This window comes from Ursus americanus, chromosome 7, assembly GCF_024610735.1.
Source record: "Ursus americanus isolate L20-20 chromosome 7, mUrsAme1.1.p, whole genome shotgun sequence".
In the NCBI taxonomy this organism is placed as follows: Eukaryota; Metazoa; Chordata; class Mammalia; order Carnivora; family Ursidae; genus Ursus; species Ursus americanus.
The window spans coordinates 70890395-71003415 of record NC_142133.1 but is presented as its reverse complement, the minus strand read 5'-3'; the positions used below and the strand labels follow the sequence as shown (position 1 = coordinate 71003415).

General features: G+C 37.8%; 1 protein-coding gene and 1 non-coding gene across 8 annotated transcripts; one reads left to right on the top strand and one right to left on the bottom strand.

Annotated features, from left to right (window-relative positions):
• Positions 1 to 13117: 13117 nt before the first annotated feature.
• On the bottom strand, positions 13118 to 109626 carry PUM2 (pumilio RNA binding family member 2). Of its 7 annotated transcripts, XM_087863843.1 has the most exons (23): positions 109390 to 109626; positions 87036 to 87104; positions 85987 to 86111; positions 85027 to 85100; positions 79832 to 79940; positions 77068 to 77255; positions 76321 to 76490; positions 73157 to 73427; positions 72841 to 72934; positions 64546 to 64671; positions 61745 to 61887; positions 60440 to 60569; positions 49534 to 49677; positions 49127 to 49417; positions 44708 to 44944; positions 28066 to 28333; positions 27011 to 27140; positions 24962 to 25096; positions 21403 to 21540; positions 20239 to 20364; positions 19828 to 19949; positions 18429 to 18621; positions 13118 to 16384 (listed from the first exon to the last, which is right to left on the bottom strand). In XM_087863843.1, the coding sequence occupies exons 6-23, from the start codon at positions 77245 to 77247 to the stop codon at positions 16253 to 16255; spliced, it is 3030 nt and encodes a 1009-aa protein (XP_087719969.1). In that variant the 5' UTR covers positions 77248 to 77255; positions 79832 to 79940; positions 85027 to 85100; positions 85987 to 86111; positions 87036 to 87104; positions 109390 to 109626; the 3' UTR covers positions 13118 to 16252. The 7 variants fall into 7 exon arrangements, with proteins under 7 accessions (XP_087719969.1, XP_045669424.1, XP_045669425.1 ...); XM_045813468.2 differs by lacking the exons at positions 85027 to 85100; positions 85987 to 86111; XM_045813469.2 differs by lacking the exons at positions 85027 to 85100; positions 85987 to 86111 and having other exon boundaries at positions 24968 to 25096.
• On the top strand, positions 24429 to 24532 carry LOC123802628 (U6 spliceosomal RNA). The gene has a single exon (XR_006782591.2). It is a non-coding gene; the product is annotated as a U6 spliceosomal RNA (small nuclear RNA).
• Positions 109627 to 113021: the final 3395 nt, after the last annotated feature.

The following is a 113021-nucleotide window of genomic DNA, read 5'->3' as shown; positions in this document are numbered from 1 at the left end:
TTTGAACAGCAGGACATGCTCAGGACTGGCTGTAAAAGAAAAAAAAAGTTTTCTGTGTCTTTCTAGAGAAGACTGCCCTCCCTCTTCATCCTCTGAGCTAAACGGAAAAATAAAGGGCTTTCTTCCCAGGTCGGACCTCCTCTGGCGTGCAGCTCTGCGAAGCACCGCTTGAGTTCCCGCTCCTTCGTGATTCCCTAAGAGGCCCTGCACCTCAGTGTTTCCAGCACCCATCAGGCACCTCTGTGCAAAAAGGCTATGGAAGGCCTGTGGGTGTCGCACAAACCCCCTTGAGAGAAAAGGGGAAGAACCTGCCTGCAGTCTGGTAGGCGGTAGAGATGGTGCCGAATGACCTTCGTACCTGGACCTAGAGACCAAAGATGGCGTCTTCCTCACCCATCTTCTCCCGGCAGTGGGCAAGGCCGTCCTCAGTTGGCCTGAACTGGGAACCAAGAAGGTCTCCTGAAGTCTCTTGGCCTCTCAGCAGTCCCCAGTGTTGCTTTTTAAACGATATAAACGTTCCTGGGTCTTGGTTATGCAGGCAGGCCTGGACAATCTGCTGTGGGCCCCTGGGTTCTTCACCCACCCAGCAGGTTTGACCAGAGCTATGCGGCCTCCTGCCTCCCCATCTTAGACACACTCCCCTATCAGAGCACTAAAAGATGATGCCCCCCAACAGCACTCAGCCCTGTTTTTGTCCCTGCTCTGAATACCTGTCTGACCTTGGGCACCTCCCCATTTTGGGGTCTGTTTCCCCAGGTCTGTCTTTGGAGGATGATAGATCCTCATCAGGGTTTTGGGGGCCTAATGCGGGGTTTCTGAGTGCCTTGGTATCACGGATCATCTGATAGCATGGTACCAGGCAGGATCTCTCCGGGACATCGGGGACTCCTGGTGGGTTAAAAAGCCCTTTTAGTGTGTCTCGCGGGGCCAGGCTCCATGGGTCTGAAGTTAGTTCTCTAGTCCTTTCAACCCAATGTGGAGGAAAAATAGGTCAGTTTGGAATCTTGCTTTCCCTACTTCACAAAAGAGAGACAGTTGGGGCGGCGGGGGGTACGGGAGTTGATGGAGTCTTTTCAAGAATCACCAGTTTAGTGTTTCTTTCCAACAGTACATTTGCCCCAGACCCATGTGGATTTCTTTGGGCAGATAGGAAGAGGAGGGACCCAACCGAGGGGTCCCAAGGAGGCATGGAGAAAAAGAAGGGAAGTAGAGGGTCAGGGCTCACCTTTGGCCCACCTTTCTGCTCCAGCCCAAAGTCAGCAAGCCAGCCTTTTCCTTGAAAACTGTGTCAGAGCTACAGCCCTTCGGCATGCCACAGCGACATCATCGCATATGCACGGGTATGGCCGTCCATCCCTGCTGTACTCATCAGCCCCCTGCCTTGGGACCCACCCCCACCCCCTCCAAGACCTTCATAAATCTGGCAACTAAAGGGTTAATATCTGGCTGAGCAGGGGGCCTCTAGCCTCCTATCTGGAAGCACCAAGGCAGGGTCCTCATCCTGATTTGTGTTCTTAACATGGGTTATTAACTATGTTCAGTATCATCCCTGGTGAATCCCTAACTGCCTGAAATGTTCCTTCCTTTTCCCACTATGAGAAAGAAAGTTCCAGGAAGGCAGGGCCAGTGTGTCCCCCACCTCATTCCTCTCATTCTTCCCATGGGCACCCAGGGCTTCATTACGGGAGAGATGCACACGGCTGCCAACGGGGCGGTGGCCGGTCCTGCGTGGCGTGCGTGGGACCCTGGGCACAGGGCTGCCCTTCACTGCGTTAGGCACCCGAACCAGCACAGGTATCCTCAGGCAAGTCGACATCCATCCGCACTTGAAATGCACTTAGCCTTCCGCTCGGGAGCTCTGCCTCAGTGAGTTTACTCTTCCCAGTGTTTTCACCAGTGTCCAAACAGACGTGTCTAAATGTTCATCAGTAGAGGAAAAGTGAAATAAATGTGAGTGTTCCCACCCTGTGGAAAACTATACAACACTTTTTTTTTTAAGGTTTTTTTTATTTATTTGAGAGAGAGAGAGCAAGAGAGGGCACAAGCAGGGAAAGGACAGAAGGAGAAGCAGATTCCCTCCTGAGCATGGAGCCCCGGGATCAGGATCTGAGCCCCAAAACATAGGCTTAACGCTTAACCGACTGAGCCACCCGGGCGCCCCTATACAACTGTTTTTAAAATAAAGCAGGTGTTTAAGTCCTGACATGCAACATTTTTTAAAGCCTATTTTTAGGTGAAAAGAGCAAGTTAAAGAGTGATCTTTATATGGTATGGCCACAATTTTTTAAAAATAAAAGCATGGGGCGCCTGGGTGGCTCAGTCCTTAAGCGTCTGCCTTTGGCTCAGGGCGTGATCCCAGGGTCCTGGGATGGAGCCCCGCATCGGATTGGGCTCCCTGCTCAGTGGGAGCCTGCTTCTCCCTCTCCCTCTGCCTCTCCACCCAGATTGTGCTCTCTCTCTCTCTCTCAAATAAATAAATAAAATCTTAAAACAAACAAATATCTGTGTAATGTACATTGACTTTGTAAAAAAAATTTCCTCTTGGGCGCCTGGGTAGCGCAGTCGTTAAGCGTCAGCCTTCGGCTCAGGGTGTGATCCCGGCGTTCCGGGATCGAGTCCCACATCGGACTCCTCCGCTGGGAGCCTGCTTCTTCCTCTCCCACTCCCCTGCTGTGTTCCCTCTCTCGCTGGCTCTCTCTCTGTCACATAAATAAATAAAATCTTTAAAAAAAAAATTCCTCTAGCAGAGGAAAATGGGACGGCGACAGTGTAGGAGAATTTTTAAGTTTACTCTGTATTATTCAGTTTTTTAAATTTTAGATATATATATCTGTATATAGCTCTATATATGGGGAGAGCCTGGGTGGCTTAGTCCATTAAGTGTCTGCCTTTGGCTCGGGTCATGATCCCAGGGCCCTGGGATCGAGTCCTGCATCAGGCTCCCTGCTCAGCAAGAAGTTTGCTTCTCCCTCTGCCTGCTGCTCCCCCTGCTTGTGCTCTCTCTCTGTCAAATAAATAAAATCTTTTTTTTTAAATGGTGAATTTTACATTATGTATATTTTACAATAAAAAAGAATGCAAAAAACTACCTCACTAGCAATACCTCCAAAATAATAACATAAGAAACACCTACACGGCTACTACTACATTTATCAAATCTTAACATGATCTTTTTTCTTTTCTTTTTATTAATTTTTGTAGGAATGAAATATTATAGATTCCATTGAGTCTTCTCAATTTATGTGTTGAGATTTCTCTCTGTTGATACATTTGGCTCTGGGGCACTTACCTTCATCGCTGTGGCATTTATTTTATGCTTATGCCACAGTTCGTTTATCTGTGGACATTTGGCTGTTTCCAGTTTTTCCATATCATAGACAATGTTGCAGTCAATTCTCGTAGCTTTCTCCTTGAGTGCATGGGAGACTTTCTCTAAAAGTAGCTGCAGCTGGGTTTTAGGTACAACTATTTAGGAATTGCTCTCATTTCTCTAGATGAATTGCTCTCCAAAAGGGTCCACGGTAATTTATACTCTCAGCAGCAGTTATGAGAACTCCCATTTTTCTACATCCTCCATATAACTTGGCATTTATTGGACATTTTCTATTTTGCCAATCTGATGCAAGTAAAATATCTCATTGTCATTTGATTTTGAATGGCCCTACTGTTAGGAGAGGTTTTATTGAAGCCTTTTATTGCTGGCTGCTTGGGCAGATGCTACTGGGTGCTCCCCATATTTGTTTTCTTCTCCTTTTTTCGTAAAAGCACCTGTACCTACGTTTCAACTGGCCTCCTAACTATTAGAAATATTTTCCCACCCTCACTTACAGCTCTACGTAGTTGCCTGATCAGGATTTTGCCAATGGAACAGGAGCAAAGATGGGGTAAGTTCATTGAGAGAAGTGTCAAAGGGGAGGAAAGGTTCTTTTCCTTTCCTGTTTTCATTCCTCCTGGCTGGGATGCCGATATGATGGATGCAGCTGGAGCAGTCATCTTGAACGTGAAGTGAACTTGAGAACAGAGACCGTGCGTGGCAGAAGACCAGGTTAGAAGGAGCATGGGTCCCCAGGCAGGGAAGCAGCTCACCACCTGGGACCGGCCATGCAGGTGTGTGCATGATGGAGAGATTGACTTCTACGTTTCTCCAGACACTGTTATCCCGAATTTTCTACCCTGTGCCAGGGAAACTAACACTGACAATACACCGGTCAATCTGGCCTTTTGGGAGATTGGGGAGTGTGGGGAGGCAGGAGAGGGACAGTTCTGAAGGTGCTGGCAGTAAGTGCCCCGGGTGGGGTGGGGGGATGACCCCATGAGCTCCCCTGTACTGCACTGTATTAAATTCTGGTTTTGATTCATATCACGTAACAATCTCTGTTGCCAAAAGAAGTCTTGACGAGAAGTAAGTTGTTGGAGTGATGGGGTGTTTTCAGAGGCTGAAGCCCCTGCAGTCCCTCTGCTCTGCTCACGCGGCTGGGACCACGCGCTCACCAGGTGGCAGGCATGCCAAGGGGGCTCCTCAGGAAGCCCTCACCCCGCTCTACAGCACGCCTTTGCTTGAGTCCATGAAAGGCTGGGGGAAGTTTCTGTTTCTTCCAAGCAACTTTTATGTTTGTTTTCATGGATCCTGAGAACTGTGTAACTTACATGGGTTCTGTCTGCACTTCTGTGCTCAGGGAGCTCCGAAGCTGCGGGTGCCTGGGTTCTTGCCAGCATAATCCTGCTTCTCTGTTGCCATCCCCACCCCCTGCCGTACCCCCACACCACCTGTCCATTTCCAATGTATAGTTTCGCTGGCCACCTCAATTGCCTCCGATATTTGCTAGAATGTTGGCAGGAGAAAAAGAATAAATATCTCCTTTGTAAATATCATCGGAACTTACACATCCAAATCAGAGTTACTTCCCTAAAGCCTTCGCCTTGGGGGACTGTGTTTACCACCTGATGCTGTCCGACCCACCACCCTAAGGAGACCTAAGGACTGTTTGTCTATGAGCTTTTATTTTGGGGAGCGGGGGGAGGTGGACTGTTGTTCATTCATTTGATAAACGTGTCCAGAGCTGCAGGGCTGCCCGGCTCACCTCGGGAGCAGCCTCTGCTGGAGGCTTGGACAGGAAGCTCTCAGGCAGGCAGATGAGCCAACGCCAGCCCCACCCTCCCAGGTGCTGTCAGACTGATTCATCCCGAGCCGCTTCCTGGGGTGGGGCTGCTGCTTTCTGGCCCACAGCAGTCTGTCCCGACTTCCCAATGACCTGGCATCTTTCCCCTGACTCAGCCCACTGCCGGCAGGAGGCTCCTGTGTGGATGTTCTTAGAGCCGGGAAGTGGCACACCGTGTCTGTCTCACCCGCCCCCACCGTCTCAGCCAGCAACCAATTTCCTCCTACACGTTTTTAGCACTGCCTTAGCTGTGTGACCTCGGGCCAGTAAGTTAGCCTCTCTGGGCTTTGATTTGCTCCTCTACCACTAGTACCTACTCAGAGAGTTGTCATGAGGGTTCAATGAGATAAGCACTGTGAAGGCATTAGCAGGGTGCCTGCATGTGAGTGATGCTGGGCATGCGACAGGGGGCCTGGGAGAGGTAGGTAGAGTCTCGGCCTCGCAGCCCTCTCCCCTGCGACCTGGGCCAAGGCGCTGAAGCCTTCTCAACTCAGATGTTGTGCGGATTACATGAGAGAAAGCACGCACAACACTTAGGGGCTCACTTGGCCCCAGGCCTGGTAAACAGAGCTAGCGGGGAAGCAAGGCGCGAGGCTCGAGGCACGAGGCACTCAAAGGCCCCAGGGGAGACTCGGGGGTGGGCTCTGAAGGGGAAGGAGCTCACAGGCTGTGGATGCGGGTACGGGTGTGCAGCGCGTGTGTGTGGCAAATGCCCTCCACAGATAGGAGGTGTCTGCGCCCCATTACAGGGCCTGTGCTCAGCCGAGGTTGCAAACAGCCCCCAGGGCGGCATTCGGCTTGTAGAAATGTTTTGCCCTCACAGTGTTTTTTTTTTAAAAAGAGAGATTTCTGTAAGGAAATTGCATATAAGAATCCAGATTTCTGATTTTCTAGCAGAATCAGAAGAGCTAGTAACCCCGGACCCCCATCCCGTCAGGGCCGCAGCCAGCTAAGCCACGACTCGTGAGGCACATGGATTTCCAGCACATCCGCCCCTGGGCCCTGCAGCAATCTGACTTCCAGGAGCCTCTGCGCAGCCCGAGTGTGCTGGCTCTGGCTCGAGGCACAGTTGAACTCTGGCCCTGCCTCCCTGGACAAGTCATGCAAGCCCTCTAAGCCTTAGCTTTGCCATCTGTAAAAGGCACATAAGACGAGTCCCTTCCTGGGGCGCCGGGGTGGCTCAGTCAGTTGAGCGCCTGCCTTGAGCTCAGGGCGTGATCCCGGGGTCCCAGATCGGGCTCCATGCTCAGCGGGGAGTCTGGTTGTCCCTCTCCCTCTGCCTCCCCCCTCCAAGCTTGTGCTCTCTCGCTCACTCTCTTTCTCTCAAATAAATAAAATCTTAATATATATATATATATATATATATATATATATATATATATATATATATATACCTACATACATATGTATATAAAGACTAGTCCCATCCTAGCACAGTTGTTCTGGGGGAATGGGATAATATACACAAATCACTTAACATTCAGCACTTAGTAAGTATCCTGTACTTTCCAGCTATTGCTGTTACTGCTTCTGGTACCAGCTCATGATTTCAGGGTCAAAACTGACCTCTGTGGAGACTGGAAAGGGCCTTCCTTGATTTGGACAGTTCGTCTTCTCCCCAGGTCACATAACCACACTGTAGGAAAATGTTTAAAAATCCCCCCTGCCCCGATACTGATACCCTCCTACCTCCGCCCCCCCCCCCCAACTCTTGGCAACCCCTGATCTTTTACTGTCTCCATAGCTTTGCCTTTTCCAGAATGTCATGTCGTTGGCATCACACAGTGTGGAGGCCCTTCAGATTGGCTGCTTTTGCGGGGCAATGTGCACTTAAGCTTCTTCCACGTCGTTTCACGGTGTGATGGCTCATTTTCCTTTCTCTCTGAATAATATTCCACTGTCTGGATGTATCACTTCGCTTATCCACCTACTGAAGGACATCTAGCTTGCTTCGAAGTTTGGGAGATCATGATTAAAGCTGCTATAAGCATCTGTGTGCAGTCTTTCGTGTGGACCTAAGTTTTCAACTCATTTGGGTAAACACGTAGGAGCATGATGGTTGGGTAACATGTGGAGACTGCCTTTTAATCTCATAATACGTGACTCCAAGCACATTGGATTCAACGGATACACGTCTTAGGAGTCTTGCATCGATATGCATCTATGAAAACAGCCCACGTTTGTGGCTTGTGCACGATAGTTCCGTTTTGTTTTCAAGGTCATTACAGTTCTGTAGACTAACGGGAAATTTTCATCGTTTTCCATGCTCCATAAAATTTATATAAACTAGGTATTATAGGTTCCTTAAAGATTTACAGAACTGCAAGTGCCCGAGTGACTCAGATGGTTAAGTGTCCGCCTTCAGCTCAGGTCATGCTCTCTGAGTCCTGGGATGGAACCCCACATCGGGCTCCCAGCTCAGCGGGGAGCCTGTTTCTCCCTCTCCCTCTGCCCCTCCCCCTGCTCATGCTCTTTCTCTCTCTGTATCTATCTGTGTCAAGTGAATACATAAAATCTTAAAAAAAAAAAATTTACAGAACTTGTCCCTTAAACAGTCTGGGCTCATGACCTTATATATCTTCAACTACCTTCTTTTTTCTTTTCTTTCTCTCCCTCCTTTTCTTTTTTTCTTTCCCTCCCTCCCTTCCCTTTTTTTTTTTTTTTTGCTATCCTAACCATCTTTAGGTGTGTGGTTCAGTAGTAATTCACATTGTTACGCAGCAGATATCCAGAACTTTTTCATCTTGCAAAGCTAAAATTCTATACCCATTAAACAGCCTCATAGTAAGGGGAATCAGACAGTATGTCTTTTTGTGGCTTCACATGTCGTAATGTCAAGCTTTACATTGCACCACTTGTCAAAACTTTGTTCCTTTTTTTTTTTTTTTAAAGATTTTATTTATTTATTTGACAGAGAGAGTGAGCACAAATAGGGGGAGCAGCAGGCAGAGCTAGGAGGAGAAGCGGGCTGCCCGCTGAGCAGGGATCCCGACTTGGGGCTCATGACCTGAAGGCAAATGCTTAACCGACTGAGCCACCCAGGCGCCCCTTAAACTTCCTTTCTTTTTAAGGCTGAACAATATTCCATTATATGTATGGACCACGTTTTGTTTACTTACTCATCTATTGATGGACTCTTGGACTGTTTCTACCTTGTAGCTATTGAGAGCAATGCTGCTACGAACATGGGTATGCAAATACCTCCTTGAAATCTTACTTTCCAATTCTTTTGAATATATACACCCCGAAGCGGGATTATTGGATCATATGGTCATTCTATTTTTAATTTTTTGAGTAACCCCCAAATAGTTCTCAATAGCAGCTGCACCTTTGGGTAAATACGTGACATCTGACATTCCCAACAGTGCACAAGGGTTCCAGTTTCTGTACATTCTAACCCTTGCTGTTTTCCGTTTCATCGAAGCCATGATGAGTGATATCCCACTGTGCTTTGATTTGCATTTACCTTAAGATTAGTGATACTGAGCATCTTTTCAAAAGCTTGTTGGTCGTTTGCATATATCATATTTGGAGAAATTCACTTTGCCCTTTTTAAAATCAGATTGTTTTTTTCTTCGTCTTGAATTGTGGTTCTTTAAGTGTTCTGGATATTAACCCCTTTTCAGAAACATGATTTGCAAAGATCTCCTCCCATTCTGTGGGTTGCCTTTTCACTCTGATTATTCCCTTTGATAGCACAGATTTTTTTAAGTTGGATGTAGGCTCCTTTATCTCTTCTTGCTTTGTTGCATGTGTTTTTGGTGTCATATGCAAAAAATCATTGCCAAATCCAAAGCCATGAAGCTTTTCTCGTATTTTCTTCTAAGAGTTCTATAGTTTTAGGTCCTTCATTTTAGGTCTTCAATCCATTTTGAGCTAATTTTTGTATTTGGTGTAAGGTAAGGGTCCAACTTCGTTTTTTTTGCAAGAGGATATCCTGTTTTCCTGACCCCATCTACTTTCCCTATCGAATGGTTTGGCACACACGTTGAAGATCATTTGACCCGATACGCAAGGGTTTATTTCTGGGCTTTCTATTCTATCCTATTGGTCTGTATGTCTGTCTTTATGCTAGAAACACATTTTTTTAAATAATAAACTGAGGTATAATTGAAATACATCATTCGTTTCAGGTGTATAACATGCATTCAGTATTTGTATATATTGTAAAATGACCACAATTTGTAGTTAACATCCAGACACTGTTTTGATTACTGTAGGTTTAGCAATAAGTTTTGACATCAGCCAATGTGAGACCTTCCTTCGACTTTATTCTTTTGACTAGCTTCTTATTTTATTTATTAGTCTAATTATGTTTTCTATTATTCCTTCATTCTGTAACTTTATATTTCTGTAGAAAATTTGATTTTTAATTTATAGGTAGACTTGTTTTTAAAAAGATTTATTTGAGAGAGAGAGTGAGCAGGGGGAGGGGCAGAGAGAGAGAGAGAATCTTAAGCAGAGTCTCCGCTGAGTGGAGAGCCCAAGGCAGGGCTCGATCTCCCCACCCTGAGATCATGACCTGAACTGAAATCAAGTCGGACACCTAACTGACTGAGACACCCAGGTGCCCCTATAGGTAGCCTTTTATATAATGTTCTATCATTTTTTTAAGGTCTTATCCATTTATTTGACACAGAGAGGGAGAGACTGTGAGAGAGGGAACACAAGCAGGGGGAGTGGGAGAGGGAGAAGCAGGCTTCCCGCTGGGCACAGAGCCCGACGACGCAGGGCTCGATCCCAGAACGCCGAGATCATGACCTGAGCCGAAGGCAGACACTTAACGACTGAGCCACCCAGGCGCCCGAAGTTTTTTTTAAATTATAGAACATTGGGGTGCCTGGGTGCTTAGTTGTTGGGCGTCTGCCTTTCGCTCAGGTCATGGTCGCGGGGTCCTGGGATCGAGCCCTGCGTAGGGCTCCCTGCTCAGCGGGAAGCCTGCTTCTCCCTCTCCCACTCCCCCTGCTTGTGTTCCCTCTCTCGCTGCCTCTTTCTCTGTCAAATAAATAAATAACATCTTTAAAAAAATTAAAATTAAAAAAACTTGCAATTTCATAAACACCATTTGTGTCTTTCACCTATTTTTAAAATTCTGATTTGCCAAAAGAATGTCTCATTTTTTTTTTAAAGATTTATTTATTTGACAGAGAGAGAGACAGCCAGCGAGAGAGGGAACACAAGCAGGGGGAGTGGGAGAGGAAGAAGCAGGCTCCCAGCGGAGGAGCCTGATGTGGGGCTCGATCCCAGAACGCCGGGATCACGCCCTGAGCCGAAGGCAGACGCTTAACAGCTGTGCCACCCAGGCGCCCCTCATTTTTGTTTTTAACCAATCGAGACTATTCCTTTTTTGTGGAGTTTATTATTAATCCTTTCTATATTTTTTGTAATTTTGTTATTTTACTAGCTTTTTTAGGAAAAGATTTATTTTAGGGAGGGGAGAGGGGCAGAGGGAGAGGAAGAGAATCTGAAACCGACTCTGTGCTGAGCATGGGGCCCAGAGCCTGGCAAGCAGCTTGCTCTTACAGCCTTGAGGTCGTGACCCAAGCAGAAACCGAGAGTCAGATGCTCAGCGGACTGTGCCATCCAGGCGCCCCTTGCTAGGTTCTTAAATTACCTTCAGACTTTCTCGGCTAAGTATTTTCTCTGAGGAGCCTTTGGCCCAAGTCCCCCAAGTTTTGATCTCTAGCACTGTTACTCATTTTGAAGTTGGCCCAAATGGTTTATTCCAGATTAGATTATTCTTTAATCTAGGAGTTATTAAGAACAATTTTAAACATTTCTAAGATCTATTTCTAGTAGTAGATGTATTTCTAAGGTGTATTTTTGGCCTTCTTTTCTAATTCTCTTCAGTGAAACCTACCACATTCTATTCAATTGAATGTATCTTGGATGATGTCAGAACTGACTTTCAAAGTGGAGGCGGGGAAGGCTCCCAAACATCCCTCTTCTCCTCCAGGGTGATCCCCATGCTTCCCCCCTGACCTCTGGTGTAAGATGGACCCACCAGGTGTTGAGACCAACTTTTCAGGGCCTCTTCCCGAGAATGGCCTGGGGTGTGATGAGGCTTGGCGGTCGTGATGGGAACTCCTCTCTGTAATCCGCAGTGCCGACTTCGCCCTCCCCTCCAGGTTCTCGCTACTTCCACGCTTTGCCCATCATGCAGACAGGTCCTTGTCAGCACTGCACTTGTCACTCCACTGCTACTGGATGTAGGGCAACTCCCTATTGTTAACATCCGGGCAGCCATCAGGGCAAAACTATTACTTGTATTAGTACCAAAAAAAAGATTAAATGTACCAATGACCAAAATGCCGTTAAATTCCTTAATCCTATCTTCGACAGTTTTCCTGGTGATTTATCTACAACTTGAATCAAGAAGAGCTCCTAAGCAGAAACATAAATGAGCTCCAATCCCCATGTTTTGAGGCTTTGTGTAGGCAAATTAGAAACCCCTCCCCCCCAACCTTCCCTTAACTCGCTGTAACAGGAGTCACTCACCGCCCCTGGACGTCACAGATCTCATTTAATCCTCACAATTTTAGGAGGTAGGTCTCATTTCCCTCACCTACACATGAAGAAACGAAGGTTTAAAAGATGAAACCATTTGCCTAATGATGTAAAGCTAAAGGTCTGGAATCTGGCATAATCCAACCATTATGCTCTGAACCATTATAATCTCATGTCCAATAAAACTTGAATTAAGCTCAACCTAGCCAATTTCTTTCTTCAAACTACAGGGCTATTTCATTTGGTTTAAGTTCCTGGTAAATATTTAAGGGAAAAAAATGTGACTGAAACACAGAAAAAATGAATTGTCTACAGGATATGGAGGTAACGAAGTTTAATAAAAATTCCACATTTTGAGCTTCTTGTAGGATCTGTCCTGTTCTTAGGTTCTTAGCACCAAGCACTCCTCAGATCCAAGGTATTGTGTGCATGCAGCCAAGATACTATTCCGACTTTTTTCTAAAGATTGTGAGAGAGAGAAACCAAGTGTGCCATGAGTCGGGGTAAGGCAGAGGGAGAAGCAGACCCCCTGCTCAGCAGGGAGCCCTACCTGGGGCTCTATCCCAGGACCCTGAGATCATGACCTGAGCTGAAGGCAGACCCCTAACCGACTGAGCCACCCAGGTGTCCCGAGAGCCACCCAGGTGTCCCGAGAGCCACCCAGACGGGTAACACTGCAGCGCACCACAGTGCTCCATGCTTCCCACCTGTGTTCCCAGATGGACTGTCTGGAGCATCCAAACCCCATCAGATAGTTAAACTGGTCCTTGAAAGCTAGCCAGATAAGGCAGTGAACACTGCTCCCCTGGGGTTCCTCTGCTGTTCCCCCTGGTCCACCCCCAACCTTCCTGAGAAATCAGTCGTGAGGGCAAATAGAATGACTACTATCCAGGCTACCTTAGGAAACCTGCTTTTCTTAAGATTATTAAGCTAGGGTGGGAGGATGTAGTATTTATTTTAGAGTCTTTTAATTTAATCTCTATGACGTGGGATATATCAACAATTCCAGAAGGGTTGCATTCAGCTCAGAACGGAACCAAAACAAGGTAAGAGTAAAACTGGTGTAAAAAATTAAAAATGTGTATGATGAAAATGCCTTTTCCTACGTAGTTTTATGTAGATCTGTGCTTTGGATTCTATCAAATTATCTATATGGCTTAAAACAAAACTAATAGCTATACAAGGGAGAGAAAAATGGAAATAGTATTAGTAATAGTTGAGAATTGGGTTCTATGTATCTTAAGATACTCTCAATTCCTAAAATCAATGATCTAAATAGTACTCATCCAGGGTACTGGTGGCGACAGTGAGGCTGAGATAAAACACACAAATTCACAAGGTTTGTGATCCGTGAAGTAAACTTCAAATCCATGCCTGAACCCAAATTGTATTCTCCTTTAGACAACACTGTCTCTGGAAGTTCATATGGAAAGGAAACAAACACCTATAGGTAAAGATAAGCGATTTAATTTAATCCTCAAAACAACCTTGAAGAAATATCATTTTATCAAGGAAACAGGCTAAAAGTTTCATCCTATGAGGTGTGTAATCACTGTGTAATATAGAGATCCTAAGTACTAATCAAAAGATAGGAATACCATCAGAGTTATCAGTAGCCCCAAAGTAGCATCCATGTGATAAAAATATTTGCTTTTCCTTAAATCAGAGTAAACTTGAATGGGCAATCTGAATTGTAATTGAGGTACAGAAGGGTATTTTATCTAGAGAAAAACACAAGACCAGGTTTATTTCATACAATGTTATTCACACATTTTTCATTTTCTAATTTATACATAATATACAAAGTGAAGATAACATTATTTCGTATGAACCAAGAAGAGCCAAGACTTTAGACAAACTGGTCCGAAACAATCCATATCAAAAGGAGACACTCAAGAGTAAAGTCTAAGTGGTTCTGCCCAATTAAAGTTTCTTTATTCTGAAATGTGATGCTCAGATTTTAGCAAAACTCCATGCCAACTTATTAAATGGTGGAATCAGAGAGGTGGGCACCAAAATGGCAGACCATAAAATTTCTACAGTAATAGACGTTCTTCTAGAATAGGCCCCAAAGTATTGGGAAGATTAGTTTAACACTGGGATACATGGGAACATCAAAACCCTAAGAAGGTTCCGTTTCCCAGCCATCCCCTAGGGCTTTCTCAATTTGCAGAGATAACTGTGCCAACAGAGGGTAGAAAAAGGAAAACCAGGAATTCAACTGTGCAAATCCAGGAAAGTCATTTATCAATCTCCAACAAGAACAACTTGGATCATGATCAGCTCACAACCATGAGCTGATACTGGGAACAAATTTCGACACGGGGCCAAGACACTCTGAGGCTGGCAAAACAAAGCAGGACGGGGTGGACGACAGCAGTTTTATATGTAGGGGAAAAGCACTGCCACTGTGACTGGGACATGTTGATGAACCAGTATGACTATGAGGGGACAGTGACAAGTGGTTGGATTTAATGGACTCAACATGGAATGTTGGGTTAGAAAACTAGAGTAACTCAATGTCAAACATGAAAAAGTATGCCTGGTACCCCAAACTTTATGCCATTGTTTTTAGGCTCATGATATGAACAGCTAAGTGATAAAACCTTTATATTCAATATTGTGCTCAGAAGAATGCTTTTCTTCTGCAGATCTCTAATAAAAAACCCCTTACATGTTCAATCGAAAGAGACAGCATGGTTCATTAGTTTTCAGCACTGAACAGAAGTGGGTCAACATAAATGGTTTTATACAAAATACTGACTTCAACAAAATACAAAGCACTTTCTTTATCTTTCAGAAACTGAATATACAAAGCAAGTTTTTTTCCAAAATATTTTCATAGGCAAAGGATTAAAAACGATTTTAATTATACACATATGGTCACAATTTTGCCTTAAAAAGATTGTTGGGAAATGTACATAAGGCCGCTTGTAAATGTACATCATGTTACTGTTATGTCTTATGTCCAGAGAAAAAAATGTTATCATACAGATTTGCTCTTACTTGGGAATAGGCTATTCAAAAATACAGTACTCTTCTGTACAAAGAAAAAAGTCACATCACATTTAATAAGATGGAAAAAGCATTGGCCTCCATGGTAACCAAATTTCTCAGTCCAATACTTTCTATTATGCACAATACCCTGACTTCTTGAAAGTGATCCAAATCCTAGTATGTTCATATTAACAGAGTCAACAACTATGTTATAAAAGAAAATGTTTTCCACAATAATAAAAAGAAAGCCGGTTCATACTTCTGAAACCATATAAAGATAAAAAATTTTTAAAAAATCACTCTCGATTTGGAGAAATAAATTTACATTATACAACACTATATGCCAGGTCAAAGAGGGCAGGGACATAAATGTACACTAAAATGCAAATGTTTTCCAAAGAGATAAAACAAATTCCATTTACAGCATGAAGGTTTACAAATGTACACCTGTACAACCAAGAAAAGCATCACTACTAAATTAGCAAGGCTTTTATAATAAACATTGAAACAAGATTTGCTTTCAAGTGTAAACTTACATCTATTACTACACACACAATGCATATTATTTATAGTAAGCAAAAAAAGCTATCTGAATATGTAGTCATGCTTAAATGTTGAGCTATCAAATTCACTTTTCAGTGGCCCCTTTCACCTCTATCTGGTTCCTACTGTCTCAAAATCTACTATGAAAAAGCAAAATAAAGCTCAACACTTTCTCAACATGTCCTTGTAATTCTATAAGCAAAACAATATACAAATTTTCACTCTTTCTCAGATTGCAAACCCAACTGAAAAGTTAAAAAGAGACTTAACTTTCCAATTAGTGCATTTAACTGAATGGAAGTGTCACCATGATTTTGTTTTTTTCTACCTCTTACAACAATTACATATGTAAGTATATACAATACTTCTGTACATTGCCAGAGACATTTTAGGGCAGTATTTGTATTAAAATCACATCCACTGTAAATAATATGTCTTTTCATCTCAAATCATTTAATTCTTGTCTTACTTGCCGAGTTTTTATTTGCATGATAGTTTGTGAATTACCAAAATACAACTTAACTTTCTTTTTAAAATATTAATAATATTTATGCAGTTGATTGTTAATCGGTTATAAAAGACTTCACACGAAGGACAAAAAAAAAATAAGGACTATATTTCTATATACATCTCTATAAACCTGTTGTGCTATGGGGTCCGTAGACCTACCAGACTGCAAGCCAGTTTATTAAAAGAATACTGTACTTTTTCCTTTAAAAACTATTTTTGTGACTTTACAAGGTAAAAATTTACAAAATATGTGACAGCTTTTTTTGATAGTTACATCATATACAAGCATTCTGTGCTTTGCCAGCAATCCAATCTGATAGGTCTCCACTCAGGGCTGAATATAATTTATAATTCACCACCCCCACCCCCCAAATATACACAAGAACCTTAAAAAATTTACAAATGGATGAACAAAGTCAATAAATAGTTTTGCTTTAAAAAAAATTTTGAAAGATTCATAGTTGAGTTGTGTTTTGATAATTCACAAAAGAAACGTTCTTTTCACATGGTTACATCATCTTCTTTCTCTTTTCCCTTTACAGCATTCCATTTGGTGGTCCTCCAATAGGCCCTAGATCTGGGCTATTTTTCAAATAATATTTTTCCAACTTGGCCAGTATATGCTTCCCATATGTGTATTTGCGCAAAGTAGTAATGTGAGGTCGAATCTGAAAAACAGATAATCTCCTTAGTAAATCTTAGTTATTTCAGTTTCCGGTTTCTTAAAAAAGCACTCCTAAATCTTAGTGATTTAGAAGAATAATTGATTTTTTTTATTTATTTATTTATTTATTTATTTATTTATTTTAAAGATTTTTTAAAATTTATTTGACACAGTGAAAGCCAGTGAGAGAGACAGCCAGTGAGAGACAAGCAGGGGGAGTGGGAGAGGAAGAAGCAGGCTCCCAGCAGAGGAGCCTGATGCGGGGCTCGATCCCATAACGCCGGGATCACGCCCTGAGCCGAAGGCAGACGCTTAACAACTGAGCCACCCAGGCGCCCCTTAGAAGAATAATTGATTTTAATATTCAAATCCTTTAAAGAAAGCTGTTTGCAAAAGCAGTTCATTATACTCAATCTTTCCAACCTTCCACTCTCAAAATTGTTCAATGAATACACAAACCGCTACTTCTAAACTATTACAAATGCCAATAGCTGAGGGGCTCCAAACATAGCAGGAAAGCATCACAAGTGAACTATTATGTTCTTAAAAAGTTGATGAAGCCAGAATTTTCTTACTCAAGTCTGTTGGATAAAAATTCAATCAAAAACGGAGAAAAAGACATGAATGAGCAATCAGATATGTGATGGCTAATACATTTAAATTGTTCAAAATCTAAGTTTTTAAAATGTAAATGAAAAGAATTGTATGATCATCTTTCCACCCAGACTGGCAAAAAAAATTTTTTTTAAAGATTTTACTCATTTATTTCAGAGACAGAGAGAGGGAGAGAGCGAGCACAAGTCAGGGGAGGGGCAGAGGGATAGGCAGAAGCAGGCTCCCCTCTAAGCATGGAGCCCGACGTGGGGCTTGATCCCAGGACCTTGGGGATCATGAACTGCACTGAAGACAGATGCTTAACCGACTGAGCCACCCAAGTGCCCCAAACTGGCAAAAAATTTTATAAGGAACAACAACTGGTACTGATGAGATGACAACAAAACAGGTGTTCTTCTTATACACTGGTAGATGTGCAAACGTGTACAGATTTTTTGAGACCAACCTGGCAGTATCTATCAACACATAAAATGTCTACATACTTTGCACCAGCAATTCCACACCTAAGAATTTACCCTACAAAAACAGGTAGTTATGCAAAGACATTCATAGAAACAATCCAAATGTTATAAATATGATATTGGTTAAATAATGTAGTTGTTAAAAATAAGACTGACAATTTTTATAAGTATACATTTTTAAGCAGAAATATTACATTTTTAAAAAGGTAAAAAATTTATGATCTTATATTTCTCTTTATATAACAAGAGGTCCAAAGAAGTTATATGACCTGTTTTTTTTTTGTTTTTTTTTTTTTAAGATGTTATTTGAGAGAGAGACAGAGCATGAGCAGGGTAAGGCGCGGCAGGAGAAGCAGACTGACATGACACTAGATCTCAGGACCCTCGGATCATGACCTGAGATGAAAGCAGAACCAACTGAGCCACCCAGGGACACCTTGTCCCTTGTCTCTTAAATGAATTAATTTAGAAAAAGACTGGGTATTTAGTATTTCTTCCAGTATTCTTTTTAACAGTTTTCCCATGGAAACTAATGCATTTTAAAAAGAATCATTACATTCTAGGGAGAAAACAGAGAGAAAACAGCTTGTTTAAAAAAAAAAAAAAAAAAAAACCAACCAACCAACCCAATCAATTAGGAAAATGCATTAGGTTAGTGAGAAAACCTAACTAGATTTTAAAATTAATGTTCAATTCATGTATTATGGCAAACCAAATATACTTAAATAAGATGGGTATGGGCAATGCTAAAGATGGGTAAACAGATGAGAAATGAATGTGATTTTATTGAGAATATTTTAGGAATCTAATGGAATGGTACACCATACCTACATTTGTCAAAGGTTATCCACTGATTTTAGATGTTTTCTCCAGTTAGAACAGAAGAGGAAATTAAAACCTAGAAAGCTAAAATTGTAGCCTGAAAGTCACACCAATTGAACCACCTATTTTAAGTGCTATAAACTGTATTACCTTATGCATGATTATCTTCCTCTGAGCAGGTTCAGCCATATCAATCATCTTCTGAACCACGTAATTGGCATACTGGTCCTTCATCATGGTGTATAAGGCACTGTGAGGACCATCATTCTGGCAGCAAACTTCGTCAATCAGTAAAGCTCTCTCAGCACGGGAGGCATGAGTAACACACTTTTCTACCACATTGCTAAAAATTAAGTATATACACAGAAAGTTATTTAAAAGATTTATTACTTTTTATTTGAGACAGAGAGAGAGACAGAAAGAGAGAGAAAGAGGCAGAGGAGTGGTGGGGAGAGACAGAGAAGCTGATTCCCCACTGAGCAGAGAGCCCAAGGTGGGGCTGGATCCCAGGACCCCAGGATCATGACCTGAGCCAAAGGCAGACGCTTACCCGACTGAGCCACCCGGGCGGCCCCCAAAAGTTATTTTGTTACTTTTTTCTTTAAAGATTTATTTGAGAGCTAGAGGGTGTACACACCTGCAGGGGGAGGAGGGGCAGAGAAAAGGGGAGAGAGAAACCCAACTGGACTCTGGGCTGAACAATGGAGACAAACTCGGGGCTCCATGTTGACCCTGAGATCACAGCCTCGGCCAAAACCAAGAGCCAATGTTTCAACAACTGCGCCACCTGGGCGCCCCGTATTTTATTACTATTTTCTTTATAGCAAAATATCCTTGGTTTTGAAAGAATTTGCTTAACACATCTGAAGACGTTAAGAGTCAAGATGGTATTTTCTTGCGATTCTCTTACCCTTTACTTTTAAAATAGAAATTAGTATCATAGAGGAACCCATACTGGATACCCACAAGTTCAATTATATGCCTCTTAAAATAATAATTATAATTCAAAAGAGAGAAAACCAGGTCATTAGTAAGGTCTGAGATTTTCATTAACATGCACTGAAAGAATCTGCATTTATATGTTTGGGGAGACAAATCATTTTCTGAATACAGACTTTAAAAATGGAATATATGTGGGCAAACCAATTTGTCATGTAAGAATAAAAGCAAAGTTCTGTATGTGTTTTTCCCCTCTACTAAAAGCAAGATTATGTGTGGGGGTTTTTTTAGTTTTTTATTTTTTAAATTTTATTTAAAGATTTTATTTATTTATTTGTCAGAGAGAGAGAGAGAGAAAGAGCACAAGCAGAGGGAGCAGCAGGCAGAGGGAGAAGCAGGCTCCCCTGCTGAACAAGGAACCCAATGTGGGACTCGATCCCAGGACCCTGGGATCATGACCTGAGCCGAAGGCAGACGCTTAACCCACAGACCCACCCAGGCGTCCCAAGAAAGATTATGTTCTAATGCTATAGTCTACATTCCTTTCTTTACTAATAAAAGCCAAAGAGTTAAAAGAACTGACCCTTGGAATCAGAAAATATTGCAATACCTGGCAAATTTGTGTTGACTCAGGGCTAAGACTTTTCCTCTGATTTCAGAAACAATTTTGCTTTTGTCTTCAGGTCGACCATGTTCCAGTACATGCTGAATAACGTAATTGCCATATTGATCCTAAGTACAGATATTTAAAAATTACTTTCCTTAGGTCATTCCTTAAGAATAATGATTATTCTTTAAAAAGATGTTAATTATTTTTTCTAAAAATTTAGCAGTATATAGTCAGGAGAATATACTGGGCTTTTTGTCTTACTATGTGTTTCTACAGTGTGTTAATTTAGGAATAAATTATAATTTAGGAATAAATTATATTTCCCTAAATTTAACAATAAATAATATTTGCCTATGTTTTGAACCATTTTCAAAAATACATAAACATTTAAAACTATTAGGGAGTTTATACCTGTACCAACTGCTCTGTATGTTGGTGAAGTTCTTCTAAGATAGGTAAGGTCTGTTCTGCAGTACAATGTTCTAGGATACGCTGGATCACTCTGCAGCCATAAGGATGAGTTGAGAGTACAAACACCTTAAAACAATTGGAAGAAATACATTTCCATTATCTGACATTTTTGGAAAGTTTTATGAGGCAGACAGATTTCTGATGACATGCTGAATTAATTTAAAATAGAAGGGTGGGGAGTCACCTTCAGTATGACCACTGCCCTGTTAGTAAAGACTGGAAAGCAAGGTGATCAACTTAGGAGCTAACAGATATTTTCTCTCTCTCTTTTTGAAGATTTTATTTGTTAGAGAGAGAGAGAGAGAGATGGAGCACAGAAGCAGCGGGAGCAGCAAAGGGAGAGAAGCAGGCTCTCCACTGACCCGAGAGCCCAATGTGGGGCTTGATTCCAGGACTCCAGGATCCCCACCCAAGCCGAAGACTGATGCCTAACCAACTAAACCACACAGGTGCCCCTCTTTTTTTTTTTTTTAAGATTTTATTTATTTACTTGAGAGAGAGAGAGAATGAGATAGATAGGAAGAGAGAATCTGAACAGGCTCCGCACTGAGCATAGCCCAATGCGGGGCTCATTCCCACCTGAGCTGAAACCAAGAGTGGGATGCTTAACTGACAGCCACCCAGGTACCCCAAGAACTAACAGACATTTTGATCAAATGGCACCAAACCAGAAGATGGAGGGTATGTAATAATGAAAACAGACTGCAAGATGAGGGTAGTGCGCAATAATATAATTAGCAGTTATTAATTACTACGTATTAGTTACTAATTGATATTTATTTTCTGTGTTTTACTATAGGATCTGAAGACTTCCTTCCTTTCCTTTTCCCCCCAAATTTGGAAAACACTGTTGGGTTTATAATTCTAAGAGTTGTGATCCTAAAGTAATATTACTGAACTATTTCTACAGTTTTCAGCTTCAATAAAGTGAAGCTACCTGTTTCATAAACAGGCAGAAATCACTGCACATTTACTGTTTTGTCTCCTATGTTTGTATGACAGTATTGGGCATTACATCATCTTGTGACTTACGAAAAATGCGTTAACACTCAAATTCTAAAAGAATGCCCTGCTAACTTATCAGAAGCCAAAAATCAATCTTACTTGTCCTTTGAAAGCATCAATGATGAACTGTAGTGACTGTGGCTGAACACATTCAATACATTTTTGTACAACATGGTTTCCATTCTGATCTTTCACACATTTGAGCACATGACCATCTAGCTCCTTTACCATTTCACTCTGCAAAAAGATGACATTTAAAAAATTACCTCATCAAGCAAGATATCAGGATTAAAAATACAGAGTACAAAAGCATAGTAAAAAATTTGTTTGTACTTTTTTAGATATCAAAGTTTAAAATCTGCCCCCCCACACAGAATTCATGGTGAGAATTATCAAAACATTTCACAGGACTGTAATGTAAATGACACTTGCTGAAAAAAAAAGTAGTGATGCTAAATTTGCTGTATTTAAACAACTCTTAGCACTCTACACACCCTCTACTCATCTTTCTCAGCTGACAATATACATAATTAATTCAGAATTTTACACTTTTCCTCTACTTAGCACCCCCCCTTCCCTCAAAAAGTAATTTCTTTATAAGATTTTATTCATTCATTTCAGAGGGAGGGAGAGAGAGGGAGCATGAGTGGGGGGAAGGGCAGAGGGAGAAGCAGACTTCCCGCTGAGCAGGGAGCCAGACATGGGGCTCAATCCCAGGACCCTGGGATCACTACCTGAGCTGAAGGCAGACGCTTAACCAACTGAGCCACCCAGGCACCCCCCAAAATAATTTTTTAATTTTGAAAAAAGGTTTATTACTTATTTAGAGCACATGCGAGTGGGGGAAGGGACGGAGGGAGAAGCAGCGATGTGGAGCTTGATCTCACAACCCTGAGATCATGACCTGAGTGAAATCAAAAGGCTCAGAAACTTAACTGAGTGAGCCGCCTAGACGCCTCTTTGGAAATGAATTCTTGGGAAATTTTAGATTTTTATTAATTTAAGTGGCAAAAATGACCCCTTTCATTTGTTTCTTTGCTTACTAATAAGGTTAAGCTTATTTACAGGAAGGTTTATTTACTAACTGGCATTTTCTTTTAGCAAGTAATCTTCATTTTAAAAAATAAATTTGAAAGCATTTATTAAATAAACATCTTAATCCTTAGAGAAAAATACAGGTAGCCACACGATAATCTGTGTGCCTTAGTAGTACAACAGGAAATCGTATTGTGAAGAAATGGAGTACACACGGTATCTAAAGGTATCACATTTAAAGTCTCTCTCACCCAAAGAACTCTCAAATACGTACTAACATAATTCTAGAGGAATTCTGTTAAGCCAAGATATAACACCGATGTTTAGCTATAAACTAAATAACAAAATAAAATAGCCTAAGGAATCCAAAGAACACCATTATTCATTAACAGGTTCACATAAGGCTTATTCTCACTGATTCATATTTTCAAATATTAAAGACATTTCAAAGACATTTAAGTATCTTTATTATTTATTACTGAAGTATAACTGACATACCACATTAGTTTCAGGTGTGCAACATGGTGATTCAATAAAACACTACACATTGCTCACCACGAAAGGTATAGTCACCAAAAAACGTTGTTACATTACTGACTATATTCCCTATGCTGTACTTTTCATTTCCGTGACTTTTTAATTTTATAACTGAAAGTTTATCTCTTAATCCCCTTCACCTATAGCGTCCCCCACCTGCCACCCACCAACCCTCTGGCAACCAAGAGCTTATTCCCTATTTAAGAGTTTGTTGTTTGTTTCTTCTGTTTATCACATTACACAGAGGAGTGAAATGAGAGGTATTTGTCCTTCTTCTGATTTCACTTAGTGTAATGCCTTCTGTCCATCCATGTTATTGCAAATAGCAAGATCTCATTCTTTAAGATTTTATTTATTTGAGAGAGAGAAAGAGAGAGATCATGCACAGGGGGGAGGGGTAGAGGGAGAATCAGACTCCCCTCTAAGCAGGGAGCCCCACATGGGACTAGATCCCAAGACGAGAGCATGACCCGAGCCGAAGGCAGATGCTTAATGGACTGAGCCTCCCAGGTGCCCAAGATCTCATTCTTTAAAATATCTTTGAGGTACCTAAACCAGTTTGAGACTTACGGAAGAGCAGTTACGTAATCATCTACAATAATCAAAATTTGTTGATCTTTTCCACTGTGACAGATCTTCAATTATTCTAGAACTCAGAATTTCCTCCAGAAATTTCCTTCAGAAAATAATACTATTTTCTCAAATTTTTACACATATACACACATATATCCATATATATGTCATTACTGTTTTTAATTCTGGAATTTACTTTATTATACAATAATGTATGTGGGTGGAGAATCAAATGTGATCTCATTCCAAATTTACTAATGACCAATGCCTTTTAAGAAATAACTATTTCCTTTACTCTAAGTTTCATTGTAATACATAAACTAGTTATATATATATAAAATAGTATCTATTTGGGGTTACGAATTTCATTTCTAAAGTCTGCTTAATCTCCTACAAGAACCACACCAGTGATACTTCACATATTAAAAACCTAGCAGATCAGCATTTATCCTCATCCTCTTAATATTCTTGTCTATTTCAAGTAATTTTAAAAATTATTCTGATCAGTTATAAGAAAATTCCCAAGAACACATGACTGGAATTACATTAACCCTTTTTTAACTTAAAATAGAATTTTACTAGACTTCTTCATCCAAGATACAGTATATTCCCATTTAATTTATATGTGTTCTTTCCTCTTTATCTTAAAAACTGTGAATCTTGTTAACAGAATTCTTAGATTATTTTTCCTATTGAATGAAATTTTTAAAAACTTTATATATATAATTTTTTAAAAAGATTTTATTTATTCGACAGAGATAGAGACAGCCAGCGAGAGAGGGAACACAAGCAGGGGGAGTGGGAGAGGAAGAAGCAGGCTCATAGCGGAGGAGCCCGATGTGGGGCTCGATCCCACAACACCGGGATCACGCCCTGAGCCGAAGGCAGACACTTAACCGCTGTGCCACCCAGGCGCCCCATATATATATAATTTTTAACTGGCATATAGGAATGCAACTGGTTTTAAAATTTTTATTCTTGCGCTCGCTTCGGAAGCATAAATACTAAAATGGGAATGGTACAAAGATTAGCACGGCCCCTGCACACAGATTACACACAAATCCATGAAGCGTTCCACATTTTTACGTTAACTGGAATTAAAATATAACTTAAAATAAAAAGCACTCTACTCAACGAAAAATTTTTTATTCTTATGATAGAAGTGTAAGTACAATCTAAATACACTTTGGAAAAAGGAAAAGATACTCCTGATACTACAGAAAATCAAATAAGCAAGTGTAGCAAAAATATCCATCATTTAGCATTCTGCTTACCACACAGGAGGCACTCAAATATTTTCATTTAAAGATGAAAAGATGTTGAAGAAAATGAAGAGTACAGATCAAAAGATCTACTTTATGACAATTAATAATGTACTATCTGAGACAGATTTTTAGAACTATTTTATTCTAATTGTGGAAATACTTAATGTTTCACTGTAAGATTAGCGTTAAGTAATAATAAAGTAATAATTCAAAAACGAATAAAATACAAAAATTTTGTCTTAACTTACAATTACCTGCTGGTCAGATGAAATAGACTCTAATGCTTTCTGAATAACACGGCAGCCATACATCTGCAAGGCTAAAGGCAGAACATGACCACGAATACGAGTAGCGAGGGCTAATTTTTGATCCAAACTCCCAAACTGATGGAAAAGAAATTAATATTAATAAAAAGAACCATAATATTATTTTGTTAAACCTGAATAACCTACTGCTTGCAGCCTATTCATTCTATTTTGAAAATACCACATTTGGTAATCATGTAGGAGGATTTAGGTGAAAACTAATTAAAATAGATCCAGAGCTGCCTAAAATAACTGTATTACTTTTGGGGGGGGGGTGAAGTCTCACTATCTAAAATTTCCTTGTTACTAATACATTAACCACTTGTTATTCTTTTAAAGTAAACATCTTTAGCCTTCATTTTTAAAAAACAAAATCTCCTCATCTTTAACTTCTGAGCCATACATTCAGACCAGATAATTCTCAGGTATATTCTGATGTTAACTGTGCAGGAAACTTAAGTCAAGATACTTAGTTACAACACAGATACTTAGTTATAAACTGAAAATTAGCTAAGTCACAAAATACATGACATCTAACAAAACCAAAAAGACTGTACTATTATTAATTTCTTCACCCAATGCTTTTTATTTTCAAATATTAATTAGATTAATATTAAACTTCTCATTTAAAGTAGGCCCATATATCTTAAAACTGTTTTTGTGATAAAATACGTAGCACGAAATGTCATTTTCACTATTTTTAAGTGCATAATTCAGTGGCATTAATTATACCGACAATGTTGTACAATCATCACTACAGACCATTTCCAAATCTTCCCTGTTGCCTCAAACAAAACGCTGCATGCCTTAAGCAGTAACTCCCCACTTCCCCGAACACTTGGTGAGCCCCAATCTACTTTATGTCCCTATCAATTTGCCTATTCTAGGTATTTCGTAAATGAAACTCTATGATGTTCGTCCTTTTACATTTGGCTTATTTTACTTTGCTTCATGTTGTAGCATGTAACAGAAATCATTCCTTCTACAGCTGAATAATATTCTATTGTATGCATTTATCACATTTTGTTTATCCATTCATCAGCTGGACATTTAGGCTGTTTCTAACTTTTGGCTACTGTGAATAATGCTGAAACAAACGCTAGTGTTTGAGTCCCTGTTTTCAATTCTTTTGGGTGTATTTATAGGAGTGGAACTGCTGGTTTGTATGATAATTTTATGTGTATTTTTTAAGGAACTGCCAAACCGTTTTTCACAACAGCTACACCATTTTACATTCCTAGAACAATGTATGAGTGGTTCCAATTTCTCCACAAACACTGGTTACCTTCCACTTTTTTATTAAGCCATGCTAGCAGATGTGAAGTAGAACCTCACTGCAGTTTGGATCCGCATTTCCCTAATGACTAAGGATGTTGAGCTTCTTTTCATGTGCTGCTTACTGGCTATTTGTAGATCTTCTACGGAGAAATTTCTATTCAAGTTCTCTGTTTATTTTTCTTTTTAAGATTTTTTAAGTAATCTCTACACCCAACAGGGGGCTAGAACCTACAACCCTAATGTCAAGAGTTGCATGCTCTACTGAGCAAGCCAACCAGGCACCCCTCCTGTCCATTTTTTTAACTGGGTTGTCTTTCTGTTGTTGTGTTTTAGGAGTTCTTTATATATTCTGGATATTAAATCTTCATTAGATATGTAATTTGCAAATATTTTCTCCCAAGCTCATTCATATATATATATTTTTTCTTTCTTTTTTTTTTTTTTTTAAAGATTTATCTATTTCAGAGAGAGAGAGCACCAGCAGGGGGAGGAGCAGAGGGAGAAGCAGACTTCCCACTGAACACAGAACCTGACACAGGGCTCGATCCCAGAACCCTGAGACCAAGACCCGAGCTAATGGCAGACACTCAACTGATTTAACCCCCCAGGCTCATATATTTTTATATAAAAATAACTCTTACCCACCCTTCTGGACTTTTCTAAGCATTAAAAACAAACAGCTGGATAGATATACAAACATGAATGTGTGCTTACCTCAAAAAATTTCTGTATAACATAGTTTCCAAAAACATCTGTCATTAATTGATAGGCTGCTTGCAGAATTTCATTAAATACCATCTGTCGCTCAGCTGGAGTAGCTCTCTCTAGTTTTTGTTGAATGAATCTATGAAAAAAAAAATTTACCTGCCATGACAGCACATTGGAAACAAGCTTCTGTAAAAATCTCGAGTATTAAACATTCCCACATATATACACCTAAAATTATTTCCAGAAATAGTACTAATGCATTTAGTACTGTGAACAGCCAATTTAAGGCAAAAAAGACAAGTGTTATGGAGTATTTCTTTGTAACACCTTAATTTGAAATAACTACTAGTTAGGCAAAAAGTCTGGACATGAAGAGGTTTAACACTTAAGTTAGTTCTGGCTGCACTATAATCAATGAAGAAAAATTAGATTTTATTGGTTATTCACATATTTTTTCATAATATTACTAAATAATATCTAAGTTTAGAGAATAAAAGAAGCTCTTACAAATAAATTCTTAGCCACTGTGAGCGATACAAGTCTGATTTGCTACTCTTAAGGAATTTTCGACCACAGGGAGATAAAATGAAAACTATAGAAGTAACAGACAATTCAAATTTAGTAAATGTGTTACAAGTGAAATGTTTCAACTTAAACCATATCACATCAAATACAGATCTATAAGGGAACACAAAAGCATTTAGCTTTCTTTTTAATTTTTTTTTAAGACAAAGTCTACATCAGGGACACTTAAGTCCACAAATGTAATCAGAGCATTATTTTAAGGAAAATTAAAGTGAGTCAATGTAATAAAAATAATCCAATAAAAAGACACTGCTATATATTCATTATAAAAATATTCTCATTACAGAAAACTGAGAAACCATAAATAATTTAAAAACCTGTATTTTTGTCATTTGTCCTAATATCGGGTATTTATTTTTTAAAAACTTCCAACTTTCATGCAGATTAAATGACCCCAGTCAAGAAAAATTTATGCTCTTATGAGGCAGTAATTTTCAAAGCAAAAATACAGAGTATCATAAATGATAATCACCCACCTAGAACCATGCTGGTCTTGAGAAAACTCAACTATGTGTCCAATCAGGTCTCTAAGTTGAAGGTTTGGGAACCGGTTGTTCCTGAAATCTTCCAATAATCTACTTCGGCCAGAAGGCATAATATCAGACCTATTATACCGAAGCCGAGAAGGAGGAAAGAGCTGGCTGCTGGAGCTAAACAGACTGGAAGTGCTTGAAGCACTTCGGTATTTTGCTTCTGCTCCAGGTGCTGCAGAGATATATCGACCACTACCATTTGTCAGGCCTCCTACAACAAAGCAGCCGTGGTCAGCAAATGTTTTTGACAAGGCCATTCCTCAAATAAGAGTTAGTAAACTAAAAATTCAATCAAGAAATACTCATTCCACTAACCACTGATTCCTATATGTTGTAACAGAAAATTAAAATTGGAAGAGAAATCTCACACATTTACTTAATGTGTGTGTGGCTTTAGGATCTGGGGGAAAAAGACTAGAAAACATGAGAAAAATAAACCTGTATTTGTTCTCGGCAGTTTAATTTAAATGATAATTTTAACATCTAATGTCATACACAAAACTTTTATTTGTTCTTGGAAACTTAGTTTAAAACACAATTATACCAAGTAATGTCATACATACTAGTCTCAATATCAGAACACTGAAACCACCAACACAATTTCCAGTTTATTAACGTTAGAAATAGCTAGCAAACTCAGATTTTAAGCCACTGAACTAGAGCTGGGCTAAAATTTACTTGCAGTGTTAGAACACTGAAGGCTAAATCAGTCCTTTTTTGGACTTTATAAAAAAATGCATTAAGTTGTATATGCCTCAATTAAAGAAAAACTTTTTTTTTTCCTTTTAAAGTAAACTCTATGCACAAGGTGGGGCCTGAACTCACGACCATGAGATCAAGAGCTGCATGCTCTACTGACTAAGCCAGCCAGGAGCCCTGAAAAACCATTTCTTAAAGAAGTTAACACACGGATTACTTTTTGAAGTTAAAAAAACAAACAAAAAAACCACAGTATTAAATAATAAATCCAAATTATATCTTATTTTAAAATATTTAAAACATTTTAAAGGAATACTCTCCATAAAATACGATTAGTTTACCGACAAGAAATAAACATTTATTATTCCTAGAACTTTAACCTTTATCATTTGAGACAAATAAAAGACCTCTTTAGCTTATATTCCATTCCAAACAAGGAAATTAAAGGGCAGTCAATAGAAACAAACAAAAAATACAAGCCGGAAATTGTTATTACAAATAACCATTTAAAAGTACTTGACAGTGTCCTTTTAAAAAAGAAATATGTATAGAAAACCATAAAGCGCAGATTTAGTAGCTCAGATACACAAAATCTACCATCAGCTCTATGCTATTGTATACCATCTCAACGCAGAGTAGTGTGCTCTACGCTCTATATACAATCCAGACCACAAGGCAGAGATGACGCCAAGGACACACTGTCAGTGCAAAGTTGTGAAGTTATACAGAGGCACTTAAAGGCAAAAAGTTACAGGGACAAGGAGCAGTAAGCGAGTTATAATCCTGGAGAGTGAATTGCGTTAGAACATTCCTCTTTTACTTTCAGTCCCCATTTTTCTAGCTTTTTTTTGTTGTTGAACTTCCCACCATCCAGATTATACATACTATAATTTATATGACTTTCCAGTCCCCTTTCCAATGTTAAGTGCCACAAAATTACATTCACCTACCTACATGCTAGATACCGGGCACCTAAAACAATGTCTGACAGCGCATACATAATAATATTCATGAATATTTTATGTACCATTAACTGCCTAAGGTCTGGTTCTGTACTGTCTTTCTTAAAAGTGTGTAATTTAACAAACTATTTTATACACCAAAACCACTAACATCAAATTCTCATATTCATTCAAGATCTATATAACTAAAAAGTGAAAGAATTCAGTGTTTTAATACTGTCTTAATTTCCTCAATACTCTCTTTTTAGGGGCGAGAGAGAGACAGAGACAGAGACAGAGAGACAGAAAGGGAGAAAGGGGGAAAGGGAAGGGGGGAGAGGGGGAGAGAGAGAGAGAGAAAGAGAATCTTAAGCAGGCTCCACGTCCAGTGCAGAGCCCAACACAGGGTTTGATCCCACCACCCTGAGATCGTGACCCCAGCCGACTGATTTCCTTAATACTCTTAACCCTCTAGCTCCTACTATTATTTCTATTTATACAGTTCCATGAACTGTTCACTAGCCCGTTCGAATCTCTAACAATTCTTCTTTTTGTAGGGTAGGGGTGCTCTGCTTATCATTCCAATCTGTTTTTACAAAAAAAAAATTATAATGTCCCATTCAAAGGCTACTTTGATGATATCACTTTACATTAAAGCATCCTGCTAGAGCACATTCTCTAAATCTTCAGCCTAATTTTCAAGTCATTATTCTGAACCTATTTCCCCACACAAATTTCCTGGTAGAACCCTAATTTAACTGTTCACTTCTCCTCCTATTATTATCTCTGCAACACTGCTTATCATTACCTCAAACATAAGGCCCAATCCTACAACCTCTTTGCCCTTAATAAACTAAAGATTTTCAATACCAAATTCAAAATACATACTTACCCCCAGGATTGACCATGCCAATTTTATTTGGTACTTCTAACATTCAACTGAAATTCCTCCCATGTGTAGATATTCTTTGATTATGTTCTATCAGCTCCCTAACACCAAACTCCTGATACACTCTTTGCCAACTTAAAAGGTCTAATAATGTTAAATTGCCTTGAGTTTAAAAAAACCTCAGAATTTCAGTTCTGGAAGTCTTAGTATTTGCATTTATAAAATTGAAAAAAATTCACTCGGGGTAGGATACCTTTCCTTCTTTACAAATTAAATAAGCATTCAAAACCCAATTCATAATATACATTAAACACTTTAAATCTAGTTATCTAAACAATGAAAGCACAGCATCCAAAACCTATTTTGGGATTGAGGGACATCTTACAAAACTGGCTTATATTCTTCAAAAATGTTGAAGTCATAAAAGACTGACAAACAGTGCAAGGCTGAAGAATAACAAAGAGCCACGACAAATGAGTGTCATATGTGAGCCCCCCTAATCAATCACCTTCCCAATCCTCACTCTCTCCCCTCCCCTCTGGCAAAGTTTAAGTTGGCTGATTTGATTGTGGTACTGTATCGTTAATTTCCTGACTTTGATAACTGTGGTTACATAAAAGAATGTCCTTATTTTCAGAAAACATACACTGATATATTTAGAGGTAAAGGACAATGTATCTGCAACCTTAGAGTATCAAGAAAAAAAAGCTGGATGAGAGGGGAAAGGATTATGCAGAGAGGAGGAGAGAAGACGACAGGAAAAGAATGATAAAGTTAATGTGGTAAAATAACATTTGCAAAATCTGGGTAAAGGGTAAGCTGGAATGCTTTTGTATTAGTGTTACAACTTTCCCGTAAATCTGAAATTATTCCAAAATTAATTAAAAACAAACATACAAACAGGCTATCTATATTTGTACCATTACTAGTGGTAGTCTATAAGCAGACATGTTTCTGCACCAAATACGTTCAAGGGCTAACAGTGCTTCAATTCATCGCTGACATCCTCCCTTATCAATTTACCACTTCTTAATCACTACTTGGATAAGAATGTTATTGGACATGGAGATTTGTACTATAATTTCACAGATGAAGTCACTAAAGGTCCAAATGTGATATGCAGCTAGTCAGCCAGGACTCTTGGCTAGAGCTTATGACACAACAGTGTGCTACCCCTTACATGCTATTTACATAAGGATTTTTCAAGTTCATTTGTAACAACTGAGTGAAGGGAAACACCATACAAGTATCCTAGTAGAAATAATAATGATTTTATAAGTTTTCATTAATTTCCTTAAGAAGTCTGTTGTTTTGAATCCTATTATTAATCAAAACTAAAAGATTATATAATACTAAGGAAAAACACAGAAGAAAAACAATGTAACAACTGAAACCACCACATAATAAATAAACCTGACTAGTCCTTTCATGATTTTCTACCTCCCAAGGATTTGGAATGGCAGTTCCTCAACCTAGCAGACCTGTGTGCTCCTTTAAAAATACAGATTTCTGAGCCTTACTCAAGACCTACTGAATTACCCTCAGTGGGTAATTTTTACTTAAAAGAAAAAAAAATCTGAAGGTTATTCTGATAGAAGAGTTTGGAGGCTAATGAATTACAATTCAAGATAATTCAAGGTTTCATTTTATAGCAGGCTGTCAACCACTATTTCAAATAAAAATGGTAATCCTAGTAGATTTGGGGTACAGGGTACTAGTGCCTGTTTGAAGACAAGGCTCTAGAAAGCTCAAGAAATGATAAACTGACAACCAAAGATGACCAGTTAGTTGGCGCAGGCAAAGAATCGATGATATAGAGAGTGGTAGAAAAAAGTCTAAAATGAGGATAGTCTATTTTATTTTAGGACATTAATTTTAGTTACTTCTACCCAATGAACAGGTCAGCTTAGTACTTTTAGTTCAATATTTTTTCTACCATCACTTTTTAGTAGTAGTATATGAACATTTAGAGTAGATATAATAGCCACAAGTAATTTGACTTATTGATACATTTATATGAATATATTGGACTTTGGTAGGAAAATGACCTTGGAGCAGTGCTTCTCAATACGCACATGAATCACTTTGGGATACTGGTTACACGTGCCTAACTTTAAAAATTTCTCAAAGGACACTGGTCAGACCTTTGTCCTGAGTTCTGGCATCTCATTTTAAATAGGGTTTGTGTGTTCAACATAATCGGTTTCTTTACCTATTTTAGAAAGTCCACTTAATAATATAATATCCAATAAACTGATAGTATGTGCTAGACCCAGAGGGTCCATGAAGGTCTTTTTAAAAAGGCAGGAACCATTTATTGAGCATTCTTTCTTGGACACTGAAAATGTGAACTTTGCGTAAAATGCTATACAGTGTTCAAACTGTACCTCCCCCAGTTTGTTTTAAGCCACTCAGCTGGGGTAATTCGCTGTAACAGTCCTGGGAAACTAACACAGATTTTGGTACTAGGAGTGAAGTGCTACTATAAAAAATGCCTAAAAATGAAGTGACTCTGGAGTTGGGAAGAATTTGGAGGTGCTTAACAAAAAGGCTAAACTGCCTTGAGAGCTTTGGCAGAAATGTGGATATTAAAGGCCAATCTGGTGAGGGCTCAGATACATGTACTTATCAAAAGCTGCTACCAGGGGCGCCTGGGTGGCACAGTGGTTAAGCGTCTGCCTTCAGCTCGGGGCGTGATCCCGGCATTATGGGGTCAAGCCCCACATCAGGCTCTTCCGCTGTGAGTCTGCTTCTTCCTCTCCCACTCCCCCTGCTTGTGTTCCCTCTCTCGCTGGCTGTCTCTATCTCTGTCGAATAAATAAATAAAATCTTTAAAAAAAAAAAAAGCTGCTACCATCTTAGAGAATACCTACGTTTGTCATGAACAATGTTGGTAGAAATATGAATCTAAAGATGCTCCAAGTGAGGTCTCAAGAAAATGAAAAACATGTTACTGGAAACGGGGAAACTAGACTGAAATGTGTTACGTTGGGTGGAAAACAGAACTGGTATGGTATGTAGCTAAGCTTTCCAAGCAACATGTTGAAGGTGTGATCTGGTTTCTCCTAGTTGCTTATGGTAAAATGAGAGAACGAGATAATTTGAAGAAGGAACTGTTAAGCAAAAGAAAACTAGCACTTGATGATCTGGAAAAATCTTAGCTTATCCAGAGAGTGCTGAGGGCACAGAGCCAACGGGTGTGGCTGGACAGTCCCTTGACATTAATGACAGACCAACAATGTTTTGAAGAATTTCTTGTCAACAGAAACATTTCCAGTCTGGCCTGAAAGGATCAGAGATGGGACAAAATGAAGAATGACTCTGAGAGCAGAGCCACAGGTGCAGAGGCTAGAGAGGTGGGGCAGCAGATCCAGAGGACAGAGCATCTAAGCCACAGATGATTACTCTCAGGCCTTGAAACAAATAGGATTTGCCCTGCTGGCTTTCAGACTTGCTTGGACTGGTTGGTAATCCTTTCATGCCTTCCAGTTTCTCCCTTTGGCAATGGGACTATCTATCCTATGCCTGTCTTACTACTGTATGTTAGAAGCAGGTAACTTGTTTTGTAGGTTTCACAGGTCCACAGATGGAGAAGAATTTTGTCCCAGGATGGACCATATTCAGGGTCTCACCTGAAAGAGAAGATGAAATTTGGACTTTTCTGAGTTATTTAGATGAGATTTTAGACTTTGAGTTGATGGGAGGATAGGTTCTGACTCCTGCGGATGCTGGTTTGGGTGAATGTATTCTGCATGTGGGCCAAACATGAATCAGGAGAGCCAGAGGGCAGCCTGCCTATACTGGGTTGAACGAGTCTCCCAGAAAAATATTTCAATTCTTAACTCCTGGTACCTGTGAATTTGATTTTATCTGGAAATAGAGTCTTTACAGATGTAACCAAGTTAAAGTGAGGTCATACTGGATTAGGCTGGGCCCCTACCCAATGAACTCGTGTCCTTTTAAGAAGAGGAAAATCAGGACAGACACACACAGGGCGAATGTCACATAATGAGGTAGGCGGAGATGAGAGTGATGCATCTAATAAGCCAAGGAATGCCAAGGTTTGTCAGCAACCACCAGAAGCTAGGAAGAGGCAAGGGAGGACTGCCCTCTTTGGTCTTCAAAAGGACATGGCTCTGCCTCACCTTGATTTGATTTCTACCCTTCAGAAGTGTGAGACAATAAATTTGTGTTTGTAGTAGTTTGTTAAGGCAGCCCCAGAAAACTAATACATATGCTATCTTTTTAACAACCCCATGGGACAAGGAAATTATCTCCATTTTACTTGTGACACAACAGGCTTGGAGAAGCTAAATACCTTACTCAAGGATGCATAAGTAATAATCAGACTGAGGCATTTTTTTTTAAACCATTATGTCTCGATAATTCACTTAAAGCTTTTAGTTACATTCCGCTACACCTCATGAAGAACATTTAACACCATATGATGTTCTTAAATCTGGGATATACTTCAAATCACGGGAAATAAATCACATAAAATTTTTCTAATCATTATTTACTATGTATTTCCCATATAAAGACACAAAAATTTCACTGGAAAAAGAACCGAGGCTTCAGTGAGTTTAAAAACCAATGTGATTTTTTCAAAGAAGATTTTATTTATTTATTTTTTTTAGAGAGCGAGTGAATGAGCAGGGGGGAGGGGCAGTGGCAGAGGGAGAGAATCTCCAGGAGACTCTCTGCGTTCTGACTCCGGGCTTGTTCCCACAACCCTGAGATCACGATCTGAGATGAAACCAAGAATCCGATGCTCAACTGACTGAGCCACCCAGCTGCCCCAAAAACCAATGTAATTCTAGTTAAAAGCATAGTCTTCCACATCATTTTTAATAGATTTAAAAAGCAAAAAGCATGAACACAGCTGGTATGCAACCTTAAAGTTGTACATCTTACGACAATATATAAAGCAAACATTAGATGCAAACTACAAACCAAAATAACAATCTGTTGTTTACATTTCTACTGCTTGTAATTGTTTTCTAAAAGTAAGTAACCTCACCCTCTAGCCTCTAGTTAGGCGCAAACTTTCTAAAAATATAAAGAGGGAGACCGTCATGACAAAAGATAATTTGATAACCTTCCCTTGGTTCATCAAAGAGCATTTAAACAGACTTGAGTTTTTAACATATGAACTATAGTCTTCAGACTAGTATTACATCATCTCTATCACTAACTCACTTGCTGATTTCCATTATTCCAACAAAAAAGCTAGTTTTTGTTTGGTTTGACTGAACCTTAATCTTTAGTGAAAACTACCTCTCTGTTGAAAATGAGAACACTTTAAAAACTGCCTATGCCCCCAAATCCTAAGTAGTGGGGTGAACTTCACTGACTGCCTGATATAGACATGTGGGCAAAACTATCTCCCTGCACATCTCAAACCACCCTCTCAGATCTGACCTCAATTCCTCTCTTTGGTTAATACTTTTGGTGACAGTTAACAAACCATCAGGTTACATACAACATCTGCATTTCTTTTAAAATATTCCTGTTGTAATTTCATGGCCAGCTGCCCCGAATGGGGTAAATGAAAACTTTTGATACTAGACAAACATAGGCACACTACTTTTCTCTCGATGGGGTCGTTATACTCGTGGGGACAGCTGAACTGGGAAGGTACTGTGAAAGATACATTTAACCCAGAAAAACCTAGACCTAAACTCATTTCCAAAAACCAAACACAAAACCCCACAAAACACACACACACACAAATAAAAATTCTGCAACTGTCATAAAACTTTTCAAAGTGCAGTATTCTGAAGAATATGATGATCCTAACACACTGATCAGGAAACACACTGACTGAACAGCCAAATAATGTTTTAATGTAAAAATCCAAGCAGAATGTAAAATCATTTTTGAAACAAGAAAGTAGCCTATGTCCAAGTATAGATTCATCAATAAAATAACAAAGAAACAAAACCCCTCAAATTTGATTACCCAAACTTTTGTTGAGATCTGAATACTCTTAAAGCTGTGGAGAAAGGCAGGCCTGGGCTTTCTTGATTCTCATCTAAAATAAACCCAGAAGTAACTCTAACTGAAGTCCAGTCTGTGGTAAATTTGGTAACCCAAAAAAACAAAAAACAAAACAAACAAAAAACCAAACAAAAAACACCCATGAAGGAAAGATGGTAATTATAATGGAGAAGACGGTGTTTTTACAAAATGGAATTAAAGTGCAATAAGGTAAGAGCATTACAATCATTACATTGTAAGTGCTGGTATACATGTCTACATTCAACACAACACTACAAACTCCATGACAGTGGGTAAGGATGGTGTCTTTATCCTTAACGAAGTATCTCTAGTCAAGCAGAGTCTGGAATGTAGGTATTCTTTATTGGGAATGAATTAAGTAAAATTTCTGATCAGAAACAAAAACTCTAAAATGGAGGTCAATAAAACTACCCACGAAAGATTAACATAAAATACGGATTAGTCTCAGTATAAATTAAGCTTATTCCTATTCTATGTAAAATATCACATGAAAAAGACCCTAGGTCATCAGTTTTCATTTAAAAATTAGTTATAAAATATTTTAAGAGATTAAGGTAAAAATAATTTTATTTGGATTAAAAGTCAATTGTTAACAAGTAAAAAACCATAAAGCAGCCAATATGCTAACATTCAAACTCATTTTTCCCACCAACTCACAATAGGCTAAATGATATTTTATCACAATTTTATTACAAATTCACAAAAATTCTAAACCTAGGGAATATTTATTTATTCAGACAGATATTAGGAAAAAAGCATTCTTTGAGAAGCAGTGTGACATACTGGAATAAGCCAGACCTGGGCTTAAGATTTTTGTTCTTTACTAACTTTGTGACTGTAAGCAAGTTATTTCTTTGAGAATAAAGCATATGTGTGTGTGTGTGTGTGTGTGTGCAGTGTGTAAGAGGAGTCAAAGCTCATTTTTCTCTATTTGGATATCTAATTGCTCCAGTCCAACTTACTAAAAAGACCATCCTTCCTAAATACGTCAGAATGGCACGGTGGGCACAAATCAGGTAACAAATGAGCAGGTTTATTTCTGGATCTGCTACTCCATTCCACTGGTTTACTTATCCTTGTGCCAATAAGTTACTGTAAGTTTACAATAAATTTTGACATTAACTTGGTTCTTCAAGATTGTCTTGACTGTTCTGAGCTGTCTTTCCATTTACATTATTTAAATCAGCTTGTCAACTTCTTTAAAAAGCCTGAAAAATTCTTGAGACTGCTAAATCGACACATCAACCTGAACAGAAGTGTTGTCTCTGTAACACTGTCTTTTTCAACCCCCAAACATGGTATGTTCATCCATTTATTTGTCTCCCTTAACTTTTCTTTTTTTAAAGATTTTTACTTCTTTGAGAGCGCGTGCAAGTGCACAAGCTGGGGGAGAAGGGCAGAGAGAGAAGGAGAAGCAGAGTCCTTGCTGAGCACACAGAGCCTGAGCACAGATTCTAGGGCCCTGAGATCAGGACGTGAGCCAAAGGCAAACCTTAACCAACTGAGCTACCCAGGTGCCCCAAATACTCCCAAAACTTTAAAATATGCAATGGCAAGCAGAGTTCAGATAAATAGAAGGGAAGAAGGTACAAAGAAAAAAAGGCATTAGGGAGACGGAGGACAAGGTCAAAGGTTCATATGAACACCCAAGGATCCAGGAACTATGAGTTAAAAAGTGTGAACTAGAATAAGGTCATGTGTAAATAATGAATTATTTCCTTCCAAGGTATGTCTCTCCCTGTGGGTGCTATTGGAAATTTCAGTGGGATAAAATCTTTTTTTTTTTTTTTTTGGCTATAGAAGTTTAGCATCTGGGTACTGAGTATCAACAGAATCCCTACAATCACTGTGAAAGCAAAAACTGTACCTCCTCATACTTTGTATTTTAAACAAGTGCTCCAAGTGATTCTGATGCTGAACCACTGACTCAGATCATCAAGTATTTGCTAGTTCTAAACCTAAGATTGTCTTTTTTTTTTTTTTTTTAAGATTTTTGTTTATTTATTTGACAGAGAGATACAGCGACAGAGGGAACACAAGCAGGGGGAGTGGGAGAGGGAGAAGCAGGCTCCCCACTGAGCAGGCTCTGAGCAGGGAGCCTGATGAGGAGCTCGATCCCAGGACCCTGGGATCATGACCTGAGCCGAAGGCAGATGCTTAACGACTGAGCCACTCAGGCGCCCCTAAAACCTGAGATGGTCTTAATTGAATTAACTGGCGAAAACATTCTTAGTCATTATAATCACAAAGTCACAGATACTGTTATTAAAAACACAGTATCACTGTAATTCCAAACTAGAACTAAGATCAGTAACTTTGTATACAGAAATGAAACAAAATAAATTCTTCCGTGAGTAATAATATAATTTTGGAATTTCCTCACAGAATATTTCATACCCATCAATAAATAAATGATTTTTAGCCACACCAAAGGCTGTGAAGCTGTGCATTAATTTAACATCACCACGAAAACCTGTAAGTAATATTCTTTTGAGAGCTGGATATGCTGTCCTATAGCCAGTTTCTGAGTGGCCTGACTTATGATTAACACATATTATTTCTACTGCATGGACTAGATAATATATTTGGACTTTTTCAAGAATAACTAAAATGAGAAAAAAAGGGATCTAGAAGTTTAGTAATCTTATATACAATTAAAAAAAAATATGACCTATGCCATTGTGAGGTACACGGTTTTGGAGGCTGATTAGAATACTATTATTTATACACTTTGTAAAACTTGTTCAGTTTATTATAGAATAGAAAAACAAAAATCAAGGATAGTATCAGGAATCAAATGGTATTCTAGCCTCAATTCCATCATTTACTGGTTTGGGCAAATCTCTTGGGTTCATAAGACCTGTACTTTTCTTATCTTTAATGGCCATATTGCTCAGCCAGTCTACGTTAAGAATTAGGATGAAATGAAATAATGAATATGAAGGTGCTTTAGAAAACGATTCAAAGGCTATTCAGTTATAGGGAACCTATTACTTAAAGAATAATAGTACTTTTAATGAAACCTTCAAAATAATTTATACTGTTTTCTGTTTTAAGGACCACATATGACACTCAGAAAAACTGCACATCGCCTTACAACCAATTTGGTCATACTTGTTTTAATTTTTAAACATTTCAAAGAGAAGGAGCTGACAAAATCTGCCAAAGTTTAGCAATTTTAATAGATGTTAACTTCTACTTAATAGGAAAAATGATCCTAACAGTTAATTTTATTCTGCCTATTTTTAATATAAAATTTTCTGCAATTAGAAAAGAAAATAGGTGGGATGCCTGGGTGGCACAGCGGTTAAGCGTCTGCCTTCGGCTCAGGTCATGATCTCAGGGTCCTGGGATGGAGCACCACGTCAGGTTCCCTGCTTAGTAGACAGTCTGTTTCTCCCTTTCTCCCCCCCCCCCCCCGCCACGCTCTCGCTCTCTAATAAAATCTTAAGAGAAAGAGAGAGAAAATAGGTTATAAAATTCTTCTAATCCATAACATACATTCCATATATTATACTCCATACTAAATATAAGACATTGATGAATTGTCAGAACTGATAGCCACCTTTTAATAAACTAATTTCACTGAGCTCAAAGCTTGAATTACACTTTTTAGTACCCTTTTCTTAAGAAAAACATAAACCAGTTCAAAAATGAAGAGGTACAAGGAATAAGCCATCAGTTTGTCAAGTCCTAAGTTAAATATAAATACAGAAATGTTGCTTTATACCCAGGAAATTGCTTATCAATCTGATTACTATGAGCATAAAGGTTAGAGTAAGTCAGGAATCACTAACGTATTTTAAAAGCTAACTAGAAAAGGAAAAAGAAACAGAGAACGAAAGAATTCGTTATCTAGCTTCAAAAAGAACAACAAAATAATATTGGAAGCATTTAATGTTTTTACACAGAGATGAAGTACCTCAAAATAAGATACTGACTTCTATCAGAGAGAATGATTAAAGAAACAACTGAAGGTAGATTTTTCTCCATCTCTACAGATCAAGATAACATGAAAAAATAATTCATTTAACGTAGAACACTTAACCTGAAGCACAGAGTATGACATTGCTCTTTGCATTTCAAGATAAAAACCATTAATTTTAAATTTCTTCTCTTTCCTTGTTCTTTCCCACTTGTTTCTGATTCCCAGTATCTTAAGTGCTACTTTTAAAAAGTTGTACTCAAATGGAAGCGAATTAATTGTAAGGGCTCCAAACGGCCAAAGATGGTACAGAGAGTGTGCGTGCACAAGCGAGTGAGAGAACACAAGTGGGGGGAGGGGCAGAGGGAGAGGGAAAAGCAGACTACCCAATGAACAGGGAGCCTGACACAGGGCCCAATCCCAGGACCCTGGAATCATGACCTGAGCTGAAGGCAGACACTGAACCGACTGAGCCACCCATGCACCCCAGATAGTAAAATATTAGGATCAAAGAAAGGTATAAAACTGATGTCTCTCAGACTGCAATGGACTAAAACTTATCAACTACCCTAAAAGTCATCAATTTACAAGTTATCAATGATGGTTAAAGGAACACAGGTTACATACAGAAATTGCAAGGGCATCAACTCATTCTCAAAAGTTACTTTCAAAGTTAGAAAATAAAGTTAAAGAAATCAAGCATTATCCTGACTCCTATATGAACTATATATTCCAGGGTAACTTCACAACTGATGGAAAGTTCTTTTTTATAGAAAACTTTTAGCTAATAAGTGCTGATGGTATGACAGAATTAGAGTATCACCACTTTGCAACCTCTGAAAAAAAAGACAAAGATCCAAGGCTGCTACCCCATTAGGTGGATCAGGCTGACAAGCTCACAACGGAGACAACCAGAGACGTGTCTTCTGATATGGTGCAACAGAGAGAATACAGAACCCATTTTGCCAAAAACAGCAAACAACAAACAATAGTAAGACCATGCCTCTAGATTTAATTCTATTTTACAAGAAATACAGAGAATAGAGGAACACATTAAATACTACCATGGGGGAGCAATCAGCAAAGCTAGGAATGTGGAAAATCCAACAGGACAAAGTTTCTTCAACAAATAAATGGAAAGAAAAAACAGAGGAAGGGGGAATGGCTCCAGATTAAAGGACATATCAAACAAATGCAATGTATGGGGCCTTATAAGGACCCATAAAAAGACGTTTAAAAATGTCAATTAGAGAAAACAGAACAATACATTATTAATTTTAAAAGATGATATTGTGGGGGGCACCTGGGTGGCTCAGTTGTTAAGCGTCTGCCTTTGGCTCAGGGCGTGATCCCAGAGTCCTGGGATGGAGCCCCACATTGGGCTCCTGCTTCTTCCTCTCTCACTCCCCCCTGCTTGTGTTCCCTCTCTCATTGGCTCTCTGTCAAATAAATAAATAAAATCTTAAAAAAAAAAAAAAAGATGATATTGTGGTTTTGTTTTTAAGGAATTTTATCTCTTAGAAATTTTGTACTAGGAAATGGAGGAATAAAAATTTTTCATGTTTCTGACTTCAATATATTAAAAAACTAACCAGAAACATTTTAGTTCATAAAAAATGAACAGCCAAAACGTATCAAATAAAATATTTGTTCTTTAATGAAAAAGTGAATAGTGGCCATAAGCTGAAAATACTTACATTGATCAAAAGACAACTATTTAAAAAATGAAACATCTTTTTTGGAAAGACAGAAGCACACAATGTTGCTACTAGGCCCTTTCTGTGAATCAGACAACTAGCAAAGGGAGAGCTGGTGGGGGTGGGGGGGAGTGTGTCATTCAATACTTTTATAATGTAGGTATCGGGAGGACCTATCAATAACTATAATGGTTATCTGTCTGAAAATCTCACAAGACAATAACCTGGACTTATTAATTCCAACCAATTATAATGAAACTGAGAACTCCTACCTCATGATATTAATATTCTTAATATGTGAGCTGAGTAAGATTATTTCTAAAAATGGATATGCAAATTCATTTCCATAGGCATTTTCTAAATCAGCTGCCTTGATAACCTGATGCATGAAGAAATCCACCTAAAGGATATACAATCTGAAGTATTTTCTTGGACCAGAGAGTCTTGTATTGTGATTCAATCAGATGAAAGCAAAGAATAGATTAATTCCATGAATACTATGTAAAGAGCAAATTTATGAAATCTATTAAATTATTCCAACCTGGTAGGATCTATATGGTCCTTGTTAACAACACTGCCAGTCATACTACAACTAAAACTAGAGGAAATTGGGAGATTACAAAAGAAAATCATCTACAGATAATTCCAATCAGAGGTTTATTAAAATATCAGATTTCCAGCTGAAGCTAAAATAAGGAGTTTAACTTTGGGTACGAAAGTATCAGGCTATAATGTAGAAATGCTGGCCCAAGTGATGATTATTTCTCATAATTGACAAGAATTTCTTCCCTAAGCATCTACACAGCTGGGTTCTTTACAGTCTGAAGAAAAATATCCTGATTGCTGTTTAATTATAGATACATCTAAAAACTCATTTATATTCCAATTTCTAAGCAAGCTATGCAGAATAATTAATGCCATCTTTACAGGCTCTAAAGCACAACATAAGCAGTAACAGTTGACAGGAATCTGACCTGGAACTTACCTATATAAGGACAGGACATGACAAATATAATTTTTAACAAATAAAACACAAAACTATTATGGAAGACCTATTCTTAGGCTTGTTATGTTCCAAATTTTGGGGTCCATTTCAAAGTTTCAAAGGCATGTCTTACACGAGGGTAGTGGGAGTGAGTGGGTCTGAGTAGAAATAATAGAGATCAGGAACTGAGCAGCTCCTATGACCAAGAAAAGATGATAAATGAACGAAGGTTTCAGGCTAAAAACTGGTAAGTTTACACAAATAGTGCTGTACAGGAAATCTTAGGACCCCACCCAAATAAAGTAATAGTTGTATATATTTAATATCTACAAAAGAGCAAGGACCCAGAATTTGGGCACAGGACAGGCCTTTAAAAATCTAGGCCACTTCACACTGACATTATCTGAACAATGATCACTGCAAAAGATCCCTTTGTTACATGGACACTTATGTATTAATGAACTTTAGAAAAAAACTGCTATACCCTTATGACTGGGGGTGATCAAATATAAACACTAAACTTACATTTGCTAACAACAGCAACATTACTTTTTAAATCACAAGCTGATTTAAATCTTTCCAAGCACATAAAAATCAAAAAAAGAATCTCAGTTTTAATTAAAATTACAAAAATTCAAAATCTAGTTTTAATGAAATACTTTCCTTGAAGAGACGCATTCATACACGGCCTCTGATATCCAAAATCTCTTAAAAATATTGTTAACTACATGAATAAATACTTCCTGGAGAGGGAAGGAGAGAGTAATCACCATCTCAATAATCTTGGGGTGGGGGGCAATTTTAATACACAGATAGAAAGGAAAGTTCTAAATGCTCCAAATTCAAGGGTATAATAAGCCTAAAACATTTTTTTCCCTTAAACTAATGACATATTCAAAAGTAAGCGTATATGGACCAAAACCGTAAGACTCTTAACTCACAAACATACTAAGTTCATATACCCTGATACAACCTTTGGTAAAACGGCCAGGCATTCAAAGGCCAAAGCTAAAACCATTGTACTACGCTAAATTATCTGAAGTTCAGTAACTATGTGACTCATGTTTTCCTTTAGGTGTGCAAAAACTTGCGACAGTGAAATTTTTTTTACTATCATGTTTAAACAGTTGACTTTTCAGATGATCTAAAACACACACAAATCAAAAGCACAGACAAGAAAAAAACACACCACTGTATTTCATAAAAGAAACATAAGATACAATAGGGGTCTTTACCTTACTGTACATTAGACCCTCACTTTGAATTTTCACGAAAGTAGAACTTTTTCAAAAGGCTATTATCTAAAAGCAAAAGCAATTTGGCATGTTTTATCCAACATTAAATATTTTACATATATTATAAACACACACACAAACACACTTACATGTATACATACAAATAAAAAGGGTTTTGGTTTTTTTTTTTTACCTAAATGCAAACTGGATGAGGATCCATGTGATGAAAGTGATGGCGGTGGCGTAAGTGAATGTCCTGGAGTTTGGCTTGGCAGAGGCATGCCTATTGGACTTGGAGAGGAGGAAAATCCCAGACTATTGTAAAATGGTTGCCCTATGGGTGCTAGGCTGCTACTAGATCTTTTGTACAAGTCAGAGCTAGTAGATAGAGACTCTCTCCTTGTGGCACTACTACTTGCAGAACTGCCAACTGAAGAAGAAATAAAAAAAACCCTAATTACATACATGTGTTAACTGAATAAAACCTATCCCCAACTCTTGCTGGGAAATAACAGAAGTGATCACAATAATTATTTTTAGAAACATTATGGAGAAGATAATTACTGTGATAACTATATAAACTAACTTATTAATCATAAAAGGGTATAAATGCACCCCAATAAAGTAACCAAATACTTAAACAGAGCACTCATATGTTTATTATTTCACACATATTTACCATTGACACATATGATTACTGTGCTTTAATACCCTGGTATGATTTATAAACCCTGAAATTGTAAGTTATCTGCTTTAGGAGACGCTAGAGATTTAAATTCCAGTAAGGTTAAATTTTGGTAGTGTTCTAATCTCTGGAATCAGGTTCTTAGACTTCAACTCAATGCCAAGAAAGGATTACACTGATAAACAGATTATTAATACATTTCCCTCACCATTCACATTTAATTTGGCTTCTAGCTTGTGTTCAAACCATAGTCCTTTAAGTCCATATTGGCCCGAATATCAGTCAGTTGTGAAATATAAATGACAACTTCTCAGTACTTTTCACATTATACATTCTCCCTATCCTTCAACAACTAAGTTACAAAACAGGTATGAAAAACTAAACTTCCTTTTAGAAAATTAACAGCTCTCATTACTGTTATCACACCAAAGAGATGCTTTCACTTACCCCATGGGATCTTCCATTCCTAAGATTCTACTACTAGTTTTACGAGCCCCTTACTCAGGTGAAGACTGGTAAGCCCTTTTTCTCCCTTAGGTAATACACAATTCTCTCATAATACATCGCTTACTGAACTACAAACTAAATTCTTTTTACTTATCCTAAATTCAACCTTCTAGTCCTTTTTCCCTTTTGTACTCCGCAAAATCATAAAACAATGGTAGAATCTCATTACCATGTAGTGATGCATGCTCAAAAAAATAAGCCAAGATCTGTTAATTGACGCATCTGGATAATCAAATTCTTTAGCACGTGTTTAAAGGGCTGTCCAAAACTCCCAATTCTTAAGTCTCAGAGGCCACATTTTCAAGTGCTTCTTTCCTATTTCTGAACACTGGCCTTTTTTTTTGTTTTTTAACTGAATGCCTTTTAAACCTAAGGGAATTTCATATTACATTTCTTGTAAGTTTTTAAAGAACAAGCTCCATATTCGGACCAATATGGTAACATTTTTCAAGAGAATTTTAAAGTTTCTATTAGCTCTCGGTTTTCTAATCACAAGTTAATTATAAGTAGGTCATTAGGGTATAACGAAAAAATTAAGAGAAAAATTAGGCAGAGCACATGATGGGTAGACCTAGTTAAGCTTATAATACAGATAGAAAACAATTACATTGGTTTTGCCAAATTCAAGATTCTTATAAAAGAAAAATACCAGGCTCATAGAATAGTATGAAGCAAAAATATTAAAACATAAGTCAACCTTTTACACCAGCCAGTGTGGTTTCTGAAAGACTGATCATATTTTATGAAAAACTGCACATTTTAAGATAACAGGGAAATATCAATATAACTATATGCATTAATAGTAAAACCAAATATAAACACTAATGTAATAAATACTTCTTGAGTTGCTTTTGGCAAAATTGTGAACATATGCTACATTAACTATGCTAATTTAAAAGGACACTGTCAAAGTGATTGTTCTAGAACATGGCTACATTTAAAATTCCTATTTATTTTAGAAAACAATTTAACTGACAAGGAAAAAGACAACAGCTCTCTACTGAGAGCAGCAGCACTGTCATTCCCCTGGCAAATAACCAAAAACCCCCATAGTTTTGACACATGCAATATTATTTTCCTTTAAAAAGGAAAAGCCAAGCCAAACATTTAAAAGTAATTCAGAAATAGCTTTATTTTAAACCTAAACAATCTGGCTCCTTACTATATACTTAAATTATCTGCAACAGCGTGACTATGAAATATGAAACGAAGTATACCTAAAATATCTAAAAGGCTAGACCAACAGTAGAGTCACTAATCACTTGTCAACTGTGCATAAAATGTTAAATTACAAACTTCCAACACTTTCTCAATAATGGGTTATAGAAAGGATGAGTTAATTATTATATTATAATGGCTAAGCTTCCTAGCCGACTGTTACAATCTGGGGTATTTAACACTGGTAAGTGTTAATAATTTCATCATATAGGTAAGAGAATGACTGCGTGTCTGATTCTATGTGTGTATACGTGCACATAACCACACTATCATTTTAGATTTCATAGAGGTATGGGATTACCATCATGGGAAATGGCAGTGGGGAGACCTGTTTTAAGAGTACACACATGCAGCACTTGAACGAACTCTGACAAAATGTCCAAGAGGAAGGGTAAGATGACAGACTATGTACTGGCATCCAGGAGTGACAACTTAATGCCCTCTGAAGCAAGGTGAACAGAGGCACCCAGACTGGTAGTCAGAACTGTGTAAGCAATGACTATAAATAAGGGAGGCCTGAAGAAGATCAGTTTTGAGAAAGAGGCATCTTCAGGAAGTATTTGTAAGGAACAAAATCTTCATGCCAACCAGTTCCTGAATGCTGGGCGGAATGACCTTAACAACTAAGAGACAAATGGGAATTTGAAAGAACTGGATAATGGGGCCTACAAATCTATTCCAGGCCATCAGTGACATATTTTATTAGAAAAGGGAATAGGAGATTTATCAATGCTCTTCTCTGTTTTTCCTGAATTATTTACAGTCTATAATCTCTAGTTTAGAAACTAGTTATTTCTGCAAAATTTATCTTTTAAGTTATATGTTCTTTCAGTTTTCTTCAGCATGTTGGATTATTTGGGGGAAAATGCTTGTCAACTGTATTAGAAACAAAAAATGAGTCCTATGGAGTGCTTGGGTAGAAATAAAAATACTGAGCTCCAAAAGGAATGCAAAATTCAAGTAGGAAAATTTAAAGATTGAAGAGTCTCCATGTTCATTTGTTTTCCGTCAGAAGTTCTTGTGCCCATTCTTTAGGTAACTTTGTGTTCGGCAACTGTGGATTATTTCCCTACTGTACTTCATTAAAACAAAAAAGCATTCTGCATCTAAAAGTTTATAACTGTGTTAGACCATTCCATTCCTCTTATAAATATGAATGTTGAAATTTCAGAAGATCCTTTCTTACAAAACAGGCAAACATACTTAATAACGACTGGCCCATGTTAGTTTTGCCATTTTCCGCACCAGAAAAGCATATAGTTTAAGGTGGTGGGAAAACACATGGGAAGCAGGTATTAGAACTTTACAGAAATAGAAAATCTCCTGAGGTCTGAATAATTTGCCCTGCCACTCATAAAGAAAAGGCTGCCAATTAACTGTACCAACAGAACGAGGGTAAGTTGTTTTTCCCCTAATGTTTCCTGAATACTGTGGAAACCTCAGAGAATGATAACACAAGGTATGTCAATAGGGAGTCAATGTGGGCCTCTTTTCACTTTACCTAGTTGTTCCTCAGTTACAAAATCAGTTTGTTGTGGGTAAATTATTTTGTGAAGCTACTTCAAATTTAAATCTTTTAAGTATTACATCTAAAACTAGAATATGGGAAGAAACATCCTTTTAGATGAATTTTTAGTGATATTAAGGCTAAATTATTTAGTCTAAAAGATAAGCACATTGGTAGTTTCCTAGGGGCTTCTGTTTAGAACATTTCATTATGTTTTATTTTTATATATCATACCAATAAGAAAACCATTAAGAAACCACTAGCATTTAATAAGAATAAACCATCTGATAAGCACACAAAGATAATTATTTTATAATACCGGAAATTTAAGATGGCAAAATATTTCCTCAATCATTATTATACAGAGAATAAGGAAGAGCTAGTAATTAGTATAAAATATGTTGCTCCAAAGAAATCTTCCTAAAACAAAAATTACAGTAACACAATTCTTAAAGCCAGGGGAAAATGTACTGTATTTGAGTAAAAGATGGGCTGCCTGACATGAGCTAAACATTCATTAAATACTTAAAAGATTTGAAGAGGTAATTTTTTTTCCTACAAAATTACATAAACCAGTATTTTATTCCTGTCCTTTCTACACTACAACTATTTATTACTATTTACCTTATTATTAAAAACATACATATACCTCATGTCCACCTAGCAGAGTATACTCATCTTGAAAGGCAACTTACCTGATGAACCAAATCCACTGAGGGCTGAGCCTATAGCAGCACCCAAAGAGCTACTGCTTCCAAAGCCAAGAGATGTACTTCCAGGCTGGCCAGGTCCGTGAGAAAATAAAGAACTGCTCTGGGAGCTACTAGTCAAAGAAGTGCTCCCATAAAATGAATTGGACTGCAGATTCGTGCTTGGCGGCTGCTGCTGCTGCTGCTGCTGCGGTGGCTGAGTGCCAATTGGCCGAAAGAGACCGTTTGTGCTGCCTGTAAGACTATTTGCAGTCCCTCCAGCTGCTGCTGCCGCTGCTGGAAAATAAATTTCAGATACTTCTTGAAACTACTGAAAAGACTATTCTCTATTTTTAAATTATCTCAAAGAACACCAGAAAAATATTATCCCTGAGAACATCAGTTACACTTACCAGCTTGTGCTGCTGCTGAACTAATTAAAACAGGTGTTGGAGCCATTAAACGAACTGGAGCTCCAAGGCCAGTTCTTGCTCCAGGGCCAACCACTAAGGCACCAGTCTGATCATAATAGGCAGTTGGAGCTAGTACTTGATAGCCTAGATAATATTAAAATAAATGTTTACTAATGAGAACATTTGTTATAGAAACATGCATGTTTATCTTCCCCTGCATTTGTTTTTATCAACCAGAAAACATAATTATATACTGTTAATATAAAATCATTAAACACTTATTATATGAAAAGCGAAGACATTTGAGAAGATCTTACTTACTAAATACGTGGAAATGCAATACAGTACCGGTAAAATTGTTTTCTCTGAATTTTAAGAGCTCCCTTCCACTTACAGACTACCGAATGACGAAGTACCTTCTTTGATACAGACACTATAGGCTATCAAGCACTGATATTTGAAAAATATTACCTATTAGTTCTGAGAGGAGGCATTTCAGGTAGAAGACTCTAAGAATTGTTTATTGTGCAATTTTAATCAAGTTCTAAACCAAGTGCTTCATTACCAGCATTCCTTTAGATTTTCATTTGTAAGCATCCATTTAAAAACTTAAGTCATGATATAAACAGATACTTTAAAATCGTAAGGTAACTCTTTTTGTAAAGGTTCTCAAGCTAAAAGTTTGAATAAAAATCATGCAGGCATTAGTTTTATTATAGCCTTAAGGACAAGGCTGGTGACAATTTGCACTATTCAGAACTGTAGTTCTCAGGAGAGTGAAGTTTACTTCTTAGCAGCCTTTCTCAGTGGGGATTCCTTATCTTAAATACAGAACAGAAAGTAACTATTGTTAACAGAAAAGAGACTTTCTGCCAATTCTCTGAAGGATAGTATAGAACAAGTACCACTCTAGATGCACAGGAGAGAAGTTTACTATATACAGGAGATACTTTAAGGCAGGAAAGCTGCTCCTCTCCCAGAAGTCAGGTTGAGAAAGGCTCTTACGTAGTAACAAGGACTCAGGTTCAGCAGTCTGACAACTATTTGCTAAAAGGCACTGGCAACCTCTTTAAGTTTAAACACTGCCTTCACCATTAGGGCCAACACTTTCACATGCAAAGGTTGTTTTTAATTAAATACAGTAATTCTGACTGTTTTTCAATTACAGTTTCATTATAAATGGATATAAATTAGGACGATCAACCAAATAGACATATATGGCAAAATCTGGCAGGGAATGCAGAGCTTTCAAGCCCTCTCCTCATGGAATGAATGTGATAAATCTGAGAAGACATAATTAGATATCCAACTGGAGATATAGGATTTAAAAGTCTTGAGGTCCAGGCTGGAGCTATAAAGGATGAAATCACCAAGAAAATTAAAAAGGGATCTACAGACAGAGAACTTCACATTAAGAGGCTGGAGAGAGAAGGAACTTGGGAAGAAACTATGAAGGAATAGCCAGGAAGGAAGGAAGAAAATTAGAATAATGTGGTCTCTTGCAGGCCAAAGAAAAAAGAATTTCAATGAAGGCTAAGTGATCAACAATGTCAAATGCTGCTAAAAGCTATTAAGAGTTGAGAACTGACCAATGGGTTTAGCAAAATGGAAGTCATTACGGTAAGGAATGAAAGTCAAACTGTGGTAAACTGAGTCAAGAATGGAAGAACCACAAACAAGTACAGATAATGCTTCTGAGGACTTCTGCTATAAAAAGGGCCACAGGGTAGAAAGGCGATGTTGAGAGTAATTTTTTCCTTAAAGTACAGAAAATGTACTTTATTACCAAAGCACAATACTTTAAGAATTTACTGTTATTGTGAAATAAAATATGTAAAGAGTACAAAACCCGAAAGAACAGTATGACTACAACAAAAAAATTGTAACCATCCAAGTTAAGAAACAGAAAACTGCCCAGAACCCTACCTCTATGTGCCTGCTCTACCACAATCTCCTCTTTCTCTTTGTATTACACACTACCACCCATAAATGCCTCCCTCCTTAACCACCATTTATTTTGGGTTACTTAAAAATTTTCAAGTACAATTCATTCATGTGGTTGTATATGGATATGCATTTCCATTTTATAGCACCTCACTGGATGGATACCACAGTGTATTTATCTGTTCTACATTTACACTGTTCCCTGTTTGGGGACACTGCCAATAGTACTGCTATAAACATTTTGGTACATGTATCCTGGTATGTAAAGTGTGAAGATTTCTCTACTCCAAGTAAGTATCTAAGGAGTTAACACCCTGATTGTGCAAATTTACTCTTACTACTTTGGTATTAGTTTCAAATTCTCTGCGACTTTAGTAACACTTTATATTCTCAGACTTTTAAATCTGGCTAATCTGGATGTGTCCTGGTTTTGATCTTTTCCCCATACCAAGGAGGCTAAGCATTTTTCCATATGCTAACTGGGCATCTGGATTTTCTAGGTTTGTTCAAGTCTTTTACCCATTTTCCTACTGGGCTGCCTTATCTCACTAGTTTAGAATCCTTTAATGTTTTATCTGTCTTTCAGTATATTAATATGGAACAAATACCTTCTTCCATTCCTAGCCTGACCTTCTTTATGGTGACGTTTGGGGTAATGTGTCAGATTTATTATTTCATTTTTTTAACAAAATTTCCCTATATTCTAATAGCTTTAAAATTCCACTTTTCATATTTAGGTCTAAAACTCCAGAGTTGGTCATTGAACACAAGGTAGGCAGGGGTTCAGTTTCAAAACTCTTGTTTCCAAAACAACCAATTTTACTTCATCTTTCTTGTAAAACAAGTCATTCCCCTCCTTACAGCTTTGTAGGGGTTCTTTGCTATTAGGTGTCCATTTCTTTGGGGATCTCACCTTTGGGTCTCTATTCTGTTCCACTGGTCTGTTTCTCTCTCCATGCAGTAATCTAACTGCAGCTTGGGAGTTAAGTACGACTCCAGACTAAGAATACAAGTCCTTTTACATATTTTTGTTAAGACTGTTGTGGCTTAATCCTGATTGACCCTTTGCATCTTCCTTATTTTCCTATCAGCTGTCAAAATACCATAGAAAGAACCCGATAGCAATTTTGATCGGAAATGACTGAAACTACAGGTTAATAGGGGGATAAATGACATATTTAAAATGCTGATTTGTCCAGCGGTATCTCTGTTTAGGTCTCTTTTAATGTCTAAGCAAACCTACTTGCCATAGAAATCATGCAGACTTTTTTATTTTCTTTTAATTTAGTCGTAGGTACTTGCTACTACTGTTAAGTAACTAGTTTTAAAATTTTTCATTTTCAGGGGTACCTTGGTGGCTCGGATGGTTAAGTGTCTGCCTTTGGCTCAGGTCATGATCTCCAGGTCCTGGGACCGAGCCCCCACCTTGGGCTCCCTGCTCAGCAGGAGTCTGCTTCTCCCTGTCCCTCTGTTCCTTCCCCCCAGCCCCTCATTGCTCTCCCTCTCTCAAATAAATTTAAAAAATCTTCAAAATTTTTCATTTTCAAACAGTGTACTGTTAACAGAAAAGATTTTTAAGTTGATTTTCATATCCAAAAACCTTAACAAGAACATTTTAATTCTAATACTTTATCTTCAGATTCATTTAATATACAATACTGTTTTCTCATGACAGCTTTAGTTCTCCCCTTACAGAATTTTCTAATTTTTCTCTCATGTTACAGCACTGGCTAGGGTCTCTACCACACTGAAGTGTAGGAAGAATCCTCGTCTTGTTCCAAGTCTTAAAAACTTTCAGTATTTCCCATAAAGAGGTAGTCTGTTATCCACTGGGGGGGAGGATGTCAATTCCCCCCTTAGTTTATTAAGTTAGTTTTCTTCTAATCCTAACTTGATAAAGAGGCTTTTTGTTTTTAGGGTCAATATATGAATTTGTTATGCTTTTCCTGCATCTTTAGAGAAGTTCTGCTGATTGCTTTGTTTTAATCTTTTAATGTGGCAAATTACACTATGTGACCTCCTGTAGTTCCTCTTGAATTCTTGGGATAAAACCAACTTGTTCATCATATCTTATCCTGCTTAGATACTGCTAGATCTGGCTTGCTAATATTTAATTTAGTATTTCTAAATCTGTATTTTTGTGACTGGCCTGTAATTCTCCTTTTCTATACAGTCCTTGACAGGTTTTACATTATATTGTAAAAGCAACATATTGTCTTTGTTTATGAGTTTTTTTCAAAAATATTTGGGTATTTGTGGTTTTTTAGAAGTTTATTTTTATTTAAGATTTATTTATTTGACAGAGAAAGAGAGAACGAGCACCAGCGCACAAGCAGGGAGAGTGGCAGACAAATGGAGAAGCAGGCTCCCTAGCTGAGCAAGGAGCCCAGATACGGGAGTTGGTCCCAGGACCCTGGGATCACGACCTGAGTGGATGGCAGATGCCTAACCAAAGGCAGACTCTTAACCGACTGAGCCACGCAGGGGCCCCCCCCAAATATTTGGATATTTGTAAGGATTTGTAATTCAAGCGGATTTTACAAAGAGATGAAGACTAAGACTAATCATTGCAGTAGAATGATTTTGACTTTCTAATTGATATAAATTTAGATGTTTTTATTTCTATTTCTTAATATTGAAGTTTCTTTTTTTAATGTTTCAAGTTTTTATTTAAATTCTAGTTAGTTAACAGATAGTGTAATATTGGTTTCAGGGGTAGAATTCAGTGATTCATATATACAACACCCAGTGTTCATCACAAGCACCCTCCTTAATACCCATCCCTCCACCCACCCTCAGTTTGTTCTCTATCAGTAAGAGTCTCTCTTATGGTTTGCCTCCCCTTTTTATTTTTCCCACCTTTGCCCTACATTCATCTGTTTTGATACTTAAACTCCACATGAGTGAATCATATGGTATTTGTCTTTCTGCAGCTGACTTATTTCAATTAGTATAATACAATCTAGCTCCATCCACGTCGTTGCAAATAGCAAGATTTCATTCTTTCTAATGGTCCATCGTGTGTGTGTGTGTGTGTGTGTGTGTGTGTGTGTGTGTGTGCGCGCGTACACACACGCCTTCTCCATTCACCAGGCAATGGACATTTGGGCTCTTTCCATAGTTTGGCTATTGTTGATATTGCTGCTATAAACATTGGGGTTCATGTACCCCTTCGAATCAGTATTGTTGTATCCTCTGGGCAAATAACTAGTTGGTACAATTGCTGGATCATAGGGTATTTCTACTTTTAACCTTCTGAGGAACCTCCATACTGTTTTCCACAGTGGCTGCATAAGTTTGCATTCCTACCAGCAGTGTAACAGAGTTCCCCTCGCTCAGCATCCTCCCCAACATCTGTTGTTTCCTGTAATGTTAAATTCAGCCATTCTGACAGGTGTGAGGTGGTATCTCGTTGTAGTTTTGACTTGTATATCCCTGATGCCAAGTGATGCTGAGTAGCTTTCCATGTCTGTTATAATCATCTGTATGTATTCTTTGGAAAAATGTCTATTCATGTCTTCTGCCCATTTCTTAACTGGATTACTTACTTTCTGCGTGTTGTGTTTGATTAGTTCTTCATAGATTTGAGATACCAACCCCTTATCAGATGTCATCTGCATATTATCTTCTCCCATTCTGAAGGCTGCCTTTTAGTTTTGTTGTTTCCTTTGCTGAGCAGAAGTTTTTTTTATCTTGATGAAGTCCCAGTAGTTCATTTTTGCTTTTGTTTCCCCTTACCTCAGGAGATTTGTCTCCGAAGATGATGCTATGGTTGATGTCAAAGAGGTTGCTGTTGTGTTCTCCTCTAAGATTTTGATGGTTTCTTGCCTGACATTTAGGTCTTTCATCCATTTTGAATTTACTTTTGTGTATGGTGTAAGAAAATGGTCCAGTTTCACCCTTCTGCATGTTGTTCTGCATGTCCAATTTTCCCAACACCATTTGTTGAAAAGACTGTCTTTTTTCCACTGGATATTCTTTCCTGCTTTGTTGAAAATGAGCTGACCATATAGTTGTGGGTCCACTTCTGGGTTCTCTACTTTGTTCTATTTATATATGTATCTATTTTTGTGCCAGTACCATACTGTTTTGATGACAGCAGCTCTGTACTATAGCTTGAGGTAGAGAATTGTGATGCCTCCAGCCATGCTTTTCTTTTTCAAGATTGCTTTGGCTATTTGGGGGTTTTCTGTGGTTCCATACAAATTTTAAAATTGTTTGTTTCTAGCTTTGTGAAGAATGCTGGTGATATTTTGACAGGGATTGCACTAAATGTGACAGGTTTTAGTATTTAGATTATGCTAGTGCCATAAAATGACTTGGGAAGTATACCCTCTTTTTTCCATTCTCTGAAATTTTAAAAATTGAAATTATTTCTTCCTCAAATACCTGGCATTTTATGTTGGCCTGAAGTTTTTGTGGGGGAAAATTTTTGATTACTCAATTCATTTCCTTAACGGTAACAGACTTCAGATTTTCTATATCCTATCCTCAAGTCTGTTTGGTAAGTTACATTTTTCTAGTTATTTGTCTATTTTGTCTATATTTTCCAAATTGTTAATATGAGATTGTTCCTAATAGCTTCAAATAATTATTTAATTTTTCTGATATTGGCTATTTATGCCTGTTTTAAATCTTTTTTTGCTAAGTCTCTCAGAGATTTATCAATTTTATTAAGTCTTTTCAAAGAAAATAACTTTTGGGATAAACTGACTCTTTTTATTGTATGTTTGCCATCTATTTCATTCACATCAGCTCCCATCTTTATTATTCGGTTTCCTTCTACAATTCTTTGGGTTTATTCTCTTCCTTTTATAGTTCCTAAGTAGAAACTTACTTTCTAATGTATGCATCGGAGCCTCTTATATTCCCCTCCTATGTTGTTTTGGGTGTAGTTCACGAGCTTAAATTTGTAGCATTTTCATGATCATTCAGTTCAAAAGCTTCTAATTTCCACTTACCTTTCTACTGAGAGTCTAAAAAGACACAGGGGCTTAAAAAAAAAAAAGGCACCCCCACTCAAGAATTGTACAATCTAGTAAAGGAGGTAATGTACTATTTCCTTAATTCTAAGATGCCACTTTGTTATAAGACATAACACTCATCTACTAACTGCCCTTCAGGGAGAAATAGAAAAAGCTGTTCCACTTTAAGACATTTTCTACCTCTAAACATGGTAAAATAAGTGCAGAATTGAGAAAATAAATCACAAACAGCTAAATGAAATCTAAGGCAGACAGCCGTACTAAAGAAGGGTGCAAGTTATGTGCCAAAGGAAGGGAGAAGGAAGAGTAATTATTGATGAAAAAGCACTGGGAAAGAAAGATCAGGAAGGCATCATGGAAAGGATATTAAAGGATGACAAGCAAAGCTAATTACAAAATGTTTACAAAGCTAGGTTAAAAAAAGGAAACTGTTAAACTCTGTATATCTCAATTTTGCTTAAAATGTATAAAAGGGTATTCTAAGTGAAAAGCCATTAGCTAGGACTAGAGGCATAAAAGTGCAAGTATTTTGGGGGGCAGCGTATGATCTAGTGTGTTAGAGCATTGGACTGTAGGAGGACACTACCAATTAGATAGTTTGGGACTAGATCACGAAAAATATTAAGAACCAGATGGTATAAACTAACCTGTATTTTTGAAAGGTAAATGAAAGAATAAAAAGATGAGCAGAAAAGACTGGATGCAGACAGAGTTAGTGGGAGGATAAGGAAGAGGCTGAACAAGAATAGCAGAGATGAGAAGAAATGAATAGGAGACAGAATGATTAAGAACGGACAAGTTACTGAATGTGGATCACAGAAGAAAATCAAGAGTTGAAGATGATACTGAGGCTGAAACCAAAAGTTTCTAGTTTAAGAGGATAGTGGACAGCCTGGAGGGCGTGGGACCAAGCACAACTGCCTCACTGAGGCATGTGGATGGGGGCATCCGTGGCCCTGGTCCTCTGGTCCTCTGGCCCTCAGGCCTGAAGCCAGGGCGCAAAGCAGAGATAGCTTGCTGGCTCCTCTCTACTCCCCTCCACACTACTACTCCTGGGTAAAGGTGGCGAAGCTGAGGCTCCGAGAGCAATGGTTTGAGCTCCCACTCCAAGTGATGAATTCATCTTAATAGGTTTGGAACAGGCCTTCCATATAGTTTGTACTTCAAGACTAAAAACACTTAAAAGAGTGAAATTGCACAGCTCACCTATAGCCAGCTGGACAGCATAATTTTTAGGAATCAAGAACTGACACTGGATTATTTTCTTAAGATTAAACCTTGAAAGTCCACTTGCATGTGGCACAGCCACGTGCACACTTGAGCGTGAAAACAATCTTCCATCAAGGAGACCTCTCTCTTGAGCTAAATCAACATCAGTGGTTTGAAGAAGAAGAGATCCCCTATCTGACCAAACTTAGCCAGACAACTTAAATCAGTCTTTTTGAGCAAGGAGTAAAGCTGTACAAAGGTGGCCTGATCACTCCTTTCTGCTTGCGCCACCACCGAGCAGCCCCCTCTAGGATGGCCAGCTACATGGAGGTCGTGCCCTGTACAAGGGACCCTGGCTGAGATAAACCAGTGAGAGCTGAAGTCCTGTCAGGCTCCATTCACCAAGCTGAGTTTATGGGTGTATGGCTGTGTCTACTCAGATGATGTGGGTCCTTTTCTAAGTTGTACCAAGGTACCTGTATGGGCTAGAAGCAGTTCTGACCATTCCAGTACCATACCCCAGTTCTACCCAGGATTATATTCCTTACCTCAGATGGAACGAAGACTCTCATGAACAGATTAGGTTTATTGTAAAAGATAAACTATTTGACCCGAACTGAAATCAACTTTACAGCTAAAACTCCAAGTATTACTACGGATATGAATTATGCTTGTATGTATTTATATGTGTGGATATCTAGTTAAGTGGATACACATTTTTAGGTATCAGAAATTAGCACAACTTAAACTTAGTAAATGTTGAAAATAAAACGATTTTGGGTACTGGGGGGAAAAAGAGGATAATGGAATTAATACCAATGTGAAACAGAGTAAACAGTAAGGTAAGTAAATCTGGGAGAGAGGTGTTCATTTTTTGACACTGTCAGTTTGAGGAATGGCTGGAACATACACACAGTAATGTCCTATACAAAAGCAGAAATGTGTTAAGCGTTCAGCAAAGAATCCAAGTTGCAGATATAAACTCAATTAGTTTGCTGGTATAGGGATGATGGCTGAAAAGGTGAAAGTAGACAGACTTTCCCCCACAAAAAAGTAAAGTATCTATTGTCCTGATATTGGAACTGAAGTTCAAAGAGGAAAGTAACTTGGCCAAGGTCACATAACTAAGTGATACAGCAATTTGGCAGACTTGACTCCAAAGTATCTAGTCACTAAGCCAGACTAGCTTCCATTTTTAAGGATATATAGAGAGGAAAGGGAGACTGATAAAAAAGCATGAGAAAGGAAAGTCAGGACAATAAAATATCACAGAGGGTAGTGTAATGGTAGAGAGGAATTGTAGAGCTGGACATCATCAACATGATGAAATACAACAAAGAACTGAGAAAAATAAGAATGGAGGAAAGGAGGTCACACTTCGCGATTATTAGAGTTATTAAGATTACTGAAAAGGAATCATGGAGGCAGGGCTTAAAAGAAGTGAGGGATAGAAAGAGGATCCCAGAGCAGTCTAGCAGTGTCTTCCATAAATTCGTGCTCAGTTCCCTTTGTCTTGTTTCCATGTCCCTCCACATCTACAATTTCAGCTTCACAGTGCATTCGCAAAGGTCTCTAATCCACTAATCCACAATGGCTCCAGGAAAGCAGCTTCCCTGAAGGAAGTACATGGCTGGGGTTAAAAAAAAAGAAAAGAAAAAGAAAATAACAAGAGCGCTTCCATTCTATTATTTGTACTTCAGGGACTGCAGTATTAACATCTTTTCTTTATCCAGAGGGCTAAGACAAGATGATAAAATCAGACCTTAGCATCTCAGAGAAAACAGAATGAATGCAATCGATTGATAAATCCTTAAAATAACTTAAGTATTCAGCAGCACACAACACATAAAAGAAACCCTCAACTACACGTATTTTCCAATACATTAAACATATTTCCTAAGTGATATGAGTAGAAAATGTAACTACATTACAATTAAATGGAACCTGGAACTCACATTTCATTAATAAATAATCTACATAACTACTCATATACTAGAAGTGAAAAAATAGCATACTTAAAAGAGAAAGTGAGTCTTTAGGAGTGGAGAGAATAAAGGAATAAGAAGTGACCCTTTACCTACTGATATTCAAATGCAGCTTTAAATTTCACTTTAAAAACATAACAAGTGCTGCTTTCATTAAGAAAATACCTTCCTTCCATTATTTTAAGTAGTAATTTTGTATCTTGTTTCATAAAAATCTACTTCACAAAAAAATGTATTCTGTTGGCCCTTTCTGAAAGTTGTAGTGTGGTAATGGGAAGAAATTTTTATAATTTTCTTTGTATTAGGCTTTCATAGGCATATTTTCAAAGACATTATCAGGTTATAAATAACAATAGTTTAAAATACTATAAATGAGCCGAACATAATAGAACAATATTCAAAGTGGAAAATTTTAGCTGCAAATTTCTCAATATTAACGAAATGATCTTTGGCAGCAATGGCAGATGGCATCTACAATGCCAACACTAACTGATTCTATTTCTTGAAGCACTGCTTCAAGAATTCTGGGCTATGTTAAGTTGGGAAAATGCCATACACAGAAGAAAAAAATGGATGCACTGAGAGGTCTAGTACATGTATGCCATCCCTGTTAAGTCTCACATATAGTACCGATTTCAACTATTGGCATCTGAGTTCTAAATAACTTACTGCAAGGTAGGCAAGACTCTAAAGATGTTTCTTCATTTTTTCACTTTTCAATGTGAGTATCTACGTTTAACATTTCAAACCTATGCAAATTTCTATAATTAACTAACTATATACCTGGCATGCCGGTAGCAAGACCCTGACCAAAAGCCAAAGTTGGATTTGCTGCTGCGAGTGATTCTGCCTGCTGCCCTTGTTGGCCCTGATTGGGAGTAAGAGGGCGCTGACCTGCTCCAGCTCGGAGAACCTACAAAGGACAAATGATTTCCTTAAAAATGAAATAATAAAACAACACATAAATAAATTTATCCCGGGCAACTCTGTATGTATGATAAACGGTCTCTGGATATTCTCTAAACATATTTATGTGCAATGAAATGCTGACTTAACATGAAAAAATATAAAATACTTGAAATCAAAAACACAACTACTGGCTCTTGGCAACTAGAACGATCTATTAAGTAACACGGAGATTTTAGAAGGCCTTTGGGAAAAATTATTTCTAGTTATTTGTGTCCTTTAACTTACCAATGTATTAAAATAAGAGAAATTTACTTGGAGAGGGGAATGGCAAAATCTTAGATCACATTACTTTCACAAAGAGAGATAAACAATTCAGGACAAGGGGGATTCATTGTTAACATCACCTGTGTAAGCAAGCCTCACACATAGGTGTGTGTATTGTTCAGGTAGTATGGTATTTTCATGTTTGCCCAAAGAAGATAAAGAATTTATTAAATCATGCTGTGGTATAATCTATAAGGACTGAGCAAAAGGACAGCTTCAACAGAACATCAATACAGTACTCAAGTATATAAAGGAAATTTAGAACAAAATTTAGCTGTCAAGTAACAATACACTTGGCATTCAGTTGCTTCTTTGGTATAAATACGAAGAATTTGACAACCAGAATTCTGAAATCATCGATAGTGTTTTTACATTTATTAAAATAGTTCCAGGAATGCGGGGGGGGGATGTTTGTAATAAACATTTTCTATTTTAAGAAGTTAAATCTAATGTTTAGTGAAAATATTTTCATTTTGCTTAAAAATATAAAGTACCCAGTAAACTTCTTCTGGTCAGATATACACTAATATTTAAAAAGGTAATTTAAATACCCAGAAGAAAATGAAGTGATAATTACTTTGACAGGACAATTAGCAAACCTGAATAGGTAATGAAAAGAAAATTAAAAACTGCTGGAGATTTCAATACCAGAAACATAGAAATGGAATACACCCAAATCTTTAAATTCATATAATTCAAAAAACAAAAACACGTAATCAGTACTTGTACACCAATTATATACTAGGTACTGTATTACATACTGAAGAGGATGAAAAGTCACAGATCTTGAAAACAAGGAACTCATGGAATTTCAAAGACTCTCCAGGTATTAATTTAACGAAGGCAGGCCTATACCTGTTGCTGTCCAGGCTGAGCTTGTGATGCTGCTTGCTGATTTGCTGTGTTGTTTGCCGCAGCTGCAGCTTGTTGCTGAAATAAATTGGCTGGATACACCCCCCACGGAACACCATAATACTGAGGTGGAACCACTGCTGGACCTAAACCCCACACCCCACCCCACCCCCCCAAAAAAAAAGTTACTTACATTTCATAGATAAATGAAGTCAGTTACCATTAGATCATAAAAAGGAACAGTTTGTAAGACTTAGAGCAGATGTCCTTATAATCCTCTACCCACTTATCACCTGATACATACTTTCTATTTTTTTCTGATTCAGATATGATTATTAAAAGAGAAAAGTCTTCGGGAGTGACAGCAGCGTCCTTAATGGAGATGGAAAAGCTAAAGTCAAGAGGACCAAATGAATTAACAGAACACTTAGACATCTATGCAACATTTCCTGAATGCCAGTTTATGGGTTTGATACTGGCAAACATATTTTTAGGGAACATTAATTGTAAGATTTACTATGTTCAATTCAAATTCTCTTTAAAAAGGTCATTTTCTGACTATTGAAAAGAATTACAACAAAAATACTTTTATCTTTTTATTTGCAATCTATAACTTAAAACGAGGGAACATCTGGTACCAAGCTTGCTATAATCGTTATTTGAATTGTAAATCCTGAATTTAAAATTAAGTTTTTATTAAATATATTCACATTTGAAACAGACTTAGTCACAATTCTCGCAAAACAACTGAAAATCACATGAAAACAAATGAAACTTCAGTGTTTATGTGGTTAGGAAAATGGGACGAGTCAAGACAAGAAAGAACTAGGTAATATAAAGCACAGAGAACACAGACATGCAAAAAAGCGAAGTAGGAAAAATAGAATGAATTGTTATTGCTCTATTCTACTTTATTTAAGAAAACATTTGCTTCCAGGAGAGGAAACAGCATATACAATAAAGCCCCACCACTAAGCTGATAAGATGTCATGATTACTGATTGATATAACAAAGACGGCCTAAAACTCCACTGCTACGATTTTAGTATAGCTATTTAGTATTTTATAATGTTAAACTCTTAGTTTTACTTTGTTTTGGAGGAAAATAAAGGCCAGTACAATCGACTGAATCAACTAAAGTAAGAAGCATTAAAAATTTAAAGGTAAAATTTATTTCTGAAGATAAACACAATCTACAATGAGAACTATTAACAGGATTATGAAGGAAGAATACATTATCAAAGAAGAGTCAGACCTCTATCTAGAACTAGAACCTCTCTGTCCAAACAGTAGCCAGAAGCCACTTGCGACTCCTGAAGACTTAAGAACTTGGATAGCCCGAACTGAAATGTGCCATAACTATGATATACACAAGATTCTGAAGACGGTGCTTGGGGGGGAAGGGATGTAAAAGATTTATTAGTAATTTAAAATTACATTAAAATGATATTTTAGGTATTCTGGCTAAATCAAACATTGAAATTAATTTTATGTTTTTTATTTATTTTATAACGTAGCTACTAGAAAAATTTAAATTACATTATCTGGCTCACATTATATTTCTACTGGGTAGCACTGGTCTTACAAAAGCCTAAGTCCAGAATGCCTAGAGTGTTTACTCTCAAAACTAACAATTTCTTAAAGGGCTTCTTTCGATTCCATAGATTGTATGATACACCAGAACTTTACATACTAACATCCAGTTAAATGGCATCAAGACAGTTCATCCCTTCTTTATGGAATCACACGCAGATCTATACCAAAAACTACTGAATATGACAGGTTAGTTTCAGTCTGCTAAACAAGCTATCAAACAAGAATTTGAAATTAACGTTTATTTCTTTCACTGCTTAAAACAAAGTTTTGAGTATAAAAAAAAGTCCCAAACTCTTAGGAAAAGACTAACTGTTCTATGGTCATGATAATAACTATGAGAAGTGGTGTTTAAATTGTCTTATTCATCAGTGACAATTCGTATCAGTGAACAAAGTAAAAAAAATCGTGGTAGTCTAGAGTTATGAAAGTCAACTGGCAGGCTCACTCCAGTGAACACACATCTGTAGCTGGTATTACCCTGTTTCTGCCTCTGTGACCAACGAATAACCCATACCTAAGACTCATTCATGTCTAGACCCAACTCAGCCTAAAATAACCTCCGCCTAACCCTACAGAAGATCAACAAATGGCTTTGCTCAATGGGATGGTGCCTGACCAGCACACAACTTTCGTTACTTAAATAACCAATAAATATAGTTTTGGGTTTAAAAACATTTTTCCCCAGCTTTACTGCAGTACCACTAACACATAACATTGTATAGTTTTGGTTTTCATTTCAGATTTTGAATGGTAGTTTCATGTTTTGACAGGAGTTCTTTCCAACTCCATCCCTCCATTTTGCCCTTAGTCAGCTTGCACATTTTAATACTGCTAAAACTACTTTCTAGATACTCGTTCTCTCAAGATTGCTGAAGCTCCTTACCTCATATTCTCCCTGACATAGCACCCACCCCCAGTTTTATTATGAGAAGTGACTTTACTTTGCATTGTCTCTGCAGGTAGTAGAACTGGTCACAAAAAGGAAGATCTGTGGTTGACAATGTAAAATTTTTGAAACTACAAAACTGAAATGTAAATCAACTATGTACATGAGGAAAAGAAGTAAACTCACTCTCTGGAAACTTCAGTTCATTTTAGATAAATGTTTCATTTTCCTAGGAACTTCAAATTGCCCAAACAGACAAAAATAAAGCTTTACCAGAATTAAAACTAAATCCATAATAAGCGACAGGATGAATAGTAAGTTACCTGCTAATGTTGCTGCTGCAGCCAATCCTGCTGCAGTATATGGATCAGTCCCTGGAGGAGCAGCACTAATAATATATGGATTTGGCACAAATGCAGCTGGAGCAAGGCCTGCTGAGAATACACCAGCTGTATTTAAAAAGGGAGAAATAATGAGTGAAAATGTAAAGTATGATTTTCTTCATTAGGTAAAATAATTTCTACACTGAATTTGGAGTGGGGGAGGAGAGTGTGTATAATGGTTCAAATTCTGACTGAGTGACCTCGGGCATGTAAACACAACCTGACTCTAAGAATCTTTGTTTATGAAATAGGTGTATCACGTCTGAAGATTTTTGTGAGAATTAAATGAGATACTGAATGTGAAATGACTATACAGAACTAGCGCAACAGGCACACAATAAATGTTGAGAGCTAGAACTACTACTATTCAACAATAGTTTTTCATTCAATCTTTATTAAGCTATATTACGAGCTAGGGATTCAACAGTGAGGAAGACAGATACAATCGGCCCTCACAAATCAATCCATTTAATGAAAAAAACAAACAAGCAAACTGGCAATTAGAATATAGTATAGTAAGTGCTATGGGCAGAGAGAGAAGGGTTATTTAAGCTTCAGAAGGAGTGGGTAGGATGAAGTGGGGCTACAGGGCAAGCCAAGACAAAACGAGTCATAATTAGAAGGAAGACATACTTCCTGGGTTATGTTAAGTAGTTTGAACCTTACCCCGAAAATAAAAGAAGAAAAGTAAAGGGCTTTAAGCAGTATGGTGACTTTAAGGCCACTTCTGCATTTAAAGTATGCCAATGTGATTTTAGTAAAGGCTACGAAAGATTTTAAAATATTCATTTGCAGTACTTATTAGAGAGACAAGACGACTGCGGGTATCAAGGAATCACTGTGTATACCATTTACCATAAGGTACTAACTGCCAGAGTTGTCTCTCTGGAAAATAATGGAGACAAGTTGAAGGTGAGGAAATAATAAAAGGGGTGTGTTTAAAGTTAAAAGAGCTCAAAAAGGTTCAATTTAAAAGATGATTAATGGGGTGCCTGGCTGACTCAGTCAATAGAGCATATGACTCCTGACTTGGGGTTGTGAGTTTGAGCCTCACATTGGGTGTGGAGATTACTTAAAAATAAAATCTTTAAAAATAAATAAGAAAGATGATTAAGAAGGGGGAATAGGAATATAAAGTGGACATAAATAACTTTAAAAAATTATTCAAAAGGAGCACTTATCTTAAAATCTAGACCTTAAAATCAAGGTACAGAAACTTCATTCTACACTATAGCAGTTTTTTTTTTAAAGATTTTATTTATTTATGTGACAGAGAGACAGCCAGCGAGAGAGGGAACACAGCAGGGGGAGTGGGAGAGGAAGAAGCAGGCTCATAGCGGAGGAGCCCGATGTGGGACTCGATCCCGGTACGCCGGGATCACGCCCTGAGCCGAAGGCAGATGCTTTAACGACTGCACTACCCAGGCGCCCCCACTATAGCAGTTTTTAAATGTTTTGACCGTGACCCACAATAGGAAATGTATTTCACGTTGACCTAGTGTCCATACATACATATACATGCCACGAAAATCTCAAAAAAATGATCCTTATGAAGTTCCAACATAACGTGTTTTCTACTTAATTTATTAATTTCTATAAATCTATTTAATTTCTAAAAACAGTGGCCATAACCCATAACACTTATTTCATGCACAGGCACAAAAAAGGAATTTGAAAAAATCTGCTTTTAATAGAAGAATTAGAAAGTTCAATAAAATCCCTGCACTATTTAAAAAATCATTTGCTCAGAGTTGCATCCTTAACTACACCCAAGGGCAAAGGTTTCAAGATTTCCTTCTGCCATAAATTGTCTTTATCACAGCAGAAAACAATGGTTGTAGCGGTATTCATGTCCACTCATATCACTACAAAATCTCAAAGTCAAGATGTAATCTTTTTATATTTCATATTTTATGATTTAAAAAGATTCCTTTTAAAATCTCAAATACTACTGGAGCATATAAAATGTGAAGCCAAAGTCCTCATGTACCCTTACTGACCACTGGTTTATATCCTTCTAAATTTTCCAATTTTAGAAATAATTTTAACATAGCTTTTCTCCACATTTATGTTATAAAGCAGATACGAACTTTCAGATATTTGAAAAACAAGAATTAGTTTGACCTAATGGATACATATTGAAACTTCTGTTGAAAAAATGTTTCTCGCGTGTTTTAAACTCACGATTCATTTAAGAAATATTGACGACATACTACACATCAAACAATAGGCTTGTGTATTTACAATAAATATATACATATTTGAATGTTTGCACATACATGTATACATACAAATGTTTGTTATCTGTGTGTTTATACATGCACACAGGTATAAATATACATTTTTAAATGATCACACACACACACGCAGTCACACATTTTATACTATAGGCTATAATGATACTTTAATATGCTTTTTTCACTTGCCAGTTAACCATAGGTCCCTTTCTAGGACAACAGATAATCTATCAGGTCATTCTTTCTAATAGATAGGAGGAATGTGATTTAATCAGTCTATTACTGCTATATATTCAGATGGTTCACTATTTTTTGTTATAAATAACAGTGCTCTTATTATGCTTTAAGTACACAGGGTTTCTGCGTTATCACTGTATCTTTATGAACATTCACATAAATGGGAAAATATTTATCAGTTCTTGGTCAGCATTTCCATATTACTCTCCAGGAAAGTTGTACCAATTTATATTCTCATCAGAGAATGAGAATGCTGCCACTCAGATTCCTACCAAAATTGGACATTACCCAACTTTTTAAACAGTTGTCAATCTGAGAAGTAAAATAAAGCATTAAGAATTTTTTTTTTGTTTGGGGGCGCCTGGGTAGCGCAGTCGTTAAAGCGTCTGCCTTCGGCTCAGGGTGTGATCCTGGTGTTCCGGGATCGAGTCCCACATCAGGCTCCTCCGCTATGAGCCTGCTTCTTCTTCTCCCACTCCCCCTGCTGTGTTCCCTCTCTCGCTGGCTGTCTCTCTGTCACATAAATAAATAAAATCTTTAAAAAAAAAAAAAAAAAGAATTTTTTTTTGTTTGGGGCACCTGGGTGGCTCAGTCAGTTAAGTGTCTGCCTTCGGCTCACGTCATTATTTTGGGGTCCTGGGATAGAGGCCCACATCAGGCTCCCTGCTCAGCGGGGAGCCTGCTTCTCCTGCTCCCTCTGCCGTTCCTCCCACTTGTACTTTCTGGCTCTGTGTGTCAAATAAATTAATAAAATCTTTAAAAAAATTTTTTTTGTTTGGTTTTGGGGGTTCCTGGGTGGCTCAGTTGGTTGAACGTCTGCACCTTCAGTTCAGGTCATGATCTCGGGGTCCAGGGATCAAGCCCTGCATCATACTCTCTGCTCAGAGGCAAGCTTGCTCTCACTCTCAAATAAAATGTTTTAAAAAAATTTAAATGAGAAAGATAAAGTTATGTCTCTTTGATAGACAAAGAACCAGAGATTAAAACAAAAAAAAATTTTTTTTTTAAATATTTTATTTATTTATTTGACAGAGACAGCCAGCGAGAGAGGGAACACAAGCAGGGGGAGTGGGAGAGGAAGAAGCAGGCTCCTAGCGGAAGAGCCTGATGTGGGGCTCGATCCCAGAATGCTGGGATCACACCCTGAGCCGAAGGCAGACGCTTAACGACTGCGCCACCCAGGCGCCCCAAAAACAAAGAAAAAATTTTTTATAAAGATTTTATTTGAGAGAGAGTGTGCGAGAGCATGAGCAGGGCAGGGAGAGAGGTAGAGGGAGAGAGACAAGCAGACTCCCAGCTGAGCAGGGAGCCCAAAGTGGGGCTCAAATCCCAGGACCCTGAGATCATGACCTGAGCTGAAAGCGGACTCTTAACCTGCTGAGCCACCCAGGCTCCCCTCTTATTTAAATTTTTAATCTATCAGGAAGAGGACCCAATTATATCCAATCTATTTTCCACATATATTATTTTATCATTAATTTGAGATGTCAAGTAAATTAAAGTCACCATTGCACACTAAACACACATACATGTACATATATCTAATGCAAAGTGTTCTTGTCTACTATCTACTTGTATACACCTAGGCCAGGACCACACAATTTTAATCACTGAAAATAGTAACTTCTGAAATATGGTTGAGTAGGTCCCCCTCTTTCCACTTTAGTTTTCCATTAATTTTCTCGTTTTACTTTTCTAAGACAAACATCAAAAACAAACTTTCAAGTTCCAAAACAATCCTACTTGGATTCCAACCAAGAATACATTAAATCCACAAATTAATTTAGGTGAAGTGACACCTTTATAATGTTGAGTTTTCTCCCAAAGTATGTGTCCACATTTACTCGAGGCTTCAGGAAAAGCTAGTCTTCTGTGCCTTGCATATCTTTAGTTACTACCTACTCCACTCCTTAGCTTCTAATTCCTCGCCTCTGCCAAATACTGATTACTATGGGTTTAGTGTTCTTGGAGATTTCCTAAGTTTTATTCTCCAGTTCATTTCATGCTAGGTGACAGTTACTCAATAATGAAGCCCACCTAGGTCTTTTTACTTACAAGACTCTGAAATGGTCGATTTTCACAACATTTTGTTGTTTCAAGACCACTGATCTTTGATGGCTTAAGTTCTTTATCTCCTAAGATTGTGAATCAACTTTTAAAGTTCTTTCCAAAACTTTAAGGTTCTCTTATTTCTACATCTTGGGTGTAAATTCTGTTTGTTACATGACTGACTGCTTTCCAGCTGATCTTTCTTGTTTGCACCTTGAATTTTGTTTGTGATGCTCTGACAGATTCTCTTATACTCACCTGTCCATCAGGTGGCATCAAGATTGCCAACTACACATCACAAACGTAAGTCTCCAAACCAAGTCTTACTTGTATCTGTAACCTGGGTGCTCTTATCACACATGGTTAGCGTGACTCAAACTCCAATCCTGGTAGCCCACAGATCCTCTATTTGTTTGCCCTTCTTACAGCCCTCTGCAGGCTATACGGTTTATTTCTGATTTACTCCTATAGATTATGTCTCAATTTCCTATACTACAAAAATTTCCCAACCATCTAAACTACCCTTTTTCTTTTCTCTTTCTCTCCCTTTTCAATGTAGATGTCTATTGTTTTTTAATTTTTATTTTTTTTTAAGATTTTATTTATTCATTTGAGAGAGAAAGAGAGAGCAATAGCAGGGGGAGTGGCAGAGGGAGAAGCAGAGTCCCTGCTGAGCAGGAACCCTGATGTGGGGCTCAATCCCAGGACCTGGAGATCATGACTGAGCTGAAGGCAGACACCCAACAATCTGAGCCACCCAGGTAACCAAGATGTCTATTTAAAAAAAATAAAAATATACTGTATCTATTGTCTCTTTCTGGCCCAGTCCATGAGCCAAGTCCAGGTTGCTACCTATTTTTATATAAACTAAGAACAATTTTAACATTTTTTAATAGTTGAAAATAATAATAAAATAATTTTCCAACACATGAAAATTACATGAAATTCAAATTACACTGTCCACGGTAAATTTTTATAGGAATACGGCCATCACGTCATTTAAGGTTGCTTTTGTGCTATAACAGCAGAGTTGAGCGGTTGTGACTGAAATCATACGGCCTGCAAAAATTACAATATTTCCTATCCAGGCCTTTATAAAAAAAAGTTTGTCAATCCCCATTCTAGAAGAATCTTCTAGAGCCACACTATTACGATAGTTACAACCACATATAGCTACTGAGCATTTGAAATATGACTAGTCTATTGAGATCTGCTCAAAGTGGAAAAATGCATACCTGATTTGAAAAGCTTCATATGAAGAAAAGAATTTAAATTTCTCATTAAGTTTTATATTGGTCACATTTAAAATGACATTTTTGGACATAATGGGTTAAATACTATATTCAAATTAATTTCACCTATTTCTTTTTACTTTTCAAAAATGTGGCTATAAAAGCACTTAAAATTCTACGTGGCACATATTATATTTCTATTGCACAATGCTGTTCTAAAATGGCCAAAAGATGACTAGGCAAACTTGGATAATAAGACTGATGGTCAACAATGAACTATGGAAAAAAGATTAAAAGGTGGAGGTAATTTTGGTAAATTATGCTTAGAAATATTTCCATTTCTCGGGGTGCCTGGGTGGCTCAGTCGTTCAGCATCTGCCTTTGGCTCAGGTCATGATCCCAGTGGCCTGGGATCGAGCCCCGCATCGGGCTCCCTGCTCAGTGGGAAGCCTGCTTCTCCCTCTGCCCCTGCTTGTGTTCCCTCTCTCGCTATCTGTCAAATCAAATCAAATCAAATCAAATTAGAAAGAAAGATAGATAGATTGATTTCCATTTCTACTCAGGTTTTCAAATTTATGTGAGTGGTTTCCTAGATAGCTTCACAAAAAACTTCAGCCAAGTTTTAAAAGACGACAGAAGTCAAATGTTACTTCAAATACTCTAAGGTATTAAAAGGGGGGATAGTTCTAAATTCTTTTTATGAAGTGATCATATTCTAAAATCTAACAAAAATGCAAGAAAACACACAAACTTAAAGACAAATTTCATGTACACATTACTGATGCAGACATCCTAAATAAAACATTAGCAAATCAAAAGAGCTCGTTAAGAGATTAAACACATTGTTTATTCCATGAACACAAGAAAGATTCAATTAGAAAATATACTCACAGAATTTAGTATTTTCTAACAAAGAGCTTTCATAGATAGCCATTTAAAGATTTAATAAAAGATAGGAGACCATTTACAATGACAGCGAAAGATAACTAAGAACAAACTTATCAAGAAATATTCAAACTTACATGATAAAAACTTTAAAGCACTGATAACACAAAAGCAGACTGGAACAAAAGTAAAGATACACCATGTCCTGGTTAAAATACTTAATGTCATAAAGATGTAGATTTTCCCAAAGTTAATTTAAAAATTTAAACCCAATCTTCTGGAAGTAAATACGCAAATTCTAAAGTTCATATAAAAAAGCAATTACGAAGAGAAAATTTAAAACTTCAAAAAGGAAAAGCAAGAGGTATACTAGCCTGTTCACATATTAAAATGTACCATAAAGCCTTAAGAAATAAAAAAGGGTTATACTAGTCTGTGAGTACACAGGAATTGCTACAGTTCTTTTCTTTTTAAAATTTTACTTATTTGAAAGAGAGAGAAAAAGAGAGAGCACACGTCCGCACAAGCAGGGAGAGAGACAACCCCAAGCTAAGTGCTGAGTGTGGAGTCCTACAAGGGGCTCAATCTCATGATCCTGAGATCACGACCTGCGCCGAAATCAAGAGTCAGATGCTTAACTGACTGAACCACCCAGGTGCCCCAGGAATCATTACATTTCAGTAAGAAGGACTAGGTATAGGGATAAAGGAAACTGGGGGCAAAGAATGCATGCTGCTATCAGAAGCCATCTAGAAATGTGTGGTCACCTTTGATTAAAACCAAAAAAAATCTGGGACCTAAGAGACCTTCTGGGATTGACACAGAACAATACAAAAGTAAGGGAAGAGAATCAACTTAGTATATCACCCTCCCCACCCTGCTTCCATGGATTATGATGTGGAGAATATTCACACCTTTTCCAACTAGGAAATAAATTAAGGTCGGCTAAAATCGGGCACAAGAATGGTTACATAAATCTACATGTGATAAAATGATGTAACACTATACATATACATTTACCAATGTCATATTCCTGATTTGGGGACTGTACTATAATTAAGATGAAGCTATATAGGGAAAGTTGGGTGGGGAACCTCTCCTTGCAACTCCATGTGAATCTGTAATTATTTCAAAATAAAAAGTTAAAAAGCAAACGTAAAACCCCAACATGGACAACACGTACCAATGCTTTAGCAGTTAACAAATGTATAATTACAATAATTCACATTAAAGGCTAAAGGTCAAAGACCAAATAATGAAGTTAAGAAAATATTTTAAGGAATCTTCTTGGAAATCTGATTTAAATAACTACATTTGAATTTCCAAGTGTTTGACTCTCTCAACTTCACACAGAAAAAAAAAACTTATGTGCTGACACCTTTCATCAAGTTATAGATTTTTATTTAATCAAGGATACAATAATCAGAAAGTTCTTCCCTAGTTATCTTTAGTCTTGCCACATAATTACTCTTTGATCTCAATGAATTCTAAAACGTAATAACACCATTCAGTAGAAGAAAAACGAAGCATTCTAATAAGCACTAACACAAGACTTTCTAACAGTCTCCTCTAAACGGTAAGTCACGAAGACTCACCTATATGTGGCTGCTGCGCTGCAGCTAACGCGTACTGCTGCTGCTGAGCGGCGGTCAACTGCTGAACTGTTAGTGCATTCGTCCTCTGAAAGAGCTATCAGAGAGAACAACTATTAGTCTCAACACATTTCATTTCTGTTTAGAAAGCTGTGAAGTGTATTTTAAACAATCACTTTCTGAACTATAAGAACATTTTGTTTATAAAACATATAGTATTTAAGAACACTCCTGTTATTCAGGTGAATGCCTCACAGCACTTCAGGCTATACCAGTACATAGTTAAGAGGAGCTTCATTAAAGGAGGGTCATGCTTTACCTGCTGCTGGGAATTGTAGTCAAAAAGGCCTACAGTAGCTCCTGAAGAGTCCATGGGTACCTGATTACCAGGATAGTCAAACTGTAAGGAATCCAGACCAACTTGTTCCATGGCATCCAGATTCTGAGTTTCAGGATTTGAAAATTCTTCAACAAGTGGTTTATTAGCTGTAGGATTAGCAAGAGGCCCCAATCCTTCTGGGGGATTAGTACTGGGGCCCAGGCGCTCAACTACTTCAGTTGGAGAGGCTTGACGACTTCCAGGAGTACGACTATATGAAGAAAACAGAAAGGCTTTATGAGTAAAAGAAGTCAGTCACAGCTGGAATGGGAAAGTAGGAAAATCATGAAAAACAAATGGTTATAAAATACAGAGGGTAAATGAGGGACCCAAGGTCACAAGCCACTCCACTTCATCATTTTTCTTCTGTCTACTCTAACTTCCTCTCAAGAACTGACATGGTTTTGTTTTTTTCTATTACTAACGATCATGCTCTCTAATTTGAATAGCATAAAGATATAACTCAATTTTCCAGATAAGAAAATTGGACAATATCACAATGTAGGCTTAGACTACCCAGAACTTTTCTCAAATCACAGACAAAATGAATAGTAAGTATAAATAGTAGACTATCAAGTGACAAACATGGGAAGACTCGAAACCAAAACCCACCTACCATACTCTCGTCTTGCCCACCAGCACAGAATTTTGCCATGATATCTTGTTTAATGATGGCTAGAAAAAAACAAAACTGGCCATAAAGGATAGCCTTCATGACTTGAGTGTAAAATGTGGGATACAATGGAAAAGGACATGAACTAAGACGAAGGCTGACTCTGGACTCTGTCTTTAAACAGGATTTTGAGCAACATCTTCCAGGCCTCAGTTTCTTAAATGAGATGAAGACATAACCTTCTTGTGCTTATTGTTTCAAGTAAGGACAAAAAATGAAGTGTGAAAAGCCTCTATGACAGCTCTCCAAAAACCATCTTTATCACACAAAATTGTTTCAGTTTAAATCATTAGAAAGATTAAAAATTTTTAACATATTTACCAAGAATTAAGTATGCCCATCAATTAAAACTATACTTAATATAAAACAGCAACTTCCTGTACTAACAAGCCTCTTTAATTTTCTCAAAAAATTTATTAAGCATTGACTCTTCTCTTTTTATCAACATCCTTCATGGTCTAAACCTTATTTTTACTTTATTTCTAGACATAATCTACCCTCATTTACAGTGTTTTTTCTTCTACAGAAATATTTTATGCAAGACCTTTTCCCTCACAAGAAATAAGTTTGTTCTGAGGAACAGGAGTTCATGTATATGCAAACTAAGTACATTAAGTAAATGACAGTAACTATTTTACCTGGCTTTCAGTGCCAGTTGTTAACACGTACGTAACTCTGCCCCCAAGTTCAGGAGCTTCACATCAAGATAAATTTGCTAATGTATACAGAGCATTTTACAAAGTAATTACTTAATGAAATTACTTAATTGTAAGAACTGGTTTCCAGATATTTAGTTGAACTTACATTTTATTTAAAAATCCACTACTATTCTTGCAACATGTAGAAGTTCTAATTCCTTTCCCCTTTAATCACACCTAGTTTTTCATGTGAATATTCAAATGTTTTTCATTCAGAATATATGGGAAGAAAAAAAAACCTGAAAGCATCTTTAAAATTAGCCTTTTAAAATAAAGTCTACTATAGTTCTTCCCTTCCTTTAGTTCTACACTCCAGTGATTATATACTGATGCTGTATCAATTAATGTACATATTAGTGATATGTCAGCATAGTGACCATATGGCCACAGCTACTAGTCTGAAACACTTCTACACTATCAAGTATAATAATGTATCTAAAATATTCATAAACAATTTTAAACGTATACCCCAAATTTAATGGAATAAAATTAGAATGCTAATAAATGTAAAAAGTTCATATTAATATGGAGAAGCATAGCCTTTCATACAAAGAAGTCTAATATAGCAACAGAGGATGTAATAGAGAAAAGGCATTGCGCTATTAAGTGGTGCTATTTTCTTGCTATAGTTAATGGTGTATTAACACTTCAATTATAAATGCATACTCTGAAGGGCTCATAATCAACTCAGTTTCAAATACATGCCCTTGACTGAAACTCAGATTAGGTAACTGCAGAAAAGTAAAATCAGGATAAAGTTCTAAAACAAATTGAAAAGCATTAAATTTATTTCTTATCAAAGAGGTTTACTGGTTTTGGATGCTGTTTTGCACTTAGATACAAATGGCACTGTTTTAAGAAGCTTTTCATAGTTAAAGGCAATAAATGTAAAAGCATACCACCCACATATATGGTTATACTCGGTTAACTGAGATTCCATAGTTCACAAGATCTCAAAGAAAGAGCTCATTTTCAGGTATAAGCCCCAAAGCATCTGACTAATGAAGTATGAAGTATAGGAACTGAGTGTGAAGAAACAACCCCCTAGTATCTAGGTAAATGTACACTGCCTAATCTGAGACCAAAGCTAGAAGAAAATACTTATTTAATTGTCATAAAGAGACAACTAAGAAGTTACAACATAAAGAATTCTAAGCTTAAAGCTAACTTTCTGAAGTCTCTAGTATGTTCCCTACTTCCTAATTTCAGGAATATTAAGTATTACCATCAATTTACATATACTAAGAAGAAAGGTCACAGCTCCTAAGCTGATAATGTTTCCTCATTTCCAAAATGAAGAGTTAGATGGGGGGGGGGATACAATACAGGGATAGAAGGAAGAGGAAACTCCACAGAAAGGTGCTCAAGAGCAACCCCAAAAGGAGTTTGCTAAGAAAAATCAGATTAAACCTAAAATTCACTAAATTTGAGCAGGGAGGAAAAAGTTAAAATTTAGACTACCATATTAGCAGAAAGGTAACAGCAACTTCTAACATTACTCCTTTAATGGAATGCACTGTTTTAGAGACTACTTTGAAGAATTTTTTAAAAAATGGTTCATAATCAACTAAACACTCCTTATGAAAAAAATTAAATCTTCTTCTGGATTAACACAAGGTACAAAAGGAAATAAAATAAACCCAAACTGGAAAATGTTTAAATCAATCACATCAACTAGTAGTAATCATCCCTAAAGAGATATGCTTTTCTTCTTGAGAAAGTTAAAGTCTTACTTAAAATCTTTGCAATCGGCATCCATTCCATTTGGCAAACCTCTGCCATTTATTTTAGAATCATCATCATCTCCTTGTTTAAGATCTCTGTTTTGGTCCTCCTCAAATGGAGAAGCCTTGCCTTTTTGATCTCCTTTCTCAGGTCCATCTGTTTCAGCATCTCTAGTGCCCTGAGGAAAAAGAATCTGTTTGATTCTGAATATTTAATAGAACACAAAAAAAAAGGCACCATAAGGTGACCTAAAACTACGCTATAGTGCACGTAAACAATAAAAGCATTTTATCTTTAGTTTAATTTTGTAATCAACTAATTTATCAAAGGCCAAAAAATTGAGCACAGAACAGTGATTTATAACAGAAGGGCTAAGGCAACCTTAACTATAGCGGTGCTGGAAAAGCAGTAACACCACAGACAAGATTAAAATTCTACTTAATGCAGATGATTTTGTTTAGTTACTTTCACATCAAGCACTACCATGAATAAGCAATTTTAATCTTGCAAATTATGTTTCTTAATTAATATGGTTTGATTTCTGTAACATGGCTGACTAAGATTATATTGCCATTGGTTCTACTATTTCATGTATTTCAAGAAGTGGCCAAGAGAAGAAAACCAGAGCTCCAACAGCTCCAAGACTTCCTTTAGCTCTGGGAAGAGCCAAAAAAAAAAAAATAAATAAATGGACGTAAAGATAACCAAATAACCACTGAGTAATTATTAAATACTTCTTTATTCAAAGTACTTACAAAAGTTCCCTTCCTAAATCGAGAATCCAATTTATCAGCAGGAGAAGAACTTAATACATATTCTACCATGCTCACACCAAGGCCTCCACTTTCTGATCGCGGAGACAGTATTGCATTTACTTCACTGTTTCCATGAAAACCCTGTCCAGATCTTCTCTGTACCATAATAGGCTGGGACATTGAATGGTCTGTTTGAAAGGAAGAACACAATTAATTACACATTTGTACTTTTAAACTAACCAAAATGTATTTACATAAATATATTAAAGTTTTTAAAAATCAGCATATTGTTTTATTTTGAATGCTATTATAATCTTAATATAAAAGCTTCCATACTGTTGAGACTCACCGGCCTGGGCACATTTCTTGGGAATAGAAAGACCACTCGGTTTAAAAAAAAAAAAAAGTAAAAGCTGACATGAGAACAGTCAAACCAGAAAGGTCAATGGAGACAGAAACATTAACCTGAAGGCTCAGCTGCCTATAAGCATCCTGTTAAAATGTTAAAGCTTTCTTCATGATTCGTAATAATTCAAATCAAAAACCTTTAGAAGTGAAATCTAAAAGAATAAAAGTAACTCCTAAGCTGGCAGAGGCACATCTCAAGCTCATAGTTATATACTAGACGGATTCAGAACACTATAAACACAAACAAGTTTGGAAAAAATCAGTTAACATCACATAATTTTCTATTCTTAGTGTAAAAACTGTCACCTGAAGATTATTTTTAAAAGTCCCTTCTGGGGCACCTGGGTGGCGCAGTCCTTAAGCGTCTGCCTTTGGCTCAGGGCGTGATCCCAGCCTTATGGGATCGAGCCCCACATCAGGCTCCTCCGCTATGAGCCTGCTTCTTCCTCTCCCACTCCCCCTGCTTGTGTTCCCTCTCTCGCTGGCTGTCTCTGTCAAATAAATAAAATCTTAAAAAAAAAAAAAGTCCCTTCTAGGGGCGCCCAAGTGGCTCAGTGGGTTAAGCATCTGCCTTCGGCTCATGATCCCGGGGATCCTGGGACTGAGCCCCACACTGGGCCCCCTGCTTGACGGGGAGCCTGCTTCTCCCTCTCCCTCTGCCTGCAGCTCCCCCCCCCCCGTTTGTGTGCTCTCTCTCGGTGTCAAATAAATAAATAAAATCTTTATAAATAAATAAATAAATAAATGTCCTTTCTAGTTTAAAAGTTTTCCACTTAGTTTTAACAAAAAATTATTCAACTGGTATGAATACCTTTTCTACGCATTTTTATGACAAAAAGAAAAAAACAGTATTTAAGATTAGAGAACAAATAGGATACAAATATAATAAAACATTTGAGCCAACATTCAAATAGATTTACCAAAACAAAATTTTTAAGGCACCAAGAAGCTACCTCTGGTTCATTTGTTATCACATGTAATACTCAATATTAGGTCTAGTCCTTAAGAGGCTGAACTATCATGGTGGTACTTGGCCATCACTTCATTCACTCTGTTTTTAGACGACTATATACTTTTGTTAAAGCATACTGAAACATTTCCATTGCAGTACCTTTATCCACAAGAGATTAGTCATTATATTTTTTCACTCAATCATTCACCCACTCATTAACATAGTTCAAATGTTGGTTTATGGTCTCTCGTACGCTGGGCATTGTGCTACGTATGGGGAATGCAAGAACATACAAGACAGTCCCAGCCCTCAAAGAGATCATAGGTTTAAAAAATATGAGGCAATCATAACAGAGTAAAAGCGCATCAGTAAAAATGATCCAGGACACTACGGAAACAGAAAGAAGCGGCATTAATTCTTCCCAGTTTCAAGAGTGAATCCCAAAAGAAGTGATATTAATGGTAAAGAGTTAAAGTGAGCAAAAAATAGGTGAACATGAGGGTGAAATAGGTAATTTCAGCTAGAGAAGCTAACTATATGATAAAGTCTCCTGCAGTCATGGAAAGACTCTTCCTTAGAACAACAATTCCTCTAGGACAAGGAGTATGTTACTCGTATTTGTACATACTTGGCATTCAATCAATGTTCTATAAACAAAATAAATTCTAATTTTTTCATTCATTTCTGATCTCCTTGTATCTCTGGGTAGACTAATACTCATCTTTAAAATTCTATCCGTACAGCTAAAAGAAGTTAAGGTACAAGAGGAAGTGGCACGAGAAATTAAAAATACAAGCTTGACACTAAAAGAAATAAATACGTTGCTTAAATGTTTTATTGCTTGTACGAGTTGTCCTCCAAATATAACACACCAAAAATATTTCCCAACCATCCATCTTGAAAATAATCTCTCATTACCACGTTGTACTCAAGATGTTTTGCTTCAGAATGCTTTAAAAAAATACTTGGTTCTGGTAAATAAAGTAATTAAGCACTGAACCTTCAAAACAAAAATTAAAACATGTCTACCAATCAAGTTTTCAAGCACACATAATTTTATTTCATTTTAAAGACTTTATTTAAATATTTTTGCGAGAGAGAGAAAAAGCACCAGGCAGGGGAGAGCAGAGGGAGAAGAAAGAAACACCCACGTAATTCACACTCAAAATTTAAGGTTAATCTGATTAATTATCATCCAGTAATATTTTACTGTGACAAACACTTCTAATTATTAAGTAGACCATTAGATAAGGGTTAATCTATTAAAAAATGTACATTGTAATGACTTAAAAATTTTTCAAAAAAGATATCACAAAATTTGCTCCAAATACTGTCTAGGGGTAGACAGAGCTTCAAAATATTCAAGTAAACTCATAATTCTCACACATAACACAAATAACTTACGAGAAGTTCCCCATGCAGTCTCTCTCCATTCATCATCCCCAAGAAATATGCCTTTTTGTCCATCTTTTGTTGAATCATCAGGTTCCCAAAACTTTTTGGTAGGCAAAAGCTATTCGGGAGGGAAAAAAATAATTAAGTTCCATTCTAATTGCAAATTTATTCTAATTCTACGTGGGTGAAAGCAAACCTACCACAAATATGTACAAGTCAGTGTTCAATACTAAGGAAAATTCAGAGAGAGCTATTTTCTATTTTGTCTTGTTAATAATAAAGTAACTCCCCACTTAATGTTTGGGTACTGGCTCTAGTAATTCTAGACCTGAACACTAGTCCAGGTCCATTTCTGACTTTCCTACATGTTTGAAATGGTTTTACCAACCTGTGACTTTATAAATTTTTTCAAAAAATTTACTAAATTTCTTATTTATTTAATATAAATAATAGAAACATCTATACAAAAGGTGAAAACTTCTCCTTTACGTCCAAGTACTGTCCTTGGATCACCTCCTATCCCATAGCTTCCATGACAGAAAATACATCTTCACTTTTACTTCACTTATTAATGGAAGTTAACTTCATGACTCTTCTAGGTCTGGAATGCTAGCAATCTATTAATTCCAAATCAGGAACCTATGGTTGGTGAAAGACACAGAGAAAGGAACCTCAAATACTTCTGAAATAATCTAAAAACCCCATGCTCTATCTACCATCTATATGACACACACAGCACATAAAAATTATGTTGATATAATGATTCACTGATTATTCAAAATGTACATTTGGCTAATTCCTAATGTTACTTTATCATTCATCCAAGCCTCTCCTCTCTACCTTCCCTGACACTCAGAGAAGATGGACTGGGAATATGTTTGTTTGAAAACAATAGACTGCTTTTCTGAGACATGCATTTGGCATTTTAAATAAGCATTCCCAAGACCTCCTCCCTCTCAGCTCGTAATTAGGTACACCCAGTCTTTCAGTTCTCATAATTAAACCTGTATGTACTTCTAACACTACACTTATCACACTGAATTACCTGTGTCTGCCTCCTTAAGGGCATGGCAACCTTATTTTCAGAGGGCTCACAAACATAATAAAACGAACTCAGTAAAACCTGAATTGGATCTGAGAAATAAAACTGTGTGTTGGGGGTGAAAGTGTGAGTGCAATGCGAGGAAGATAAAAGTAAATCATGAACAAAGGCACAACCTAATAAATTGCACTGTGTGTACAACAAGGTATGAGATGGATGAACAGATGAGGGAATGTCAAAGTTGATAACTGGTAAAGCTTTCTAGGTCAGATCCTGAGGAAACTTTAAGACAAGCTAAAGAAAAACTGCACACTACTTTGAAGTAAAGGGAATCCAGAGAGGTTGTTAAGTTACATTATTTTTTAGAGAACAACTCAAATTGTAAGCTGTAAGAATAATGGATATCCTAGACTACAGACAAAGGAATCAGTTTAGCAGAACTAGATCAGGGCCAAGATGGTAAATTGAAATAGGGTACTAACAAAGAATTGGGAATATATAATGGTTTGAGAAATATTTAGGAGAGTCAGTAGGATATGATAACAAATGGGGAGGAGACTGATAAAATTTTAAAATTTGTGTAATAAGGTAAATGGTAGTACCATTGACCAAAACAAAAAACCAGAAGCAGCTTTGAAGGCGGGGGTGGGGGGGTGGGGGGGTGGGAGTTCAATTTGGTCATGTTCCTAATCTACAGATTTTTTTGCTAAACTAAATATATTTAATTTTAAAGGAAACCAACTTCTGCTATCTTAAAAAGAAAAGTTTCTCCATGTTAGGAACATACTGGGCTGCAAATTATTTGTATTTAAAGCACAGACATTTTAAACAGTAATATGCTCTAACAAAGATCCCAGCCAAATGCAACCTCTGTTCCTTCATTTTTTTTTTTAAATCTCACTATGAAAGGTTCATGTAAACACTCAAACAAAATGTAAAGCTGATTAATACTAAAACACTGTACTTGATATAAATAATTGGACATTCATTCACAGTAAATCCCAACTTAATCCTTAAAAATACCATTAAAAAACGGTTCCTGAGAAAATAAAGAAGTTTTTATCCCATACGTCATGAAAAAAAAAAAAAGATTCAATATCAAAGTAATAGTAACAAATAAGGAATTGAGAATAAAATCTTAACTTAATAGAAGCAGTCATCAGACACAGAAGTAGCTTAAAACTAATCTTCTAAGGTAGCAGAAATAATAAAAATTCCTGGAGGAGACCATCCCAAAGTCTTTGTGATAAAGTTCCATGTAGTGCTTTAGTAGAGAAGCTCACCTATCACTGTTTTAAAATACAAATTGTACAACTAGGGGAAAAAATCTATGTTAAGCACTTATCCAATGTGCCTACTTTCTGCCAAGCACTATACTATAAATAGCTTTTCATTTTACAAACATTTATAAGTTACCATGCACAGGAAAACAATTTAGTAGTTAATAAAATTAACACTTCTTCTGACAAAGGCCTGTATGTTCTAGAAACAACTTTTTCTAACAGGTTAGACACTGATTCCAAATACTTTCAGAAACTACTAGTTTGTGACCAAGAATAAATTAAAATGAACTAAATATAGGGGAAGGCAATAATTCAGGATAGAACAGTTAAAAAGAAAAGATTTAGGCAGTACTCTATTGGAATAGCAATAGAGATTTACCCTTGGAGACTCTTTTACTGTAGTAGAAATGGGGAAGAATATTACAGAAAATGAGCGCTAAGAGATCTTAAAGATCTGTAATATAAATGATCCAATACTACTTCATATTAGTTCTGTAGTTCACAAAAGCTTTAAACCAACGTCAAGCAATTCAGTATTTGTCAACCTGCAACCTGTCTTTCCAACTCAGAAATGATTGGGTGAACATACAAACTCATCCCAACTGTCCACTATTTTATTAGTTCTTTGTTTCAGCAAGTATTTATGGCTTGCCTTCTCCATCTTCGAAGAAATCAGTCAACAACCTGCCATACTGCCTCAAAATATATAATAAACTCCCACTAGAATTTAAAGGCACACTTGATTCTTTAATACAAATTGTTACATAAAATCACATAACCAACCAAATTAATATAATCTTAAGAATCAAAAGAATTTGAAAGGCTTTATGTCTACAATATGGTTTTAAATTAAGGTGTTCATAAAACATCCAAACTGGGACACTTCTGAGGAACGGGATGCTATTAATAATTATTCCATGACAACAGATATGTATCTGGACTGTCTGGGCAAATCAGGATGTAAGAGGACTCTCTTTATAATGAGGTTCATAAAGAGAGGCACAGATGGTAATAACTAAATGTGTAGAGAACAAAAAACACAAGGTAAATTCCCTAGAACCCCAGAATAGTGCTTTTCCAGACTCTAATCTCTTCTGTTAATAAAAGAGATCAATACTTCTTCATATTTTCAAATCACAGAACTTCCCCAAATCTTCTCCATTCCTAATATCCTTTAACAGAAAACCAGCATTAGATGTCATCACTTCCAATAGGAAACAGTATTGTAAATAGTCAAGGCATTCATGAGTTTATACTATTCCATCACTACTATTCATGATAATTAACTATTCTGAGCTTAAGTTTCCTCATCTGTAAGGATAATAAAGCAACTGTCATAGAGTTTCTATGAGGCTAGAATGAAATAGCATAAGTAAGCTTAGAACAGTATCCAGCACATAGCAGACACATAAATATTAGATGTCTTTACTACCAAAAACAGGAATCTTCTAATATAATAAAACATAAGTAACATACGGACCAGCAACATTTAACTAGCTGATTTAAGAACTATGACATCATTCATTATAAAAATCTTGCCTACAGCTGTTTGCCTTCTTTTTCAAGCCCATTTGAGTAACTGTAGGAGGATCATGAAACAAAGAACAGATGCCTAATACAGTCCCATTCTACATAAGGAAACAAAACCAAGGTTACACATATGGGTAATAAATGGCAGGATTAGGATTTGAACCCATCAATCTGTATAATTCTAACACTCATTCTCTTTACACTTAACTACCATAGAAGATGGTTCTTTTCAATCACAGTCAAATTCATCAGTATTTCTGAAAATTCCCAGTATTAGAATACCACTAGATATAATAAACTTTAATGACAGTATGATATTCAGCCTATACAATGTGGGTATTCATTACAGTGGATAACATTTAAGGCAAAATTGTTAAGATAAAGATTTATGTAGATAAAACTAGGATCTGTCTTCAAGTAGTTGGTTTCCATTCTAGTTATCCCTAACAGCTCAGATCAGAGCTAGAACATCTGAGATATATGTAATTCATACAAAAGGGTACTCTTATTACTATCTTCAAAGAAGTCAGTCTTACTCGAAGTCATAGCACTAGTGATAGATCAAAGAAAACACAAGCCTCCTTACTTCCCCATCCAGTATTCCACTTCACCACACCACCTGGGATCTCAGCACATAATTTTTAAATGTTATTGTGTAAGAAAGGAGGGGGCATTATTTATTATACTAAGCTATGAATATTCACTCCCCAAATACATTAACGCAGTAACTTAAAGTTAAATTCTGGGTTTCCTAAAGAATTTCAGGCAGGGGCCTCTTTCCCCTTTTTAAAAAACAAACAGGAACATAGAGTGTATAAAACAACAGGTATATGTCTCTGCAGTGTAGTTTTAAAACATTATACTAATGAAGCTGAGTCCAATCTCCTATCAATTAGCTTTGCTTTTTATAAGCAATATAATGTAATATAAATCAGTAAGTCTTTTGACAAAAACATGCTATGGAAAAATACAGAAAGAATGAGTTTATGAATGGATGAATACAGATCTGTTCCCATTTCTGGATGACCAAATAGAAAAGACTGCCCTTCTGATGATGGGTCAGCAAAGGTATCATGATCTACAAAACCCAGTACATTTGAAAATAGTCCTGTATGTATGCAGATCTACAACAACTTAAGACACAGTAAAAAAAAAAACAAAAAAAAACAAAAAAAAACACCTTTGTTTTTGAAGAAAAAGTCAAGAATAGGGCAATCCATTAGAAAAGGATGTCACATTAAAAAAATAAACAAGCAATTTTAGAAAACTGAAGAGCCAGAAACTCAGGGCTAGTTTTAACTTATTAAAATGAATGAATTCTGGGATAAAACAAAAACAAAACACCTCACCTGTCAGGAAAGGAGGAGAAGACTGGTGAGAGAGAGACAGGCAAAGAAGGAAATCCCAGAAGGTTCCCTGCTGCCTGTGAGATGAGGAAAGATAGAAAGGCTTGTGGGAGAGAGAACCCAGAGACAGAAACCTGAGTAGGTTTCTCAGCTATCTCTTAGAGGTAACAGAATTAGTTGGTAAACTGTTAAGAAAAAATACTTAATTAGTTGAATAACAGCTTATTTAAAAATACATTTCTACCGAATGAAGGTCACAGAAGCGCTGATACTGCTATCTGCCCAAAAACGCGGGCAGTCTAAACCCTACTCACTTTTACTCTGCATATCTGAAATTTCCATTAAGAAAGCCTAGATTTAAGTTTAGATTAACATACTATTCCAACCCAGCTTGTCTCTTTTCCAAAAACCTCAAGTATACTTCCTTCACCCCCAAATAACTAACCAAACTCTTCCAACTGTTTCTGATCATGACATTTTTTTAACTGCAAAGATGTCTTTGCATTTATCAACTATTTGGAAAGGGAGGGGGAAAATGAGCCAACCTGTAAATATATATACAATGTAGATCTAGGAAGTAAAGTGATGGGGGGAGGGTCTAAGAGAATAAAGTTAACAGTGTGACTTTACTTGCTCTTAAAAATCAAGTTTAAGTCTGTAACAGACTAGGCTGAAACACTGTTCAAACCTGCTTTTAAGATAGGCCATTCTGCTTTCTAAAGACCAAAGCAAACAAGCAGCAGGAAACAAAACAAAAGCCCTTTTCAACTGCTTATTTTTATTTGCCCATAGTGTAAATAATGCTGAAGCAGCCACTGTAATGCAGAGAAGCTCTAGTTTTTTGTTGTTTGACTAAAAAATTATTCCCTCTTTCAAATCTTTCTTAGGGACCAGAATTTTACCTTATGCACTAGACTAACAAGTTTAGTTTGGCAATACTTATGCTTAAGCACCTTAACTCACCCTTAAATCAGTCCTCTGAAAATGACAAACTCTTTGGAAAACGCTGTTCTGGAGAAGGGAAGGGTTAGCTAGCTGCAGGGTGCCCTCTTGTGGCCCAGAGGAGTGACTGGACTCTTTTTCTGCATCTGAAGAGCACAGCATTGGATGGAGTGAGTCTCATGAAGGTCTCTAATCTACCAAAGTAAAATAATCTCCAGGAGCAAGCAGTTAATCACACATCTTATGTCTGTTCACTGTTATGTTCTATAAGCAAAGTCCACACTATGTTAGTACTACAGAACATGACAAAATAAAGATGTGACCGCAAGGGTTTTTATAAACAAAGTTTTCTAAATATTCTTTAGCTATACGGAAAACTAAGCACTTTTGATGCCTTAAATTATGTAATGGTGCAGTTAAATGGGATGCCCCAATGAAAATCATATATTAACAGGACTGATAAAATCTATTAAAAAATTCAGAGTGCTCACTGTCATTTATTCAAAGCTAACAATCTACAGAGGAGACTAATATAAAACAAACTGTAACAAAGGAATATAAAATATGTATAAAGATCTATGAGAAGTCAGAAGAGGAAGTAATTAATTCTACTACAGATAGCAATGGGACAATAGATAAGACTTTCTCATTTCTCAGTACAGTCTTGTAGAGGATTAGAAGTTTATTAAGCAAACAGTGAACAAGGAGAGATTTTTAGAAGAGAGAATAGTGAACAATTAAGTGTGGCTAAAGCAAACAGCATACATTTATAAAACAGCAGGACAAGGATAAAGAAAGGCTCTTTTCAGAGCAAAGTAACTGTGGTTTATTATCAAAATATAAAACAAATCAATCAAATCAACTAGGCACAATCTCACTAAAAATTACTGCTAGAGGTTTAAAAAAAAAAAAAAGCTGAAATCACCACAACCACAGAACTGTATAATCCAAGATTTAAAAAACCCACATCATGTGGAAGACATAACCACTATTTTCAAGAATATTTATGGTTAAAGATGGTTCAAATAATCAAAGTGAGGTATACATTCTTAGTATTCATAAATATTTACCTCTCCCATTCCCCGAGATTCTAATGCAAGAGCTTGAAAATCATGATTCATTTCATCCACAGATCAAACCTGTTGAATTAACAAAAACAAAATTAGTAAAAAGAAAAATTTAAACAGAAGACTTCATCAAATATTTTTATATTATATTGCTGCTATTACTGCTATTAGCATAAGCTGAGATGGGCAAAAATCAATTTCTCTATGAAGACAGATTTTCCTAAATAAAGCATATAATAGCAATCTACATTAAAATTAAAATTAAAACCCTGGGGTTGAAGGTTCTTGCACTATTCTGTGTGCCAAGAGAAACCCCTACTAGTTGGGCAAAGTAATGGAAAGTAAAGAATAAAGGAAACAAGCTCAAATACTAAAATATAGTCTGTTTTTTATGTTATAGTTCCAATTACAAAATTACGATTTTACTTCTTTCAGTTAACATTTTTCAAAACTTCAGCATTTCATTATTTGTAGATCTTATACCAATGAGAAAAAAAATTTCACTGAAAATATCTAAGTGGTGATCCAGTTCAACCTCAAAGAAACATACAAATTAGTCAGCTGAGAGAATACTGAAATTTCCTTAAAAGTAGCTCCTTTCCCTTCTCCGTTAACTAAAACTAAGGTGTATTTAATCCTTCCATTTCTAACTGTTTAAACAGTTTATATCATTCACGTGACAATTAATGTGTTCTTGAGTCAGAGGCCCTTTGCCTCCTAATGTTAAGTACTGCTGGAAAAAAATCACTGGACACTGAAGCTACTACAAATTTAGCCTTCCTGCTTTGGGGCCTTAAAATATAATCCTATTATTTCTCCCAATCAGTCTCTCTCTTTAGCCTTTGCTGCTACTTTGTCTCTCAAAATTCTTTTCTACTTTCCCATGTCTAGCTGCTTTTTCTGAGGCTTCTTCACAGACTTCCATTTGTCTCTTCAACTCATTTTAAAAGTTAGTGTTCCTGGGGCACCTGGGTGGCACAGCGGTTAAGCATCTGCCTTCGGCTCAGGGTGTGATCCCAGCCTTATGGGATCGAGCCCCACATCAGGCTCCTCCGCTATGAGCCTGCTTCCTCCTTCCCACTCCCCCTGCTTGTGTTCCCCCTCTCTCTGGCTGTCTCTATCTCTGTCAAATAAATAAAATCTTAAAAAAAATAAAATAAAATAAATAAAAGTTAGTGTTCCTTAGTACTCTATCCATGGTAGTCTCCTCTCTACCCTTTATCCTGCACAATCTCATCCACTCTCATTGCTTTCAAAACTATATATATGCTTAGGACCCTGGCTCTTACATTTCTATTTATGAACCAAATTTCTCTCCTCTCAAAAATTTCCAATTATTTCCTTCTTCCCATTCCCTGGGTAAAATTCCAACTTCACTCTTCTTTCTTCCCCACTTATAACTTAATTCTTTCCTTTCTTACATCAATATCGTCACTAATGTCAACCTCCCACCTCACTTACATCTAACCATTTTCCATTTGTCTGGCTGCTGTTGTGATTTTTTGTTTTGGTTTTTTATTGGGGGAGGGAGAATCTGAAGCAGGTTCCATGCCCAGCACACAGCCCGCCTGGTACAAGGTTTGATTTCACCACCCTGAGATCATGACCTGAGCCAAAATCAAGAGTTGGATGCTTAACCAACTGTGCCATCCAGTTGCCCCACAAGCTATCTGGTTGTTTAGACTACCATCATCTCTTGCCTAAAATACTGTGATCCTCTCCCATCTTCCCATCATACAATCTAATCTCCAAAGTGTAATCAGTCATCTTTCTGAACTGTACTTTGTTTATGTAACTCCTGTATTTTTTTTTTAATCCGACTTATAAAGGTCAAACTCCTAGCTTACAAGGGGATAGAACAGGATTCAAACTATAGTTCTGGCAGCTTACTAGTTCTGTAATTCTGGACAAGTAACCTAAATTTGCTTTTTCTCAATTTCTTCATGGGGGGGGGGGTAACAGCAGCAGCTGTCACTTGGTTTACTGTAAAAGCTGAACTAGATAACATAGAACACTTAAATTGGTGCTGGGTATGTAAGTATTCAAAACTTAGCTATTAAAGTGGTGCCTGACTGGCTCAGTCCATAGAGCATGCAACTCTTGATCTTGGGGTTGTAAGTTCAAGCCCCAAGTTAGGTGTAGACCTTACTTAAAAATAAAGTCTTTAAAAAAAGTTGGCTATTAAGAAAAGCTCTTCAATCTTTCCATCAAATGATACTTGAACAATGAGATATTCATACGCAAAAAATGAACCCGAACACATACCTTACATCTTCATGTAAAAATTAACTAATGGATCATACACCTAAATGTAACACCTAATATTATAAGACTTCTTAGAAAAACAGAAAAGCTGTGTGACCTAGCATCTGGTAATGATTTTTAAGATCAATATCAAAAGCAGAGTCAATAAAAGAAAAACTGATGTCTTAAAAAAAATGACTTCATCAATAAAAACACACTGTACAAAAGACACTGATAATAACGAAAAGATGACAGACCAGGAGAAAAATATTTGGAAATCACTCATCCAATATAAGACTTGTATACAGAATATATTAAAAACTCCTAAAAAAAATAACAGCCCAATTTAAAAACGGGCAAAAGATCTGAACAGATACTACATCAGAAAGATACATGGATGGCAAATAAGCTATTCTCTTGTTAGAAAAGCTGGATTCATTAACACTTCTCACAAAGTGAACACTTCATTCGCCCTTTCATTTACTCAGTAAGCTTTTACTGGACATCTTCAATGTGTTAGCTTTTGTACAGAAAAAAACAAGTTAAAATATGGTCATTGTTTCTTAAAGACTTTAAATGAATCGCATAGGTTTCCTGGTAATTGGAGGTGTAGCTCCTTTTTTACCTAAACCCTCCTGCAGATAACTATAAACTTGGACAAACAGAAAACAATTTGAAGGTAATGGAAAACAACAAAAAACAAACTGGAAGAGAGTCTACACGTAAAAGAACAGACTGGCACAGAGTGAGTTTTTTAATGGCTTTTTCGCCTGAGGACAGGCCTGGGTTTGCAGGTGGGGCACCAAAATTCCTATACAGAATCCAGTCTTCCAAAGGACAGACTTTGGGGGACCAGAGATGCTGGAAACTGAGGAAGGAAGTCTCAGAAAGGAAACAACCTGTAAAGACAACATGTAAAGACAAATATATAAATATATATAAAGCTTTATTACCAACATGCTTGCAGTACTGTTGCTTGCAGATTACTGAAATTCTGAAATTATAAACCACATAACTGCCCTACAATAGTTAAGTGACACAACACACTTATAAAATGGAGTATCATGTAACTAGTAAAAATATTTCAGTTCGCAATTAAGAAAATGTTTAGATAGTGGGGCGGCGCCTGGGTGGCTCATTATGCGTCTGCCTTCGGCTCAGGTCATGATCCCAGCGTTCTGGGATCGAGCCCCGCATTGGGCTCCCTGCTCAGAAGGAAGCCTGCTTCTCCCCCTCCCACTCCCCCTGCTTGTGTTGCCTCTCTCTTTGTCAAATAAATAAATAAAATCTTAGAAAAAAAGAAAAGAAAAGAAAATGCTTAGATAGTAATGTTAAGAAAGATTGTTACGGAAGGATGGCTAGGTTGCTCGGTTAAGCATCTGACTTTGGCTCAGGTCACGATCTGGGGGTCCTGGGATGGAGCCCTGTGAGCCCTACATCAGGGATCCGAGCTCAGAGAGGAACCTGTTTCTCCCTCTCCCCACTCAACGCTCAAAGGCGTGCTCTCTCTCAAATAAGTAAATCTTTAAAAAAAAGATTGAAAGGAAATAACCCAAAATTCATACAGTCCTTAAGTGATCAGAGTACACCATTTTTTCATCTATTTATCTGTATTTTATTACCTTTCTACAATGTATCTGCATAGTCCATGAATGAAACAGGTGAGATTTTTTTTAAGATTTTATTTATTTATTTGCCAGAGAGAGAGAGACTGAGCATAAGAAGGGGGAACAGCAGGCAGAGGCAGAGGGAGAAGCAGGCTCCCTGCTGAGCAAGGAGCCCGATGCGGGACCTGATCCCAGGACTCTGGGATCATGACCTGAATCAAAGCCACCCGACTGAGCCACCCAGGCATCCCAGGAGGGAGATTTTTATTAAGAAGAATGAAAAGAACAGGGTAGAAGACAAATTTTCTCAAGAGTAAAAAAGGACTGGAGCTTTACTGAAGTCCCTCTTTGCTTACTTCCAGGTTTTCATCTGTGGTCCACATAAATGAGGTCGTAAGTTAAAGAACCTCCAGATAAATGTGATAAGTCTCTAGGATCCATTCTTTCTTTTGTGGTGAATCACACCCCAGGGCAGGGATCAACAAATTTTTCAACAAAGAGCCAGACAGTAAACATTTTAGATCTGACAGATCATATGATCTCTGTTCTCAACGACACCTCCGTGGCACAAAAGCAGCCATAGAGGATATAAAAATAAACGAGCATGAACATGTCCCAATAAAACTTTATTTATGAATAGTGAAATCCGAATTTCATGTATTTTTTATGTTACAAAATATTATTTCCCCTCCAACCTTTTAAAAATCTAAAAACCAGTTCTAGAAAGTGGGAAAAAAAAAAAAAAAAACAAAACAGGTTGGGCCAGATCTGGACTGTAGGCCATAGTTTGCTGACCTCTGCTCTACTGGATTTACTTTCTTGACCGCTCTACAAAAAAATCAAATGCAGATAATCCACTCCGAAATATGAGCAAGCCAAAAGTTAAGCATTAGGGCTTTACTTCCAACCTTTTCATTTATACTATCCCTGGGCATATTTTCTTCTTACATTTAATGGTATTACAGGTTACGTTTAAATGGAGGTGATTGAGTAGGTTAGGAGGAAAAGACTTTAAAATACAAAAGAAAGCAAAATCTGCAGAAGGCTCAACCTCAGCTTTGCACTTTAGGGCATTACCATTTATTTCAATCATGAAAAGACTGCAGGAGAAAGTGGGCAAAACAACAGGATAGAAAGTAAACAAACTCTCAGGCCAATAATCTCCGTATTAGTAATAATAAAGTTGAGGGGGCGGGAATCATACATATACCATTAAGTGGGACTCTCAAAATTTTTGGAAAATGCTAATCTTCTATGTCCTATGCAGTTACAAATCTTGGTATCATTTGGTGGCAAGGGAAAAGAATCTGGACATGAATTTAACAACTTTATCCGAAAGGGTTAAATCTTAGGAAGAAAGAACACTTTTTTCTTCTAACAAGCGAGAGAGTATCTAGCATCCAAGTACAGAATATTGAACTATGTTAATCTGAAGAAATGTATCCAAGAGTTATGGTAACCAGAATTGCTTGGGGTGTAAAGTCTGTCTTCGAAATTTTTTTTTGTTTGCATCTTTAGGCCACAACACTCCCCCGATAGTATTTCTTTAATAAACAACTGGAACTGGCTCATATAGAAGATACATAATAGAAACTTTTCTATAGCCAAGACTCTGTGTAATCCTAGGTAAGTTTGAATTAAAACGTTAGTTTTTGAGGTTGAATCTTTCTTTCCAAAAAAACCCCAAAACAAAAAGCAAAAAAACAAAAACAAAACAAAACAAAACAAAAACCAACCCACAACAGTGCCTCATTAAATTCTAAAATTTAACATTAGCCAACTTTTTGTAGGCGACATTATTGCTAATTACATAAGAAAAACAGATAAAAGCACCTCAAGTAACAACTTGGTTAAGTTCTAAATTTTCATATTTACTAACACATAATTCCAACAGTTTACAAGTAAGTTTGTGTAAAAAGATCAAGAATATGCATTTATATCATTAAGAGTACTAATTTTTCTCAGATAACATCTGATCCAATTCGTCACCATATGCCTACTATAAAAAATAAGTTGGGGGGAAAATCACTCAGAGCTACAATAAATGGTTTCTACTACAGCAGGACACTAATCACATTTTCATAGTATTATAATTAGCTCTATTTTTAAGGCCATAATAGAAATTAAGCTCTGGGGTCAAAGGGGCCAGGAAGTGTGTCTTAGCTATCTATAAATGCTCGATATATAATGAACAAAAAAGAATTATTTTATATGGTATGAAATGCAAATTCAGATCAAGAAATCAAATATCTGGAGAGTAACTGTTTATAAATGCCTTCATACATATTAATACACAATGCTCATTCTAATGGAGACAGTGAACAAGGTTCTTCCTCAGACTTTCTCTAACAATGAAGACATTTATTAACATAGAATGTCTGATAGCAACTTCCCATTGGCACTACTTTTCCATATTAGTCCTATAATACCTGAAGGCTACTACTATCTTGTACATTAATTACAAAAACAAAATTACACGACAACTTAATTAAGTATAAGCCAATAAATACAAAGAGTAACTTAACAGGCTTATGAAATATTCTTGGTAGTCATCCTCCTTGGATAGTTTTTAATGAACATGATCATTGAGCAGTAGTGGTATCCACTGCAAGCAAACAAGAACTAAAGTCCTTATAAGAATATCTTCATTTCTTCAGCATATTAAATCACTTTGGGAAATTTGCCAACAAATTTGTTTAGTAATACCTTATTCATGACAAAGGTAAACCTATCCACGCTTAAGTATTAGTAGTAGACCATTAGCCTTCAAAGATTTTACATGGCAAGTTTCTACTAATCACCATCAACACCTAGTAACTTACTTTTTCTGGGGGCATGAATTGAATCATACACTTTTCGTGTGTGTGTGTGTGTGTGTGTGTGTGTGTGTGTGTGTGTGTGTGTGTGTGTGTGTGTATTACGCGTAACTTTAAACATTTTGAGGCTTTAAAATTTTTTTTTATTTAAATTCTAGTTAACATACAGTGCAATATTGGTTTCAAGGAACTCAGTGATTCATCACTTACATGCAACACCCAGTGTTTTTCATAACAAGTGCCCCCTTAATACCCTTCACCCATCTAGCCCATTCCCCACCCAACTCCCTCCGTCAACCCTCAGTTTGTTCTCTATCATTAAGAGTCTCTTATGGTTTGTTTCCCTCTTTTTTCACCCTCTCATATGCTCATCTGTTTTGTTTCTTAAATTCCACATATGAGTGAAATCATATGGTATTTGTCTGTCTTTGGCTGACTTATTCTGCTTAGCATAATACAAACTAGCTCTACCCACATTGTTGCAATTGGCAAGATTTCTTTCTTTCTGATGGCTGAGTAATATTCCACTGTATATATATACCACATCTTCTTTATCCATTAATCAGTCGGTGGACATTTGGGCTCTTTCCATAGTTTGGCTATTGTTGATAATGTTGCTATAAACATTGGGATGCATGTAATCCTTCAAATCAGTATTTTTGTAGCCTTTGGGTAAATACCTAGTAGTGCAATTGCTGGATCACAGGGTAGCTCTATTTTTAACTTTTTGAGGAACCTCCATACTGTTTCCCACAGTAGCTGTGACGTTTGCATTCCCACCAAGAGGGTTCTACTCTCTCTGCATCCTCGCCAACATCGGTTGTTTCTTGTGTTAACTGTAGCCATTCTGACAGGTGTGAGGTGGTATCTCATCATGGTTTTGATCTGTATTTCCCTGATGATGAGTGATGTTGAGCATTGTTTCACGTGCCTGTTAGCCATCTGGAAGTCGTCTTTGGAAAAGTGTCTATTCATGTTTTCTGCTCATTTCTTAACTGCACTGTTTTTCTGGGGTGCTGAGTTTGGTAAGTTCTTTATAGGTTGTGGATACTAAGCCTTCGTCTGCAAGTATCTTCTCCCATTCCGAAGGCAGCCTTTTAGTTTTGCTGATTGTTTCCTTCACAGTGCCAAAGTTTTTTATCACGAAGTCCCAATAAGTTCGTTTTTTGCGTTTGTTTCCCTTGAATCATACACTTTTCTAATGGTGTTTGAACAAGTCATTTAGCTAGTAGTTGAGTCAAGAACCACATCAACATTTTTTGATATTTGCTACTTGTTTGTCCATACTTCATGGGGTAATTATATATGCTTGCTTTCCCAGCAATAAAAGAACAGTATTACTGACTCAACTATACTAAGGGAAAGTAAAGTTTTACATTTTGAATGAAATTTGGCATGCATGTGCACAGCACACACACACAACTATTAATATAGATTCCTAGAAACCAGAAATCTTCAAAGACCCTACCTTAAATCTTCTAAGATTAGAAATTAGATTGTTCCAACATCAGCATTTAGACACTAAATACAAATATACCCAGTATTTCCATGCAAGAATGCTTTAGCTCTCTGAGGATAAATCTCACAGAGAACATATTCTCAAAGAGGCAAAACAGGATACTTAACTTACATATATGCAAATATGAGGCAAGATTTTTTTTCCCTTAAAGTTCTCTCAAAGGAGAATCACCAAGTATTTGATTTCTTACGAAGTCTCTTATTTTACACGGCATTCTTGCAATTGCTTTATTTTGAGAAATAAAATACTGCTTAAGGAAATTCTTTTATTTTGAAACACGAAATACTGCTTAGAGAAAATCTCCAAACTAAATCGACCTCAATCAATCCTGGTTTTTGATACTTTTAGATAATACCTGAGAGAAGCAGGTCAAATAACTTGGATGTGAAGATGACATGCTTAAAAAAACTGTTAGATAACACAAAGTGACTCTAATGAGTCAAAGATACATGTGAAATATCAAAGATATATTATGAAATGAGCTCCTCCAAAGGGAGTATTTCTAAATTAACATTTTATGTGATTTAATACGCTATCATTTTAAAAGTAAAACAAGCAAACGTATGCCCCATGATAAAACATGAAACAGCACCACCACCTATGAAAAATTGTCTCAAAAAAATAACCCACTAAATCTCAATCTAATAAAGTCGCCAGATCTAAATACTGTTTAGAGTCAACAGATAACACAAGTAATCATCTAATCCAGAATATGGAAAAGGGGAAGAGAGAAGGAAGAATATTATTCAGACTAAAAGGCTCAAATGTCAAATATATTGCAGAAACCTTGTCTGAATCACGATTTTAATAAACCAACTATAAAAAAGACTTTCTTGAGAAAATCAGGGAATTCTAAATACAGAATGAGTATATATGATATTCACGAATTTTGTTAGTGGTAAGAACAGCAAGAGAATTATATATTTTAGTAAGTCCTCATGAGTAAGGGCATTTATGCTTATATATATTTTTCTCCACACCCAGTGTGAAACCCAATGAGGCGCTTGAACTCACGACCCTGAGATCAAGATCTGAGCTGAGTGAGATCAAGAGTCGGATGCTTAACTGACTGAGCCACCTTGGCGCCCCAGAGAATTTATGCTTAAAATGGCCTGCTGTCTGGGAGTTACTTTGACATACTCTTTTTTTTTTTTTTTTAAAGATTTTATGTATTTATTTGACAGAGGAGAGAGCAAGCAAGCACAAGTTGGGGGAGCAGGAGAGGGAGAAGCAGGCTCCCCACTGAGAAGGGAGCCCGATGCGGGGCTCAATCCCAGGACCCTGGGATCATGACCAGAGCTGAAGGCAGATGCTTAACCAACTGAGCCACCCAGGCGCCCGTGAAGTACTCTTTTATAAAAAGTAAAATATTAGATTTCACACAAGATTAAATATCAATGATAGATATCTGAAGATACAACACATTACTCTACTTCTGTGTTTAATATCTCCATAATAGAGCTTAATAAAATATATTTAACAATATGATGGCCATGTGAAGCAGGTGGTTTTCAAGCTGGGTCTTGAGGGGTAAGTACAATCTGAAATCACCCCTGCTTTTTTAAACAAAACATATATAAACTGCAGCTTATAAAGGTAGCTACTCTCCACAAGGTTAACTGACTTAGGGTCCAAGCTATTGTATAAACTTAGTATCAATGATTACTTTCTCAACCATATTTTTGCTAAGTGGTACATGAAATTTTTTCCCCAAAAACTGATTTCCAAAGAACACAAAATCTCTGGACTAATTTTTATCAGACACCACCCCCCAAAGAGAACAATTTTTTTTTTTAAGATTTATTTGAGTGAGAGCACGCATATGTGGGAAGAGGGAGAGAATCTCAAGCAGACTCCCTGCTGAGCATGGATTCCCAATATGGAGCTTGACCTCACAATCCCTGAGATAGCGACCAGAGTCAAAATCAAGAGAAGTTCAGCCAAGCCAACCAGGCGCCCCTGGGGAACAAAATTTCATGTCATGTCAGATATTGTACTAGGCACATTATATCTAATTCTCACTACTATCCAGAAAAGTAGCTACTGTATTCTTACTTTACAAATAAGTAAATTGTGGCCAATTTCCATATCCTAACAGACAAAACTACTAAAATGGCAGATCTGATACTGTCAAGACTCCAAAGGCTCTTCTCTTTTCCATACCAACCAAGCATAAACCATAAGTAAGCCGGTATGTTAATTATACAACTCTCTTAAAGCTCCCCCCACCCCAATCATCCTTTTGTTTACACTATTCAAGTCCCCTGGATAGGCCTTTGCCATTTATCTGTTCATATGCAAATACTATAACCTCAAAATTTGGCTCAAATGCCACTTTCTCCATCAAAACCTACCCCCAATTTTTTTCTTAATTCCCATGGCATTTAATTGGTATTTTCAATGAATTAATAACATCATACTACCTGTTACTTAAAAAAAAAAAAAAGATTTTATTTATCCATTTGACAGAGAGCGAGCCAGCAAGAAAAACAGGGAGCAGCAGACAGAGGGAGGGAGAAGCAGGATCCCCGATGATCTGGGAGCCCGATGTGGGACTCCATCCCAGGACCCTGAGATCAAGACCTGAGCCGCAGGCAGACGATTAACAAACTGAGCCACCTAGGAGCCCACCTGTTAGACTTTAAAACTTCTATCAGAATTAGGACAGAAAAAAACATGTAACACAATTATGCAAACTATTCTGATCACACCATGTTCCATGAAATGAGGGAGGGGATCAAAGGAAGAATACTAAGGCTAGTGTAATAGGGACAGAGAGAAACTGATAACATTATCAACTATGAGTCCAATTAAAAGCATGAGATAGGGGCGCCTGAGTAGCGCAGTCGTTAAAGCGTCTGCCTTCGGCTCGGGGCGTGATCCCGGCGTTCCGGGATCGAGTCCCACATCAGGCTCCTCCGCTGGGAGCCTGCTTCTTCCTCTCCCACTCCCCCTGCTGTGTTCCCTCTCTCACTGGCTGTCTGTCACATAAATAAATAAAAATCTTTAAAAATAAATAAATAAATAAATAAAAGCATGAGATAAATGTATTTAGGCATATATGAAAAAAAAAATCCAGGATGTAAGTGAAAAGGCAAGGGGAAAAGCAGTCTATCATCCAACTTTTGTAAAAAGAGGATAAAAACATACATATATGCATACATAGAAAACAATCAGAAACTGGGACACAACTGTTATTAGTGACACATCTGGGAAAAGGGAATGCATGATTTTTATTTTACAACTGATAGGTATTTACTCCTTGAATATTTCCCACGCATTACTTATCTCTTTGAAAATATTTAAATATGCTGGAAATCACTAAACACATTTATATAGTTCTTATTGTCAAGTCAGAGTGGAAATCGGTGGCCTTATGCATGGTAGAACTTAAGGATTTCTTAAGTGTACCTATAAGTGGGGCACCTGGGTGCCTCAGTTGGTTAAGCGGCTGCCTTTGGCTTCGGTCTCGATTCCGGGGTCCTGGGATCGAACCCCACACCTGGCTCCTTGCCAGCAGGGAGCCTGCTTCTCCCCCTGCTTGTGCTTGCCCCCCCATCTCAAATAAATAAATAAAATCTTTCCCAAAAAAGTACAACTATACATAAGCTATGTACGACTTACAAAGAAACACGCCAGAAAAACATCTTCTTCATAAACTAGGCCATCACTTAAAAGACAAATATTCTGGTCTTATTAGTAAAGGTCTAAGGGTTTTTAAGGCAACATAAAGGAATTTACATGTATACCCAATACCTACTACAGTAAATACCTCTAGCCACACCTTCATGGCACTTTGGGCTTTAAAAAAGCAAAATCTAATTTGTAGATCTAATTTTCTCATCAGCTGATTTAAAGGCATTGTACTTATAATAGCTAGCACTTAGTTTTCTAACCACTTCATCTAGGTTAGTTCTACCCTACTCTTTGATATATTCCTCAAAGTGTGTTCTAAAAAAAAAAAAAGGAACCACTCAAATCATACCTTTTATTATTTTTTTAAGATTTTTTTATTTATTTATTCGACAGAGATAGAGACAGCCAGTGAGAGAGGGAACACAAGCAGGGAAAGTGGGAGAGGAAGAAGCAGGCTCATAGCGGAGGAGCCGGAGGTGGGGCTCGATCCCATAACGCTGGGATCACACCCTGAGCCGAAGGCAGACGCTTAACCGCTGTGCCACCCAGGCGCCCCTCAAATCATACCTTTTAAACTCCTCAACACATTTGACAATATGCTGTGATAAACATAATTTACATATTTCTAGCTTTTTAAAAACATTATTTATTTATTTATTTGAGAGCACGCAAAAGAGAGATCGCAGAGAGGCAGAAGTTGACTTGCTGCTGAGCAGAGAGCCCAGGGCAGGACTCCATCCCAGGACCCTGGGATCATGACCTGGGCTGAAGGCAGATGCCTAACCGACTAAGCCACCCTGGCGCCCCCATTTTTCTTGCTTTCAAAGTAAATTTCATAGTAGTTTCTGCTCAGTAAGTATTGACAAAAGCTTAGGAAAGAAGACATGAACTGTTTTTTTGGTTTTTATTTTATTTTTTAAAGATTTATTTATTTGGGGGCACTTGGGTGGCTCAGTTGGTTAAGCACCTGACTCTTGATTTTGGCCCAGTCATGATCTCAGGACCTTTGGATCGAACCCCACGTTTGGCTCCATACTTAGTGCAGAGTCTACTTGAGATTCTCTCCCCCTCTGCCCCTCCCCCCACTCGCCCTCGCCACTCTCTCTCAAATAAATAAATCTTAAAAAAGGTTTTTGAGAAAGTGCATGCATGAGCAGGGGAGGAGGAAAGGAGCTTAAGGAGACTCCCTGCTGAGCATGGAGGCTCTATCCCATTACCCTAAGATCATAACCTGAGCTGAAACCAAGAGCTGGACACTCACCGACTGAGCCACCCAGACACCCCATGGTGAGCGGTTTTTTTTTTTAATTTGCCATTACTCCTATTGCCCAAGACTATCGCTGATCTGAACTTCCAACAGAGGCCAAAATACTCCAGTTCTATCCTACATTTTCATTCCTAACAGCAATGTCAATGAATTAAGACTAAATGAGATTAACCACTGAAGAAAGCTAACTTTTTAAGTTTTGTGCCCTGAAGGCTTAACCGTCAGTGAAACATACCACATTAAGATTTGGGATGGATTACAGGTATGCATTTCTTAGTCTATAGAAGGAGGAACTGTTAACTGATTCCCAGAAAACTAAATGTGCTAACATTTTGGAAATTCTTCATGCACCCCCTCAGGGATATGAGCACCCCAATTTTAAGGCCACTGGTTCTCATGCCCTCAGTGCATCAGAATCTAGGTAGAAAACTTAAAAGGTAGAAAACTTAAAACTGCACTCAGTTCCAGCTTATATAAAACTTACTGAATTAGTCTGGGCAGGGAAACAGGGACATATTTTTATTAGTATTTTTTAAGTTCTCCAGATGATGCTTCCTTGCACGTACAGGACTAAGACCCTTACACATTACCATATCACTTACAGCTAAGGAATATATCCACAAACACCGTGTTGTTTTCCAAATAAAAAATTTTAGATTGTTCATCATGGCATAACAGATGAATCTGAAGATCTAGAATATAGTTCCATGTTTGTCCCAAACTAGGTGAATGAACCCAGAACACTTGAACACTGGTCCTGTTTCCCCACCTGCAAATGAGAATATGCCTCCCTCACAGGACTGTTGTGAAAAATAAATGAAATAATGAAATTAAAATATAAGTGCTTTCGAGAGTATTAATCATCTACCATAATGAGTATTTTGTTGTTTAAAAAAATCAACATAAAATCCTGTAACCCAGGAATTTCTCTTCTGGGAATTTACCTTACATAAAGAGCACCAACATGAAAAGAATGAACTGCGTAACATTTACTGCAGCACTGCTTGCAGTGGTTCAAAAATAAGAATTGAACAACGTACCTCTGAAACTAATAATACACTATATATTAATTGAATTTAAATAAAAAATAAATATAAAATATAAAAAAATTGAATGTAAACGCAACAGAAAAATGGTTTAACAAAATAAAAATCTATGTACTGAATTGTACAAGTTATTAAAGTTACATGTACAAATACAGTAAAATGTCTATGATACTGAATAAAAATATCAAGTTGCCGAAGGTGTATCATATGATCCTATTTTTGTTTAAAAGAGAGGAGCAATGTATTATTATACATCTGTGTGGACTATGACAAAACAAACACTGAACTCTGGTAGGAGAGGAGGTACTACCGGCTTTGTCTTCGCATTTTTTCTGTGTTGTAATGCTCACTGAAGTCAGTAAAGGAAGTTTTTTTTTTTTTAAAGATCCTATATTAATACGATTTAAATGCACTAAAGTTTAAAGGCTTTATCACAGAATGAAGTACAAGTGATCCTGTGTTATTTTCAATTCACTTTAGTACTAGGTTGAATGCCCAACAAGTGAAGACTTGTCTCAAATGGTTATCTATTAATTTTTAATTATTATACATAATCAATCAGAATTAATATAGCACCAAGGAGAAATATCCAAGAAATGTTAGGTTGTAACAGAACTAAAGGTAATCATTTCAATGCATGGTCTGAGACAACTGAGAAAAAATAACCATTCTAAGCAGCAGACTCAAATGCAGTTTTAAAAGGATTTTTTATTTTTTTCTAAATGTTTTTATTTTTTTTATGATTTTATTTATTAGAGAGAGAGAGAGAGAAGCACACACAAGCAGGGGGAGCACCAGGCTCCCCACTGAGCAGGGAGCCCGATGCGGGACTCAGTCTCAGACTCTGGGATCATGACCTGAGCTGAAGAAGACGCTTAACCAGGTGTCCCGGATTTTTTTCTTTAGGCCAGAATTTTCCGAAGTGTTTTCCCTAATCACCAATTCACAGTGTTCTTTGAAGTAAGAGGTTTCCTGTCCAATACATTTAAGATATGCTACTCGCTGGTACCCATTTGTTCTTTTTCAAGCTGCGCACATGGTCATTTCAGAATTCATTCTCACAAAGTAAGTCCCACAGTTAACACTGCTTAACTTTAACCCCGTATTATCCTAACTTTCTTCTGTAAATATTATGTTAATGCAAAAGAAATTTATTTTGAGCAGTATTTCTAGTCATTTCCAAGATACAGAAAAAAATTAGTCAATTACATATTTCAATTCTCTTACCTTCTGCCTAGGAAAAGCCACAACTTACGATAGTTGTTCTAAAACATGCTCGACTTATGACGCCTACTACGAGTAGTCTATGAAAAAATATGAGTTGTATAAACTTTTCAGTTAAAGAGTAATCTTTCAGGTGATGAGTTGTGATTTTTAAAGTTCCTCAAATATTCAAGAATAAATATAATACCACTTTTAAAACAATCATTTTTTTCCCTCAATAACTTAGTGAGTTGACCTAGGCAATTTTTTAAAGATGTTGAAGTTTTAAAAAAAACTTTCCGGGGCACCTGGATGGTTCAGATGGTTGGTTAAGTGTCTGCCTTCAGCTCAGGTCATGATCGCAGGGTTCTAAGACTGAGCACCACGTCCAGCTCCCTGCTCAGGGAGAGCCTGCTTCTCTCTCTCCCTCTGCTGTTCCCCTGCTTGTGCTCTCCCTCTCTTTCTCTCAAGTACATTAATTTAAAAAAATAAATAAAACAAAAAACTTTCCAAGTTGTTGCTTAGAAAACAACAAAAAAAAACAAACTTGATCTCCAGGATGTGATCTAGCCCTAACCTGGGTGTAGAGATTAGTTTAAAGAAATAAGTCAATAGTTGACTCCTGGGCAGCTCAGTCGGTAAAGTGTCTGTTTTTGGCTCGGGTCATGATGCCAGGGTCCCGCATCGGGCTCCCTGCTCAGCTGGGATTCTGCTTCTCCCTCTGCCTGTCGCTTCCCCTGCTTGTGTATGCACACACGCACGCGCTCTCTCTGACAAATAATCTTTAAAAATAAATAAATAAATAACTTGAAAAAACAAATGCCTAGGCTACAGTGTCTGAAGAGAGAAACCAAATCTGTGAAGTTTCCAGGACTACCTAAGTTATATACCAAAAAAGGGTCTATGCAGAAACATTCCTGAGTAGAATTTAAACGAAACTTGCTTTATATACATTTAAATTTTTAAAAATAATTTTTTTAACTGGGCTCCATGCCCAGTGTAGAGCCCAGTTCAGGGCTTGAACTCACAACCCTGAGATCAAGACCTGAGCTGAGATCAAGAGTCAGATGCTTAACTTACTGAGCCACCTGGGCACCCCTTATAAAGATTTTATTTATTTGAGACAGAAAGCGAGTGTGCACGAGGGGTGGGGAGAGGAAGACAGGGAGAAGCAGACTCCCCACTGAGCATGGAACCCAACATGGGGCTCTATCCCAGAACCCTGAGATCATGACCTGAGCCTGAGGCAGATGCTTAACCAACCGAGCCACCCAGGTGCCCCTAAATAAAAAAATTTTTAAAGTACATGAAGTATGTCATAGGAAATATACACAGTAAAACAAAAACTAATCTTAAGAAAATAACAAAACAAGTATTAATAACAAAATAGTAAACTCTAAGTTTAACTTCTAAAGATACAAAGATAAAAGAGGAGAAAATACAATAAATTACATACAATTCTCACTATCCATAGGAAAAAAATCATACCAACAACCTTCTTTCTAGCACTAAGCTTTCAAAGATATTTCTTATATGAGATATTATAGAGGACACAGAATTATAATAGAAAATCTCAACAACATTCTCTCAACTGATTCAAGGTTTCATAATCTTATTTTTTATAGTCAGTCTCTGAAGGAAAGCCATGCACCTAACCTGTAACAATCCAGAGAAAGCAATTCCACAGTTAATTCTGTAAGGGTTCCAGGACAATATGGTCTAAATCTTCCCAGTTATAATCTGGGATATCCAAAGTGTTTCAGGATTATCCAAATCAGAAAAAGCCTTTAAATCTGGTGGGTCCCCCTACGTATCTGTCCAGTCATTTTTCTTTTTCTTTTTTTAAGACTTTATCTATTTGGGGGAGTACATGCACACAAGCAGGGGGATCAGCAGGCAGAGGGTGAGGGACAAACAGGCTCCCGCTAAGCAGAGAGAGCCCTACATGGGGCTTGAATTCATGACCCTGAAGACCGAGTTGCATGCTCTACTGAGCCAGCAAGGCGCCCCTCTCCAAGCCTAACTTAACTTCACGTGAAAAGCTCTTCCTGGCCCCTGCAATGTCTACCTATGTGAGTCCACAGCACTTTTTTTAACACAGTATGTGTGCCACTTAGTGTACTGCACTGCAATCACAAGTTTAATTATCTTACCCTCCACTTTACTATGAACTCAGTAACAAGGATCTGGTACCACCAGTACCTAAAAAACGTCTGGCACATCATAGGCATACAAATCTCAAAAAATGTGTGCAAATCTCTGGTAGTCTACCTTGATGAGAAGATAAAACTTACACTATCCAGAGTAACAAATGGAACTGAATGTTCCTCAAATAATATTCCATGACTATCTTCTCGACCAGCCTTACAATAAAAATTAGCAAACAATTTATTTTTGGCAAGTTCCTAGATAGTGTACTCCCATTTCTGCTAGTGTAGGAGCAACGTAACTTAGAGATTAAATGAAGGCACCTAAGACTTTCCCTTGGATCCCTTTTCAGCAATCTATTACACTTCGACCTCAAGGTAGGTCCAAGAAAACATCTCCAGGGAAAACTGCAGCTATCATCTTCTCAGAATTTCAAATCTTGTTGTTTATATCAGATTTAAAGATTCAGACTGTATTCCAGGAAATTTAACACTTTACATTTACTCAAACTTAAAGTGCTGATAGAATACTAAACAGATATTAATAAATGACCTGGTCACCAAAATGGAAAACACAAGTAGCTCCCATCTGTACATAATTTTTGGTATTTAACAAAATCAGACAAAACCATCCATATTTTTCTCTATACAATTTGCCTTATTTGACTGCCTAGCAAAGACCTATACTTAGAATCAGGTTGTTTCTACTACTCGTTTACCTTTTTAATGTCTGAATGAATAAAACCAGTTGCATCTTACACAGCCAAGATGATATCCCACTGATCCCTAAGTAAGTCTCTCAAAAAACAGTGCCTAAAATCACAGATCACCACTTTGAGATCTAAAACTCTTGATATGAGATGTCCACTACAATAAAATCACAAAGGTCTGGGGTGCCTGGGTGGCTCAGCCGATGAAGCACCAACTCTCGATTTGGGCTCAGGTCTTATTTCAGGATCCAGGGATCTAGCACTGCACTAGGCTCCGCATTCAGTGGGAAGTCCGCTTGAGGATTCTCTCTGCCTCCCACCTCATGTGTGCTCACTCTCAAATAAATAAATGTTAAAAAAAAAAAAAAATCACAAAGATCCATCCTCAAACTAGGCTCTCTACATAATTAGTGATTTTTTTTTCATGACTAAAAAATGTGTCAAAAGAGCCTTTTATACTCCATCCCCTGCCACACACCATTTTTTATATACTCTGGCAGTCAGTTGCAGGTTTTACTCTCCTGGACAGGTGTTCAATGATGGTTTTGTAGTGTCATTTTATAGTCAATTTCACCAAATTCCTTCCTGGAAGGGAAGTTCTGTGGTTCAAATGTACCTTTTGCCTTAGGTAGGTGATAATGACTGCCTTTTTCCTTTCCCTGTCCCATTTTCAGTCCAAAGTATTCTGACAATCCAACTACCCCTTCTCCCTTCACACTTCTTCACCTTTTTTGTACCTGGCAGCTACAGTGAAATCCTGGGATATGAACATAAAGTGTACACATCTGTATGGTTTTCTAGTACTCTACTCCAACACCTTTTATCTCTCTAAAAAAGAATAGGAAGTAAAAATATGTAATGGGTAAACTAAAAATGGATGGGATTAGAGAAGCTACATTTGCAAAGGTGAAATATACTACATAAACAATGATTTTGCCAATGTGCTTGATAACCCAAACTTTTTAAATTCTTTAAAGCACTTTAGAAAAATCTGTAGGAGTCAGGAAAGGGTCAAATAAAACTTTTAGGGAAAAAGTCAATGAAAGAAAAAAATGTCCAAAATTTCATTAAGAATTAAACGACTTGGGACCCCTGGGTAGCTCAGTCGGTAAGCGTCTGCCTTTGGCTTGGGTCGTGTTCCCAGAGTTCTGGGACTGAGTCCCATAGGCTCCTTGCTCAACGGAGAGCCTGCTTCTCCCTCTGCTGTGCTCTCTTGCTCTGACAAATAAAATTGAAAGGAAGGAAGGAAAGAAGGAAAGAAAGAAAAGAAAAGAAAGAAGAAATGACGCTCTAGAAGGTGACACTGTTAATGAGGCAAATCTTAATTTTTCATTTATAAAGAAGTTGGATCTTTTGACTTGTTGGACTAAGGAAAAAAATACATTAACCTTATGTCTGTAAACATACTGCTACCTGAAACTCTGAGAAGAAAACACCATTTACTATGAACATACCTATGTAATAATTCTATATTGTTTCACTGGAAAGGCTTCAACGTAATTGCTCTGTAAATTCACTTTTCCCACTACAAAAGCAATACATTTTAAGTGAAAAATGTCTTCTACCTGTATTCCTAAATATAAAAATCATTATTAAAATATTAGCTTCTAAATGATAAGGTTTGAAGGAAAACTTTTTCCACTACATCAGGATTCAGAAGTGAGACACACAGGAACTAGACTGACAGCAATTCAAACATCTCTTTTTACTGACCGAGCTACAATGGAACGACTAATTTAGACCTAGGCCAGTGGGGTTCCTACCACCACACCCCTTAATTATCCTAAACCAGTCAGAGATAGCACTGGACAACTGATGGTCCTCCAAAAAGGGGCAGAGTCTGTCATGGTGGCCTTAAGAAGCAGCAGAACAAAGTGCTTTCTGCAGGGGGCAGACTTCCAAAGAGAGAGAGAGGAAGGAGACTAAGCCATACTCTATCAGTTCCTCCTTACAAATGCATCAGGCTGTAGTGAAGAAGTGGGACAATAGGAGCCAAGTCAGACTGTTTTTAAGGCCTTCTTAAAAACAGCAAAAAATCTACCTAATCCATCACAAACCAATTCATTAGTTATTAGTATAATTTTTATATTAATCACACACCTATCAGTAAAACAACCACAAACTAAGAATGCAAGCCAAATCCATATGAGATACATTCAGATATTTAAAATAACCCTAAATCTTAGGAACATGAAAAAATACAGAATATTTTGCTACATTAGAAATCCAGCAAATTTAGAGGTCATTGAATTAGGAAGTATGGAGAACTTAAGTCCAGGAGACAGGAACCAACCTCCCCTTGAAATTATGAAGATCTTGTCAATGTCTATAAAAAGCAAGACTATCTGGTCATGGCTTTGGGTGTCACATCTGGCCCAAATCTGTGATCATAGTTACTTCTGCTAAGTACCTACACAGGAAGACAAATTACATTTCATCACCAGAAAGATTTATAAACAAGTATGGAAGGTTTAACAGAAACAAAATCCTAGTATTATCTTTGTTGAGACTGCATAGTTTGGCTTACACACTTGTAATGCCTAAGAAAAACTGGTCTATTAAAGTGGATAACCTTGTAAGACCAACTTAAATATGGCAAATAAGTTGAAATCTTACTAAATATTAAAACATCTGAGGGAACTTTGCACTAAAATTAAGAAAACTATGTATAAAAATTAAAGTTTAAATCTTCTTGAAGATGTTAAAGTTTTTTAATAGCAAATAACTTGAAGACTAAATAAATAGACCGACTTGTACAAATAAAAAAAAAAAAAGCTTAAAAGCTTAAGAACCAGGATTCTGAAATACAACTAATTTTTTAAATCAGTGTAAACCTTTACTGGGTACAAAAACCGTCCTTCAGGACACCAAAAGATAATTCTAAATAACTTAAGTTCACCAAAAACTGAACTTTAAAAGACATTCATACAAAAAGGGAAATATCAACTATTTACGATACCTGTGAAGATGAAGAAAATCATCTTTAAAAAGAATATTAAAAGACTAAGGACAGAAACTTAAGCCGATTAAAAATACTTGTCCTTGTATTTTAATTCCTAGCCAGAATTCCTTAAATCATCCTCCTATACTTCAGGTCACATGGTGAGTCACCTATTAAACACGAATCTAAGCAGTAAATAAGCTTTTAAAATCCTTAGGTAACTCTCTTTTTAAAATTGTTTTCTTGATATACCTTTACAGATACTACATTTCTCTTAAGCGTTTAAAAGCATCGAATAAAGCTTTCCCTAAAAACCTTTACCAAATAAAACCTATCACCAGTTTTCTTACGTTAAAATCTCACAAAGTCCGAAATCCTGATTTAACTGACATGATTGTCTTATTACACCTAATATGTTCGTAATATTAAGCCCCAAAATGTTTAAATATGTGTTAGAATGAAAAACTAAGTTAAGAAAAATGGGTTTTCCCTAGCTGTGTTCTCAGAAGCAGCGTAACTTTTACACGCGTTTGGGAATAAAACTTTTAAACACTTATCCCAAAATTTGGGCCAATACAGACACAAAACTACTGCTAAAATGTCTGAAACCTCTAACCTTTTCTTTCGTCTTAATTTAAACCGGAGGGTCAAAATCTGTTCCAATAACAGAAACATTAACATTCCTTAATAATGGCACCTAACGAGTCTAACCCAAGTCGCTGTTTCTTTCATACCCCCACCTGTCTGCCGAAAGCTTTTCCTGGACACACTCGGACCCCCAAGAATTCCCACACTTGTTTTCATAAACCCACTCCTTCCTCTTCGCCCACTTCCAACTCGCACACTTCTTTGCATCTACCGGCCTCTCCCCTCTTAACGACCATGGGCTGAACGGACAGCTCGGTCCCTAACCTCAAGCGCCGAAGAAACCCAGGACAAGTGGGGTGGGCCCCCCAGCGCCGCGAGGCAGTGGCGTGGGGGAGGAAAGGAAGCGGGAGAGGCGAGCACCCCCCCCCCGCCGGGCGCACACCCCCTTCCGGCACCCCTCCCCCCGCATTGTGCGAGCGGGCCCCAGGCCGCAGCCGTCCCGGGCTGCCCGCAGGCCCTGTCCGCCCTCCCGCCCTGCAGGCTGCTCCCGCCGAGACTGCCACACAAAGCCCGGGAAGCCAGCTCCTGCGGCGCCAGAGCACGGGGAGAGGGAGCAATCGCGGACTGACTTACGGGGCTGCTGCGGCCGCGCTGCCTCAGCCGGGGACACCGACCGTTGGGCACACGGCGGCGTCGCTCTTGGCCGTCCTTCCCTCCTCCGCCTTCGGTGGCGGCAATATCTTCTTTCTCCACCTACCTCCCTCCCCCCCACCCCACCTCCTCCTTCTCCTCCCCCTCCTCCTCCGAACCACCGAAGTACCGAGGGTGAGACACAGAGACTCACAACAACATGGCTGCCACCGCCGCCTCCCCTCCCCTCCCCCCCCGCCCACCGGGCGCGCGCAAGGCACTCCGGGAGAAAGGGGAGGGGGGAACACTCACCAAGGTGCGGCTCCTCTCAATGGCTTCCGTCGCTTCTCCCGCGCTCCGGGCGCCGGCCGGCGGGAGTTCTGCGCGTGCGCACGCTCTCTGCGCTCGCGCGCTTCGGCCGTCCCTCAGGCGTGCGCTCCCCCGCCCTCACCTTGCTGGCTTGCAGCTAGTTCTGGTCTCGGCGGCGGCGCCAAGCGGGGACGCGCGCCCGAGGTCGGGCGGCGCAGGCGTGGTGTCGCCGAGCGCCGCGTTCGCCTCTGTCTTCCCGCGTGGGGCCTCGACTTCCGAATTCGCTTACCCTCGGCTTCCTCCCTGGTAGCTCATTGTTCTCCGCCAACTGCCTGTGCGGGTGTCAGTGCCTTTGCCTGCGTGGTACTCCTCGAACTTCGCTTCTCGGGTGCTAGCACCCACAGGAGCCGGACAGTAATCCACGCCCTTAGCTTCATTCTCAGCCTCTCCCAGCAGCAAGACGATGGAGACGCGTTTTGGGGGGAAAAGTGAACCCATTAAGTGGACTGTCATTCTAGTCGTTGCCTCCTGGGCAAGTGGAGCCTGCTGAGCACATTGCCGGCCCGCAATGCTTGGCCGGGGTAAACACAAAGGAGATTCAGGTCGTTCTACTGGGCTAGTGATTCTCACTCGTCTCCGATTTTCATCACCCTCGCTCGCCAAGTGCACCACCCCGTCCGCACCTCCACACACCCCCCCCCCCCGCCCCCCGGAGTTAGAGACCAAACCCGCGCGGTCCTGGCTCTGTGGCTTTGGTAGTGGTGATTCCAGGCTTGAGACCCAACTGGTCTGCCTCTGTCACACAGCTGTAATGTGGTAGGGGCACCGGGACTGTGTCCACCTTGTTCTCCATGGTTTGCACAACTCCTCTCTGACATTCTGTATTTCTGAAATGGAGTGCCTTTTAATTTATCTTCCTGGGCGACTGTAAGCTCCAAGAGGGGCTGCAGGGACCATGTGTGTTTTGTTCACGCATGTGTGTTGTGTTCCCCAGGGCCTGGGCCATAGTGTTTAACAATCATGTTGAATGCCTGAGCTCTTTGGTTTTTCATTATTACCTAAAGCATGTGACATTTGAATCTTCCTCAAGACTTTACCTGTGGGCCACATTTCAGGCTTATAGATATTTCCACTTGAATATTCTTCCTGGCACCAAACAAAAACAACCCACACCCATCCCCCAACCCCAATTCTTGTATTATCTCAACAGTTGGTAGTGCCTCGACCTATTGAGTACCCCAAGTTAGTCCTTTGAACCATCCTTGTCTCTTTCTCTTATACCTCTCTCCCCCATATAGGATTTGCACTTCCCAGATATTTCTGGAGACAGTTTTTCCTCATGTATCCTCATTAATACTAGCCTTGCTTCCCAGGTCTGGATTTCTATAGCAGGCTCTTAATTAGCCTTCTTGTGTTCAGTCTTGTTCCCTCTAGTCAGCTCTGCTCCCTGCCATCTAAAATGTAAATCTGATTTCTGGCTTTCTTGCCTCTCCTTTAGCCATTCCATTGCTTCCTGTCACCCACAACTGCATTTCCCAAACATGTTCTGCTCAATACTAGTAGAAGTTCCTTCAAGAAATGTCTTGAACACATACAAGTAAGTATGGAAGACACTGGGATGTGCATATGTTGCCTTCTTCTTCCCCTTCCATTGGGCTGATGATAGCTGAAGAGTCTTTATGTACAGTTGCTTAATCCAGGTGAAAACAGATGGAGCCATCAGAAGCCCTCCCTCAGAATGTGGAATTGGGACTAAGAGACCCCAATCTCCCTCTGGAAAGTCTCTTGAACCTGGTATCTCTGGGCTGATTTGTCCCACAGTGTGGACAAGGAACCCATAGAGAAAATGAGCTGAGAGAAAAAAGAAGAGTCCTAATAATGCCTTTCTTTCCTTTTGTTCCTGTACCTTGCTAGCTGTTTTTACCTGTGGATTCTGAAACACATGTCTGGATCATTATAATAAATTCTGCTTTTTTTGTTTAAGCTAAATGAAGTGAGTTTCTGTTATAACCAAAAGTCCTAACTAAAAGCCCTGTGAACACCACTGTTATTATTTATTTAGTGTTTACCGTATGTAAGCTTACAGTATGTAAGTTTTGGAAGTGGTGATTCCAGGCTCGAGACCCAGCTGAGGCTTTGGTAGTGGGGCTTACGGTACTAAGCACTAAAACACTTTCCACACATTGTTTCATTTAATGCTCCTAATATCCCCATGAACAGGGCAGCTTCATGGGCATGTGACCTGTGCAGTCCCACAAGGCCTGAAGTTTTAGAAGAGTTCCACAATTGGTTTAATGCTCTGCCATCTAGAAAATCTTTAATAGTTTTTGGAAAAGATAATTTTTCATTTTGCACTGGGCTCCACAAATTATATAACCGGTACTGTTTATGAGGTATTATCTTTATTTGACAAAAGGCTTCTTAGTATCTTTAAAATCAAAGTATGCATTGTAAATATCCTAGTGAGGGACATAGTGTACAACACTTCCCAAACAAATTTGACTCTAGAGAACTTTTTTTCATGGTAAATCTCTCAGTGGCTTTGTGGTCTGCAGAATACAAATCAAAGTCCAACCCTTCAGCGATCTGACTCCGCCTACCTCCAGCTCCTGATTCACCCTGCTCGTGAGCAGTTTCTTGCTTTTGTGCCTTCACACACGCTTTGCAATCTGGCTTTGCTCATTAGGCACCTTCTGATTATAATTGGCTTCTCTTGTATATTCACCTACAAGGAAAGAATGCGTTCCTCAGCTACTGTAAATATCAGGTGTGCTTGATAGTTACGGTGGACATTGTCATTGATGCCTGACAGCCGTTCTAATCACCTGGGACCTTGTTAGAAATGCAGACTCTTGGCCCCATTCCAGACCTACTGAATCAAAAATCTGCATTTTAACAAGATTCCTGGGCAATTCCTCTACATAATAAAGTTTAAGAAGCATTGGCAAACCAATCACAATAATTCCATCTCACTTGATAGGAACTAGAAGGTTCTGTAGTGGGTGTGTCATTCATTTAGAACCTGTGGGACACAAAGACGTGCCAACTCAGAGCATCTTCTGAGGGGAAAAGCCAGGCTCTCTCTGCTTCTGGATGTGAACAAGAAAGCATCTTGCCGCCAGTTTGTGCTGACAGGCATCCTATCTGCTAGCAGCCCACCCAGAGTATTCATTCTCCCTGTCTTCCTTAGTAACACATCTCTGGATGTCCCTGTGAGCTGGAAAAGGCATAGGGTGGAATGAGTAGCCTGACTTCCCAGCAACACACATTGCATTTTAGAAATGTGTCTATATGGCCTGTTGAGATAAGTGGTTCTCAGCCAGAGT

What these genes read in the sequence shown, in the direction of transcription:
- PUM2 (XM_045813468.2), bottom strand. Translation starts at nt 87,086, where the DNA reads ATGAATCATGATTTTCAAGCTCTTGCATTAGAATCTCGGGGAATGGGA. An exon ending in CTCATCCAGTTTGCATTTAG is followed by an intron (nt 28,334 to 44,707) that starts GTAAAAAAAAAA and finishes GCTTTGTTGTAG; the next exon opens with GAGGCCTGACAAATGGTAGT. An exon ending in GGAAGATAATCATGCATAAG is followed by an intron (nt 16,385 to 18,428) that starts GTAATACAGTTT and finishes TCTGTTTTTCAG; the next exon opens with ATTCGACCTCACATTACTAC.